This window comes from Ammospiza nelsoni, chromosome 3, assembly GCF_027579445.1.
Source record: "Ammospiza nelsoni isolate bAmmNel1 chromosome 3, bAmmNel1.pri, whole genome shotgun sequence".
Lineage (NCBI taxonomy): Eukaryota > Metazoa > Chordata > Aves > Passeriformes > Passerellidae > Ammospiza > Ammospiza nelsoni.
This window is the reverse complement of record NC_080635.1, coordinates 70,011,697-70,127,183: the sequence shown is the minus strand read 5'-3', so window position 1 is coordinate 70,127,183 and position 115,487 is coordinate 70,011,697. Positions and strand designations below refer to the sequence as shown.

At 44.8% G+C, this 115,487-nt stretch overlaps 1 protein-coding gene and 1 long non-coding RNA gene across 2 annotated transcripts; one reads left to right on the top strand and one right to left on the bottom strand.

The window, feature by feature from the left end:
* Positions 1 to 21,332: 21,332 nt before the first annotated feature.
* FOXO3 (forkhead box O3) lies at positions 21,333 to 109,807 on the top strand. Its single transcript, XM_059468960.1, has 3 exons — positions 21,333 to 23,228; positions 93,851 to 95,285; positions 105,631 to 109,807. The coding sequence occupies exons 1-2, from the start codon at positions 22,638 to 22,640 to the stop codon at positions 95,249 to 95,251; spliced, it is 1,992 nt and encodes a 663-aa protein (XP_059324943.1). The 5' UTR covers positions 21,333 to 22,637; the 3' UTR covers positions 95,252 to 95,285; positions 105,631 to 109,807.
* On the bottom strand, positions 29,885 to 31,881 carry LOC132071386 (uncharacterized). The gene is made up of 2 exons (XR_009418099.1): positions 31,320 to 31,881; positions 29,885 to 30,370 (listed from the first exon to the last, which is right to left on the bottom strand). It is a non-coding gene; the product is annotated as an uncharacterized LOC132071386 (long non-coding RNA).
* Positions 109,808 to 115,487: the final 5,680 nt, after the last annotated feature.

Genomic DNA, 115,487 nt, shown 5'->3' with positions numbered 1-115,487 from the left:
CAAATTGCAAACACTTATCCACAATTCCCCTTACTCAGCTTTAAGCTAATTTTTCCAGCAGGCAACAATAGCCATAAAAGTATAGAGGAAGATTATTACAAGAGCTTAAGAAATGGTTAACTGATTTCTTCACAAGCTGTGGGATAATTCTACCACATTCTCTTATTGCAAGAAGTTACTTAATGTATTTTCAGCACATGGTTCTTCAGTGTCACAGTAATTAAGAGCAATCACAGCCACTGAAAAATGAAGCATGGAACAAAAGATCAAGTGAGTGTTTAAGCTGAAGTCAAGGAAACTAGGAAAAGTAATCTCACTGACACAAAGAAAAAACCTTTGAGTGCTCTGGTCTTTTACAATTAGCAAAGGCAAACACATTTCTGTAACTTTTTCTACATGCAGTGATGGATAATGTTCAGGTCACAACATGCTGTGTTGGGTGGGGAGGTTTGCTTCTGCAGGCCTGTTAGGAGCATCACTCATGTCAGGTCTTTCCTGTAGTTGAGGTATGATGTGCCTGGCAACACTTCCCTGCTAATCGAGGTTCACATGCTTTAAACAGGTAACAGAGTTCCTCAGGGGGCAGGGGGAGCAAACTGGTTGGAAACACAGGCAGAGGACCAGTCTCCTCCAGTTGCAGTTGTTATCTCCCAAAAAGTAACATTTCAGAGGCCAGTGGAGAGAGGAGCAATTACTGTCCAGCAAAATTACGATCTGAATGGGCTGCCATTTCCAGTGCTTCACTAGGATGGCTGTGATTGCTATAGAAACTTCTGAAAGTGAGACAGAGAGGTTTTCCAGCACTGGAAACTGCGAATGGAGAAGGTTAGACTGGGTGCAAAGCCCATTCAGTCAGGCAGCTGCCAATCCAGCCTCTTTGCCAAGTAGATTGTAGGAAATGCTGATTAAAATGTCCACGGAATGCACCAGGCAAATTAAATTTCAGTCACAGCCGCCTGGGCGGTTTCGGTGGGCAGACAGCTCCAGCCTGTGGTGCACCTGGGCTTGCTCTCCCACTGTGGCCTCTCCCACGGCCACCTGCCCCTTGCACAGGGGTACTGCAGAGATGCTGCAGCCACGGCAGCCTAAGGAATACCAGTGAGATAAGGCTTGTGGGGAAAGGTCTGGTAAAGGATGTTTGGGGGGGGGGGGGGGGGGGGGAAGCCAGACATCATTCCAGGTAAGGGAGCAGTGTCCCTACCCACTCCAGCTTTGACATTTCTCCCAGGGCATAAGTCTAGGAGGTGAGGGCTGCTGCCATGTTCACCACCCTGTGACTGGGCTGGCACCCCCTGCCTGTCTCGCCCACCCTACTCCCTGTGTTGGCATTTAAACAGGACTGCTGTCTTTGAACACTGCCTGCCAATCCCTTCCCCTCCAAGCAGCCTGCAGTGGACAGCTGAAAGTCTCCCCTTGGGGCAGAACAGCTGGCAGTACAGCCAAAAGCCTGCTACAAACCAGGAAACAAGCCTAAGTCTGAGGGAAGTGTTGGCGCTTGGAACTTCCCCTTTTCCACCTTTTCAGCAGCATAGACAAGCCCCTGAAATCCCCTCCCACAGCCCATAGCCCATCATCCCCAGCTTTGGTGGGACACCCAGGTGCAGCTGCAAGTCCAGTAATGTTTCTTCTTGAGAAGCTGCTCTGACCTCCTTTCCATACCCCCAGTCTCCAGCCCTTTCATCTGTGCTGGGAGAGGGTTTAATCTCTTTTTGTGTTCATTGCTGCCCTTGGTAAAGCAGCTCGTCACCCTTCTGGCCGCAGGCTGGCAGCAGTGATTCCAGCACCTCGCTCCCCACTGATCCCCTAAAGGAATGTTGGTATTAGCAGGCTTTATCACCCCCATAGTTTCATTTCCTTGTCTCTGCTGTCTCTCCTCAGCCTTCTTTGGTCTAACTCCAGGCAGTCAGCCAGAAGAGTGTCAGGCAGGTCAGTGCAGACTCAGGTAACGCTGCGGGGCAGTCCCACAGCCATTCCCTCCTGCTCCAGAAGCTGGGTGCAGCCGCTGTGCCAGGCTCAGGCAGCCTCAGCACTCTGCCCGCTGTGTCCCTTCACAACAGCTCCACTCAGGACAGCTGCGTTTTTGCTCTTGGCTTTGAGGCAAAACAACAAAACCACTTTGTGAATCAAAGGAATTTCTTACCTACCTGTATTGCAGTTTCCAAAGGTTCTTCATAGGCTGTGCTAGGCTTGCATTTAGGTACACAAAATTATATGGCCTCCATAAATAAAAGCAATGAGATTTGTCTTGCCGCATAAGGGTGAACAATGTAAAAAGTCACACTTACCAAATCCATTAAATGTTTGCTGTATGGATTTTTTTTCCCCAGAAAAAAAAAAAAAGAAAAAGAAAAAAGCCCTTTTGGTAGGGAATATAATTGGTATTTTGGTTTATTTGATTCTGCTAATTTACAATTCCTCAATACACAGTTCTTTAAAAGTCAGAGTGACTTCATCCTGTGCTCTCAGAGCACCTGAGGATAAACATTGAGACATCTGCTCAAGCCAGTGCCTGTCACTGCCTGCCCAGCCTTTTTACATACCTTGGTTATTTATTTTACTAACACCAAGCTGCTGCAATACTGTCTATGTGTATATATTACATGTGCTCAAGGAGTTACAAATGGGTTCTGCAGCCCTTGTGGCCTGTAACTGCTCCCACAGCCATGAGTTAAGACTTGGTTAATGGATGCTAATCTGTCAATTCTTGAACAATTCAGGAAATTAGTTATTGACATAATGGGGAAATTACCTGAGTGTATCACAGCAGCCCATACTTGAGGACACCTCTGTCTCCTAGGGCTGACCTTAATAATTAACAGCTTTACCCACTGCCCCAGAGGTGCTTTATAAGGCAAGGGGCTGAAGGTTAAATAGCTTCTGTGCATCAGATGTGCTCATTACACCAGTTTGTCTATAATGGCTTTTCTGAAGCCACAGCAGCCTGTTAATTGATTATTCTCATTTCACGGTCTTTCCAGGGGTCCCCTGTACCATTACAAAACTGCGCACTTGTCCTTGCCAGATTCCCTTTTCCTGTTCAGACTAACTGGTGTTCCCTCTCTGAACAGGGACTGCCTTCCATCCCCTTGCCTGCCCTTGGTGGGCTGTATGGTGCTGCTTGGGCACCCTCCATCCCACTCCTCCACCTCAGCTCTTCCTTCTGTCACACTCACAGGCTTGATTGCCAGCTGCCTGCAGTTCAACCACCCGCCTCCACAGCACAGCATCCAGGCAGCCCTGCAGTTCTCCTGCTTTGTCCAGCATTTATTTCAGTTTTCCAAAATGAGGCAGCAATGACGAATCAGAAGCAAAGTGTCATAAGTGACTTGGTGTGGAAGAGGAACAAGGTTTGCAAGGAAAGCACAACTGAGCAGGAAACCACCATTCATCAGTCACAGCCAGCATGGCTTCCTGAGGGCAAGGTCTTTCTTGTCAAACTTCATTTTACAACAGGGGAACCCACCTAGCTGACCAAGGGAAGCCAGTTGATGTAATCTTTTTTAATTTCAGTAAAGCTTTCAATACTCTCTCACAGTATCCTTCTGGACAAAATGTCCAGCACAGAGCTGAATAAACACATCATGCCATGGGTGAGCAACTGGCTCACCAGTCGGGCACAAAGGGTTACAGGGAATGGGGGTGATAGCAGACTGGTGGCCTGACACTGGGGTTCCACAGGGCTCCATCTTAGGCCCTGTGCTCCCTCAACATCTTCATAAATGACTTGGATGCAGAATCTGAAGGGATCCTGGATAAGTTTGCTGATGATACTAAATTGGGAGGAGCTGCTGAAGCCTTCAAGGGCAGGGAGGCCCAGCAGAGAGACCTTGACAAATCATAGGACTGGGCAATCACCAACCATATGAATTTCAGTGAGGGAAAGTGTTGAATTCTGCCCCTGCGATGGGCCAACCCTGGATGTATGCACAGACTGGGGAATGAGAGGCTGGAAAGCACTGCTGTCAGTGGGTCCCTCTCCTCTGACTTTGGTGCATCTACCAAATCAGTGACAAGTTCAATGCTGTATTTTAAGTGAATTGAGGCACCACTGTTCCATTATCCAGGCAAAACAGAGAGTCCGGGCTAAGGCAGGATAAACAGTAAATTATCATGAAAGACTGACAGAAAAAGGAAAGCCAGCCCCTAGTTCTGTAGGAATACTTTTGTATTTGGGCACATCACATGCCATCATCTGGCACCACTCTGTGTTGAGATCTCTTCTCTTGCTTCAGGGGAGGCAAAATTTTGTTCCTCACCCTTTCCTAGAGGAGTGTGCATGCACTTGCATCACTCTCTCTTCAGCAGGCTGTTGTAGTAGTGCCAAGCAGGCAATTTCTCATCAACCACGCTCATTGCTTCTGTGATTCAGTGGCACTTCCAGTCAAAATGCATTCCCTGTTCTTCGCTCATCTTCCCCAGAATCTGCACACGCTGAACTCTCTGACGGTAAAAAATTAGCAGGCTGGGTCAATTAAATCCTAGACTGGCAAGGATTTGTGGGGATATCTGTCTTTAGGATAACAGGAGTCATCCAGATAGCCCAGGTTCCCCACTGGACTTGCACCTGCAGGGGCTCTGAAAACACATCCACCCACTCTGCAATCAGCCGCTTCCCAGTGATAAAAGGGAAAGCCTGTCTTAGGACACTGCTTTTGGCTTTTTCCTACCCTTGTTTGCAAAATCACAGAATCAGAATCGTAGAATAGTTTGGGATAGAAGGGACCTTAAAGTTCCCACATCCCTACCATGGGCAGGGACACCTTCCACCAGACCAGGTTGTTTAGAGCCCCCACCCAACCTGGCCTTGAACACTTCCAGGGATGGGGATCCGCAACTTCTCTAGGAAGCCTGTTACAGTCCCAGTTATCTTCCGTATTTTAAGTCTGCTCGGGAAATCTCCCTTTGAAGCCCCGAGCGCCGCCGGGGCTGGGCTGAGGGCGGCCTGCAAGGCGGGCAGGGCCCACAAGATGGCGGGCGCGCTCCGCGGCCGGGCGGCGGCGGCGGCCTGGCAAGGAGAGGGTAAAAATACACCCCGGAGTGTCACCGCCAGGCTGAGAACAGTCTGGCAAATACACCGTACTAGCCTGCGCTCAGATCCCTTCCAGAAAGTTCCGTTTGGAGTAGAGAAGACTGAGAGGGGATCCCATTAATGCATAGGTGTCTCTCTCAAAGGCAAGAGGATGGTGCCGGACTACTGTCGGTGCTGCCCTGTGACAGGATGAGGAGCGATGAACTAAAACACAGTAAGTTCCACCACAACATGAGGTAGAACTTCTGTATGCATTGGAATAGGCTGCCCGTGGAGGTTGTGGAGAGTTCTTCTCTGGAGAGACTCCGAATCTACCTGGACACATTCCTGCGTCACCTGCTCTAGGCGACCCTGCTTTGGTAGAGGGTTCAGACTGGATGAGCTCCAGAGGCCCCCTCCAACCTGAAAATGTCTGTGAAATACTGAAAAAAAAAAAAAAAAGATATATCAAACATCCACACTCCCAGCATGGGATACAGCCCTGTGTCCCACATCAGGCAGGCTGGACACAAAAATGGGGGGCAGAAGGGTCGTGAGGGGCTGCAGGGCAGCTGCTGGACAGGGAAGTGTGGGGCAGGTGGGCAGCAGAGCCTTCCACAAGACAGGGATAACTCAGCCTTCACCATGATTTATGTTTTTAAACAGATCTGTTTTTAATACACAACCAATTATAATGATTTTGGGAAGCAAGGGCTTCCATGAAATTGGGGTTGCCTTATATAGCAGAATAATCTAAGTTGGAAGGGACCCACAGGGATCAGTGAATCCAGCTCCTGGCCCTGCACAGGACCATCCCCAAGAGTCCCACCATGTGTCTGAGAGTACTTCCAAACTTCCTGAACTCTCTTGTTGCTGTGACCCCTTTCATGTTGCTTAATCCTATCCCAGCCTTCTCCCCATGGCCAGATGCTGCCTTGCGATAGCTCAAGCTGAAGCCTCCCTGTCACAGCACCAGCAACATCTTTTGGTGCAGGGTACAGGGCATGTGTACTCCTGAGCAAAGTCACAGGCAGGCCCCCAAAAAAACCTCTGGAAAGCTTCTGCATGGCTACCTTTTGACAGGGATCCCTGTTTCCAACTCATCATTTTGAACATATATTTGTCAGCGTGTTGCCTGGGTGACGTAAGGCTGTCTCCACCCTGGAGCGCAGAAGTTCTTGGTGGGGGTCCTTGCTGCCCCTTCATGTAGGGACCTTTTGGCAAATGGAGCTGGAAGTGCCATCTATTCCTGGGATTGCAGTAATTCTGGGATGCTTCTTGCACATACAGGTGGTCTTACAAGAAACAGTGACTCTCACAACTTCAGATGCACCTGTGAATTCCCCATGTTAAAGGGCAGCTGTGCTAATGAGTTGTATCTCTGTATCTCAGTGAAGAAATCTATTGTGGTTATCTTCTGCTGGGATCCTGTTCTCAAAAAATCACAATATCTGGAAGAGACTTAGAGGAGTCTGGCTTTTGAACCAGCCTGAAACCCCAATGCTGTGAAACCTGGAGCACTTGTAGGATTTAACTTATGACAGGCTCCTCAAAAATACCCCCAAGACCATGCCTTTGTAAAAAAAGATGGCTCTTGCTTGGGCTTACTATGGTTAAGAGCTTCAATAAGCTCCCTTAGTCCTATTCTTCCACCCCTTCATCATCAGTGTCTCCACTTCTCCTCCTCCTCCTCCCACAGGGTTCAGCTTGGAGAAATCCTATCCACTGACAACATCCTAGGAGAATGTACAGACTGTATCCTCTCCAAAAACATGAGTGCAAGGAAACCAGAAGGTACTAGAGGGGATGGGTCAACCTCTGTTTAACATTTCATGGCTTGTTGTTTGGTTTGGGTTTTTAAAAATTAGTTTGTTGTTTGTTTTTTATCATGCGAGCAGCTCTTGTCTGCTTGGTCTTCCCCATGTGATTTCCCCCTCCAGGCTCATACCTCCGTTGATTGGTGTAAGGAGCTCCTTGTGCGTTCAGGTTCTGTTCTTCTGAGGCACCAAACTTTCCCCTCATAAAGTGCAAGCACTCCATGTGGCACTCAGGGAGTCAGGCATTTCAATGCTCAGTGTTCCTGCATACTTAAGTACCTTTTAGGCTCTATTTCTTAATCTCAAGTGTTAAAAAAATGCTAAATTCAAGTGGAAAATATAGACGAACTTGTTAAACATTGGTCCCTCTGTGGCTTGCCTAAAGGAAGGAATTATATTGAGATTTTTTCAAGTCAAACTATTGCACAAACACATTGAAGGGAGGTACATAAGAAAAGACCTTTACTGGAACACTTTACCCCTATAGAGAATCTGCTGGAACAGAAGTCTGATGATATGCAGAAAAATTACCTCAGTGTTTCAAGATTTTTGGTCCATGTAGAGTGAAGAAGAAACAAGGAAAAAAATCAGCTCCAACCAAGCATGCTAAAGCATAACCCTCTCTGCAGATGTCTCCTCATAACAGTCCAAGCCCATGAAAGGACTGGCATCAATAGATGCTGAAGCCTACTGAAGGCCTTTAATGTAGCAAGTCAATGAACTTCTGGCTTTTCTGGAAAGTCAGCTGGATTGCCAGGGTAACCACATCACAAAAGGATGCAGGATGGAAGGATACAGACATTTGCTGAAAAATTCTATGGGCTTGACAAAATTAAATGAAACTGGATGTCCTAGAAAACAGCTTTCACATTCATCATGTCTCTTGGCTGGATTCCACAGCATTACAGAAACATTTCTACAAGAATCGATTAATTTTTTTATTAATTTTTTAAATTAATTTTTTAAATTTTTGATTAATTTTTGGGCCCTGGAGAGCTTCCCATGCTGCTCAGAATAAGTAGGGGGTTTTTTGAGTACAGGCCTAGAGGTGAGATCTAAGCCAGCTGGGCAGGGCCTATATCCTTCAGTTACACATTACCATGCACATGACTGAATCCTGCATCAACAAGCTGAAAGGAAAGGGAGTAAAAGGACAATCTGCTAATTTTATCCACATTTAGCAGCAGGATATGCAGGTAAACTGTGGGGACAACAGTAAGCTAATCTGAGACAGAGAGCAAAGGTAAACCTTTTCTCTGAGACAAAGAATAACCTTCATCTGGGCAATGACTAAACAAATGGATCCAAGCTACAGGGTAAGGTTAAAAGCAAAATTCATCCAGAGTTTAAAGAAATTTTAGACTCATGTGTTCAGTTCAGACTAAAACATGGGGTTCTTAAGTTCTAAAACTAAATGTTTCCTAAAGTCTGGGTGAGTTCCTGCCAGGCTCTGTTTGCAACTGCAGTCTTTGCAGAAAACCCTACCAGTGGCTGCAGGACTTCACCACTTCCATCTCTCTAGCTAAAGCCTTATTCTTCTTACATCCTTTGTACTTTCCTGTGTTGGAGCTCTTTGCTCATGCAGACACTTCTGCTGCTTTCTAGAGGTATGAGGACTTCAGGAAAACTGGTTGGAAAACTTCTTGGAGTGTGTCCGCCAAAAACCCCAAATCTAAAACAAACACGACCATCCTCGCCCTCCAACATTTCTTATTCTTCAAAAGGTTTTTTTCCCCACATAAAAGTAAGTTCAGGACTCTCACTATCTGGAGATGTCACTTCAAAACCCTGCTCTACCTTTAAGTTCCGTGTTCTAGAGAGTCCATGAACCAGGTTAATGGTTTGTGGAAATTGACAACAATACCATGACAACTGGATGACAGCTCCACCCCTTCATTCATAGAATCACAGACTGGTTTGGGTTGGAAGGGACATTAAAGATCAACTAGTTCCTACAACCCTGCCAGGAGCAGGGACAGCTTCTACTAGGTCAGATTGCTTCAAGCTCCATCCAGCCTGGCCTTGAACACTTCCAGAGATCCTCAGCTTCTCTGGGCAACTTGTTCCAGTGGCTCACCACCCTCACAGTAAAGAATTTCTCCCTAACATCTAATCTAGACCTATCCTCTTTAACTTAAAACCGCTCCCCCTTGTCTTATCACTACAAGTAAAAAGCCTCTCTCCCTCTTTTTATAAGCCACTTTAAGTACTGGAAGTCTGCAATGAGGTCTTCCTGTAGCGTCCTCTTCTTCATCAAGAGAAGAGCAATCCCAGCCCACTCAGCCTGTCTGGGCAGGAGAGGTGCTCCATCCCTCTGATCATCTTCGTGGCCTCCTCTGAACTCCCTCTAACAGGCTCACATCTTGTGCTGGGAACCCCAGAGCTGGATGCAGCACTCCAGGTGGGGACTGAGAGAGCAGAGGGACAGAATCACCTCCCTTGACCTGCTGACAACACCTCTTGATACAGCCCAGGATGTGTTTGGCTTTCTGGGCTGCAAGTGTTCACTGTTGGCTCCTGTCCAGCTTTTCATCCACAAGAACCCAAAAGTCCTTCTCCACAGGGCTGATCTCCATGAGTTCTTCTGCCAGTCTGTACTGTCTGGGATTGCCCTGACCCAGCTGCAGCGCCTTGCACTTGTTGAACCTCAGGAGGTTCTCATGCTCCCACTTCTCCAGTTTGTCCAGGTTCCTCTAGATGGCATCCCTTCCCTCTGTTGTGCCAGCTGCACCGCTCAGCTTTATGCCATCTGCAAACTTGCTGAGGGTGCACTTGGTCCTACTGTCATGAATAAAGATACTGAAGAGACAGAGCCTCAAGGGGCACCACTCAGCACCAGCCTAGGCATAGAATCTTTGGCCACAACTCTCTGGCTGCATCCATCCAGTCAATGCCTTATCTAGCAAACAGTCCACCTTTCAAATCCATGTCTCTCCAATTTGAAGACAGGGATGCTGTGTGGAAATCACTTGCCTTGTTTCAGCTCTGACTTTGTACCTTGCCCTTTGGAACCAGGAAAAGTGAGCAAACTTGTCTCAGGGCTTGAGAGTATAAAATACTTGCATCATCCCTGGCAGATGGCCAATAAGCATGAAAGCACTGGGACCCCAGAAAAGGGAATAGGAGATAAGAAATTCCTGATTTCCACTACCAACTGGTCTTCTGGAAAAGAAGCCTTGTTTTTAAAATTAGATTAGGACACTTCTCGAGATACAGACTGTAGGTATTTTGCAAAGACGGCTTAGTGTGTTTCCATCAATAGCTACAGCAGATACAAACTTGTACTTTTGGATGAAAGGTACTTTATCAAAAAGTTCCTGACAAGCTTTTATCTACACAGCACATCACTGACATACCCATCCCGTGTGAAATCTGTGCAAGAAAGACAGTGTTTATTTTGTCAAATCATAGGTAGGAAGCACCCTCCAAGGCATCCTGCACCACAGATTATCAATGCAGGAAAATACACTGAGTCTGGTGGCAAAGGCAATACAAGGAAATGGATACTAGGGAAACTAGCAGGTGTGAAGAACAGGCAAAACCAAAGCTTATGAAGATGGAATTAAAAAAAAAAACTGAAAAAGGAAACTACTTATCCTAGCTACCACTGAGCCGCTGAGCATCACAAATTTTTATTCATTCTCTTCTAAAATGAAAGGTGCCGATGCCAATCTGTACAAAGAGCTTGTGGACTGGAGAAAGGTTGTTCCTGTGTTGGCAGGAGAGCAAACATTAGCAGAGCCCCAAGCAGGTGAAAGACACAGTCCTTCCAGAAACAGAGGTCACAGGAGTGTGCCAGCAATGAGGCTGTCATTCTGATGCCTCCCTTCCACTTTCTGCTAAGTGCTGTTTTTCTCGGTCTCTGGGAGGTTAAGGACAGATGGGAACCATTAGATCTTCACAGCTCCTTTGGGAGCTGTTAGTCAAGCCTGTCACACATCACAGTCCTTCAAACATCACCTGTTTACCTTGCCTGAGACTTGACTGCAGTGTCCCTCATGCTTTTAACGGTGCTTAGTGCACGCCCTTCAGAAACAGGCCCGTCTTGGCTTGGGCACATCTGGAAAATGTTCCAACTATCCTGACAGCTTGTTATGGTGATTAACCGCCTTCATTCCAATAAATTTGTGCCCAGTTTTTCATATGAATGTATCTGATTTCAGCTTGCTGAAACACATTCCCATAATTTACTAGATTAAAGAGCCTTTCAGCACCTGATATTTTTCTTCCAAGGAAGTTCCTTCACCATCATAATCAATTCTCTGCTCAGCCTTTTTTGATAAACTAAAGAGACAAAGTGCTCCATGTCTCCCATTGCAAAGCATTTTCTTCAGGCTCTGAATCATTTTGTGTGGCTCTAATGTTCCACCACCCATTTTTCAACATCAATTTATAACGTGCAGGCCATCCCAGGGCTGGTCTCACAAATACAGTACATGCTTATATCCATTTGCTTCTCCCTTAGGACTCTTAAAAAAAAAAAAAAGAAAAAAAGAAATCTATTCAGAGTCTGAGGCAGATGCAAGCCTGCTTCCTTCTGTCTGGCATTTGGAGCAGCCAAAAAAGAGCCATCAGTCACCTCTGCTGCTGCTGCTGCCATCTCAGCAGGTAAAGGGGAAGCATGACAAGGCCGTCTTCCTTCTTTCCCGCGGCATAATTCAACACTGGAGAGCAAGGCTGCCCCCGTGCAGGGTTCTGCTGTGAGCACAGATCGCCCCAGGCACACCCACACCACATCCATAGGGACAAATGAGCCACTGGGCACAGATTAGCTGTCAACAGGCTGTTAAACCCTCTTACCCATGGAAGTGTAGTGACTGCAGACATTTTATGCCCATACCCGGGAATTGTTTGGGAAAATGCCACCATCCTGAGGCCAACACTCTGCCAGGGACCAGTCTCTCCATGGACCCAGCTGAGCTCCACTATCTGGGAGTACTCCCCACTCTGCCACCTCCTTTATCAAGAGAGGTAAATGCCATCTGAACACAGCACCAGCCTCCAAAGAGGGAAAGGATGAAATGGCTCCCTCATTTTCTCCTTCCAAACAGGTCGGCAGCATTTCTAAGACCAGGGAGGCAGCAACAGGCTGGGGCATCTGGCAATTGCATCAAACTTCTCAATGCAACCTCATGCCTCTCCACAAGGGAAGGGGCACAGGGCGAAAAGGCAAGAAGGAAAAAAAGGCAGTGAAGGCACTTTTGCATAAGGTCAGAGAGGAGAGCTTGTGTCTAGGGCTTGCATCACCATGCAGCTGGGATCCAACCCAGGCTGGCAACCTCCCCCAAGCTGGTGGTTTAGCCCTGGGGGGACCCTGACCTGCCTGTCCTGCACCAAACATCCACTGGGCACCAGCACCCTGGAGTGTCCTCATCACAGGCCTGTCCTGCAGTTGCTTGTCAGAGCTGGAACAGCAGTCACCCAGGAATCCAATGCCAACAAAGCTGGAGGCACTTCACACAGATTATATATAGAAAAGGTGCCCAGGCTGTGCCTAAATAAAACTTTGTCTTCTGTTCCAGGGTTCTCAGATCAGGAGGCTGAGGGGAGAGTGATTTTGGGAAAATATAATCTCAACCCCAGCTCATCAGAAGGGAACAAAAGTACCTGGTGGCTAATATTTTATTAGGTTTTGATTAGAACAATAGGGACTTTCTTTCTTTGCTACAGAATTTTCCCCTTTCTTGTATCTCTCAGTGGCAGAAAATGCTGAATCACAAACCTGGAGCTTTAAAAAAAAAGTATTTCATATGCAGAAGAAACATATCTTACATAATTTCATGCTTCCTGCTCTGCTCTCTGGTGCCACGTTCCTCATTTTCAGGCTGTTTTAAAGGTCAGCTTCACAGAACAAATCCTGACCTCAGACATGGGAAATATGCTGCCTCATCACTCCAAGATCTTTTCTCACATGATTAGTCCCAACATTCCTGCAAGTAGAACAGTCCCCACTGCCACTGCTGCAGGCATTAAACAAACAAACAAACAAAACAATCAAACAAACAGAAAAGAAAAAGGCAAGATATTTTTTTCTCTTCATTCTCAAAGTTAATGCTCACCAACATCACAGCCTTATTTTACAGGCTGGGGGCTACTTCAGCACTGTAATGCTATTGCCATCTACAGACAAGCAATAGTCTTAACAAACATACATACAAGTTAAAGTAGGAATATGTGCCTAAACTGACAACTGTTTTTGAAAAAGCCTGAGAGGACGTAAAAAAGAATTTTATTTAAGATTTTCCAATGGCTAAGATATAGGATCTGAGCAAAAGTTAATTGAAGACAGCAATTAGTCCTCATGGTGCTGGTTTTAATACTGATGATGTATTCATTCAACTGGCTCAATTTTTCTGGAGATTTTTATTTTGATACTATAATTTGAGCAGACAGGACAGGTCACATTATGGGGCTGATCCAGAAGACACACATATACTCTGTTTATTTTGAACAAAAGATCTGAACTTATTTGAAATTACTAATATCAATTACCAAAGAATGATGGAAGGCACAGCCATGATGAACAAGCTCCAGTGCTACAGGAAGGCTGAATATTAATTTACTTGCTTAATAAAGCTGAAAATATAAGATTTCAAAATTAATAAAAAAACCAGTCAGTTATTGTATTGGTTATAAATGACAAATATATACTGAAAAATATTTTGAATGAAGTATTAAAATGACTGCAAACTCTTTTTCGTGTGCTTAGGCCTCTAAGAAGCAATATGGCTCTTATTCAGTAACCTGGTGGACTAGTTTTTTGTCAGTATCTGTAAGAAATACAAAGCAAAACTGAAGCTCCCACTCACTGGGAGACTCCACAGATGATATTTAAAAGAAAGCATACCACCACAGCGAGATGACAAACGGGGTTTCTGTTAAATTATAACTAGCCAGACAGTTATACTGCTCTCAGGTTCATGATAAAAGCAGAAAGGTTGCCTCCCATGCCTGCAGAGTTCATTGCCAGGTGGCTCAAACCAGGCACGGTTTACCTGTCAGACTTGGCCTCTTCTTGTTGATCCCTGCTGAACCAGTGCAAGGGAAATGCCCAGGCCCTGAGAGCAAAGACTGCCCCACAGCCTGTCATTCTGGGGGGGGGGGGGGGAAGAAAAGAAAAAAAAAAATGCAGTGAAGGCATAGGACCCATCTCAGTCCCTTGCCAGAGGAAAGGCGTTGTAAGACTGAACCCTGAACAAGTCATATGAAAAGAACCAAAGCACAAAGTCCTCTAACGAAGTCAGAACAAAAACGTTTGGATAGGATTTCTGGAAGAAGGAGCCAGAGGTGTTTGTGAATAAGCACAAGAATAGGCACTTCCAGTGACCACAGAACTAAAAACAAAAGCACTTTTGTGCACTCCTGGATTACTTGCTCTTATTTTCTCTTACAGTCACATGCTTACGTAGGCCTGTACTGTTTGAAAACATGATTTATTAAGATACCTTAAATTGCAACCAAGTATTGTGCTGTTAATAGCAACTTTGTTTTAACTTTCCTGTTCTTAATATAAATTTACATAATTTTAATCTCTTATGCAGCCAAATCCCCACTGATTCTTTTAAAAGTTTTTCTAGTTATGTGTGCTATATTTCCAAAGTGTTTCAGATTTATGGGCTTCCCCCCCCTTTCCCATCATTGTTTCATTGGTTTGGGGACAACCCCTTCTTTTCAGCAGATTGAAACATCCAGTAATGTGAAACAGATCTGGTGACCCTATAGCATTAAATCATGCTTTGTGGTGCTTTATTCCTGCTCCAAAAAACTTTATGCATTAGTGAGTACATAAAATTGCACCAGAGACTGAATGCATATTGAAAAGCAATAAATGATTCCATATGATCTTAATTTTTCAAAGCAGTGCACCACTGTTTTAAAGCAATAGTGTTTAATTTTCTAATTAAAGGAAGTTTTTTAAACAGCCCTTCTAACCCACAGATATGGGAACACTCTCACTTTGGATATTCTCTCCAGCTGAGAGATTTGGGTACACCAACAATTTTCACAGTCAAATGGTGTCCTTGGTTAGCAAGCTAGCAAGGGTGCAATTAGCCACGGCAGTTAATTTCTTCCTTTTATTCAAAAAAGCTTGTGTCATCATTACTGCGAAGACACAGGTCACAAAGGCTCCGTGAGCAAACTGAATAGCACACGTTCCTCTTTAAGCTTCACATACTTGAACATCTGTCAGACCTCAGCCAGAGTTCCTCCCCCAGTTTTCCCTGTTTACTTCCAAGGAAACAAGTCCATTTTGGCTAAACAAGGTTTATAATACCTCTACCTATATTTTAAACTAGACATGCCTATTGTGAAGAGTAGTCACTGTGTTTAGAAGCAGCACACTCTCTAGCAGATTGGCATGTATTCAATTAGATGGGCTCAAAAAATAAAATTGCCCCCAAAAATACATTTAAAAACCAACAAAATCAGGTCTCACTCTTGCTGTCATTGCCTCTCCACAGATAAACTGGCAGTGAATTACTTTAGTTGAAGTTTTGGTTTGCTAAACTGAAGGAAATGATTTTGCAAAGCAGGCAAGGGTGTGTGCAAATGGAAGAATTCAACTTTGCAGATTCCAGGAAGAGTTTGCAGGGCAGTTGCTATAACTGCATGCCCTGAGCTTGTTTGAGTCACGTTCACATGAGCTGCAAGGCATGTAAAGTCTTTAAGAGCAGAACAGTACCGGGGCAGAACCGAGGCACTAAAGTTCAGAACTGCCCTCCCAAAATCCCCTGCTCCTAATTAAGATGCCTAATCCTGGAGGCAATAAAGGCCTATTTTTGGGTTGTCAGCATCTCAAGATACAGGATATTCTGCCTCTCACATACACACAACCACCCCAAGTTGGGCAGCTCTGTGCCTGTCTTCCCCCGGACCCAGTGCTGGAATTCGTAGTTCGGACACGTTTCCATGCAAGACGAGACCCACGGCCCCGGCTGCGTAGCCTGCTCAGAGCACATCCAGCACATACCAACAGGCTCTGGCTTCTTAGAACGTGCTGCTGGGATCGCTTTTCCAGGACGGGACGGCAGGCAGGAGGTGCCCAGCGCTGTCCCATCGCTCTGCGGCTCCACAGGCACTCGGGAAACACGAGCCCCTTCCCATTCCTGCGACTTGATGCAGCTCCTGAGTCAGCAGTTACCCGGTTCCTCCGAGGTTCGAGAGGAGAACCAGCTGCAAATGCTTATAATCAACTTCACCATGTGCTAAGCCGCTGACTGCATTTGCTTAACACTTCAGCAGCCCTTTTGAACCCTTCCTCAACTCCCCAGGGGAGATTTCCTTCCCTCTGTGTGCCTTGCAGTGCCCCTCACACACACCAGGAGACACGAGGTCATTTTCTCCTTTTCTGCCCGCCGGGGTTCAGATTCCTGGCTCTGACCTTCCCGAGAAGTGTTTCACCAGGGAGGCAGGCCAGCCTGGCACGCACTCCATTTCCATGCAGCCTGTTGAACCCGCACTGCTGCTTGGGGGAGAGGGTGGGGCTTCGGGATTCACGGGAGCAATCAAGGAGAGGCCATGACCCAGCAATAACAACATCGCCATGGGGAAGGGAGGGGACCAGCCTTGGATTTCAGTCCCCTTTTGAAAGTGTGCTCTATGTACTTGACATCAAACATCTGTCAGAGAAGAAAACACAACGTCCTGGGAAGAGGACCAGGAGCCACATCTTCAGCTCCTGAACAAGTGCTCTGATCACTGGAAATACAGGATGACAGCATGAGGGAGGTGCTTAGTCTTTTTCCTCCAGGGGCCACGTACGGGAGAAAATAATTAATTCTTTGGAGGAAGCGAAATAGGCCGTATTGGGCACCTGCTGTCAAAAGGAGAGGCCAGGCTGCAAGCCTGAGAAAAGGTAAATCCTTTCCCGCAGCCCTCATTCTCGTCACCTGATCCCCGATTAAATCCCCTGCTGGACAAGCGCGCCTTCTGCCTGCAGGTAGAGGGAAGCAGGGCTGTGAGAGGTAGTTGTTTTAGGGCTGTGCTGTGTGAGCACCACCCCAACGAAGCAAGGATCGAGGATGTAGCTCTGCACAGCACCTTGCGGGCAGGACAGTCACCTCGGGGACGTTTTTGGTCCCGCGAAGACAACCGACACTGACAACCGACATTGTTTCAGAGGTGTGGCTTCCAGGTCTCCCTCTCGGTGCCCTACCTCTAGGCATCTGACACACTGGAATGGCACACCTGGCTGCCAGACACGTACCCACTCAGTCCCTTCCCCTCCCTCCGCACACAGGTCTCCGCTGCCTCCAACTCACATCTGGAGGGCACCTGCAGCCTGGCACAACTTAGCTTTGAGACAAGGGGATCGGGGAAAGCCGAGACATGGTTTTGCTTGGTCCTCAGTGCAGCAGTACCTTCTGGCTGAGGCAATTTCCGTGCGAGCGCCGCAGCACCTAGAGGAAAGGCTTTTCTGGCGGCAGGGCTGCAGGCAGGGCCCGGAGCGAGGGGCAGCTCCGGGGAGGGGGCGCGGAGCCCGCCCGGACCCCCGCCCCGCGCCGCATTTTACTCGATTGTTTATTATTTTCCGAGGGGCGGCGGCGGGGCGGAGGCGCCGGCCAATGGGAGGTGTCGCTGGCCTGACGGGCGACGGGCGGCGGCCAATGGGCGGCGAGGGCGGGCCCCGGCGGTCACGCGCGGCCCCGGAGCATGACATCATTCAGTTCGCACGGCGCAGCCTAGCTTGGTGGGGGCGGGGCCGCGGCGGGGGCGGGCCCGGCGCGGGGGCGGGGATGCAGGGGGCGGGGCCAGCGCAGCCGCTCCCCCTCCCCGCGCCGTGTGGGAGCAGGAAGGTGCTAAGTTATAATGATGGAGCAATTAAGCGATAAGTGGGGCTAATTAACCCCACGTGGGGGGAACCGAGACGGGCTTAAGTGGACACGGCCGCGTTGCACAACGAGTCAGTGGCAGGGCAGAACAGCGTTTGGTCATTCAGACCAGCCCAAGCTAAGGGAGAGAGCTGTCTATCTTTACAAGTCAAAATTCTTTCATATAATCCAAGATTAATAATAATAATAAAAGCGGAATTTCTTGGTGTATCTCAGCAATTTGACTGCACCCTAACAGTATAAACTCAAAAAGTGCATGTACCCCCAAGTATTTAAAAATTATGAAGCAAGCCTTTGAGCAGTGTCAGCCTAAAGAGCAGTTTTTTTTAAAGGGTTTAAAACATGTAATTAGTTTTTGCTTTTTCACCACCTCTTACCTTTCTTCCTGGCCCTCAAAGCACATTTGAATCACATCCATGGCACATCAGGAACTTGGCTATTGGTTTACAATGGAAGCTGAGATGCTCCTTCAATGGGGCATTAAGAAGAGGGATATCAGGGAAATACCAGTATTGCAGGCCTCATAAATAATGCTGAGGCTAACTTGAAGTGATCTTTAAATTGCTGTTCATCACTTCGGGGAAAATGTTATAGTTAGAAATCTGTGGCCTTCTTTGGCAAACCCATCAATTTCCATGGCACGATTTGGACCCTTGTTCTGTGTCTGCCAGTCAGCCAACCTTTCCATAACAACTGCGAAACCCATTAGCCAGTTTTAGCCAAACTCGACCAAAAAGTTAGTCTCAGGGTATGAATTTGGCTGGTTTCTAAATGACATTTCTTTCTAATCATCAGCATCCAGGTCGCTCTGAATCAGCCACACAGCCTATTGCCTGTTGCCCAGTCTGTGTTTAAAGGACACAGTAGGGAACTGTGGGAAGAACAAAAACACATAATGGGAGCCACTCTCTCACGGTGTGACTGGGAGGGGCACACAGGGTTATTGCAGGGGACAAACCGCTCAGGGACCAGGCTGCAGGTGCCTTACAAAACAACCCCTGATATGCTTGTTTGTGTGAGGTCCACGCAGACAATGCAGCTGTTGTTTAACGTAAGTGCAATATAACATTCATTTACTGAGCGGCAGTACACTTCACAGGAGATGTCCATAATGCTGTACTGACAAGAAATTCCAGGTCTCCCAGCCCTCCATGCAACTTTATCTCCAACCCTGCTTCTGCAGTTAGGATATTTGTGTGAGAGGTGAAGCCAGAAATGTCACCTGCACTTCTCTAGCTGCCATGTGACTGTAACCCTGCCAGATCCATATAATGCAGACACCGTGATAGGCACAGGTTCCCCACATCAGCTTGAGTGGCCACAGTAGATAAAAGGAGAGGCAGATGCAGCCCTGCCCTAAAACACTTGCAGCCCAAGTAGGCAAAGTAAGTGAGCTGGTTTTCAAATGGCCTGAGGGCTGGCCTAACTTTATTCCTGTTGAAGTCAGTGATAAAACTCCTATAAATGGAGCCTTTTGGAAAATCCCACCCTTAGGGCATGAAAGTACTTAAAAGAGGAGACTGAAAATTGTGCAAGCTTTAGATTCAATTTTGATCGGTTTTTATGTGTATTTCAGAGGGCTAGCCATGGAATCACAATAAGCAGAGCTCCTGTGTCTTTCTGTTTTGCTCATGCACTTTTCATAAGCAAAATGTGTAGGAAAAATTATACTGTGGTTTTAATTACGCCCCTAAACTGCATTATCACGGGCACACACGTGCTGCATGGAGCTGTGAAGAACTGGTATCATGACGTGTGATAAAGGTTATGTGGCTGATATACCAGTGAATTCTGAAGAGGACAGATAATCTTGCTCAAGGCTGGCACACAGGTGATCCAGTTTTATTTCTCAGTTCTGGCATGGGCTTCCTGTATGACCTCAGTACAGTCATGTAATTGTTCAGTGCCTCAGTCCATCATCTTTTTAATAGGGTTACTACTTACTTATTTCCTTTCTCCCGCCCTCTCCTGCCTCACTTAGACTGCAATTCTGCCAGGGAGTGGAGCATTTCTTACCACGTGCAGGGCCTTCATCCAGTACAGTGAGACCTAATAGCAGTGCCTGTAGAGTAATGCAATGCCAATTAAATAAATAAATGAAGATGATAATATCATTTAGGACTAGATTTGCTGCTTGCAACCCAGCCCAAGGTCAAAGTGTTATGCTTCCCTGGAACCTCAGGATGTGCTCCACGTGGAGGTTTCCGCAGTGGTCAAAATCAGCCCCAAGCAGTAGCTAGTTTTGGGAAAGGGCTGAGCAGCAGTCACGGTTCACAGGCAGCTTTCTATGGCTAACTGCTGAAAGCCACAAGGAAAGCCTCCTTGGAGATGTGGTGTTGGACTAAGCATCTTCTCACCACGTCTTTTTGTCTGAACTTGGTTTCTGGCTCTTCAATGCCACTGTAGTTTTCCTCCCTACCAACTGCTAAATCATATACATGAATGCCAGTGTCACAATTGCAGAGTGGCTGCTGTCTTTTTGAGCTGCCTTGCATTCTTGTGAGGGCCATGTTACAACAAAAGCCATGGCAAGGCACTCAACATGGTGACCCAAAATGGAGTTGCAGCCATTATTTCCATTACTCGAACCTGCATTCATTCTGATTAATTCAGTGTCTCCTGGTACATTTAGATAACCAGGGGTTAATTGTATGCATACTGAAATGATGTCCCTTGTAATAAAATCACACTAAATTATTCCTAACTTCAGAGGCGTTTGAATTCAAAACGTAACCAGACCCTTAGGCCCTACTTAGCAGCAGTGTAAGGCACTGACTACGGATCAGGGCCTTGATGTTTTCTAATAAAATGGAATGGTTTTCAAATCTCTCTACTTGTCTATAATGCAATACATCAGGAATAGTTTGATTTGTCTGCTAATTCTATCCAGCAAAGCTTCAGAAGCACACTGCTTCTTGGTCCATGCTATTGTATCTTGTCTCAGAGACAATGCTACTGTTGGACTAAATCTAGTCCACAGTCTAGGTCTCTATCAAGCCAGGTGAGAACTGATACACAGATGTTGCCATGTGAAGTATTTATAACTACATCCATATTAATAGCTTTTATGTTCCTTGGTTTTGTGGGTCATCCCTTTACTCAACCCACAATTAAAATCTTCAAGCAAGCTACTTTAGAGGGCTTTCTGCTAGGGAAAGCCCCAAGGAGGAGGTACAGTGGCACTGTATTCACGTGTGGACATGTCTGAACATGTTCCTGGCATCACCCAACGGCACAATCAAAGTTTTCAAAGAATTACTAAATTCGACTCTATATTTTAAAGTTCACCAGAATAGCTCGTACACCAATAATTGATGACCAGTGAAAACAAGTACAGAAAAGAAACAGGCCTAATACAACCCTCGCAGGGATTTACCGAGTACTTGGAGAGGCTTGAGCGCTTTCCCCTGGGCCGGCCGGACAGGGCTCTGCAGCCGCAGGGCGGGCGAGCAGAGAGGCGCTGCCCTCGCCAGGTGCCGGCAGCTCCTCCAGCCCGCCCCGCTCCGGCGGCTCCCCCCATCCCGGCGCTCCCGCCCCGTTGGGGCGGCTCCTGTGCGGAGCCGCCCGCCCGTGGGCGGGCCGTGCCGAGCCGTGCGGTTTGGTTGAGCCTCCTTGCGTGTGTCTATAACTTTGTGTTGCTGCCGGTGGTTGTTAGGAGGAGGGATGTGGAAGTCGGCGGCGAGCAGGGTGACAGGCTGCTCGGGCGGGCTGCGGCGGCGGACGGGCTGGGCGCGGGCGGATCGCTTGCCTCTCGCCGGCTGCTCGCAGGGGGAGCGGGCGCTCTGCCGTTTTCCCATCCTTCGCCTTTAAAGGGAAGGCTCTCTGGAGCTGAAGGCGCAGGAGCAGCAGGAACCATGCAGCAGCGCTGCTTCTTCCTCCCGTGAATTCGGATCTCGATTGCTGCCGGTTGTGGAGGTGGCTCTCGATCCAGCACCCCCCCGCCGCCTCCCGCCCCTCCTGATGTGGCTTTCCCTGCTTCGTCTTCCTGCGCTTTTTAAATGACTTAAGTGAAGGGGGAAAAACTGTCAAGATGGCAGCAGCAGGAGCAAGGAGGTTATGAATGTGGTGTTGATGCTGGAACAAAACCTATTCTCTTTGGCAGCCCTAGGGAGGGCTTAAAGCTACTGGACCTGTTGGAAGACTGGCGATTTGATTTGTTCCCGTTGTGTTTGCTTTTTCCCTGCAAGAAGGAGGATTTATTACTATATTTTTTTTTAACCGACCAGCCCCCAGGGTGGCCTTCTCCTGCCCCCTGCTCCGCCGGCTGTGAGATTTTGGGGGGTTGCTTGCGCGTGGCTTGGGGGCACCGCAAAGTGACAGGTTTACGCTAGTGTGCAGTTGGATGTATGCTAAGACTTCGGCTCCCTTTAGGGCGTTTTGAAGAAGGAAAAAGTCTTCGGCGCAACCCAAAGGACCGCTCTCCTTGCCTTCCTGCCGACGGAGGGCGCGAAGGACCACCCCCCCAAAAGGCAAGATATCTGCGGAAGCGACGAGGAGCGAGCTCGGAGGCGCCGGGGGCGTGAGGGGCTCCTCTCCCGGCTGGATACAGCGCGGTTCCCGCCGGAGCTACTTCTGCATCCGCATGGAGTGAAACATAAACAAACGCACACACGCACCGCGGGAGCGGCCGCCGCTCCGCCGCCGCGGAGGGCAGCGCCGCGGGCAACTCCGGCACCGCCCGGCCCGTGCTGCCGCCCTGCGCGGCCGCTCCGGCTCCTAATCTGATTTTTTTTTTTTCCTCTCTCCCTCCCCTTCTCCCCCCGCCTCCCAGCCTCGGCGTGCGCATCGCCCGCGGGGAGCGGAGCTGGGAGCGCAGCGGAGAGGCGGCCAGCCCTTAGCGGAGCGCGGCATGCCCGCCCGGCAGCCTCCCGCCTGCTAGGCTCCCGTCGGCACCGAGGAGGCGGCGGAGGAGGAGCGGGGTCGGCGGCCGCCCGCCCGCCCCGTCGCAGCGCCCCGCAGCCGCCCGCGGGGGAGGCCAAGATGGCAGAGGCGTCGCCCCCCGCCCCGCTCTCGCCCCTGGACGTGGAGCTGGACCCCGAGTTCGAGCCGCAGAGCCGCCCCCGCTCCTGCACCTGGCCCCTGCAGAGGCCCGAGCTGCAGGCCAGCCCAGCCAAGCCCGCCGGCGAGTCGACCGCCGACGCCGCCTCCATGATCCCCGAGGAGGAGGACGACGAGGAGGAGGGGGGCGGCTCGGCCATGACCGTCGGCAGCGCGGCCCCCGCGGCCGGAGAAGCGGCGGCGGCGGCGGCGACCACCGTCGTGCCGGAGGAGGCGGCGCGGCTGCTGGCCCCGCTGCCCGGCGGCGGCCCGGAGGGGCCGAGCCTCTCTCCGGGCGGAGCGGCGGCGGCGGCAGGCGGCGGGGGGCTGAGCGGGGGCCCGGCGGCGGCGCCGAGGAAGTGCTCGTCGCGGCGCAACGCGTGGGGCAACCTCTCCTACGCCGACCTCATCACCCGCGCCATCGAGAGCTCCCCGGAGAAGCGCCTCACTCTCTCCCAGATCTACGACTGGATGGTCCGCTGCGTGCCCTACTTCAAGGACAAGGGCGACAGCAACAGCTCGGCCGGGTGGAAGGTGAGGCGGGGTCCCGGGGCCGCGGCGCTCCCGCCGCGCCGCCCCGACCGACGGGCGGGCTGCCCCTGGAGGATGCGGCCGCGGAGCGGGGTGCTGGCGGCTCGCCCCGGCAACAGCCCGCCGGGCGCTGGTGCTGGTCGTGCTGATGGTGGTCGTCCTGTCGGCTTTGGTTTTTTTAAAGAGAGAGATTATGGAAAGTTTTGTCTCTTTCCTGTTGCTGTGTACGGGCGGTGAGGGCTATTGACTCTGGGGGCAGAGTACACGCTGGAGCGGAGTTGAGTTTTGTGATGCACGAGCACATAAGCAGGGAAAGAGAGAGGAAGAGAGAGAAAGAAAAATGAAAATATTTATAAAGTGTGTGGGTTTTGTTTTGCCTTTTTTTTTTTTAAGTTATGGTAACAGCAGAGGTAACTCATGCTGGAAACGAGCAGAATTGCTTTTATGTATGGTCAGTCTGCGTCTCAAAGCTCAAATACAGAACGACTTTATTCTTTTTGTCAAGGAAACCCGCAGTTTTTTGCCCATGTGTTCCTCAAAAGCAGTAGAGGGAAATTCGGATTTTTTCATTTCTTCATAAAGTTAATCAAAGCATGGAGTTATTGGCTGTTGAGCCCCTGGAATGCTTGGTTTGCGATTCCTGCCTTGCCAGTGTATGAGAGCACCGTCTACTGATAGCCCAGCATTTTCTGTCCAGCACTGCGACAGTGAGCAGCTAAGAGTACTACGGTTTTAATAAGTGAGGGGGAGAAAAAATTCTGGTTTTGTGGCTTGTTTACTCAGCGCGTGCAAAAGCACGTTGCAGGCAGGCAGGGTTTTACCCTCAAGAAAGAGTCTTATAAGGCCTACCAGGAGCCAGAACTGCACGTAAAGCACATTTGAAGTGATTTCCAGAGCTGCCTTTTTTTTTTTCTTCTCGTTTTCCTGGTCATCTGTCAGCGTCTGTTGGATGCCAAAATGTCACGTACTTGGAGCTGTACAGAAATGCAGGTGCTCCTTGACGGCGATACTGTTTGCAGAAGGAAATCCCGGCAAGGTTCAGTTGCTGCTGAGGGCCGATACTAGCGGCGTCTGACACTGAGTTTTTGTGTGCATGGCTGAAGGTGAATTTGCCAGCAAGTTCAATGCTTTTACAGAGAAATTAAATTTTGTAATGGAATCTATCCAGGTTGGATCAGGTGATAACTTTCAGTATACAAATTGGTCAGAAATACTGTAAAGATTAAACATTTCTGGCAGTTTCTGTACTAGCAGCCCTGTCTTGTGTTTTGCTGCCTGAGTAGGACTTGCTGCTAGGAATTGAAGTGTGGCTGTATGATTTTTACCTTCCAAATGAAACACAGGAGAGGAAATATTTAGTTGACAGACTTGTCTCAGGCTTGGGAAAATACAAACACAAAGTTTATCTCTGGCATAGCTAGTTGAAGACAAGGCTTTTAAAACCACACATTCTATTTACAGCTTTTGTGTCTGTATTAGGTGTTGAATTTTTTTGATCCGACTTTACAAGTGTGATGCAGAGTGTGATAAAGGGTTACAGAAGCAGTGGCTTTAGATGTCAGCTGTGTTGACAAATCCAGCATTTTTATCTGGTACTTTGAATTTTCAGTAAATTCTCAGTATCTGATTCAAATGAAGATTTACCTAACAGTGGGGCTGGCACTATATTGAATTTGGTGGCAAAATTCCTTTTCACTTTCGCAGAAGCAGAATCTGGGCCATAATATGAAGTGCTTGCATTGATTAGTATCCTTAATACCGTCACAATTTTTCTGACAATTTATACTGTTAATTTGATATTGATTCCTTTGCTAAGCAGCATTAACTGGTACTTGGAGCTAATTAAAATGTTAAAAACTTGGATCTCTTGAGATTCTTCTGTTATAATTTAGCTCAGAAGTTTCTCTTAAGCCTTTGGGATGACCTTTCTCAGGAGATGCAGGCACACTGGTAGCAGCAAATTCTGTCTCTGATGATTGTGAGCCGTCTCTGAAGTTAGGGTAAGGCATTTGGTCACGTTAACGGTGGGTGCAGTTGTGTGTAGGTGGTAGGGGCATGCTGGAAGGGGCAAAGGGGAGGTCAGGAGCTAATAATAATAATTTGCCAGACATCTAAAACTGGAAAATGTAATTCCTTAGTAAGGCTAGGATTTCTTTTTCAAGTGCGTATATGTTCAGAAGAGGACTACTTCAGTTTCTTGGCTGGAGAGTAGCTTAATTTGTACAGGGGCAACACTCTTACACGGGGACTCCATCTTAGTCTCCTGATGTTAAAACACATTGTACCTTATTTATCATCTTTGTTTCCTTCACAGGTAATGAATACAACTCTTCAGGAACTAATGTCACCTTTTCACATTAGACTTCTTCAGATCGCTAGTTACACCGAGACTTTAAATGAACAGAAGATAGTTCTGTGTTAGAAGGCTTTCATCTTAATTTAGAATATTTTTACACAGCTAAATTAATTGTTGAAGGCAGTAAGCCCATTTAACAATATTCTGCTCTGCCGCTGAGTGGGAAAATTGTTATTTTAAACAAAGGGAAAAAGATAACTTGGTCTTATTACCTTATGTATTATTATATATCAAATATTAATACTGTTTCCAGTGAGATGTGCCAAACACCATAATCCATAAACATAGCCAGGATTATTCTCCTCAAACAATTATTTTAAGAGCTGTAAATTAAAGTTACAACTATCACTTTTTCTTTTCTTCTTTTTTTTAATTTCCCTGGCTAGGGCATTAAAGCAGAAGTGAATTATTTCAGATGTGGTTAGGAAGGCATATATTACTTTTCCGGTAATTCGGATAAGGTTTGCCCAACACCCCCCCCCATCAATCTCCTTTGCTTCCCCCTCCCCCTGGCCCCGGTGGGACACTGGCTAAGCTAACAGTGCCTGAAGCTGACTGGGGCAGCAGTGTACGGCGCAGTGCTGCAGAGGTGCCGCGCTCCGACACTCCTGTGTGCCGCAGGCTGCCCTGCTTGGTACAATCCCACACACTTCCAGACCACTGGAGAGGGTTTCCATGCACGTTCCGGTATTGGCTTCTGTCTTGAATACTTAGGGAAGGTCGGTATTTATGTTCGTCATCACCGGAGGGGGGAACAGATCCGAGGGTGAGCTGGTTTCACCCTTGTGAAATTCGCTGTGCCAGGTGACTGTTCCAGGTACTTCACAGAGCTCCTTGATGACTAGATCTTTCCTCATTCAGGTATCTGTTACCCAATCGAAGTCCTGCAGTCACAAAACTAGTGTGCTGACTTAAAAACCAAGTTTTATCTTGCAGGTATTTAAGGTGAAGCACTCACTTCCCTCAGTAATCTTGAAATAAGAAACTGGAAAACCTTTCGGTCCATGTACATGGTAGAGATGCCCAATTTCACTACAGTTTAAGTAATTCCGTACCTCTTCCCACAATGTTATTTTGTAATTTCTTGAGCACTATCTTGTGAAAGTCTTTTCTACATGGAGAGTACACTAGGGGGACTATTTTCCTCTTTGTTAAGCGATATGGCAAGACTATGAGTCTCATCCTTTATACAGAGATACCAGCAGTTCCCAAATTTAAATGTAGCTGATTTGCTTTGAATTGTTTTTCATATCAGAAGCCTATTCTGTTTTCCACCTGTTGTATTCATCTTCCCCATAGAAGATAAGCACTAGCTGCTGGGATATTTACTTTGAAGGGGCGGTTTTTGTAAACTTCATAAATTTCTTACCATGTTTTATTGGCCAGTATGTACCAAAGGGCTGCAGTCCCTTTGGTGTACCAAATGCATGAGTCTCTTCTGTAATTACTGAAACTTGAAAAGGCTTGAGAAATTTGCCAGTGATGTAGACAGATGTCTAAATCTGTTAGCCAGATGCTGATATGCAAGATGTGTTGGACTCTTTTTATCATCTTCTTGGAAAGATGTGAGAAGGAAGTAACACCACGCTTTCTTCTTACTTCTCCTTCTGTGGACTGACACACAATGTCTTCATCAGGAGTGGCAACATAAAACTGGAGTCTGCGTCAGTTTCTTTTTTTCCTCTATTGACTTATAAACTTCTTTTCTTTTTTATTTATTTTTGGGTTCTGTTTCCCAATTAGCTGCTAGCAGGAATATTTTTTTCAGCCTTCTATTATTTTTTTAATATATTTTTGTGTTGCCTTATTCATCTGTACAGAAGGGTTTGAGTTACAAGCTGTAGCCTGATTATTTTAAGTTTTGACCTACCAAGGAGAGCATGGATTTAAGCACGTGAATGGATCCTTGGGACTTCACTGGGATTACTTGTGTGCTTAAACTTGCTGCTTAAGCATCTTACCTGATCAAAGCCTTACTATGTTGTGCTTTAACAAAATACTCAGAAACATTTGTAAGTGACTTTTGTGCTGAGCAGTGTAAGAGATGTGTGGTTCCAGCGGTTGAAACCACCAGATAACAAATGTCTTACATCAAAGAGGAGTGTACTGTAGTAGCACAGTAACAAATGACTTTTTAAACTTTCCAGTAGAAACCATATGTAGGTATTGGCACATATTGTTATTTCATATCTGTAATGTACATCAGAGATCTCACTTTTCCCCAGCTCATGCAGGCAGGTGACAGCTATTACAGCAGTGAGAGAGAGACCAAGTAAATAGCTCTCCCAGAATCACTCTCATTGTTGGTCCACAGTGTGACAGTGAGGAGCACCTCTGATGAAGGACTTGTTAAATGCAGACAGAAACACATCACCTTGGTGAATGTGTTCAGGTGGTAAGAATCACAGGCTCTGATGAACTCAAATTTTGATGCAAATGGGAAACTTCCAATCAATGATGATGTGGTATTGCTGGATAGTTATCACTGCCAGGTAGACCTGCATGATAAATGCTGGAATTGATGTCCCTCCATCATTCAGATACAGAAGGTTACCTAAAACAGTCAGGCAGCAATTGACATTGTCTGTAATAGATCGAATAGTGTCAATATTAGTACATATTTAAAATTTGCGCATATTTAAAATAGGAAGCTTGAGACTCAGAGGTTGGCTTCTCCTCTTACCTGTGTGTTTGAAAGTACGCATTTAATGCCAGTAAAAATTAAATCACCTTATGGCAGCTATATCTGATGTATTGTACTGGCTTGAACAAACACTGTCTGAGACTGAGGCCAGGGAGGAGAAATGTCCTGGCACTGCTGCCCTGGGACATCCTGCCTCTGCTCGGTGTTGTCCTGGTGAAGCGAGCGGTGTCTTACTCTCGAGGCCATTTTGTATTCGGGTCATTTTGGTGGTGCTACACTACTTTGCTGTAATCCTGGGAGATTAGGGGAGGCTGGGCACGTGCTGGTGCATTTAGAAAGGCGAGTGATTAGGGTTAGCTGTGTGGTTTTGTGAAAGCTCTTTGTGCTGATGTGGACAAAGTAGCAGCCCAGAGTGGAAGGTAGGCAGCTCTGGGGCAGCCCCCCTGCACCCTCCCGCAGTGGCTGGGTGGGTTTCAGCCAGCTCGCCTGTGGTGCGTGGGGTCAACAAGTGTGAAACCACCCCAGAAAACTACAGTGGGTGTGCTGGCTTCAGAGGGAGGCCGAAGGGATTGCCTTGGAGATAGGGAACACTGAGGATAAGCAGCCAAAGCATTTCTCTAGGTGGCAGCCTCCTAAAGGTGCCCTGCTAGATTTTGGCAGCCAGCTGTTTTGCGTGGAAGTATGGAAAATCTTTTGTGAGGATTGTTTCTTATTTGCAATGCAATTAAACCCAGTCTTGGTGTAGTGGCGAATTGCCAAAGGAGAAACTGAAAGTGTTTCCTAATGCAAGTTGCTACTTAGACTAAAGTCTCTGCATGTTCTTGTTTCTCTCTCACTTTTTTCAGAAGCCTTACTTGACTACTCTGTCTGTCACAGAAAATGTGCCCAAGGGCAGCATTACAAAATGGCAATATTAGTTTGCTTTAGAGGCAAGGAGCCCTCCTCTTTTGGAGGTACTCTGTCTGGAGAAATGCAAGCTGTGAGCATCCTCCCTGTTGCTGATCTGTTCCTCTTGCCATGGAAAACTGCTATTTTCAAATTGGCTCTGGAAAGGGGCACAGCTTGGCCAGGTCCTGGAACAGAAGGTGCGTTCAGGTCCTGCACACAGTGACAATCCTGATAAAGGCCTGGCCGATAGCAGCACTCAGGGAGTGCAGGGAATTTTTGATGTGGCTTTTCTTGGGACTGACAGTATGTGCGTAGTGCAGCGGTTCAGGAGCAAAATGAAGTGTTCGAGTAATGTGCATAGTCATGCAGTTTTCTGTACTGCTGGCTCAGCACACCATGAGTTAAGTGAAGATTATGCTTAACCTTTTATTTGCTCTTCTTTTTGTGCTTCTACAAACTTAGACTGTTCTGTTACAATTTCCTGAGCGTTGCCACACACCAAGCTTGGAAAATGAGGTGCGTTTAGCCAATTTATGGCCTGACATATGTTAATTAACATTAATTACCTGCTTGAATAGTCCATTTAGCACTTATTATTAAAAAGTGGCTTGTCTACAGAAGGGGATTTTCCTTCAGAGTGAGATGTTTTGTTCTAACTTGCTTCAGGTGAAGTCAGGTTGGGGTATCCCGTGCTTCTCTGCATGACTGTACCAGTTTCCTGATGTTCTAGTTGTGCATGTGGGATACAGTTGTACCACTCATAGGCACCAACTCTTTACCATGTGTATTTGGCATTTATTTGACAACAGTTTAGCTTCCCAAGCAAGCTAGCATGTTTCCAAGCATTTTCTGCTAGTGGTGGATACCGCTCTTGCTCATCTGGTTGAGGCAGCAGAGGAAGAGCCATGCTTCTCAGCCTGCCAGGAACTGCAGGGGCATCTGGAGTCCTGTGGTGATGTGACCCCAGCACCTTTGGGGTGAAGGAGTAGGAAAAGCTCAGGTGTGCAAGGCTGGAGAGGGTATGTAGGGGTTGCTGGGGCACGCCGTGGTGCCTTGCAGGGACGTCATCTTCTGCTCTGTGTGGAGGAGGATGATGGACCTTAGGGCTCCTGCAGCCATTGAGAACAGGACACTGCTGGAGTGGAGCGTGATCTCCGACAACAGCAGGAGTCTTGCTGTATTCATCAACTACATTAGCCAAGTTATCTCCTGGGCAGTGTGTTGAGTAAAGGTTGTCGCAGATCATTGGTCTAAAACCTGTGAGGGTAGTAAGAACCAGAGAGGACGTGTTAGATATCCAAATACCAATATTAAAAAAAAAAAATCTTTGCCTCAATTCCCCATATCCCAGTTTCTCATTCCTGTCTTTGGAGACTCCAGGGATGTTATGTCCTGCTTCACCTTCTCCATCCTTCCCACTTGTAACACCAGTGGGAGGGTTGCACTTCTGTGGGAGGTAGAGGGCTGGCTTGTAGCTGGCAGTTTTGGCTGGGGATACAGCTAGATGATTGGTCTTCAGGACTGATGAAAAGCAAGGCCAGTACAGTGTGAGGAGTTGGGAACAAGTGAGTGATTGCATCCATGCTCTGCCTCATCCCTGGGGTGGAATAGCAAGGGAGCTGCCTTCCAGTAGGGCTAGAGAAGAGCACTGCTTTTTGCCAGCGTGCAAAAAGCAGAGTTCTCCTGGTGGTGTGCTTGGCTGTGAAGTCCAGGAGGAGCCCCTCTTGCCCTGCAAAGCCAGAGTCCTTTCTTTGGGCCCCCCACCTTGCACATTTGCTCAAGGATTGATATGCTTATAATGCTGTTTTGCAGGGAATTTGAGGGAGGTTGGGAATTAGTAGCATTGATGTGTTTTTAATAACTCTGTCTGTGTGTGTCCTACCTGGACTTTGCTTACAGGGCAATGTTCTGTATCTATATGCTGATACCTATTAAAAATCAAGGCTGTTTAAATACTTTTTCAAATACCTTCTTAAGCTTTCACAGACAGAGAAATGCCCTTCTGTGGATTTGTACTAGTAAAGAAATGCCTTGTGAAAATTAGCTCTTATAACAGATTTGTGCTAACAAATTAAATGGATTGCTTGCTCTATCACAACATGCTACATACTTTAGAGCTGAATTATGGAATGCTGGGTTCTCACATGAACATGTTTATTTTGCTTTTCTTTATTATTTTTCCCCTGATGGTGAAGTTTCTACTCACTGCATGTAAAGAGAGGTGTGAGAAGGGTGCGTGCTGGTACAGAAGTGTAGAGGCAGCCCACGGACCATTGTTGGAGGAGCTGGTGGAGGAAGGACCAGTTGAAGCAAGGACAGCACTGTGGCACCAACAGCTTGTTGTCAGGGCCCCTGCAGTGTGTGCCCCCAGTTTTGGGGGTCAGGAGGCCGTGGGTGCAGGGCTGTGCCTGTGCAGCCCGGGGCTGCTGTACGCCCGGGTGCTGCCCTGGTCAGGTGCGCTTCCGTGGGGTGACTCACTGGATCACGCCACTCCTGCGTCCCTTCACACACTGCCCCTGCCGGGCTGAAGGGTGGGTCCCTGCTGACGTCTCCACGCCAAAACCCAGTTGAGAGCTCTGGAATGAGGGCAGGAGGGAGGACTGCTGCCAAAGAAGCCATTTTCTTCCTTTGACAGCTACCTCTCAGGCTGCCTTCACACTCTGTGTCGGGCTGTGGGTCTGCCTGGGGTTCCTCACAAGCCAGCTCTCAGCCTTGCAGTGTCTTCAGGCCAGCCTGACTCCCCATCCCTGGCCTTCCAGTTCTTTGTCTCTCTCTAGGGAGCAGCGGAGGCCATGGCACTCCCGGGACTGTGATCAGTGGGTGGGACTCAGTGCTAGGAAAGAGTTTTCAGCAGGTTTGCTGGCTCCTGAGTCATGTGAGCAGAAAAGGGCAGGTCTGGCTGCTTGCCAGGACTTGAACAGGGAGGTAACATCTGCTTATCCCAGCCCTAGAGGAGTGGGAGACCACAGATAAGTCAGGAGACTGATGAGGACAGCGTGCTGTGGGAGGACAGATAGAGGAACACCCAAAAACATCAGGATGTGTCTGCTGGGGCTTCACTCTGTGTCGTGGTGCCGCGACTGCTCAGCTGGGAGTGGGAATGAAGAAGCGTTGGCATGGATGTGGGTTTATGACCGTGCAGCTTTCATGGGTAGATGAAGTAAAGAGGGCAGGTCTGAGTCTCATCCCTGCTAAAGGCTGTGTCAAGGCAGGAGCACACATTTGCATTAGTGCTAGACAGACTCAAGCCAGCAGTGCCAAAAATCCTGGTTGCAGCTCAGCCTGAGCCCCGTGTGAGGACTGAGTATGACCAGGGAGCGTTAGTAACAGTGTCATACTTAAGTAAACCAAGCTTTGTTTAAAAATGTATTTATTACCTAGTAATATCTAATACAAGCTGCTTTCCTAGTCTAGACAGTCAGCACTTCTGACTCTGGAGACCATTTGCCCTTATAACTTAGTGTTTTCTCGTGCTATATCATGTTGGTTTCTATGCTTTTTTCCAAAATAGGTTGCAGAAGAATAAATGTATTATTCTAAAGAAATAATTTTAGGATATGGGCTGAACTCCAGGGCCATATTTGTTTTGTCTAGAATGTGGACTGAATTGTCTTGATATGTACTCACATAGCAGTTCTTTTAAATCCTGCTCTATCTAGGGTTTTTTCTCTCCACACTATCTCTTCAAACACCTTTTGCAGTTCTCCAAAGACACAAAAGACACATTGTGACCAAGGTTAACTCCACTTTCTTACTTGAAATTTGCAGTGTAAACATACCTTTAAATGTGAGACTTAATCCAGATCAAAAGTTTCCGACTTTGTGTGAACCCCAGTCTTGTGTAAATATATTTGCTAATACTTCATGGAGGATTTATCAGTTTCATGTATTAAGTTCTAGATATGCTTTAGTAAATAAAATTTGGCATCTGACAAGTGAGAACAGTGCTCAAGAAAGAATGTCTTATTGTGAGTGTTTCACAAGCTCTCACATTATCACCACTTTTGCTGACTGGTTCTGTGCAGACAGCAGTGATGTGGTTTCCTGAAAGCCTATAACTTACTGTTTGTTCTGCACAACTGCTCTGAGCCTTGACTAATTTTCAGAGAATGTTTTTTTTTCAGGAATTTGTACAAGAAGGTGATGCCAGTTCAAGTCGTGTCCTGAGATGCTTGTAAGCTGAGACGTGGAGCTGCTGTCCCTGCTTTTGTGCAACATGATCTATTGTGCCTGAGAGTTTCACTGTATGGGGGAACTCAAAACCGTTTGTGTGAGATGTCAGGTTTCAGGGTGAATGGTGCTTCTTTAAGTATGCATCAAGACCTACAATGGGAGGCTGCTGACCCTTGTATGCCTTTGTAGGACAAGAACCTTGGCACTGATAATGATGCTGCCACTGAGGAGCTGTAAAAACTCTGAAGCATTTTTTGAATTCGAAGCCTCAGCCGAGTATAAGTGGGCTACATGTGAAATCTTCGATTGACAAATGGCAGTCATGTCAGAGCTCTGCATGAATTGGGCCAGAGGTTTCCAGCCTAGTTTGTGCAGCAGCCAAAAGCTCTGACCTAGTATTATGTTCATCATGATGTTGACAGTGTGATTTTCACTTCCCATGGCATGTTGAGATTTATTTCTTGCCCCAGTAGCTCTCGCATCCTGATTCATACACGGCAAAAATACTTCTGATTAAATTGTGCTAGAAGGTTTGCATGCTTGGGGTAGGAGAGAAATTTTTTATGAGGAACTGTACTATATAAAGCTATGGGGAGGGGAGCTGTGGTGCTTAGGAAGGTGTTTGAAAATCAGCAGTGAGGCCGTTTTCCATACAAAGAAAAGGGGAATTGTGTAGTCCATAAGGTAGTGGCATACGGGACTGGGAGGAGGAAGGATTCTCTGAGCTAGCAGTAGGGTGTAAATCAACCTGATGTATGTTCAGAGACATCTGATGTCTACTGGGCCTAGTGGGGTAGCTCAAAGCAGGTGGAAGAAGCATATTGTTTACCTAATTAGAAACATAAATAAAATCTTTCCAACGTTCTTCTAAATTAAAATGCATTTGAAGCATATGTTAGACTTCTCACATCCAGGAAAGATCTCTTAAAACCCCGCCGTTCCTTGTGGAGGCTGTTTCTAGCCCACTTTCTGCAGGGCTCTGCCAGGTAACAAGTGTTCTTGGTTTGGAGATGGAGTGGGATGTGCATTAGCAGCTGGAGAATGCTGGGGTTCTACCTGAGTGTACCTGTACTCCTTTTTAATCAGAGGGAAAAGGCCTGTTGGTTGAGATGATAGACCAGGAAATTGGAATAACAAAAGAAAATTATCATTGTTGAAATACTTGAAGACAGGATTTCACCTTTGTATTTATTGAGGAGTCAGCGATGGTGGGAAGCAGGGCCTGGGCTGCAGTGCCGTCAGAGCAGCTTCGTATCTCCAGTGTATTTTAGACACCAAGGAGACAAAGATGATGCTAATTGCAAGAGAAACTACTTAACTGCTTTGTATTATGTGTGAAATGAAGGGGGAATAACGCTGATTGAATGACCTATTTTGACTTTCTCAGTATAATATGTTTAATGTTTTAGTCTTTTTCTGGACAGTGAATTATAATTTTATCAAATCCTACTGGAAATTAATATGTTGCTGGGGAAAGTTATTTTATCCTCGCAGTTTCAACTGCAAAGTTACATCTTGCCACTTAACTTGGTGGCAGGAGTTTTCTCTTTCAGCTGGAAAGGGCTTTTGCCATGCAACACAGCGACAGTAGTACTTTTTGTTTTATACAAAATAGGGACCTGTCAGGAGGAATATAAAATAGGGCACTGAAGTAGTCCAATTTAGAAGGAGAAAGGGCATAAATCTCCACCTCTCTCTGATGACAGAAGGCCAAAGTACAGCAGAAATGTTTCCCTGCTTGTAAAATGCCAGATGCCAAATGTAAAATACCAGAGAGGTTGTGCTGTTAAAGGCACAGCTGTATCTAGCATCCTTACAAGTTTTTCAGCCTTATTTTCAATATGTAAGGGGGTTCTTAGACAATGAAGCAGCTCTGTTAGGGTCTTCTCAGCTTATTGTGCAGTTACAGAAATTATTTGCTGTCTTGGACCAGTGTCAAGCAGAATAATACTGAATAAGTCCTAAATGAATGTGGGTGGTGAAAGGAGAAAAATAATTTCAAATAAAGAGAGGCATTATCAGCTGAGCAGCCAGTGTTGATCCTATGGTGCTGAAAAATGAAAGCAGGAAAAAGGCGCTTTCTTATGAAGAATGGAAATTTTCTGAAAAGTCTGCTCTGACCAGAGTTTGGTATTCTACTTAAACTTGCAGCAAATTAGCATTGGTGCAGCAGTGCTGTGAAGCACTGAGAGGGAGAACAGAAGTAGGAACTCCATAACTTGAGAGAATCTTCAGATTCCTTGTCCATTTTGGACTACGTGACCTGTAGTGTCACTTGCAGCTGCTGAATCCAAGAGTATAAATAGTGAAAAGAACAGTGATTTGTCCAGGATAAAATGTTCATTTTGGGTTTTTCCAACAGCTGTGTTGGGACTTAACCCTGGCAAAAACTTCTCACGTGTCATTGCTATTCAGGCTTGTAAGCATGTCGAATGACAATGTTCTCCAATTGAAAGTAAGAAAAGAGGGAAAAAGTATTAAATTGAGAAATAGTGTGTATTTGGTATCTTCTCAGCCTGAAGGAAAAACACTGCTTGAATTGTATGATAGCAGTTGTTTGAGAAATTAAATATGGATTTCCTTCAATTGTAGTTGAATCATGACATCTTACTAAATTTATCCAGCTTTGAGTGCCTGCTTTCTGGTTTTACATTTTTGTTGGTGGCTGTTGGTTGTGTTTGGTTTAAAAAAAAACCCAAAAAAACAACATTGCCACAGAGGTGGTATTTTCCTTATTTTTTGCAGGAAATTGTATCAGGTATCAGACCACAAATTCTTCTAGGTGATTACAGACTTGTGGGGGTCAGCAGCTTTCTCCCTAGAAGTACCATGAGGCAGTGGGTGGATTTGAGCAATGCCAGTGATGGGCTCTCCTCATTTTCTAGGAGCTGCCAGGGAGATTTTGCACGGTATGACCACAAACTGTAGATCACTGGAGTATCTCTGTGGATAGTTCTCACTATCTTCTGCTTGGCCCTTCACTGTTTAGTGAAGGGCCAAGCAGAAGAACTAAATATGAGCATTCTTTATTTATCCAAAAATCTGCACTGAAAAAAAGTATCAATATAAAAGTCAAGTGCTTGGGAAGTACAAAATGTCAGAAATGAAGCTTCCTCTAGCATTTGAAATTACTTCTCATGCCGGCTGTGACGCTGTTATTAGTAAGGAGCTCACAGGCTCCATCCACCCCCGCTCTCCTTGGTGGGCTGGATCCTTCAAGGAGTGCTCAGGGTTTCAGCTCGTCCCCTGTGCTCTCTGTGTGGGCCCTGTGCCATGGCTGTTGCACTTGGCTCTGAGTAAAGAAATACGCCCTTCTGGGTGTGCTTGTCTGTGCCTTTTGCCTCTTCAGTATCCATAGGCTTCCCTGATGAGCACTGTCCCAGCACCAAATATTCTCCCCTCCCCAAGCTCCTTACTATGTTCTCTCATCCCAGTCTCTTTCTCGTGTGATTCCCTGTCTTGCTCCAAGCATTCCTCCTTTTCCTGTGACCTTCCCCACCTCTGCCCACCACCACTTGTTTTCGTATCTGTTCTGCTTGTCCCTCTTGTCTGTTTTTTTTTTTCCCCAGCTCCCCATTCAACATTTCCCCCCTGCCCCAGGACTGTGTATTTCCTGTGTCTTGGTTGCCTATCCTAGACCACTTATCCTGTTCCTAATCCCAGTTTCAGTTCAGGTTTGTAAAGTTATTAGTGCTGAGGAACAAGCAGGGTTTTGTAGTAGGAAGTGTTGGACAATACAAGGTGTAGGTGGGGCTCACAGCACCACCTATAATTTAGAACACTGTTTATATTTTTAACTGATCCACCCTTAGGTAAGCAGTCCTGGTACTGTCAGTGTGCAAATCCTTAGTCATTGGGATAATCCTGTTCCTTCTGCCAATACTGGGTACTGAGAGGTTGCTCATTTGTGTAAGAGATGGAGGGTCCTGTCTCAGAGAGACTTGGATGTCTTACTTCTCTGTGGCCTGACCTAGACACCAACAGCATCTGAGATTCTACAATTCATGGGGCTACTGAGCTGTCCCTAAAGTATTTAATGGTATAGGTAGTAATTGCTCTTATTTCCATGGTGTGAGGGGCTGTTCCTTTTTCCTTCCTCATCTGTGAAAAGAGAGGAGACATTTGAGTACCTCACTAAAAATAGAAAAGATGGAAGGCATAGAAGTGCATGAAAGTGTACAGTCCATAGTCATAGCATATTCTGTGTCCTCCAGTAAGGACCCTCTGACTTGATGAATAGATTTAGACTTGAAAATATAATGATACAGCTGACCTTTTCTGATATTGCTTCATGGTTTCTTGTACCTTCTGCCTGTGATGCTGACTTCATGCCTGGTCTTCAGTGGTTCTGGTAAAATGCTTTCAAATCTAGAGAAGCTGATGGCAGTGGTTTTGTTATCAGAATTAGATTGAGAAACTCATACTGAATTGTGGTGCTAGCTAGACCAAGTCATTTATTGGTATGAATAACCCTGTGTTGACCTGTTAAAGAGCTTGGGCATAGAGTGTGTCATCCATGAGACTCTTGTTCCTTCATGATAGAAGTTCAAAACTTTAATCAGGTTAACAGGGTGTCCTGTCCTCTTTCCATTGCAATAAAGTGTGTGCAAACACACATTGCAACAAATAGTGCAAAGGCAAATCTAGCACGCCCTGCTTTTTCTCCTGCAGTTTGTTCTCTGCCACTGCTCCCCGAGCCACTCTGGCAGGGTGGTTGGCTGAGGGGTTTACTTGTGGTAGCTGATGCCTTTCAGGTGCAGTGCTTCATTTTCCCAGGCTATAGATAATGGCTGTTTAGACACAGCTCTCTGGGTCACGATGTATGGGGATTTTCTGATGGTTGTGGTGACCTTGGGGGGAGAATTAGAGTGGATGTAATGTTCCCAAGGACTGGAGACGCCTGTGCCATTGCACTGGTGCACATTGCTGAATCAATTACTAGCATTGGTAGGATTTTGCTTTAGGGGAACCTCACAGCTATATCACAGTCTTGTTAATAGTAGCATATTGTTAATTTGTTTTAATGCAGAGCCAAATGTTTGCAGGGAGAAGGAACCTCAGTAGTTGGTTTCTGTGAAGTATTTTACCTAAATGTAGCGCTGTTGCAGTGCATACTCCAGCATTCTTTCTCACTTTAGTTTTTAGGAAATTTTTATTAGCTCCTGTGTGGAAATAAATTTGGTATAAAACCGTCATCCTCAGGTGAGGAATTGCAGCATGGTGTCCCTACGTCTTCCAAAGCCATTGATGACAACTAAAACTCTCAGCATGAAGATTTTCTAACTTTTTTTGTTATGTGTGTCACTCTGGTGACTCAGTCTATTGAGACATAGGCTCCTGGTGAGCTTTTGCAGAAAGCCTTCCCAACAAACCTGTGCAGCCCTTGAACTAAATCCATATCACCAGCCTCTCCTGCACCCATTGCTGTAAGTTTACTGTTTGTAATTGATTGTCAGAGTGTTGCATTTAATTCAGGGGCTGGTAGAGTTTTCCTCGAAATGCCTGTGTAGTATTAAGCCAGTTAGAAGTTACAAATGTAAATATGTTTACAGAGAAAAGAGGAATGCATGAAAGCTGGCATTGCCTAAACAGCCAAAAGCAGTGTGATTTTATGCTAGAGGGACACTGGAAATGTAGGTTACTGGAGTGTGCTTCCAGAAGTAAATCCCAACCAGAAGCACTTGCAGTCCCTGCCTTCAAATGCACTGCCCATGTGCTGGAGCTGCTGAGGCACCATGGGGGAGAGGGCTCAGGAGTCCGTGGGCATCCTTGTGGAGTTTTGTAGGGAAGCTTGAAATGCCAGAGGGAAGCGTCAGCTGTGTCTGAAGGGCTCCGTGTTTGAGATTTTCTCAGGCAGGAGCAGCACAGCTGGCAGTGAAGTGACTCCTGACGCCGGTGTTTCATAACTGAAAGTTCAGCATTTTTCACAAGCTGTCTTCTTTGGGGTTGTGAGCGCGGGCACACGCACACCCCTCACACACCCCCCGCACACCCCCCCAGCACATTGTTTACTTCCTCTCTAAGTTCTGGGACATTCAGTACTAAGGAGCATGATACGCTTGCATAAACACCCCAGCCAGATTTATCTCTCAAGCCTATCTTTCCTTTCCCATCTTGGAAAGTGATTAATCTGCAGCACACATTTTGTTCTTTGATTGCAGGGCATTATTCTGTAATCATTTACAGTTTTGCAGAGCTCTGGCTTGATGGAGCATTTCTGTCATGTAGCCCCTGCTGTCGGCTGAAGCTTTAGCTGTGTAATGCAGGGGGAGCATTACCTTGTGTCTCTGTGTCATGTTACAACTGTTTTCTATTTACATTGCCTGGTTTCTGTCCATTCAGAAACATTCAAATGTGCACATTTAAAGTGCAGATAAGTGTCTGCAGCAACACATGCTGAGGACTGAGGTTTAGGAACAGCGTCAGTACTGCACTGTGCTGGCTGCCAGCTGAGGTTTTCCTTTGCGTTTATGGAGAGTGGAGAAGTTTAAGTAACTTTTGTTTTCCATGCTGCTGGTCATCTATTGAAGCCTGCACCAGTTAGAAGTAGGCAATTTATGTAGATACAAGAATTGTACATATTTCTTAGTGTCTGTGGAAAACAAGGAAGAGATTGAAGTTGAATCAAAAATCTGTCCTGTCTGTACTGCAGTGAGGCTTCTCCATGTGCCCTTTGTGTACTTTTTTTGTTTGCTAGTGTGCAAGGAAAGGAGATGGAAGAGGTAACAATCTTGAATTAGCGTGTTGTGAATTTGAGATAAGGCTGTTGAGCAGAGTTTTGTTTGATGCAACTCTCCATGCTGTAAGCCTCTTGTTTCAGTAGAAATATGTGAAAAGTAGGTAGAAAAAATTCAAAGAAAGCCATGTTACTTTGGGTTCTGACATTGTGGTAATTCTCTTTTTTTGCAATGTATGTGCACCTTTCTGGCCTACAAAGGCCCTGAAATGGATGGGCCTAGTCTAGTCACCCGTGCCAATGAGTATCTTTTCCCACAGTCTCTCAGAAATCTGGCCCACAGCACGTCAGATAAAGCATTTTTCTGTCACCTTATGGCAAACCAAAGTCCTGTAGTTACAAGACAGAGACCAGAATAGCAATGTATTGCATGCAGATACCAGGAAAAACTGAAGGCCTTGCAGGTGCAGCATGTCTGTTAAATGAAATATCCAAAGGATCCCATTGAGATCCCAGGAAAAGTTTTGTGTATTTTGCTGCTGAGAAGTCTAGACAAAAAAAAAAATCTTCCAACAGCCTTCCTTGTCAGTCTGATTCTGAGGGCAGGACAAAGAAGGGGATTTCCTCTGACTGCAAATCCAGCAGTTGTTTTAAATGGGCAGGTGTCAAGAAGAGTACCCTCCTCTGCCTTGGGGATCTGACAGTGCTGGACCAGGGAGAGCAGCTGCTTCACTCCTCCAGCAATGGGCTGGGAGCAGGAAGAAGAGGCAGCACAGACCAGTAATATCATGGTATTTTAGTTTAAACTCCTGTCCCCTGATTTCTGATGCATAGGTGTGTCTTGAACATCTAGTCACAAATGTCCTTTTCCCATCCTAGAAATGTAAATGCCTGAATTCTAAATAAAAGGGAACTTAAAAGCAAGGAGAAGGAGAGCTAGGGATCTTTGGAAGCAGCAGCTGTTTAGGGAAGCTACCAAATTGTGTAAGGGAAGGACAGATTCAGTGTGTGTGCACGTATGAAGGTATCCAAATGCTTGGGTTGTGCTAAAACCCGGGATTAAGGTTCAGTTGGTGCAGCCAGCTTTAGGCACTCGTAAGTGAGGGGAGGTGACTCCAAGCAGGAGGCAGAATGGAGTGCCGTGCTGCTGAAGTGCAGCCTGGCAGCACTAGTGCTGTGCCCTTCTGGCATGGCTTGCAGGCCCAGCTTCTGGACCACTGGGAGCTTCCTCTTACTGCACTTGGATATGTTCCACCGGGTCATGGAGTCAGGGTTCAGCTTTGCTCACCCCAAATCCCTTATCACCTCAAAATGATTTGTAACAGTTGTATTTGTTTGTCTTTAACAGCGGGAGATGAACCCCTTTAATCTCTGTTGTTTATGTTACCGTTCATACAGAGTACAGCTGCCCACAGAAAGATTCCTGGGACATACTGGGTTCAGTACAAAGGAGCTTCACACTGAAAACTTGAGGCCCCATTCCATAAGGCAGAAAGGAGCCTCTGCCTCAGTGTGGGTTAATTATTTAATAGTTGGCTGAGTAGGCAGGATGATCATGGACAAGGAATGAGGCTGGTCAACTATGTCCAGCCTAATATTTCATGGAGTAGGAGGGGTTTTGCTTGGCCCTCCAGAAGCACCAGAGCTAATGTCATGCTGAAGTTATGAATCGTGTAAAAGCTTGGGGAGGTAAAGAAGCTTTGGGCTTCAGCACGTTCAATTATGGAAGAATACATGCACTGAAAGCAAGGTCCTCTTGAGCGGAACACGTGCCTCTAAGGGAGGGTTTGGATAAGAACCAGGTGCTGAGAACATCTGTTGGAGCACCCCAACCACTCATAGAGCTTCTCCTTGGAGCTCAGTAAAACTTAGTCTGCTCCTGTGTACAGCCTCCTCCGCACTGTAACTGCGGTGCTGATGCTTTACCTCCCCTCTTGCCTGGTGCAAGGGTGGGTGAAAACAAGGTGTGTTTGCTTTTCCAATCTGTATGGGTGAGTTTAGAAGATGATGCTGTGGGTTTCAGTGCACAGAGGCCATCTTCCAGATGCAGAGGAGCCACTGGCTCCTTTTCTTGCATCGCATCACAGAGAACCCCTGAACCACGGAAGTGTCTCATAAGGGTGGAAAAGTGTGCTAAATTGCATGGCACCATTTTATCCTATTTCAGTGCAACTGAAAAGCATGTGTGGTGTTCTTTACCCAAGAAATTTGTTTTTAGACAGACTAAGATCCACCATTGCCAAGTGCTGCTGTTGTGCACCTGCACAATTTTTGACAGCGATGGCTGCAGTTGGGGCAGATCTTTAGAGAGAACTCAGGCTGTGCCAGCCCTAGTAACATATGTAACAAACCCAGCAGAGACTGGAAAGGGCAGTGGTGGTACCTGAGGAACCACCAGATGACAGGCAGCTCCTTTCCACCACCAGCCCCTGGCTAATTGCTGACTTTCAGTCCTTTCTTTTCCCTAAACTGTGAGGCATCGGAGAAAAGCCCTGCTTATAGGTCACCCACAAGGGAAACTGGACACTAAATTGTAAACTTCTAACCAGGCTAACATTTTACTTCTTCATTTCATGCTAGAGGCTAGTTCTGGTCTTGAAAGCACCTCCTGTGCAATGTAAAACAGGGCCCAGGGAAAGGAAATGAAATCAGAAATGGAGAAAAGTTATTTTAATCATAAATAGCTGTGGTAGGAAGGTAGATGTTTGTATGTGCAATAGTACAGTACCTACTGTGTGTATTTTGGGAGAACCTGAGAATAGCAGCTGTGCTGAAATACTTGGCAGTGAAGTCAAATATAGTTTAGGTTAAAAAAAAAAAAAAAGGAGGCCGGGGAGGGTGGATTTGCAGCGTGAAGCCTGTCGGTGCTATATCTGCTGCGTGGCACAGAACAGCCTGTCACTCTGGCACTTGTTTGTGGACACACAGTTCCCGAAACGGGATCCGTCCCGCTCCTATCAGTGTGGTATTGTGCCTGGGTGAATGCCCCCCCACCTCCCAAACTTCCCCAAGAGCCACAGTCAGATGGATGACAGCTTTGTTGCTCCAAAGGCTGCCTTTTCTCAAGTGTTGCTGGTTTTGCAGCCAGTGGACCTGTTGAGCTTTAAATCTATAGAGCTCAGAAGAAGTAAAGCTGCAGGCACTAAATCTGGAGCTCTTGCTAATGTGCCAAGGTCAAAAGGATTAAAACCTAAATTAAACTTGTCCCTGAAATTTGGCTGTGAATCACAAATTCAGGAAGTTGTACATGAAAATCGGTCTGGGCACTATTTCTTCCTTAAGAATCCTTTAGCTAAAAATAATGTATTGCGCTATGGTTATAAATAATACGGGCTTTTTTTTTTCTTCCCCTGTCTAATTAAATTGTTACTCTTGCCACAACGAAAGGAAAGGGAAAAGATAATAACATGAATCTGGTTGAACAAGTACGTAGCTTGCAGGTTTCAGCTAGAGTGTTTGCAGCTGCAGATGATGCTGAACTCTATGCTCATGCATTTAATTGTCAAAATGAAAAGAGGATGCTCTGGAGGGATCAGCAGTGTTTTCCATGCGTCCATCGTTTGGGAACCCTTTTGAAAGTTCACACAAAGTGGGTTTTTCCTGTACTGTCAAAATACAGAAAAAAAGGAATTTTTATTTTATGGTGATGGGGTTTTCTTTGGTGTTTTTTTATTTTTTGCTAGTAACCAAGTGGATTTTGTAAAATTGTGGTTGAACTATATGGTAGGGTGTTTTGATGGACTATGGTGTCCTACTTAAATGACAAATAGTGGCTACAGACATCTCTGCCATTATACAGTGTGACACTTGGGCAGGTTTGCTGTGGGTGAGTAGTGGATAAAGCTGGATAAATGAACTTTTCTGCATATTAGTTATGGCATTGAGGTGCTCTTTGAAAGCCATGTGGGCAATCTGGCCGTGGCCTCCTGCCTGCTGAACAGTGGTGAAGGCCAGCAGCCTGGTGAGAGTACTTACCATACCTACTGCTGCTGCTGTGTTCACTCCAGGAAAGTTTTGTGTATCTTGCTGCTGAGATTTGCCAGTGACTTCTGGGGCCTTTTAGCAGTGTTCAGGTTTGTGGTGGATTGTAGATGTTATTGGAGAGACTAACTCACTTGCTTCAGGGAGGGCAATGATAATGGCCAGTGAAAGCAAGTAATCCCAGGAGCCTACGGGACAACGACAGGCAATAATGTGTCTGCTAAACTTCAGGCTTAATCATGACATCTTTCAGGTGGTGAGAAAGTTATTTTCCTCAAATGAGGCCATGCTGAAGGAGAAAGAAGGATCCTACGAAGCAGAGAAGCTGGCCTGTGTGAGCAGTAGAGCTGGGCACAGGCTCAGAGATTTATTGCACTGAAATTTGCTGTCACTTTAAAAAAAGGAAAAAAAAAAGCAGTGAGGCAGCTGCGTTATTTCACTGGCAGTGATGCAATGCTGGTGACACACCAGGACGGGAGGGACCAGCACGTTATGTGACAGCACAGCATGTACATGGTGTCACCCGAGAGTGCCCCACCAGCCAACAGACCCAACCAAGTGCCAGCATGTCAGCTAGGACTTCATTTCCAAGCCAATATTTATACATAACAGCTGGAAGTATGTTTTTGGAAGTAACCCATCGTGACTGCACGTGTACAATTTCCAAAACACCCCCCTTTTGCCCTTCCTATATTCTGTGCTTTAGGGGGTTTTAGATTTTTTTCCTAAATTTATTTTATTGCAGTGCACTCAAGGCATTTACTAATTTTTCATTCACTTGTCAACTGCTCTAAAAGACTGAAAATCTCACAGGAAAACACCATGCTCTGATAAGGTTGTAAACAGCAGAAATCTTGGTATTAATGTTTACTGCATAGTCCTGAAGATTTCTGCTGCCCCCAAAAGTTAGTGATGGCACAATCAAAAAAGACTATTTTAATATTGAAAAGAAAGATCCAAAAAGAAGAAGCTTAAGGATTTTTTGAAGAAAAAAATGCAAAAGGGGTGAGGAAGAAAGCTGCTGGTATATTAAGTGTGTGTGTTTGGTTAAGGAATTGAATGGGTAGCAAATACTTTTCCATGTGTGTGGAAAATATGAGTTGGCTTTTGCAATAGCATTTTATGGGAAGAAAGATCAAGGGTTCAGGAGCTGAAATACTTATTCATAAAATGTAGGGAGCAAAGACAAGCTACTTGTTGTGCTTCTGCCCGTTTGCTGTAAGTCCAATCTAACTGAATCATTTCTAGGAATGGAGTGGGTAACTGGATTTCCAGCCTCCTCTCTGTCCTTGGCTCCTCTCCTGCATGGCTGCTCCTGATTAGTACTTGTTGTACTGAGCTTTATATGAAGGGTATGTTCCTGTCCACTGCATGGCTAAAGCTTTTACCACCTTGGGATCTACACACAGTCCACTGCAAACTGGATTAAAACAGCCAGCTTGTTTCACAGAGGTTTTTTAACAGCTGTCAGACAGAAGCTGACCTGGGTAGGATTTTGGTCTGGTGCTGGGGAAATGAAAGGCCCTTCCCCATCACTGGTCCATTGCCACACTTTGTGGGTGGTTTCTGACAAAATCAAACCCAACCCAGGCATTTCCCCTGGTGTTTGAGGTCTTCCAAAAAGGCTGAAGACGGATGATCTGCCACATGAAGCCAAGCTTGCTGCAGGTGTAGCTTTTATTTGTTCAGTGAATGTGATTTTTTATTTGTGTATCTGAAGAGATTTGGTGTTAGGCTGCAGAGACTGCTTGCCTGAAGGTTTTTGCTGTCTGCTTCCTGCACAATGCCCGGACGGTCTGAGCCCCACTCAGCTGCCAGGGTGTGCAGATAGGTGTGTGCCAGGTCAGCACAGCAACCTGGGCTCGGCCCCTGCACAGTCCCAGGCTTGTCTTTGTTTAATCTGGCACCTTCCCAGCTCACCTGAGACATGGCTGTGTGCCTCAGGGTGGGGTGGCTCTGCAAGGCTGCACTGCACAGGGTGGTGGTTTTCCCCTCTTTCCAGTAAGTGTAATGGGAGAGGGAATTAAAACAGCTGTTCACAACATTTTTAAGAACTTATGAGAGCCTCTGTGTTTTCCATGGGTTTCAGGAGAGGTTGATGCTGCATATGAAGGCTAAAGTTTATCTGCCTGTCAGGAGGCAAAGGGGCTGAGCTGGTGCCACACAGGGTGCATTTGGGTCACTTTGGTTAGGAAAAGCAGCTGTGGTTATCTTGGTGATGAATATAAACCCTTCTGGTTGTTAACTAGCGAGTTTTAGTATTCTGTATTTTTGCACTTCAGTTCTGAAAAAGGTGCAATTTGGAGCTTCTGATCTTTTAACTCCAAAAGAAGCAAGTGGTTTTAGTGGTGGTCTTGATCCGAGGTGCAAATTGTTTTTTAACAGCAAGTGAAGTAGCTTCCTAGACAAAAAAGGTTCTAGGTAAGACTGTCACCTCTGCGTTCTGCAGTTGCTGTGCATTTAATGAAGGTCTTGTGAGGGCTAAAAAAATTAATTAAAAGCACTTTGTTTACCTAAAGATAATCTATGTGAAAATGCCATGTCTGGAGGAATTCAAAGCCCTCTGATGATTGAAAGTTTTTTTCATTTTTGTTGATGGTTTTAATCTTAAGCACGATTCCCTTTCACCCCTGGCTTTTCTAGCTGTGCACCCATTTGTGTGTGTGCACTTGTGTAGTTATCAGCACATGTGTGGCTCCAGGTCCCTCGGGGCAGCAGCCTTTCCCTGCCTAATGGCTCTGAAAGGGCTCTGCAGAGCCGGGAAGATTCTGAGGATTTGCAGTTCCCACCCTGTTTTTAATACAAGCCTTTCAAGGGCCCTGCTGCCGAGGCAGGGCTGTGCCAGGTTGGAGACTGCTCTGCTCTTTGGAGCAGCTCTGGCAGCTCGGGGCTGACCCTGCTGCCCAGGCTGCTGGGAAGGATGCTGCCAGGCCAGGCAGAGCAGCTTTAGTCGGGAGGCTGCCAACTCTCCATCTCCTCTGATGGGGTCTCCCCAATTCTGCTAGGGAGAAAGAAAGAAGAGGATCTGTACTCCCCAGCATGCTGTTGCTGGCACAGAGAGGGCCAGCTCACTCCTCTGTGTAGTGCTCCATTTTGGTGGTGTGTGGAATATCCACCTCCATTACCAGTTCCACAGGCACTTCCTTCCCTTGCTGGCTGCCTCCTGCCTAACTCTCTCATAGAGGTATTTTGGCAGTCATAGGTTCAGCAAGGTTAGGGGAGCACTCACTCAGGCTGAGGGTGTGCTGTCTCTTGCTACAGAGGGGGTTGAATTGTAAGGAGGAGATGGTGGTCAGCCTTTAGGGTGTGAGGAGAGGGACATCTCGGGCTGGCACACTCCCCATGCAGTTACTGTGAGGCTGGGTTTCTTCTTCAAAGCCAAGAAAATACTCCTCACTGCTCCTACTGCTCACCATGGTGAGCGTGAGTCCTTCCCTGTTTAAAACATCCATTAATGTTACAACTGGGCAAATCAGTGGCAGAATGTTTAAGATGGCAAAATGATAATCTGCTCTTGCCTTTCCATGGGCAGAGGCGCCCCATGCTGAGCTGCCAGGACAGCCTGGCCCCTTTGTGTGAAACATATCAGTGCTGCTATGCTGGAGTTAGGCTGGTTTCTTAGGATATGGGTACTGTGTCCACCAGGACTTCTGTAGGCATTTGGGGGATCCATTGGTGGAGACTTCGCCATCTTCCTCAGGACTCCCATTATCATGTGAGGAGATGTCTGAGTCAGGAACTAGAGAGCCAGAAAGGGAAGAGTGTAAATGCATGTGATATTTCAATCTGATAGCATGTCTGTGTTTAAATACCTTTTGGCTGCAAGAACTTGTCTTTCATACCTCATGCTGTCATTTGAAGAAATAAATAGCAAGAGATGGGACTGAATTGTTTTTTAAGTATCTTAAAGCTAGCCAAGATATAGATGTTTCCAAGACCTCTGGCAAAAAGAAATGAAATCGTTTTAATCTAGTGTATTAGGATCAGAGGCAACCTGTCTTTAGGAACCTTCTGCCTCTTCTTCCCCAGTCACCTGGGGAAAGCAAGCCTCTTTCTTTGGGAATAAATAGTTCTTTCCAGTGCTGGGACACAGTTGTCCAGCCTTCCTATCTTTGCTGCCTCCAGTCAGTACTTTACTGAGGGAGTTGTGTTTATTCTTTTCAGCCCGTGCTCGTTTCAAATTAGTGCTGTGTTTCCACATAGAGTCAACTCAGTTCCTTTGTTATTATCTCTAATATGTGAAGCAATTAAGTTTGTTGAATATTTGCAAGATGAGCGAAATCCAAAGATGTTCCCCTTTCTTCCAGCCTCTTCCACATTGTGCAAGTGGTTTCGCTCAGAAGAGGCTGCGCGTTTCGGGAGCTTTTCTGTCTTCCTTGCGTGTTGGGCCAGCAAAATTTTAATCCTAAAGGTTGTGAGGCAACTGCCTATGTGCTGCTGGAAGTGTTGCCAGGTATGGGGTGATCCTGCCAGGCTGTTTGAAGGTGGAGGATGTTGACATGGTCTGGTGGGGTGTGATTTACAGCTGTCCTCCCTCAGGTGGGAGGTACCAGGGACAGTCAAAGCCATGGGACTCAAAGGCTCTGTTCACTGCAGAGTGCAGGCAGGTAACTCAAAAACCTGAATGTTTCCTTTGCAAGACCTTAAAAATTTAATTCTGTTGTAGACAATTAGGTGTATTCAGAGCAAACAGTCAACAGACTGTTTTCTGCATTGTTTACCTGTAGCAAATATTAGAGGGTTACAGTTATCATGGGATCACTGTTTTTGTCAGGATACTTGTCAGCCGCTTCTCTGTACCAGGATGAAGATGTATTGATAATTATATTGGTGATAATATGCTAGGTGAACTAATTCCTGCTCAACAGAAATAATTAAAAAATCATATTTAATGGAATGGTTTTGAGAACACTTTTGTAATCCTTTACTTATTTTAGGTACTTCTCAGTGGTCAGGTTTTTTTACCTTCCAGTAGCCTCTCTCTTTTCTTTGTTTCCAGAGATTATTTTTCTGGGAGGTTGTTTCATTAGCCCAGTGTGTGTGGGGTCATAGTTGTCTACCCAACAGTAGTTACTTGGATTCTAAGCAGGAAAAAAAGAAAATTAATTTGAAATTTCATAGTTGTCATTTTTATTTTATCTAAATACAGCTGCAGGATTATGACAGAAGTCTTATATGAAGCTAATATTCCATATATTTTTGGTTTAATGCAAGATGTACTTCTGTGTCTTCTGACTCAGAAAAGAGGGAATGAAAGTTGATTTAATGTCATAATGTGACATCAGTTTTGGACTACATCTCTGTTTTTTCACAGAAGAGTGAGAAGTTCTTAAGGAACAGTATGAACAACTTTCCCAGACAATAAAAGTACATACTGAGATTTTTCATTTACTGCATTTAGGCATCATTTTACAAACTCTTGCTTTAGATGATAGTTGCTCCTTCAGAGTCAGTGTGGCTAGGCATGGGGAGTGATTTAGGCTGTGCTTTCAGGATGTTAAACACCTTTCCCAAAGCATCCTCTTCTTGAGACAGGAAGGGGCAAGATGAGAGGACATCACTGGGACATGGGGCAGTTTTGCAACCGAGCTGGACATGTCTGCCTTTGGCCAATGTTTGTGTTAAGGCAACACAAAAGCTGACTTATTTGGTGTCAAAAGGCTCTGCTGCCTGCCACTCTGTGTTGGGAGCCTCTGGGCTCCAAAAGAATGCCACTTGGGAGCTGGTCTTCTATTATTATAGTTCTCAGTCTGGCTTGGCGGGCTGCTGAAAAGTGGCTCAGACCTTCAGTGAGTTATGACAAACCAACTGAAATTAATACCATATTTTACATTGTTTTAGAGAGTGACCTTTCCTCACTTGGGAAACATAAAAGAGCTCATCTTATTTCCCCAGCACTTCTTTCTGAGTCTGTGTTAATTTCCCCTTGGTTAGGCTGAATTTATAATGCTGGAAACAAAGACAAATGCAGAAGATTTAAAAGCGCTTGTTCATGAACTTTAAAAGTTCCCTTGAATAGACTGGCCACTTCTAAATGTCTTCTTATTTACAGTTGGTTTCTATTTTCTTTTTTTTTTTTTTCTCTTTTCCCTTTTGGAATTCCTGACTCAGATGAAGGAGATTTCCAGTATTACTGTGCTAGAAAATGCTGGAAATTTATCTGTGCTTTCCACAATACTTTAAACAGAAAGGGTCACAAAAAAGCACCCTATGTCAAAGCTGTAGTTCTTTCCTATTGCATTGTTAATCTAGTTACTCAAGTGTAATCTTAAAACACCTGATAATCAGATAGAATACACAAACTCACTTTGTTGGATTTTTTAAATTGCATTGCATTTCTCAATCACTGGCACCTGAATGAGGACAAAAGGGCAGACACCAGAGCAGTCACCTTCTGTCTTCCTTTGCATGAAGGATGGGTGGCAGCTTTAACCTTGTAGGCTGAGTCTTCTTCTCTAGAGACTTGTTATGATAGATTTGCGAGGTTCTCTTTATTTTCTAAGGGTTTTTTTTTAGAAATTGCAAGCAGGGAAGTAGAACTGAGTCTAAGATCTCGTATATTTTATCAGAGTTATTACCTGTGGATTTAAATGCGTTAAACAGTGATTAAGGAGGTTCTTTTGTTCACTACTCAGTTGCTTCTCTCAGAGCTTTGATCAAAAGTTTTAGGGAGCAAGTTAGTAGATTTTTCTTAACAAAAGCATATTGTATCCTTCACATGTAACCCGGTATCTTTTCTCATCAGCAATTTTTCTCAGAATTTGAGTTGGATTGGACTAGCGCATTTTTTTTTCTCTAGCAAGATTGACACAGTGGAGATGACAACTTGGAGGTTTTTTTCCCAGAGGAGTCCAAGCCTTCGGACACAAATCATCTTGATATGGATGTACTTCCTAGGAATCAAAGAGTGCTGCGAGGCTTTCAGGATCCCTGACAGCTGCTGGAGACCTCAGCTGTCTTTGTGCTGTGCATGCCCCATGCAGTGTGTTGTGCCCGTATTTGCAGGTTTGTAAGCACTGTGAGCCCCTGCTCTGATGGACAGAAAGGTGAACTCTTGACTGATTTGTATAAGCCTGTAAGCTTTAACTGTGGTCTTCAAGGGAAGTGTTCCATGGAGGGTTGAGATCCTCATGTAGCTGGTCTAGCAGCTTTTTGAACAGTCAACCTTTGCCTTTATTAGCAGGTTAGTAGTTATCTCCTTATTGGTACCTTTCACGTTGTGTTTTGTAATTCACTTTTGGTAGGAGGACCTGTTAGGCACGACCTAGCTCTGTCATTGTCCCTCTGTACCCTTTGCATCTAGCTGGAGAGGACAGCCCCAGCCTGAGCCACGTGCTCCAAACCACATTCCTTCTAGCTCCAAGGTCTTCTCCAGGTACTCTGAGTGACTGGACTTCTTACTGTTTTACTTTTTTCTGATGTTCTCAAGATTTCTGGCTTCCAGGGCTTTTATTTTTCCCCCCATCTTTCATTAATCTATGTTGGAGGTAAGAGAGCAGTGGTTGTTGCGGACTGTGTACCCAGGCTCCTAGTCTCAAAAGATTCCCATTTGTCGAAGAAAACAAAAGCTGTGCTTCTCTTGCAGGACAGCAAATGGCTGAGCTGAGCAATTCTGCTCGTTAGATCTGTGACTTGCTTCATCTCCCTCCCATACAATTATTTGCAGAGAGAAAAACTCCCATTGCATACTTTCTTTCACATCAGCCAAGCTTGAGGACTTGGTCTAGAAAGATTAAACTTGTGTTCTGTGTTTCCTGCCAAGATGCTGCAATCCACTGGAGATAAAATTAATTCCTTTTTGCTGAGTGAGAATCCAAAGCTATTTATTAATAAGGAAAAGAAAGTGCCAGATCTTCTTCTCATCTCGTATGTGTGGGCACGGGAAGGGTACTCATCCTGCTTTTGACCCTCCATTCCCCCTTTCCACGGGACATTTTGTACAAATCAGCATTAGAATCATCAAGTTTCTGAAACCAGGTGTGACAGAAAAGACTTTAGTTTAAATGCCTTTTAATTTAAAGTCATTCATGCTTTCCAGTTTTCAATTTGAAGAATAATGAGGAGATTTTCAGGTATACCAGGAGAATTAGTGTCTCAACTCCTGTTGGCTTTTACTGGTGGGATATGAAGAGAAGGCTGAGCTGTTGTCCTTGAAAGATCACTTGGTAAATTGTCTAGTGTTTTGTGATGAGTTGGTGTTTCTCTCCAGGAGTCTTTGAAGCTAGTATTTTCCTGGATCCCTCTTACCAGAACTACCAAGCAAGGCTTTATATTCAAATCTTTAAAATATTGTAATTGCTTTAATTAAAAAAAAAAACATGCACCTACTTGCATTTGATTTATATTACAAATACCTGTATTATCAGGTTGTATTTGCCAGAGTAAATACCTGAAAGGTTTTAAGAACCTCATTACATTGAAGCTCATGGACTGAGCTGGCCTGTTTCACAGGTTTCACAAGGTTTTGTCCTATCTCCCTGTGTGTGTGCATGTTTATATGGGTGTATATATGTCCTTGTGTTTACCCTACCAAAAAGCTAGCAGCCTGAAGAGCCAAAGTCATCTGTGGTGAGGAGAAATACCCATTGCCAGGTTTTCTGAAACTCCTGCGAGCACTGGTGAAATTGCCTTGCATTGCAGGAAAAGGTTTGCTCTGCTCCTGTGGGTGCAATCTCAGTCTCTTCTGTGCAAACTAAAGCAAAGTAGAAAACTTCACTACAAGTGAGAGCCACCATCCCTTTCTGCCCAGGTGTGTGTGTTCCCCTGGTAGTGTCACAGCTGTCACCTGAGAATCACTGGCAGGACTGAGTGATGTGCACATGATCTTCTGCTACCTTGAGATTTAATTTTATTTCTTTCCCCTGTATGGGGTTATATTGGTTTCTTACACTCCCACTTAAAAATGCGTGTTGGGAGAAAACATTAAGAGGGTCACAGCATTTTCTAACCTGTTTTGTAAGGGATTTTAGGCACACTATTCTGTAGGAGTTGTAATGCACACTTGCACAATATATTGTACCACATAAACACTTTAGCATTTATTTAATGGTTCATCAAAATGCATCATGCTGGGGGGAATTTCTGCTTGTGTCACCAGGTGAGTTCAGGACCAGTGTGAGCCAAACTTATTTTAGGAGCCAAGGTCAAGGCAGGCACTTTTGAATTAAGCCTAACTTCAGAAAATCTCTGGAATTCAGAAGTTAAATTTCACTGAGAAGTAAGTTAAGTAAATTTAATTAAGGGCAAATACTTTTTTTTCCCCAGAGCAATACAACAGTCCAGCTGTATGTGCTTTAAATGTGAAAATAGCAAGGGAGGCTCCAAATAGGAAGGGTGAGAGATAAAGCAGGAAGTAGAAGAAAGGGAGGGGGAAGATGGGAGCCTGTTTCTCCTCACCTTTGTCCAAGGAATGGTGCAGTAGTGGAGGATGTCACTGGATGTGTGATGGGGGTTGAAGGTACATGTGTAAAATCTGGAAAGAGCCTTCAGCTTTGAGCTCAAAAAAGCCACCTTTGTTAGAAAGTGGTCTTGGGAAGAAGCAGAGCAAACAACACTATCATAATGTGTCTTCTCTTCCTTGGCGTGCAGTTGTCACGAGAGATTTGTAACTCTTTTCTTGGTTCATTGTTCCCCAGCTAGTGTGTATTCTCCATTCAGTAGTGCCAGAATTAAGATGAAGCCTGCCCGTTTCAATAAGGCGGCTTTGTTGTCCAAATGGCAGCACTTGTATAGAAATTGGATTGACTCCAGCAGAGCTTGCACGATACACTGCAAAACTGTTGTCATATGATCCTTTTTATTACTAAGAAATAGCCTGTTCTAAAAAAAAATGGACTAGACCTTATTTTTTTTTTCTGTTTTGTTAGGGAGGGGAAAAAATCACCATAAAGTTCTTTCCATTAATAATAAAATGCAAATTTGAAAACTATGCCTAATGTTTGAGTGAAAGAAAGAGATTGGATTAAGTAAAGTGGCATTAATGTAGAAATATGATAGAGCCTCATCTACTTCATTTAATGTATCAGGAGCTGTGATTAATCTACTCACAGGCCTAAGTAGGCATGTACTGCTCAACCTTAGTAAGAGGGGGTGGGAGCTGATGGCACAACAGGGAAGAGGGAGATGTTGGAGTGATACAAAGTACAGCTGCAGTTTCCAGAAAGTACAGTTCTCTCACCTACCTTCTGCATTTCCTTGAGATATGGGGAAAAGGCAGCTTGCTCTAAACAAGCTGTTTGAAAGAGCAGACATTCCTTGGTACTCTGTGTTCAGGTAGCACCCAGCACTGTGAGTCTTGTCCAGGCCAGCCACGAGGGAGGATGCATCCTTATGAGAAAGACATTAACTGCTAATGTGTTCTAGTGCTAATAATGGAAATTGCTGTTCCAATTCAAAGTATTTTTATTCTTCAAGATTTTTTTTTCTCCATTCTGGAATGAAGCATCTGTAAAGAGAGCACTTCTTATCAACTAGGGTCCAGGTGGTGGATTTGAAAAGAGACTTTTCCTCCCCTCTAGTCGTGTTTGGTTTTTTTTTTTTCTTCCAGTCAAGCAGCAGAAAATAGGTGAACACATTTTTTTATGATAATTGATACTACTTATTAACCATGAAATTTTACTAAAAAAATTGTGTTTTAACAATGGGGTAGCATGAGGAGGAATTGGCATAGGTCTAGATGAGTTTTATAAAGCACCTTTAAAAAAAAATTGATTTATTAATACACTTTCATCATGATAAGAAGCCTCATTTTGCAGTGCTTTGTGATTTATGAACTGTTTCTTCTTTAGCTTGTCTTTTGCAGCAATGTGATAATATTTGTATAGGTTTTGATGGTTCCAAAATGTAATTGAGTTCCTAACACATATGGAATAGAATTAATAGATTTTAAAGCTGGAGGGACTGATTATGGTCGTGATCTGATGTCTGTGTGACATACAGGACATAAAATTTCATCTAATACTTCTTGCATAAAGGATGTGAATTCTGGCTGAGCTTGAGGTTACTCTTAAGGGATTTAAAGGCTTAAGATGAAGCTTTTGGAATTCTTTTTCCCAGTGGATAATTACCTTCATTTTTTTTTCCTTTTGTTCTAAGCTTGATACTTCTTTTCTTCTCTGAACTTGTCAAGCCACTGTTTGGGCTTTTTGGTATTCCATTTTTGTGTGGTAACATCAGCTTAGTCTCATATCAGAGAACTTTGCACAGGGAAGGTACAAATGACCAGGTGTTCTCTTAGATAACCTGAATCCTTGGATTCTTCCTGCTCCTCCTGAAAGTTGTATCTTTTAGGGCTTTACTCTGGTAGTCCTTCACTTTTCTTAACAAAATTTGTGTAAGTATTGCTACTTCAGTGCATCCTGAAATGTGCTTGCAAACACACTTCATATCATATGAGTCTCTTCATTTGCTCCACAGCATCTAGTTGGAGTTTCCAATAAAGTTCAGTTCTATTAGAAGCTGATTTTTTAGTCAATATCAGGGTTTGTGGGGGTTTTGATTATTTTTTTCTTCTTTTAATTGATTTTAATTTGTGGATTTTTGTTTGTTTAGCATTGTAATTGAATATATTTCTGATGCTAGGGTTCCAAAATCCCCACTTCCCACTCTAGACCTCTGTGTTGGGAAAGATAGCTTTCTTTACCTGCCCAAATAGGTTAAGTGTTTTGTTTTAAGTAGAAATAATGTGCGTCTTCCATTCTGTATTCTTGATCCATTTCCCTATTATGTTCTGCATGTAATGAAGAATTTGGGCTTTTGTAGATGTAGGAGCTGCAGCTCTTCTGAAGCTACTGGAGCTCCTATCTCCGTTTTCTGCTGCTTTTTGCTTGCCTCTTACCTTGCACAGCAATTTGCAGGGACAAGCAGCATTGAAGCTGCTACTTCTTTAAAGGAAGAAAGGAAACTGTGAGTTCCAGCATCTCAGAGCCACTTGCAGGAGGCTAAATGCACTCTTACCACAGAGGTCAGCAGCATTTTGGGAAGCTTTTCTGCCTGCATGAGGGTGTAGAAAAAGTGTCATGTGATTTTTTTTTTTTTTTTTTTCCCCAGATATTGAAAAGGGAGCTGCTATTTGTGTTGTACGTGGCTTCTGTTCCTTGAAAGTTAGCCATGGAGAGGGAGGTGCTTGTACCCACAAATGGTTACCAGAAAAAAAAAAAAAGAAAAAGAAAAAGAAAGGCACTGTCTCTGTGCAGGGAAGGTCACAGATGTCTTCTCTCAATGGCAGGCCGCTGGAAGCTCCATGACAATTTTGGTTTGCTTCTGTGTAAATCCAAATCCACAGCTTTCCAAGTATGTGGCACAGGGGAGGTTACTACAGGTCATTTAGCAGTTTCCAAGTTTGGTGAAGCTGCTGTGTAGTGCTTATTAAAGGGATGGGAATATAACAGGTAAGCCAAGTAAATGGATTAGGTGTAAGCAGTCCTATTGTTGGCACTGCCTGGAGATAGGTTGTGAACCAGGCAGGCATGTCTTGCAAGTGATATTCTTTCATCCCCCGATTACAGAAGAGCAGCATAAATAGAGTGGCCTACATTGAAATGATTCCTGGAGGAAGGAGGCATTTAAAGCCAAGAATGGCTACGGGTACTCGGAGCAAACTGTTCAAACAGAATACCATTTCCAAGAAGGAGGGGAGGGGAGAGGGGAAAGAGCATTAAGCCAAGTGTCTCTCTGTCCATCTCTGTCTGAATGCCTGAAATGTTAGAGGACAAATGATTCCTTCGAGGCACGCAGCACTGCTGTCGTCTTTAGAACCTTCATGGAGCAGCTTTTACCTTTATTTTTAGTGGTTGGCAACTGTTGGCTTGAGGGGGAGTTAAGAGAAGAAGGTCGCTGAAGATGGTGCCTTTGTGTTTTATCAACAAGAATGTTTGTGGGGGGGCAGAAGCATTGTCCACTTCCAGTGGTGCATATCGACATGTTTGGAGAAAGCATTTGCTCCAGCACAGGGATTGCTAATGAAAGTCATGGCCTGTGCTTTTGTGCCTGTAGTCCCTGTCCAAGAAGGCATTTGACTTTTAAGTCTGCTTCCCCCAAGCAGAAGAGAGCATGGCTTTGCTGTGCCCGCTGGGCAGGCGGGGCGCCCACCCACGCTGTGCAGTGGCAGCTGGGGGGTGCGTGGAATGGGAATGCCAGCTGCTGTTTGTCCCCAGGCAGAGCCCTGGCTGTGGAGGGCGTGCTCTCCTTTCCCTGCTCTGTGGTTTCTTTTTCAGCAGAGCAGACAGCACTGATCAGCTCTCAGAGGTGTGCTATTCTTGGTGGTGCATTTTTGGTGTCTCCCCCACCATCCTGGCAAGGTTTACAGCATTGCAAGTGCTTGACAGCATGGTTTGTTGAGATCAAAGGAGTTCAGGAGGCTTAAGGTTGTATATTTATGTGGTTTTTTATTACCTACTATTATCACTCATATTATCTAAGATTACTCAAACTGAAAAGCTCAGGCAAAACAGTTGCCTCTGCAGTGTTTCTTACTGTGCCTGCTGCACTGCAGGCTTCTTTCAGGGTGAATCTGTGTTACCTGGGGCTGCCTCCCCCCATCAGCTCCTGCAGGTGTTCCTGCAGTGGCTGTGTGTGCAGGCAAGGAGAGCTCACAACACAGCTCACACCTGCTGTGTTGAATTGTTCTCTTTAGGAAACCCAATATACTCCCCATATTACCATTATAGCACTTAGGTACCACAGGTATCTAAATTTGGTCTCTTTAGGTCAGAAAAAGACACTTACCCAATCCTAGCATCAGTCTAGGCTTTCTACCTAGGTACAAGCAAGCCCTTCCAGGTGGGCTGAAGGGGACTTCAGATACAAAAGAGGTCCTGAACAGTTCTGTCCTATCCTTGTTCTCGCCAACCTCACACTTTTTTCCCCCCTCCTTTTCTCCTCCTTTTATTTTATGAAGTTAATTGGAGTTTGAGCTGATAGCAACTTCTGATGAAGGTAGAAGGACATTTTCTATTGTGTGCAGAAGTCACCTGTATGGTAAATGTCTTACATGCAGACTACATTGTTTAAAGTGTCCTGCTGTTTCTGCCAGGTGGAGTTGCAGGAATTAACAGTTTTATCACTAAGAAGCAATCTTTCACTATCTGCAGGCAGAAAAAATACACTGGGAGATAGAATGAAAAATCAGGTGATTTGTATCTGGAGAATAGGGCTGTTGATAGAACATTCTTCCTCTGTACTTGGCACTGGTGAGGCCACACCTCAAATCCTGTGTTTGGTTCTGGGCCCCTCAGTGCAAGATGGACATTGAGGGGCTGGAGCGAGTCCAGAGAAGGGCAGTGAAGCTGGTGAAGGGTCTGGAGCACAAGTCCTGTGAGGAGGAGGTAGGGGTGTTTAGCCTGGAGAAAAGGAGGCTCAGGGCTGTCCTTATTGCTCTCTATGACTCCCTGAAGGGAGATGGTAGCCAGGTCTCTTCTCCCAGACAACCAGTGACAGGATGAGAGGAAATTACCTCAAGCTGTGCCAGGGGAGGATTCGTTTGGACGCCAGGAGGAATTTCTTCACAGAAATGGTGGTTAGATATTGGAATGGGCTGCCCAAGGAGGTGATAGAGTCACCACGCCTGGAGGTGTTCAAGGAAAGACTGGATGTGGCACTTAGTGCCATGGTCTGGTTAACAAGGGGTGGTGTCAGGTCATAGGTTGGCCTCAGTGATCTCAAAAGTCTTTACAACCTAACAGATTTTGTGATTCTGTGTAACATGTTAAATATTAAAGGATTGCAGGGACAGCTCCCCTCTGGGACTTATCATCTACCCACTGTAAACCTGCTATATCAGATGTGTATGTGTTGGAAATATTGCAGTTTTATAGAAAAAAAATTACTTTAAGCAATTGGTCTAAATAGGAATACTTATTTTCTGATGTGTTTGATTTTAAATCTTTGTATATCTCTGCATGGATCATTTCCCCCTCAAAAGTAATGGGTTTTTTTCCATGTGAAGTAGTCTACAGTTGTGCCAAAGAGCATTAATATTTAGCATAGCATGGAAATCATGCAATTTGAGTATGTCCAATTTTCACTTGTGTTGTTTATTGAAAGGATTTCTATTAATGCAGCTCTACAAATATCATGCAACACTGTCTGCAAATAGAGGCTTGAAATCACTGTAATGCAGAGATCCCTGCAATTCTCCAGTGAGGCTGAAGAGCTTTCTTGGTGCATTTGCAGCAGGCCAGAGGAAACTACTTCAGCTGCATTCTTCTACTGCCATTTCTGTGATTGCTTCCACTGTAGGAATGATAAAGTGATATTTCACATAACTTTGTTCTTTTGGCAGTTCTTCACAGAGAACTTTGCAAAGCAGCCATGATCCATTCGAGCTCCACTTCAGGCACTGAGTGTGTCAAAGAGTGGGTACATGCCATCACTTTTGGTCTCACTTTATGTGAAGAATCGATGAGTTTCATTTCAGGAATGTTAATTGAGCCATTTGAGTTCAGGTATGAGCTCTTTGCATAACTGCCTTCCATCGAGGGAGTGAATTCACGTGACTCTTGCCTGTCCCTCCTGCCTTGTGTTGTTTCATTTTTTCACCACAGCCCAGCTCCAAGTGTATTCCATAATCTAGATTATGGCCAAGGGCAAGACCTACATAAGCATATGGTGCACATTGCATGTTGCATTATCTGAAGTCATGAGGGTGTGATTAATGGGCTTAGGGTTTTAATTTGGCCTATCTTACTCTCGTGTCTCTTCCCAGTGAGGTTGCAGAGCCTGACCAGTCACTGTGACTGTGGGGTGTGTGCACAAAGTGGTGAGGTGACATTGATTTCCTTGAAGTTCGGGGCAGCTGCTGGAGGTAAAGTTGTGCTGCCAGGAGCGGGGATGAGCCTGCTTCAAACTGGCTGACCTGGTTTGGATGGCACGGCTTTGCCAGATGCGAGTGTCTCAGGGCAGCTTGGGCTCAGCTGTCTGAGTGCTGCTGGGAAGAGTGGGTGATTTCATTCATGGCTCTCATCAGTGGTGATTCAGGTGTTGCTTGGCCTTGTGCAGTGGTGTGGATGCCTCAGATTTGTAGCAGGCTGCTGCTTCTGGGGCACTTTCTGTGATGGGGTTCAGCAGATGTGCAGGTCCTGTCAGGGAGGAGCTCAAACAAGCTGGATCAGAACTCTGATCTGCCTTGTGAATTTGTGATCTGGAGTGTGAAGGTTGTACCTTCATCCTCACATTTAGAGCATAAAATGGTTTGTTAGTGCAATACTTGGCTGCTCACGAAAACTATGTTGGGTGTGTGTCCTGCACACTTGGCAAGAGGCACTGGCTGGCCTGTCAGCTCACCATGCTAGACAGACAGGGGCTTTACCTGCTGTGTGGCACAGTGGGGGAGGATGAGTAGATCAAAGCAGCAGGTTACAGAGGCTCCTGCATCTACACTATATTCAAACTGAACATTTTATTCCAGACTAGATTTTGTCTGGTCCTTTGGACTGAATGTCCCCACTACATGTGTGGGTTGAATCTGCCCAAAGCACTACTTGTTTCATACACTTCAATCTTAATTCAAAGATGTGAAGGCATTTGGTGTGTCCTGGAGCTGAATTTCCTTTTTAGTTTTTTCTGAAAAGAATTTAATTTTGACCCAGCAGAGCCACCCCGTGAAGAAAGCCATCTTGCAATGGGAGGGATGGCTAGGAGGGTTGCTTCAGAACTGCTTTTGACCACCCACGTGTGTGGACACAGCCAGGGTGATCCTAGCTGGAGGTTTAAGAAACCCAGGTTTCCTTTGCATCTGTGGTAGCAAAGGGAGCCATGTGGCTTATGGGAAGCCACTGCACCTCAGGCTGCCCCATCTGCTTCAGGAAGGGTGATGTGAGCTCTCCAGGTGAAACCTGCTTCATCCCAGCCAAATGGACACATCCTGCCTGCTGCGGTTCTCGTAAATGCTGCGTGTGCCTTGTGCTGGGACTTGGGGACCTTGCACAGTGTTTGTCTTGCATGTTGTTGCCTTTGCTACTTTTGCAGTGAACCCCACACTTCATTCATAAAATAACCTTGAATGCGTAGCAATGGAGCATGGTTGTCACCTTGATGATAATTCAAAGACTTGTATTTACTTGTGGTAAGACATCTTGGAAGGAAAATGAGGTAAAGCTTCAGTTTACAGCCAGCTTGCCTAATGTAGTGAAATTAACTTCGAAATACAAAAGTTGAAGTTGTATCTCTTTTATCCATGGTGTTGTGTTCAAACTAAATTAGAAGCTTTGTGGACTGATAGTCAGACTTCTGAGTTTTTATTTATCTTGGAAAGATGTAATAGTTTGTTTTTAGTAATAACAATTCTGCTAATTTTTATGTTAGACAGTCAAATGTTGTTGGCTTAGATATCCATGTCCTTCAGAACTTCTGTTTTTAATTTTTGGATTTGGAACAAACCCAACATCCTAAGTTAAAAGCAAAAGTTTTCTCAGCAGGTTGAGACAAAAAATAAAGCAATTTTATCGCAGAATATATGCACTTAACAGCCAAGGTTTTTGATTCCATGGTTACAACAACAAAACAAAAAAGCCTCACACATATAGCCAGTTGGTGATTTTATTGTTCAAGTCAGATGGCCTTTCTCTAAATTAATTTTAATGGACAAGAAAGAATTTATTCCTGTACCTTGTGCAACTGAAGTTTATGAAATAGGATTGGAAAAATACACAGAATAATTGGGCACATCCTGTACTTAGTGAATCACCAAGCTAGTGCAATAAACATTGCTGCGTTTGGGAATTTAGATCTATACCCTACTCTTGCCAAGAACAATGGGAATTGCTTGGGATTACAGGCTACCTGAACTATTTCTTGTGCAAAGTGGTTCTTTTCTTTGGGTATTCTGTGTTCTGAGGTAATTTCTGATTTCATAAAATAGTTGTTAGTCCAGTTCTATGACACCTTAGACTGACTCAATACTCAGTGGAGCCTAGGAGACAAACTAGGAGCTGTACACGGCAGGACCTCTGCAGACATTGGTCTTGGTAAAGGAAAGAGATTCCTGAGCAGGAAACTATGCAGTCTAACCAACATCTTCCTTCAGAGAAACAGTTTTGTCTTCAAAAGTAAAAACAAAAGCTACAGACACTTGATAATTTCAATCTTGTTTGCCAGATAAGAGGGATAAACTTGTGAACATATTTAAGAAATTACTAAGTTTCCAGAAAACAGACTGTTACTTAAGGGGCATGAAAACCATCATGAAGCCAGAAACAAAGACAACATCCAGATCTGCTCTTGAACACACATGTGGCTCTTGCAAATTCTGAGAGCTGCACATGCACAGGCTTAATGGAATCCTGATGGAAACCATCCAGGGCTGGACTCTGGCTCCTGGTGAAATTAGGACTGCTGTCTGGCTAGGACTGAAGTTCGGGTCTCAGGCAAACTGATTGAGATGTTTTCTTCCCTCAAGGAAATATGTGTTTAGTTGTCAGCCAGAAAGACAGGATGGCTTGTGTACAAGGTTTTTGTAGCATTGCTTAGTGTGAGCTCTGGACTTCTTCCATCCTATTTACTTACCCAAAACATGATCATCTTTCTAAGGAGAAACTTTACTGTTTTTTCCAGTAGCAGAAGGCAGTGAACCGTGTGTACACTGAACACTGTGCTCCTGTTGTTTCACCCTGTGAGGGCAACAGCCATCCAGCATTTCTGATACCACTGAGCTGAATGGCAGAATTTATGTATTCAGCCAAACCAACCAGTAGTTTCTTCGAGTGTCTGCAAATATGCATTGATAAGTCCCCAGAGGGTCTTTCACAGCTCTGCTCTATCTGAGGAGCAAGAGCCAAGAAAGTAGGAATAGGCTGGAAAAGTCTCATTAGCCCCAGAGTAGTATTTCTGACTAGTATTTGAAGTAGTGGAACAGCAGAAAGAAATGGTCTTACTGAAATTTCCATGTTAGCACAATTTATGGATGTTAAACTTTAAAACATGTTTTCAACAAAATATGGCCTTTTTTGTTAAAGGTGTAGCTTCTCTTGGGGGAAGAGAGAAGTGGGTTCAGCAAGCAGAAAGCATTCCCTGGTCTTCTCGCCATCCTGGATAAACACCATTAAAGGTTCAGGACATTTCTCGGGAAGGGAAATCAAATTTCTGCACTCAGTTCAATGCAGATGCAGCTGTGGCCCTACAGTAAGTGACTCACTCTGTGGCCATCTTTTTAATGATGAAACTATTATGTGCTGCACTGCCCATTCAGGCATTTTGGTTTCTAATTCTCTACTCCTGGCTCCCAGAAATATGAATAATGATGCTTTTACCAGAGGTGTGGAAATACTCCCTGAGACACACCACCAGGGCAGGAGGTGCTGTTGGCTGGTGCCATGGATGGTATTAGGGATACGGGAGCGTAATTGGCTTGAACTTCTGCTCACCCCTAGACTTAAATCCAAAGCTTTTTTATCAAGTTCAGATAAGGTCCCTACCTCTATATGACTCCCATTAGAGCTCTGCCGTTCCGTGTAGTTCTGGTGGTGTCTCCTCCGTTCTGTTTGGGGTTTCAGATGGGAATGCCAGTGTGTTGTGGACGTGTTGTGGATGCAATAGTTGAACCCTGGCCTACAAAACCCAGCCAGCTCAAATGATAAGGAAAGGCAGCTTATTACTCCAAGAGCTGCCTTTCCCACATCAGGTAGATCTGCATCAGGCAATTGCATGAATCAGATGCTGATCTTTATTACCACAAAATACAGCAAGGAAAATCCCATTTCTGAAAGTCTTTCTACTGTACACAGACGCAGATGTATAGTACTGCTCTGTGCAAAGTAAATGGGACTTGTATGTATTTTAATAATGTAAGTGTAATGTAATTATTCTCTTGTCCATCTGGCAGGTGGTGTTTTCATTAAGAAGTGAATAATCTAAGCTATAGGCTCTGTAGAGGGGGATGAGTATGGAGGAGATTCAGGTCATCTGCTGTGGGACCATAAATAGAAGCTAACAAGGGAGCCCTTGCTGTCCTTGTCCACTAAAACTGAAAATCTGTTGCTTTTATTTTTCCTTTAGCAGACTGCTTGCAGGCTTAGGAGCTGGTCTATTAGTGAAAACTTCTCACCATCATGTAGTTTAATTCCTCATTTATGGCAGTGGCTAGAGGTGCAGTGTGAAAAAATAGGTTTTATATAAGAGAAAAAGCCCTAAGTCCTTACATAAACCACTATGCATAGGAAGATAAGATTAAAATCACACTTGTGGAGGTGCCCAGTATGTCTCTGGTACTGATTGAAAAAGAAACTTAGATTACTTTTTATTCATGTAGAATGTTCTGATTACAAAAAAAAGCAAACCAAAACACACTCAGAAGAACAACAAGCCTGAGCCATCCTCCAAAAAAAAAAAAAGTTTTGGGAGGAGTGTTATGTGTAGCTTTCTAAAGGAAGTCTGGTTGCTCTCTGACCATCTGTGTGGCATCTTCTGTTTTCCAGACAACGTTTTCTGATGTCCACATGGAAACGGGAGCAATTTCCTCTTTCCTCGTCCTAGCAGGACTTTTCTTGGCACAGCACAAGGCCTAGTTTGAGTTTTGCCCTGGAAAGATATAAATATCCTGGCCCTGTCCCAGGAACATTCAAGCAAGGATTAGGTTTTATTTATCTTGTAGCATTCAGAGAAACCTATCAGGTTGACCAGACTGGGAGGTGTTTTCATTCACTAAAGCTCGTAAATAAAGAAAACCGAGCTTTAAATAAATTATTATTATTTTTAATCTATAATTTTTAATTTAGAAGGGGATCCTGAAATGGTGCTGAGCATCATTCATTCATTTTGTAGGCATCACCAGGCAGAAGGTTAGAGATTGTAATTGCCCTTTTGTGAAGGTGCAGATTTCCATTCTGACAGGCTTGTTCTTTCACGGAGGACCCTGCTTATTTTGCTTCCCAGTAAAACTCAGGTTGAGTTCTGTTCAGCCAGGGTGGAACACAGAGGCTGTCGTACCACCACTTTCAAGGAAACACTTCCTAGGGTGTTCATTAGCCTGGCTGCAGATAATGGGAAACTAAAAACAAACCTGAGCAACAGCCCCTTGAAAACAGCTTTAGAGGCTGGGTGCCAAACTGTTTAGTGCTGTCTGGAGGTGCTAGTGTGTCTCTTCTCATTAAGGGTGCTGCTGAGCCTCTTTCTTTTGTGTGGGCGCTGAGAATACTTGAAAGGAGATATTTAACTACTGCACAGCTTAGTACAAGGAGCAACGGGAGTAGGGACAGTAAATACAGCATCCCAGGCAAACGGTGAGCTAAAGCTTTGCCAGGCTGTAATAAAGCATGAGTGAGCCTTTGTCAGACATGCTTTTCTCTCTATATTTAAAGATGTTATTTATCCCCCTGACTTCATGAAGTGTTATCTGGAAAGGTTTGCTGTGCAGATCAATCTTTATCCTAAGTCTCCTTTGATACACTCTGCTTTAGAGGGGGTTCTTTGGGTTCTGTAGGAGTCAGTGATCTCAATGTTTTGTGGTTTCAAGCGAGAACTCGTTTCTCTGAATGCATCAAGCCTCAGTTGTTTGTATATGTGTGTGAAGGTCAGTGGGCTTGTCAGATAACCAATTGCAAATCCTGTCACTAAATCAATTTCTTTTAATTAAAAAAATGTGCTGCTCTTCAGGAGAAGTGCACCCTTTCATCTGGACAAAATCCATTGCATCCCAACACAAATATGATAGCCGTAAGCTCTCTGCTAGTCTCATGTTGGCTGCTTGTCTCAGCTGGTACATTGAAGGTTTGGAAATATTTGTGGTCAGAGAGGGGCTGTGTTTCCCCCGCTCTGAAGGAAATGACTGTTGTTACGATTCTGACATCACCTTACTTTGCAGCATTTGAAGCAGAAAACATTAATATCACAAAACAAGTAGCCACACCAACAGGTGAGAGATGTTCGAGTCCTGTTCTTGCTCCCTGTGGCGCCTGCACCAGAAGCAGGGAGAAGTCTATCACAAGGGCTAAGAGCAGAACAGGATTTCACATTCATTTAGTAATTCCCTTGGGGTTATACTCTTAGATGACTTAATGACTTGGTGTATAGCCTGTCTGGAAGATAAGCAGGCATAATTCATTGCAGACAGGTCGTTCATCCTTTGAGATAACCAGCAACTAGCCATAGGGAGCAGGGAGATAAAGACACTAGGCATCAGCAGCTGTAGTTCAAGGTTTCAACCCTTCCACCTCCTTCTGTGACCCAGAAGTCATTTACAGTTGATAATTCAGTCATTTGCTTTCTTTAGAGGGAAATACACTGGCCACGGGTTGGCTGAAGTGAGTGCATTTTCCGTTCTGCCCGTGCCTTTCTACACAGCCACAGCGTAGCTCTACCTGGAAGTAGGCATTCTTGTGTCACTTAGAGACTTCAGGGCTGTGTTAAATGCTGGTTTTGAAAACTTACTGTAAATTGATTCCAGTTTTTCTGGTGTTATTTAAGTGGAGACTGTTGTTCATGTACTGCTTGGCATGCTTACACAGTGTTAACTTTCAGCTCAAGTGAAGCTTTGAGGGGTCCAGTTTATGTGTTAGGTCCAAACTCAGGCACAAAGAGAGAGAGTATATTACATAATGTATACATAATATATTGTATTTGTTGATTTTTTTGTGAAAAGATATTTACTTTCAGTATCAGCAGGTCTGTTTCAAAATTGAACAAGTCCCACACAACCATGCTGCTCCAAAGCCAACAAATATTAGGATCAAACATATGACATGACTTCTCCCTAGTTAATATTCCCTCCTCCAAAAAATCTGTAGTCTGTAAACAGCAATCTACGTCTTGAGATCCCTTGCATGCAAAGATAAATGATTGCCTCAGTGGGCACTTTATGATGACTAGCTCTCAGTAAAACATTTTTATCTTGTCTGCGTGCACAGCAAAAGAAATAACAAATACAAGGCTTTTGATATGGTCATATGATGGCCACAATGTGATTCACAGTCTGTGATGTTGCTTTATTTAAGGAGGAAGGGAGGGATAGAAGGAAAAGTCTGTTTTTGTTTGTTTGTTTTCTAATTACTTGGGCTGGTTTTTCTTTAACTCAGCAACTCTGAAGAGTACATACTGTACTACAGTAACCAGCAGTTAGGGCTGGGAAGTGGAGCGATGGTGATAATAGAAGTAAATATCCTGCATTCTCAGAGGGATTAGGAGGAGATGGAGGATTTAGTCTTGTTATGGTTTGGTGTGGTGTCACAATCCCTCTGCATCAGTGCTGTCTTGGATGTAATCTTTCAATCTGTATTTCTCAAGTGAAGTATGGAGAACAGCCAAGCAATCAGAATAGTTTTATTTTCACTTTAGGTTTTTTTCATTTATGAAATGCATGTGTTTAGGTGATGGAAGCATTTACCTTGCACAAGAAACCATGCAACAAACAAAATGGGTGTCTTGTTTTCAGTTCTTCCCTTGACAAATATGGTGCTTATGGCCTGTCTGGAGTGTGTCCTAAGAGAGGAGAGTGATTTTGACTGCCATGAAATAATTTGATAATTGACATTAAAAAATTTGGGTGATATGGAATACCCTCTACCTTGTGATGCTTGTCTGTCAGTCTACATCGCACATAGCAAGAGTTGTGCTCATCATGGCACACCATGTCACTCAAAATCATTTGAATCCCAACTTCCAAGATGAGCCATTACTACTTTTAAAGGTGTTAAATTACATTTGTGATTTCAAATAATGAAGATGCTCAAGGCTGTAATGGATTGCAGATGATTTTGTCTGCAAGGGAGGGGAAGAAGTGCAGCCTGTGGACTGCTTTGTGCAGGAAGGGATCCTCACTGAAGCACTTGTCATCTTTGTGTCCTGTGTCAACCTGCTCCGTTAATGCTGGACATTCACATGTCAGTGTATATTAAATATAAAACTTCCTGGCTTCTTAGGGGAACAGCCTTACTTTAGTGAGACCTGTTCATTAGAGTTAGTTGTGAGCAAATTTTAAGTGAGGTGTGAATTTTAAGCAGGATATCCAGGCAGAAGAGCTGGTGTTGATGGTGACTGGGGAGAAAATTCTGGAGACAGTCTTTCAGAGATGCATAGCTCTCAAGAACTGGGAATTGAAAACTACTTTTTTACTCTGTCTCATGGGCTAAAAGCCCTGCAAAGTGCATTCTTTCCCTCTGCAACGTGCTCCTCTGAGAAGTCACAAGTCATGAGGAGGCTTTGTGGAAAGGCAGTGGGTTTCTTTAACAGGTAGCAGCTCCTATCTGGTTCCTTTCCAGAGACTGCTGTTACAGATTTTTTAATGCTTTTTTTCTATGTTCTTGCTTCTGATGTTTATCACAGTACTGAAAAACATAAATATGCCCCCTTGCAGCCTTTAATTATGTGATAAAAACCGTGTCCAATTTAAAGTCTGTTCTTTTACCAGAGAGGGTGACTTGATGATGGCATTCTCTTGTGAAGAAACAGGACTTCACACTTGCTGTTGATGGCCTGCCCTCCTGCACTGTTCTTTACTGTATTTTTTTCATTTATCTGATGATTGTAATTGCACTAAATGCATTTGATAATGCAGAATTGACCTATTTTGCGCTCGGTTCAGCTGATTCTGCAGTTGCCTGTAGGGTTTCCTAGCAATGTTCTTCAGCTGCTCCTTGGCTTACAAAAGCCTGGTAAGTTAGGCATGGCCAGCACAACATACTTGAGGCAAGGAAAGTTCCAGGTAATGGAGGAGGATGTGCCACACAGGTGTGAACGCACTGGACTGAGTGTTAGTGAGGCAAGCTGTAGGAACAGATTGGGATGAGTAGAATAGATGTCATTAAACATATTAAACTGTTGGAGGCCCTTTGTACAAGTTTGTTAATATCCAGTGACATGGCCAAACACTGTGCCCCTGTAGGCTCAGCAGTTAATGTATGGTACCTCTGGCATCTGCAGTACCTACTGAACTATAAAAAAAATAGATGAGCTGGGACCCATTACCATAAACACTGTCTGCAGCACTAACCCTGGTAACAGATTGTTCTGTGCCTCATTAAAAAAGAGATAGCACTGTCAGAGGAGTCAGGGCTTCATTTTGCCATGTTTGCTACATAATCAGTTAATTTTGCCTAATAGTGCATTGCATCGCAGATGTGCAAAAGGGCAGAGCCGCTTCTTTTTCTGCATAAAACCTCCACTCTGGTGCAGCTGCAATTTTAATAGAGTGTGGTACAGGCAGTGAGCTAACCTTGGCCACTGTCCCTGCCTTGACCTGTCCTGGGCTCTCCCAACAGTCCTCTGGATAAGTGGCGTGCTTGTACGAGTTCAAGGTACAAGTTCCCGAGGAGTTAGACACGGATGTGTATGAGAGTGGTCATTCAATGTCTGCTGTGCTTGTGCCTTTTTTTTTTAATCTTATACAACATACTGTCAAGGACTTCTACACATTTCAATGGAAAATACTTAGTACCTGTCTTTCATCTAAGCATTACTTAGAATGTGAAAGTTAGCATTACTGGTTTCCAACAAGATGAATCCAAATATGCCTATCTTAACATGGATCTTAACATTTTACTTTCCTTTCAGTGCTGCTTTTGGGCAGATAATTAACAAGTCAAATACAGTAAGACAAAACATACAGAGAAGCCAAGCTTAGACCCCAGTTTAGGGACAGATTATTAAACATTACTGTTCAAGGTTTTAGAAGATCAGTGTATTACACAGTAAAACAGCATATCCAACAATTAGTGCTAATCATATGCTGCCTAAATATGTAGTGAAACTGGGTATGTGTAAATGGTTTTCTTCAAATGAAAATTAATGTATTCCAAGTAAGTATATTTTGTACTCTTGTATCCCAGTCTGAGAATATTATAAGGATATAAATATAACTGAGTTTATAAATTCTGAAGTGCAGTGTGAACATCTTGATTAAAAAAAAAAATAACCCTGTAAAAAGTAATGCTGTCCGAAGGGCCCTTGTTTAGAAGAATAGGTACACATGTAATTAAGTTCATCTGCCTTCAGAAAAGCAGGCAGGCAAGCACCTACTTAAATCTAAACGAGCTTAAGTTGTGTTTACTTCAAGAAATACTCAAGTACTGTAGTTAACCATCCACATAAAAGATTTTCCCCAATAAAGACTTGCACACATACAAAAGGAGAAAGGTATTTCAAAACCTAGGTATGATTATAGGTGTAAGCACTGGGTTTGATTTTAGAAGAGCCTTGATTTAGAAAACGAATTGAAATTCTATGAGTCTGTCTTGGGTCCCTCTGAAAGCCGTGGCCTCTTTCAAATGCTAACAAGTGAGGGAGGTGCTGGCCCTTACAAACTGATTTCACATTAGCACACCCAACACCTTCCTGGATGTTTCTCCCCAGATGCTCAGTGTGAGGATGGAACCTTCTGCTCATGATTTCTCCATACTGCCAAATGTGCGTCACTTTGAATATTTTTGAACTGAAAATCCACATCAAGATGCCAGTGTGTTTACAAACTTCACTGTTTACCACCCAGGGAGATTTGCAGAAGATGAAGGGTGGGGGGGGATGATGGTTCAATTGCTGTGCTGTGAAGTGAAGAGCACAAGAACCTTTTGGAAGCTAGCAGGTTCAGGAGAGAACTTGAATTCATAGGTGCCTGACTTGGGTCCCCACCTGAGTCCAGGCATCCCACATAGGAAGATGAGATCTAAATTTTGAATTGTGCTCTTTCTCTGCTTTTGAAAGATGAACCAAAACTTTTTTTAAAAATACTTGAATTTGCAGTGCTTGGTTGATTTCATCTGAAGCCATGGCTGTGAATTCTCCAGGTGGTCTCATGCTCACTGAGGCATGATGCAGAGCACAGAGAGGAGTGAAGAAGACTAAAAAAGAGACAAGTGGACTCTGGAAACCTTGTTTGGAGCAGTGCCACCCAACATGAGCCTTCAGCACATCTTGGTTGTGAAGCTGTGTGTAGGCAGGCAGCTCCCTAGACAAAGGAGCTGCTAAGGGTGGAAAACCATACGCTCATGCAACCATCTAATCATCTCCAGAAAATCCAGGGGGACAGTCCAGGGGCAGGCCTGGGCAGCAGTTCTGTTTCACAGCTGTAGCTATGGAGTTGCTGTGCTCCTCTAAACAGATGCATTGGGACATGGAGCTAAATTCCTTTAAAGAAAAGGAGGAAGATTTGGGGTTGACTGGGGTTAGGTCTTAATACAGTAGACTGAAGTCCTGTTGGTGCTCTGTGCCTGGTAAATCCAGTTCTGATGGCTGAGCTGTGTGGCCCATGGGGTCCATGGCCGTGGGCAGGCAGTGGTACATGCTGCTTCCAAATTGCAGGTTGCTTAAATCAATGGTCTTGCATAATGGAGCATACAGAATCTCTGGAATGCCATTTTATTTTATTTTATTTATTTTATTTTATTTTATTTTATTTTATTTTATTTTATTTTTTTATTAAAATGACTGGCAGCAATATGCCCTTCTGAAGCTGGCATACTTCTCCATTAGCCCTTCCACTTGCATGTAGACACATACAGTCAAACTTGTGCAGCAGCATGTCACATGCAATTTGTATTCTTTGTTTGAGAAGCAGCCTATAGACAAAACTCGTTTGTTTCTCCCTTTTGTGGCATTAAGCTGTTACTGAGGGGATTTCAGAGGTGCGGATGGGTTAGGCACCTGATTTCTGCAGACTTGAGTAGGAATCAAGGCTTGTGCTACTGCCTGTGGTGACTAAAAATTTCCCCAAAGGTTTTGGCTCACTGAAAGCTTCTTCATTGTGTTTAGAAAAGGATTAATAAGTATTAAAACAAGGAGTGTGTGCTGTTTTGCTCTTTGGGGGTGAAGGCCTTGTCTCCTTAAAGCTCTTAGGACTGTACCTCTTTCTTTTTTTTCTTTTTTTTTTTTCTTTTAATTTCTTTTAATAGCTGCTTGTTTTCTGAAGTGCAACTTTGTCTTTCCCAGTGTTGACGAGGCGATTAATGGTCAGGCTCCCAGCTGGTGCTGGGCTCTGCACCCGCTGCCTGGGGTGCTGGGCTGGGAGCAGTAGGTGCTGCCTGCTTTGCTCCCGCATGACACCTTCAAAGTTAATCTGCTTTTAGGCTTGTTTGCACTCCCTTCTTGAACAATGTATGCTGTGTGCATTGTTTGCTTTTCATGCTTTTAGTCAAGCAGAAAGGCAACTTTTGCATTTGCTCTGTGCCAAAAGTGATGGAGGTATTTTCCCCGTGTTCATATTTGGACTCAGTGATGAGCTTAACTGTTTAGTAGCTGCTGTAAAACAAGCTCAGGGAAGGAGTTAAAAATGACTGTAGTTTAGGCATGCACTGAAATGTACTTCTGCTGTACTGGGAGGTGGACAGGTTTTTTTGTTGGGAAGGGCAGCATGAAGGCTCTCTCACTGGGGTTGCTAATGACAGGGCACAGTAGCCTCACTGCTGCCTTATTAGCTGGGTGTTATAAACATGTTTCATGGAGTCCCCATCAATAGCACTGCCAGCTTTCAATATGTAGCAGGAGAAGCGAGGTCACCATTAAGGCCTTGACTCATGGAGTTGTGGGGCAGAGCTCACACCTTCTGCAGGCCGTGCGTGCTGTGCCAGGGAGGAGGCTCGCCCTGGAGCGAAGACAGAGCAGCACTGGTGCCACAGCCCTGAGGGCTGTGTCGGGGATAGACAGCTTTGTCTTGTGGATAAGGCAGGAGACACAGCCTGATCCTGTGGGTGGGGATTAGAGCCAGAGGCTGACAAAGGAGCATTCTGAATGAGTTTGTATCTTGGCTGTGCACCTTGCTAGGTGGTGGCACCCTTTTGGGAGGTGCTGGTGAACCTCCCATGCTGACAGTCCTGGGCTGCACTTGTGAAGTGCTGTCTGCCCCTTCCAGGCTGGCTTTTCGTGCCCTCTTCACACAGATGATGCTGCTGTACCAGCCTGTTCTCTTTTGGAAGTACTGGCAGAGCCTTTCCCTTCTATCCTGCTAGACAGACAAGTTTCAGCATCCCCCAGCCCTGCTGCAGCAGCCTGGGTAGTGAGCCCTTTGGGGTGCTGGGGTAGCACCAGGGTGGTGGGTGCACAGTCTGAGCCCTGGCCCCTTGGGCAGCCCCCTGACATGGTGTGAGCATGATCAGGTGACTCTGTTGTGGCTTGAACACTTGCTCACATCCCCTTGGGTCTGGGCTCTAATCCTGGCTTGAAATTTTATATTGACAGAGTTAATTCCTGACTGCTTCAGACTGCAGAAACTGGTCTCTGATAAGGCTGTGTTTAATAAGGATATTCGTGGTAAAGAGCTTTGTTGGCTAGACAGAGCTTTACCTTGCTGAGCTCTGCTCTGTCAGACGAGGAGAAGGTCCCCTCCCAGCTCGCTCCCTTCTTGCAGCCTGGCAGTGTGGCAGAGTAGGAGACACAAGGGAACTGGGGGGTGGTACCTCTTTCTTCCTGACAAAAAAATAGCCACTAAATATCTTTACACAGATGGCTGGAAGCAGTACACGGAGCCAGAGTAAATGTACTCTTGCAGTAAGCCTAAACTCTAAAGTAAATGCCAAAAATAAAGCAGCCTGCCTTACTTTTTCCACCTTACATAGCAGTTTCCAGCCACATCAAGTGAAAAGTCTAGGTGGGTGTATAGTGTTTATCATCACTGAGTAATACACATTGCATTAGCTGGGACATTTGTTTTGTACCTGACTACTGGTTTAAAAATAGTTTTAGTGAGGGCAGGAAACATTATTTAAGTTTATATTGCCACCTAAGAGATAGGAGTGTGTTCCTGATTTGGGGAGGAAAGCTGGGAATGTAAGGAATACTTTTTAAATATTTTTTTTCCTTCCCCCTTCCACTACAACTGTAAGTGGGTTGAAAGACTGTGGAAGTGCAGTATCCAGCAGTGCAGTCTCCTTTTCTGTATGATCGTGTCAGAATGGTTTCTATGCCTACATCCATCTGCATCAACTGCATCCTCCAGTATTGGAAAGTTGTTTACATAGGTGGTAGCAAAATTTTATGTCCAGAGCAATAAAAAATTGTGAACAGTTTTACATCCAGAACTATACTGTCACTGATTCATGGCCAGAGATGGATTGAGGAGGTCCGTGAAATTAGGGTGAGAGGCTAAGTTCAAGTCTGCCCTTTCTTTACAGCCACTGAAAGTCAGAAATATACCAAACACAGACCCAGAGGATATGTGAGGGTTAGCAGAAGGGGAATGCTGGTGCATCTGGAAGTGGTGGACAAAGAAAACCTTGTTACCTTGCGGTGCCTTAGGCTTTGATGCATTCATTTCAGTCACAGGATGTTCAAGTTTAGCCAGGAGTTGGCAGCCAGATGGACCGCGAGGCAGTTCCCAGAGTGACTCAGTCTAGGCCAGCGTGGACACTCATTCACATAAAGGTAACCAGTTACAGTATTTTCTTAGGATTTTTTTCCCTGGGTTTTCATGTTTTTGTGGTAGTGGTTGGGGTTTTGTTCATGGTAGTTTTCCAGTTGATTACTGCTTCCTGCCTTCTCTTCTACCTGGCCTCCACCTCTGTGGAATGTGGATAGAGGGCTTCTGTTGGCCTGCTCCAACGCCCGGCTGCTGTTGGTGGCGAGGTGGCCTTGCCTTCTACAGGACCTGTCAGGCAAAAGTATGGTCAATGTAAAAACTGTGACAGCATGCCTGTATTTCCTCCCCACCTCCCCACTCCTTTGCTGTCCCTGCTGGCATCATGGAGGATGGAGAAGCACCTGTGATGTGTGATTTAAGGCACTTGTCCTGCTGCGCATTGCTTGGTGCGATCTTGTTTCTGCAGTCAGGAAAGCTCTTTAGGAAGAACTGTTTCACTTGACCTTTCTTTCTAGAAAGCTGTGGTCTTGAGACTGTATCACATGATGGTGATGGTGTTTTTTTCCTAAATGAGGAAGGTAGGAAAGCACTGTATTTATTTATGCCAGCTTTTCTCAAGAGGGAGCTGAATAGGAAGGTTTCTCCTCTGAGTCAGGGCAGACAGATTTCTCCTTTGGACTGAGATTTATCAGTTTCTTATCTCATCATTTGATGCCTGCTAAATTGCTGTGGAAGCACCAGAGTGAGGAGCTAGTGATCTTTTTTAGAAATAAAAGAAATTTTAAAAATGAAGGATTAAGTAGTTTATTCTCTGAGGCTTAAATTACAGATATTAAGTGCATTGTCTGTTTTTTTGTTAGTCAAACCTTTATTGTTTGTTATAAGTTATTTATTTGAGAAGGGCAAGAAGAAAGTCTATAGCACCTTTTTGTTGGTGTTGGAATTATCATGTTGTTTCTATTACTAATTCCTTTTCCCATACCTTTCTGCCTGCCTGCCTTCCCCATCATTTGGGGCATAAGTGTTTGCCTCCAGTCACCTTAATAGAAACACCATGGTCTTGAGATAAATTTCTGCTTTTTCATATGCTATTATTATGATTTGGTTTATTTCTCTGGGTATGCAATGATGAGAACAGCTTCCACAGGCCTCGTAATCCCAGCAATGAAAATGGAGAAACTCAAAGAAAAAATATCTTCAGGAAGAGGGAAGAGGAGAAAATCACTATGGTCAAGCTTCAGATGTCCTGTGCCTCGCATGAGCAGCAGGGCTGTTCTGATCCTGGGGCCTTTGAAAGGAGCCTCAAGTGTCAGGATGCCTCACTAGCCTCAGCTCCCAGCTTGGACATCCAGGATGCCTAAAGGTGTGCCATAGGGCTTGTCCCTCTCTTCCTTGCCCTCCATCCCCAGCATGGCATGCATCTCCAGCTGGGGATGGAGAGGGTGTATGCCCCAGTACTGGGATGGCCGCTTCAGGGATGTGTGTATTGTTGGTTTGGTATCAAAGTAGTTTTAAAAACAACCAGGCAGGCAAGACAGCAGGTGCTGGTAAAATAACTTTGGGAAGGTGCTGCAGGAGGGATTAAGATACAATGCTGAAGCTATTAACTGAGAATATGCTACCTCCTCAGCTTCAGGTTTTTTTGCCAGTGTTAAGGAGGAACAGATCAAAGGAACTGCCAAGAGTTAAAAAAACTCTTCAGGCAGAAAGTAGGCAGTTGTTCGAGAGCCACTCACTGGGATCAGACACCTTGCTTGTAAGTTTGCAGGAATCTCAGCTTCTCAGCAGCTCCTGGAACATGTATTGGCATAGGACCAAGCTAGGAGAGACAATTACCCTCTTTTGAGTCCGTTTTACAAAGCATTATGCTACCTACCTTCTGTTATTAGTAAATCGTATCTTGATTTGAGAAAGCTTTTTCATGGGGTCACTGTCATCAGCAGCCAACAGGACTCGAGGTCTCTGAGTGCTGCTCCTCAGAGCTGTGGTCACAGAGTCTCAGTGGGCACTTTTGGACAGGGAGAAAGGATGCAGCCATACTGGAGAGTGTGTCTGTTGCAGCTTGATACTCTGTTGTACACTGACCCTCTTTGTTCACTGAAAGGTTGGTCCGGCTGCCCAGGAATGTGGTGGAATCACCACCTCTGGAAGCATTTTAAAAATGTGTGGATGTGGCACTTAGGGACACGGTTTAGAGCTGAACATGCTGAGTTTAGGTTAGTGGTTGGACTTCATGATCTTAGGTCTTTTCCAGCCTTAAGGATTCTGTGATTCTATGACCCTTGCATACCCCAGGGGAAGCAGTAAATCCTTGCAGGCCCTTGAGAAGGAGGGTGCAGTGGGACTTGGGCAGATAAGGTCAGGCACCTCCCAGCCCTCCAGCAGCAGTGCTGCATCTTTTGTTCGAGGCAGTTATGGGCACAGCCTTCAGCTTAAGGCATGTAGCTCCAGGAGGCCTGAGCTTTTGCAGTCTACGTTGAAGTCTCTCCTGCCTTCTCTGAGGGTTTTTAAAAATCTACTTTCCCAGTGGACAAGTGTCTCAGGCTTTGCCCTTGTGCTTCCTCTCCTACCACACTCCAGAAAAAGGAGTTGCTTGGCCTCACTGGCAGACAGTCTCTCTGTGGGCCAGATGGTTCATAATTCATTGCCCACTTTACCCCACCAAATATTTTCACATTACTCCTGTTACTTGCTGGTCTGATTTTCCTATCTATTTTCCCATTCTTACCCAAAAATTTATCCAAGGCCTTTCACATACAAAAAATCCTCAATTTAGATGCATCAATTTTGAAGAAGTCTGTATTCTCTGCTTTGAGTATGGTTTGGGTATGGTTCCTTCTTGACTTCTCCCTAATAGAAATTGTTGTTGCAGAGAAATCTGTGGCTATTGGGTTGCCTCTTGCCTCTGCTCTCTTACTTGAAGCAAAAAGCCTCTGAATTTAGGACGCTTAAACCGTGTCCTTTCCTGGATCTCTTCTGCCACATGTCATTTCTTGTAAGTGAAGTTGTTTATTTGGCTAAATTGTGGCCATCTCTGGCTTTTGCTATCTCTGCAGACACATATGGTCCTGCTGATAGAGTGGTGTGTGTCTGCCTCAGATTTGTGGGCGACAGTGGCATGTGCAGAGAGCAATGGGTGGAGCCGGCGGCGCTGCACGGTGTGCAAGGCCCTGCACAGCCCCTATCTGTGGGAATTCCTCCTCAGCTCTTATCAGTCACGTCCCGATGCAGTGAGTTGCAGAAATTAAATTAGCAGGCAAGTCAATTGCTTACGTCAGTCAGAAGTTTTGCGGTGGGGATGATGTGATAGCCCAGGGCCCTTCACTGGGTAGCCTTCCTGGCTTTGATTGCAAGGGCTCTAGCAGAGTGAAAACCTGACAGTGCAGTTTCACTGCTCTTCTGCTTTTTAGTTTTCCTTCCTTCTTGCTCAAAAGACTTTTTCTCACTGTTGTTTGGGGCAAGCAGAGCAGAGACTGTGTCTTTGCTATAAAAGTAGAGAAAGCTCTGCCCTGTTATTTTACAAAACAAGTTGTTGTGGCATTTTACATGGTTCCTCACATCACTCAGTAGTTTGTTAGTCTGTCACTGTACAAGCATACTAAATGACAAGCTAAAAAGCAGAAGACAGTACGACAGTCCATTAAAATTCATATAGGATATCAAATATTCAAAGTAAGGGATGTAAAAAGAAGCTGTTTGCCGTAAATACTAATACCTGTAGCTGCATAAACATAAAGAAGTGCTGTGCACCACAAAGCAGTGGACTGCTGCTGACAATTCCACAACTGCCTGGGAATCCCTGTAGTTATTTATTTCCAGAGAGCTGCTACCACTTCAGGGAAAGGTCTCCTTCAGAAGATCCAGCCTGTCATGTGAGCCTCTTCTCCTAAACAAACACCTTGGCTAACGTGAAATTGGAGGCAAGATCAATTACTTTCAAGCTCTCAGTGTCATGGAGTTACAAGAAATGATGCTATTCATTTCTTGTGTCCAGGGCAAAAGCAATGAACCTCAGGCTTAACATTTTGGAGAGCTTTTATTTTTTTTTCCTGTACTGCTTTCTCTGGAGAGTTAACTTCATATGTCATTATATCTTCTGGTAATTCTTAATTTTCTTTGAAACTGCAAATGTCTATGTCAGCAAACTAGGACTTAACTTCCCAAGCACAGGCAACAAGCAGACTTTTAGGTTTTTTAAGGGCAGGACTTCTGAGTAAAAGTATCAGAGCTTCCATCAGATCTTTCAACAACAAGTCCCAAATTCAGTTTCAGCTTCATCCCACTTTTTGGAAGAATATCCAGCCTTAAATGCAAAAGCTTAAGGCAATGGAGAATCCACTCCATCTTCAAGTGTGTTTTTTAGAAGGTTAATTACCTTTGCTGTTAATATGTACATGCTATTCCTGCTGTGGTTTGGGTTCCAAATACTTGGGCCTTTTTAAGGCTTTGTCTGCTATTAATATAGTCCCCAGCCTCCTCTACCCAAATCTGTAATAAATTAGTTTTCAAGGCTTTTGTCTGTAGTGATTCTAAAAATAATTTCTTATTGGAATCCAATTGAATCTGAGGGAAGCGAGGTGATAATCAAATGATGTCACCCTCACGTCTTACACTGCATCTCGCTGCCTGCCAAAACTAGCAACTGTTGCTATGTACCCAGGGGAAGGTGATACTCCCAGCCTTTTCTTGGTGCTGGAAAGCTCTCCTTTCCACTGCTTGTCAGGCCTCTGGGAGCTGCTGACGTCTGTTCCAGGCTTTTCATTTTACCCTTATGTGTTGGGACGGTCATGGAGAAGCGTGCATCGTGTCCTGTAGGATGCTTGGGATTTTTCCTGTTCTTGAAGAAAACTATTTCTGTCATCTACTGCAAATCTGGAGGACTGATGTGATTTAACCCATTAGGTGCTGTATTGCAGTGCTTGGGCTGTGGGGTGGAAACCTTGCTGCAGCATGTGTGGCAATGTCCAAAAATCCATCTGACAGGACAATGGCACAACACCATCATGTTTCCCAGACATTTTTCTTCTTTTTCTCAGTGACTTCCCTGAGAACTTGGCTCATGGGACTCCTCCCCCAGCTTTTCTTTAAGTACTTCCCGAAGTTAAAAATACCTCACCAGAAGAGCAGAGCTCATTGTCATTTGACACGTGGGGGTCCAGGAGATCTTTGATAACAAACCCAACTGTGTCCCCAGATGACTTCATGCATGTGGGACTCAGGGTGGAAACCTGGGAATAAAACAAGTCAAATGCTCGTAAGGCTCCATCTGGTTAGTGCTAGTGCGTCTTGGCAGTCACTCCCTGCCCTGTCTGCATTTAAAAGGGGTTGCTTACAGTTTTAGTCTTCATTTGCTATAGTTGTTATCTAAACATGCAAACACTGTCTTTGTGGTTTTGGGCAGCAGAAGGGGGCTGAATCTCAGGCAGCCTGAGGTACAATCCTGGACTTCATGTTTTATTTCAAACATGCATGGCTGCAAATAGCATTGTGCTGAGTTCCAGCAATGTCCTAATTCTGTGGATGGAGTGGGGGACAGAGAGGGGCACGGCAGAAGAAAGCACTCTGTGTTCACTGGCTGGTGTACCAGAATGATGGGGTAGGGTTGAAGCACCGAGGCGTTTCATGGTGTCACAATTCCCAGGGACTCTTTCCCAAGCATATACACTGTCCCTGTATATAGCAGCAATCCAAAACTAATTGACATGTAAGTGCCATGGGGGGAGTAAAGTTATTTGAAGTTATTATTTTGTCTTTCACCAAGTGAAAAAATCCAGAGTTATCCAGGTGGAAAAAAGGAGAGGAGGAAAAAACCAGCCCAAACTGTGACTTGTTCAGACTAGCTTGTGAAAGTATCTTGAGGTCATCTATCCTGAAAACCTTTGAAATTTGAAGACTGTGGACTCTTGTCTCTTGGCACTCTGCCGATTCCTCCTTCTAGCACATTCTGCCTAACAGTTGCCCTTTTTTTCCACTTTTAAATACCCTGAATCACAGAGCTTGCTTATTTTCTTCATTGAGGTTTAAGGCCTTAAGGACTGTGTTGAAGTAATGAAGAGGACAGCATGTACTGGATACTGGAGCCAAGGGAGAGGGGGTGTGGGCAGAGGGAAGAGATGACCCTGCTTCCAGGCTTTGGTCCTAATCCTGCAAACTTTTTCTCATGTGAAGAGTCCTGCAGAGGTCAGCCAGACATTCTGCACGAACAGCAACTTATTTGCTATTTGGCATCATGCTTGAATTATGCTTAAAGTAGCCATAAAAACACGGTCAGAGTTTGTGATAAGGCATGGATGGGGTGCTTTAAGCCAGCTCAATAGGGAGTCTGCTGGAGACATGCATGGGATTAATTAAATAGAAATTTTGTGTGTTTGGCAAGCGTGGCTGGGTTTGGCTAAGCTCTAGGACTCAGAGAAAGTGCCTCTCTAAAAAGAATATATAAATGCAGTGTCCAATGTGCACTCTCTGGCATTGCCCTCAAGAAGGAAGGGTTAGCACATGATAAATCTTGCCAGGATTTATCTGCCCAGGTGGCCCAGTTCCCTGCATGCCAGTATCTTGTGCACTCCTGTGTTTGGCTATCAGATCAGGAGGCAGTGTTCTGAACCACCCCATGATCATGTTGCATTTGTGATTACATTGTTGGCTCTTGCAGTGGGAACCATTTGTTGGGGCCTGAAGGTGCAAAAGCAGCTCTGCTGGTGCAGCCCTGATCCTGGGCTATTGCTGGCAAACATGACCTTGGGTAAGCAAGCGAACATTTCATCCTGTTGTGCTCTAAAACCTTGTGACTGTATACAGGGTCTCCTAACACAGAAGGCCTTGTCACTTGATTTTGTGGAGAATTAGCTTCAGTCCTTACTTTTCTGCTGAACAGATATTTTCTAGAGTATGTATATATTTCTTAGCTACTTCACTAAAATGCAGCTTGAGACATGGAGTCCAAAGTGCCCAACACTTCGGTGGTGTTGGTAAAAAGATGCTCCTCTGTACACAGAGCCTTAAGGTTTCTTGCCATCCTGACTTTAATTGCTTTTGACACACTCATTTAAGGGCAGTGGGGCAGGGAGGAGACACAACTCTTCGGTGTGAGTTGAACAAGGGGAGCCCAAGTGCTGCCTGCTCCGGCTCGTGCAGGCAGAGTGCCACGGGGGCAGCAGCTGATGGAGGTGGCAGCTGCTGCAGATGCAGGGAAGGACCAGCACCCAGCTGCTCCCGCCTGCCGCCTTCCCTCCGCGCTGGCAGCATCGCCGCTTGTCCTGCCGAGTCCTTGTGTCCTGAGTCTGCCCAAGACCACAGTGTGGTGAAAGACCAGGCTGCTCCCAGCCTCTCCTCCTTCTTTGTGGGTCACAGGAGGAAAAAAACCTAGATGGAGATAGGGTGTTCGGGGTCATCCTGTTGTAGTTGTGATGATGGCAACAATTCACAGCTGAAGCATTTGATTTGTTAACCTTATAAAAATATGCCATTAAATACTGTATTTAGCTCCTCAGGGGAAGTAGCCTAGTTTCTTTTTCATTTTCCTTTTCTTATCCCTGTTTTAGCATTAGTGACTCAGCTGTCACTCTCCTGCAGAAGGGCTGCTGGTGTCATAGCTGTGATTGGATGGCACCAAAAACCCATTTCTGCTGAAAATAATTAATGTGGTGCATTTTCACCTCAAAAAGAGCCTGTTACAAAACTACTAGAAGGTTTTCATTAACTTTTGCAAGCTTTGAAACTAGCCTGTGAACAAAATTGGCAATTTCTGTATGTCTCCTTGTGTTTATCCTTGTCAACAAGGCAGAGTCTGAAAAAGGCTGGTGCACATCTACCCTACACATTGAGGGCATTCCTGTTGAAGCACACAAAGTAGTTCATATGCATTTAGGCATGCAAAAAAGCCTTTGCAGGTGAGAATCTCGCTTTGCAACAGGCACATGAGCAGATCCTCATAAACAGAACTAATTTCCACTAGCTCTGAAAAAAGTCAAACTGGAGATGAGTGTGGACTCTTCCATCTCTTAATTTTTTTTTATTCCCCTTTTCTTAACCTTGACCAGAAAGTGGGTGGTTCATTTATTTTTTTCTAGATACCCCATCTCCTCTAAACTTCAATCATGGGGGCAGGGGGAAGGAGAAGGAAATAAAAAGCACAAAGCTAGTAAGCCCATTTTATATTTTGCATATTGTCTCATATTGCAAAAGTATTAGCAGACCTGTCATAATGGATGTACATCTCAGGGTTCTTGGTGCAGTGGGTCCTTTCCTGTTCCAAAGGAGGGAAAATATCTCCATAAGTATTTGCCATTGCTCGCTCTTTTTGCCTTCATCTATTCAACTGCAACTTGAAGGTGCTTGTTTCTTGTGTACTTTGCTTATGAAAATGATACCTGGCATACTTAGAAGGCCTTGCATTCTTGAGCTATGAATGCTGTGAACAGTGTCATAAGAAAAAGATGATGTACAAAGGCATCATCATTCTTGGCATTGCCCTTTAAAATTTGCCCTATGTCTTGGACATGTAAGTGTTGAAAAAGAGCAGTGTAGTTCCACCAATAAAACTCATAATTTTTCCCCTAAAAACCAGATGTGGCCTGTGTCCACCCAACCCATGTGAGATCTGGGATAGTTTCTCTAAGAAGCAGAAAATTATCTGAGAGAGAATATATCTGGAGGAATTGTAAGGGCATCTCAGAGTCCATACATCTGCTGCAACCCCAAAATGCATAGATTTTGATTCAGCAGGTCAAAACTTTGAATTTTCCAGAGTCTAAGATGGTGTCTGTGAAGTTGGCTCAAGGCCTGTCCTGAAGGGCAGGGAAGACAAGGCTGGTTTGTGCTAGCAAATGAAAGCAAACAAATGTCCTGATTTTATTTTCTGTGGAATCTTTATGGAGTTAGTGCTCCTTTGTGTGCCTGTTGATGTTGTAAACTTTCAGATGCAAGTGTCTTTCACTGGTGCAGTCCTTCCCACACCTGGAGCTCAACCAGACTGCATCCTACAGGGAAGATAATTCTTGTCATATTGCCTTGTGAGGACTCTTGCTATTGACACAGTGAAGGTCCTGAAACCCATTGCCCTGTGGCTCCTCAGCTGCCTCTGAAAAAGGCAGGTATGGAGCAATAAAGGACCCCATTGTGGCCCAAGTGTTGGCCTCAGGAGGGATTACTCATGTGTGCAGGTTCAAATCCAGAACATGAAAAGGCTCCTCCACTCATCATTCTGCTATTCAGGCTCTGGTGTTGGGGTGGGGCTTGAACAAAGCATTGAGTGCTGAAGTATTTTGACAGTCTAGCTTTAGGCTCAACATTCAGCACTTGGGATTATGATTGTACCGGTGATGGTGGTCTTATTTTCTCAAACAGCTTTAAAAAAAAAAAAAATATTTTCATACTTGTGCATTTAGCTGGATTGTGAGGTTTCTGGGATGGTGCTGCTGCCAGTTACATGTGAAACAGGAATGTCCTGCTTTCTGTAGCAAAGGGCTGATTCATTGGCATTGTAATAGGTGTCATATTCCCTTTTGTCAGCTCCTCGGGTATATTTTGCCCCTGCAGTAAACAGAAAATAAATTTTAAAAATCCAGTAGAACCAGTAACATGCAAGTCATCTGAGTGAGGTGAGGTTCAATGAAAACTAAAACAGTTCATAAGTGGGGTAGGTGAGGCTGGGATGAATCTAGAGTTTGGTTTGAATGCTGAGGAGCTCTCTGAGGCTGCCATGCCCTGGGAGGCACTGGCAGTCACCATCCCAAAACCTGCCTGCCAGAGGATGAGATCTACCCCAACCCGCAGAGACGGTCAGGCACTCTCAGACAAGAACAAGAAGACAGGCTGGTGGGCATGTTGGGTGGAGGTGCCCCTTTCTCCCCAGGAATCCTGAGGGTGGCTGGTGTCACCGGCTCCAGGTCTGACCTGGAGCTGCCCAGGTAGAAAAAGAATCAAGTGCTGTCAACTTGGAGATTACACCCAGGGCATCACAGCATGGAAAGTAACATCACATGCCTTGGTGGTGGGTTTCTGGGCAGACCTGGTTTTGGGACTGAGTGCCCTGATGCAGTGTATCAGTAGAAGTCAGATCAAAGAATGGGCTGGGGAGAGACTGCTGGAATAAACCCACCTTGCTACTGTTCTTGTAAAAACAGTATGGAGATGGATATTTTTGTCTACCCATGTCATCTGGCACAGCATGAGCTGTGTTTATGTATACAGAAAGCAAATCTGTAGGATTCTTCAAATATACTCTTAAGTGCAGTGTTTAAAGTATGTTCCCTAATGCCAGTGAGGGGAAATACAGGAATCTGTGTAACCAAGAGGCTGGAGAGGACCCATGTGTTATTCTCAGGACGAAAGCAGAATGCACGTCAGAATACATCAGAAAGAAAACTGATCACTTTCTACTTTCAAAAGGCATTAATATTTTACAGCTGCCATTACATTTTGAAGAGTACTCAGGTATTTACTGGTAGCTATCCAGTCTGGAGTCATGAAGGAGATACCTGTTTTTCAAGTCGTTCTGTTCACTTATCCCTTGTCTCCTAATTCACGCCCTGTCCAGAGCAGTGCTGCAGTAACTGCAGTCACAGCTGTGTGTTCCCACACCAGCTGCCCTTTGGGAGGCTCCCGAGGGATTTTTGGCTGTAAAAGTCAGTGGGTCAGACCCACTGAGAGCCATGCTTAGATGCATCCCCAGCTTCCCCCAGAGCTCCGTCTGTGGAGCAGGACCATTCCCTTTGCCACCTCAGCTGCCAACTGAAGCACATCATATTTTAAAACGCTGTTGTTTTTTTAAAAAATCAGATAGTATCTTCTGGTTCAATAATAAAGTAATTATGTGCTTAAAATAGCACAGGAGAGGGGTCCTGTTTCAGATTAGCTGACAGAGCAGAAATGCTGGGGGCTGGTTTGGAGGTTGCTTGTGGGCTTTCTCCTGAGAAGGTCTCAGGTGCCTTTGTTGGCTTCTGAAGGGCTTGCTGAGGCCAGATCAAACTCAGTCAGGCGACGGTGCATCAGATCTGTTCCTCTCATCAGTCACATGTTTGCTGTAACTGTCACCAGATCGACAATTTAGTGTGTGCAGCTCAACGCTTCCAATTAATCCCGGCCGGGTGTTTAACAATCTATCATTTCAGAGCTAGCACTTCGCAGAGCTGCATGCAGGGCAGCCTTGAGCATGGCTTCCAGAACCCTGGAATGCTGCGTCCACACAGATTTTATTCTTCCCCTGCTGCTGTGTGGTGGGAGTTGTTGCTGGTTTACTTGCATTTCATAGAAAGTGTTAAAAAAATCAACCCATGACTGCAAAAGATTTCAAAAAATGAAGATTTATAATAGGTGATTCAGCAGTGAGAGGCTTTTATGATCTTCCATGGGAAGCTACTATTTTTAGTGAATTATTATAAGCAGTAGCATCACTCACATTTATTTATAAAGGCATGAAAGAACGCCCATACGTGTTTCTAAATAGTCAATGTATAGTAACAGCCATATGCTGAGAATGAGTAAAAATAGAATTGAGCACTCTGGCTTCCACAATGATGCGTGGATCTTTGCATCTAAGAAATGACAAACAGAGGCTTTTTTTTTTTTCTCCCTAGATCTTCTTTCTAGCAATACAAACCCAAGGCCTTCATGATGAAAGTCTGCCTTGCAGTAAAATTGCATTGTTATCATTAAGGTCTAACTAGGTGACCACTGAGGTTTGGGAGGACTCTTCCAGTAGCTTCAGCAGTGGTGGATTGGAGCTGTGCTGACAGGAGTAGCTGTTTTTGTGGGTGTTACTGTTATGCACAGTGTTCAGGTTGATTAATCCTGTGTGCTTGCCCTTCTCTGGGGGCTCTGTGGTGTGGAGGAGAAATGCAGCGATGCTGTGCTGAAGGAGCTCCACAAATAAAGCATGGTGTTATTTCCAAAGTTCTTACAGTGGAAGCACTTGAAATGCTAGGGCTTGCCATTGAGAAACAATAGGAGAAAAGAAAGATGTTACCTGCTGGTGATACCACTCCTGAACAGAAATTACAACTGTTTTGCTCTGTCTCTGCAAATACCCAGCCCTGTGTGTCCATTGCAGCCTTTTTGTATGTAGCTCCTTGGGTTTAAGTTCAATAAGGGCAACATCTCCCATTTTCTTGCTGACTCTGTTCATGTCCCAGTCAAGCTTGTGATGAGTTCCCTTGGGATTTTACCTTACAAGAGCAATCCCTTGCAGTAAATTCTTGCTCTTAATTAACTTAAGTCCTTTTATTTAAATCAACTGTGGTTTTGAGTTTTGGGTGGCTGCAATATGAAGTGGGTGGAAGGGACTGGACAAGGTGCCTCTTGACAAGGTGCCCTAGCAACCTCAGTGGCAGTGCCTGCCTCCTGATTCCCAACTCCTATTCTGATGTGGAAAAGCATTGCCATAGCATGCAGAGGATAACACTTTATTTTTTAGGGGACTTCCTATGGCAAAGGGTGCTCAGGTACCTGGCTCCTGGTGGGGGGGGGGGGGGGGGGTGGTGCTTGCTGGGGAGCCTGACCTTCCTGGTCCACAGCTGTGTTAAAATATCAGCATTTTCCTTGCACTCTGCTTCCCATCTCCCAACACCCAGTGTAAATGACAACCAGCATGCTCTACTCACAGCAAAACAAATGTTATTTATTAGAGTCCTCATGTGGTCAGAGCATGTCTGACTGTTAAATAACTGGAGATTTTTCTGCTAACTGGAATTGTGGTGCTCTGAGGCAATTTCCAGGCAGTGTATATTTTCAGCTAAGTTTTATTTACGTCAGCATAGCAATTTGCAATATCACTGTTTGCAATGAGTGAGGCAGTGGTTGTTTTAACTAGAATTAATTTTTTAAACTTTTCTTACTGTTTTTTTTTTTTTTTTTTTTTTTTTTTTAGGAAAAACTTTCAAGTCATGACTCAATTCCCATAGGTCCATGCTTTGAGATGCTTTCCTTTTGGAAGAGGAGGACACAAAGCCTGCAATGGGCAGGTGGCTGGGAGCCTGCCCTCGTGGCCAGCGCAGCTGGGGGAGCGTGCTGTGCGTGTCGGGGAGGCTTTGTTTCCCTCTGCTAATCACTTTCTCCTGCTGGAATTTGGCACAGTGCAGTGCCCCGCGTGCGGGACGCAGGAGGCAGATCTGTGTGCTGCTCTCCTGTCCCAGCACGTTTCAGGGCATAAACCTTGTCCTGACTTACTGGTCTCCCAAGGAGCTTAAATCCCTCAAGGCTCTGCTCTTCTGGGGTGGGCAGAGGTGCAGGCAGAGCTGATCACAGCAGAGGCCTCTTCTGGTGTTCTTCCCCTACCACCAAGGTCAGAAAACTCCTTTGAAGAGAGGATGAGGAGGGGAAACCACAGAGCCACCCTTCAGATGCAGAGCTGACTTTCTTAAATCTGTGGGATTTTTTTTTTTTCCATTTTCCTGAAGGAGGGTGTGCTTGGGTAGGGCTGAGCCTGTGTCACCCCACATATGCAGGAGTGTGAGGATGGTGCCTTTCCCAGCTGGGTGTGAAGGGCTGCACCCTGCAGGACTCTGGTGTGTGCTGGCTGGCTGCTTCTACTGAACAGCTGGTGGGATTTTTGGGAGCTGCCTTGGGAACATGCAGATGATACTAAACATCAGACATCGAAACCACTTTGGGTGTCAGAAAAGATTTCTTTTCCTGTGTGTAATTTTCTTAATGCTTTTTTTGTCCCTGCAGCTTCCATACTTTAGGGAAAATATAACAATCTGAAACACATAATACTTGTTTTAATATGGAAAAGAGATATATCAGGACAACATGGCTGATAGATATTGTGGGAGAACTCTCTTTATATTTTAGTTCTTGATTTTTCTGTATCTGCAGAGCACCCTCACTACTTTATTAAATTATATACATTTTTCTGTTTTGCAAAAGCTCATGGGAAAGAGCAAGAAATTCTGAGGCCACTTTGGGACTTCAGAGTTCTTTGAGACATGTAGCACTGCAGCCTTTTGCAGCTAGGCAACAAGGGACTGTATGGAACCACTAGATTGGTACTTTCTAAAGATCAACTTCCCTAGGCTTGCAAATCCTTTTCACCAGGAATTCCTATGTACATGCATAATTGGCAACTTCAGCCACTGCATCTGTTTTCTTGTTTACTTGCAACTGAATCTCCTTGGGGACTTTAAAGCAAACAAAATGTAAAATATGTGAAATGTGATTGTCCCACTGGGCTCTGCACTGATGCAGCATCGCCTTTAGTCCTGTGTGCAGTTTTGGGCACCACAGTATAAAATTGAGCTATTAGAGGGTGTCCAAAGGAGGGCCACAAGGATGGGGAAGGGCCTTGAGGAGAAGCCATATGAGGAGCACTGAGGTCGCTTGGTCTATTTAGCCTGGAGAAAAAAGAGACTGAGGGAAGAACTCCTTGCAGTCTGCAACATCCTTGTGAGAGGAGGGGCAGACACTGATCTCTTCTTTGTGGTGACCAGTGGCAGGACCCAAGAGAATGACATGAAGCTGTGCCAGGGGAGGGTTAGCTTAAATATCAGGAAAAGCTTTTTCATCTTGAGGGTGGTTGGGCTCCCTAGGTAAGTGGTCACAGCATCAAGTGTTCAGTGTTCACACAATGCTCTCAGGCACATGGTGTGACTCTTGGGGTGTCCTGGGCAGGGCTGGGTGTTGGACTTGATAATTCTGATGTGTCCCTTCAAAATCAGCATATTCTGTGATTCTATGATTCTATGAAGACTGGTAGTTGAAGCAAGTTTTGAGTTACTTTATGAGAAGGCACAGACACTGGTCTGAACAGGTGGGCAAAATGCGTTGAATTACTAACAGGCTCTGGTTTCGTGAACTACTGAATGCAAAAAAAGTAGGGTTTTCTTAAAGAAAATAATTTTTTGGTGGAAGCTGTCTCTAGAGGTGTTCATCCCAAATGAGATCTGTGTGACAACATTTTGAGCAAGATGACATAAGCTGAAAACTGAAATTCAAGTGAGCAAGCAAAGCCATGGAGGAGCTCGACTCCCTCTGTTCAGCTGGAGGCTGATAAGCAGGAATTGTTTTCATGGCTTGTTTTTGTATTACATCTGATGCCTTTCTCTGCTGCATGGCTACCAGACAACTTCATATAGTGAAATAAAAACATTATATATCTTAATACAGGATAAAATAAAGTGTGATTCTCCCAAGTGAGCATTAGCAGCATTTATCGGTCTGCGATAGTGTTTGTTTTTCTCCCACCGTGTCTTAATATCCCACTTGTTAAACTACTGCTTTTGATTTTTAGCCCTAACTTTACAGTTTAGGTGCCCATATCTGAAATTTCAAGTTTGCTACTCACTACAAAACACTGAAAGAAAAACAGACCAGTGTGTAACTTGGACTCATCAGCCACCAGCTGCACCTCATCTTGCTAATCTTCAGGCAAAAAAAAAAAAAAGGCAGGGACTTTTAAGAGTTAAGTTACACAACTCTCATTTTATTTTTAAAGCGAGTGGATTCCTTGTTGCGTTGTCGAGGATGATAAATTGATACCACATGTTGCTTCCAGACAAAAAAGACTCTGTGCTGCAGTGGAAGCACTTGCAGCTGGTGTCTGAGTTAGTGGACAGGCTCCACAAGGTAAACACTGCTCGGAAGAGGCTGAAATGGGCACAGGGAGGGGGAATTTTCTCCATTTTAAAAGCTCAAGCATTTGCTGCTGTTGTCTGACTGAGTCTGAGTGTTGAAATAACACACAGTCCTGGCCTGCTTGGGAGACTCATTCAGTTGTTTGTATCAGATTAGGGATAGGGCACTTTGGAAGTGTTTGAGTGTCCTCTCTGTCAGCTTGCCCGTTTGCAGTCTTATCAAAATATTGAGAGAGACTCGTGTAATTAGGACATGCCAGCTGATCTCGGGGGATTTTCCTGAGAGCAAAATGTAGCTGGATCCCTCGAGGAGTATCAACCAAATAAAACACAGGGCAGTGGATCAAAATTTGTTGAAGTTGAGAGCATGTCCCAGAGTTTGGGGGAAGTGGTACAAGCCCTGGTGTTGCTGCCCTAGCTGTTCTGTCCCCCAGTTCTGGCACCCCTTCTCCTGGGGCCATCAGCCTAAGACAAGGGAGGACAGCAGCACTGCTTCACTGCTTGCCTGTGGCACCACTGCACCAGCCTCTGCTCACACCAGTTCTGCCCTGAGTCTTCCTTGTCTCCAGGGACAGTCCCTCTTCTTGCAGGACCACTTTCAAAGGGGACTTCAACGCAGCTGGTCTGGCCTCAGGGCAGTACATGATGCTCTAGATGTTATCTGCAGGAACCTCAGTCCTCTGGCTTTCAGTGGAGCACACGACATTCTTCAAGCCTGGTATAAATAGCAACACTAATAAAGGGAGGAGCTCATCATATTTCTTTTTTGCTGTGCTCGAGTACAGCCCATATGTTGTACCCATCGGTGGTATCTGAGCTGTCTGCAGCCTGGCTAGCATCTCTCCCATCCACATATGGTCTCCAGGACAGATGATGGAAGTTCCTTTATGGATCTTTTAAAGTTTCTTATTTTGGCATGGAAAAATGTGTTAAGTTTCCATCATCATGGCCTAATTCATCTCCCACATAAGTCAAAGACAAATCCCCATTAATTTCATCAGCAGTGGGTTCAAATGATAAACTGTATTTTCTATGCTTCCCCACCTCCTTTGTGGTTTGTTGCATGGTCATATGTTAGTAATGCCCATAGTTGTGAGCAGTGATTGTTCCCCATATACTTTCCTGTCTTTTAAGCAGATAGGAATATTTTTTGACAGCTCAGAAAACAGGTAGAAAATACAGTTATTTCCATCCAGATTGCCACCTGGTAGCACAGTGCAACAGCCTTCACTGATGTGAGTTGTCAATCCTGGTGGCTTCTGTAGCAAAACTTGCATGAGAAAGGATAATAGGATCCAGCCCTGATTTGATTTGGCAGGGCACCCAACAGAAGGAGAAAGCAAAAACTCAGATACTGTTGCTGAAGAGGTTAGTGGGGGAGGTTACGTGAAAGTAGTGGGTTTTAAGGCAGTGTTTGAACAGAGGGTGGAGATGGGGTACACAAAAATAAATTAGCCCACAATTATGCCTAAGAAAATCTTCCTGCAGAGGAAAAGCAAAGAAAAACAGAAGCAGGATTATAAGTGGCATAGTGCTTAATGTAAAGGAAAACAAACTGCTTGGATTTTTTATAACTACCAATTTTCAATGCAGAAGGATTATTACATTCTTTTATTATTTGAGTAAAACCAACACTGAGCAAAAAGATATAATAAGAAAATTACACATGTCCATGTACGTATCCACACATGCAGCAGTCCTCATCCTGAAAGGTTCCTCAGTCTCACAGTTTTACCATTTAGGATTTTTCATGGTTTTAAGCCAAATACTTTCATACTACGGATACCAGCAGCAGAAATAACCCCTTTTATGAGAATACTGTAGGCTGAAAACTGTTAGCTGCTGGCACTTTGGCTGAGTTTTTTTTATATCTGAAGCTGTGCATGGCACACTGCACATGCCACCTCAGGTGTTTCTCCTCTCTGAGATTTATTTTTCATTAGCAAGAGTCATGATGCCATGTATTCTTTTACCCAGCATTTTTAGGTGGGGAGCAGCATAGCTCCTGTGCCTTTTGAAGGCTGGCCTGGACTTTGCATGGAGAAATCCCCATACAGATGTTCTCATAAGTGGTTGTCCATGGACGTTACAGGGACTGAGGGTGAGAGCTACCTGCAGAGATGCAATACAAGCTGGAGTATCAAGAAAGATTATTTTAAACAAAAAAAAAATCGGTTCTCCAGCCAGTTTTACAGGGAGAAACCTGAAAAAGTAAGGAGTGGTACCTAGTTATTAGAAGTTAGACTGTTGCCAGACTCAAAATATTGTAAAATGCCATCAGTTAAACAATAAAAAGCTTTTCCCCTCCTTAGGCTGAAGAATTATTATGATGCAACTCAATCCACTATATTTTGATGGCATGATAGTTGTTCAGAAATGGGCATGTTTATAGCTGAGGCACTGACCCAAACTTCTCTTGAGCATGTCAGCAAAGTCCGATCAGTTGCTGTGTGTAAATTGTTTAAAACAACAGTTGCTGTTTTGAAGCATGGTCCATATGATTTCTCTTTTTGTTAAGTGATAATCACAACCACGTCTGCTGTCTGCGTGCAAGAACTTCAGGCATGTTTTCCATTTCACAATCTGACAAAAACCACAAAACAGTGAGGAAAGAAAGGCATTTTATACTGAAAAGAATTGTTCTTAAAAAACAGCTGGGCTGTACTTCTTTATATGTATCTCCAGTTTATTTATGTCAAGCATCCATGTTTCCTAAGGATGCAAATATTGAGGTGAATGATTTCTTGATTGATTCATTCTTTGCCCATTTAAATCTGGAGTTTCTTCACTGTTTTGTAAATGAAGGGCACTTGTTCTGAATGGTTTTATTGTGTTATGGTCTTGCTGACTGTGTGTTTTTAAAAGATGTTGATAGGACAAACATGATTTTATCCTTTTCATAGATACACCTGGTAATTGCCAAAATTTAGGAAAAAAGAACTCTACACTCTTTAAACTTAGAGGAATAGCACAAGGGCTTTCTCAAAGGAATATGGGATCGCTCCAAAAATCTTTTGGATTTCCACATGGGGAAAAAATGTTGGTTTACCAAACCTGGGAGCATTCACACTAACAAATACTATTTGCTTTTCCTTTCTTTGGTCCATATTTTAAGCACAAGATCAGCAGGATGACTGGAGTGGGATTTTCATCTCAGTTATTTTGGTTTAAATCTGGTTCTCTGGGGCTACCGTGGGCTGGTTTTCTCAGGCTCTTTCTGATTGTGAGGTGGTTATCTCCAGTTTGGGCTAACGTGATGTTTGGGCAGTTTGATGCTGCTGACTAGTGCGAGCAGGTAGGGTGCAGGAGCAGGCTGTGTGCAGGCCCCCCTGAGAGCCCTGTATTCCATAGCATCCTGTACAGCACGGAGCATCCGGCTGTGTACAGCAGCTTCATACAGCTCTGCATCCAGCAGCTTACGGGGACAGGGATATCGTTGCACACTGTGTCACATCATGTTTTGAAGACGGTGAGGATACTATAGCGAGGGGACAGCTGGCCAGCTACTGCCGTATGGGCATAATTCTGGTGCCTCTAATCAAGAGAGAAAGTACAGCTTAGTCATGCACAGAGTGCCTGTGGGAGAGGAGCAACAGCACTTGCAGTTTTCTCAGGAATTATTATAACAAATATACAGCACACTTGCCCATGAAGAATTAAAAAGACATTTGCAGAGGCTGCAATGAGTGTGACTACCCCTCCAGCCAGAGTTTTGTTGTGCCTTTGCAGTTTTTATTTCAAGGAACTGATGGCAAGATTACTGATAGTAATAGTTTGTCCTGAGTAAAAAGTAAGGGAGAAACATCTAGCTCCTTTCTAGCAGGAATGTCAGTCTCTCAGCAATGTCACCTTTTCTTAGGATGAAGTTTTTAGGGGTGTGGAGATGGGCACAAGGAATGCACAGCTGGTGCAAGCTTGGGGCTTGCTTTCCAGCAGAACGCTGACATGCCACAGTCACACTCCAGCCCTCCCATATCCAGCACCTGAGAAATTCACAAAGATGTCCAGGAGGGTCAAATGATTTTATTCGTGTTGCTGTTATCATGGGATGTTGGTTTAATGATTGAGATTTGGGTAGTAAAAGAAGTGGGGTGCTGGTCTTGACGCTTTGTTTTGTTCCTTTCCTGCAGAATTCAATCCGGCACAACTTGTCACTCCACAGCCGATTCGTCAGGGTGCAGAATGAAGGCACCGGGAAAAGCTCTTGGTGGATGATCAATCCAGATGGCGGAAAAGGCGGCAAGGCGCCCCGGAGGCGCGCTGTGTCAATGGACAACAGCAACAAGTACACCAAGAGCAGAGGGCGGGCGGCGAAGAAAAAGGCAGCCCTGCAGACAGCCCAGGAGACGAGTGAGGACAGCCCTTCCCAGCTCTCCAAGTGGCCAGGGAGTCCCACCTCCCGCAGCAGCGACGAGCTGGATGCATGGACAGATTTTCGCTCCCGTACAAATTCAAACGCCAGTACGATCAGTGGCCGCTTGTCGCCAATTTTGGCAAGCACCGAGCTCGATGATGTTCAAGATGATGATGCTCCACTTTCTCCCATGCTGTACAGTAGTCCATCGAGCTTGTCCCCGTCGGTAAACAAACCGTGCACTGTGGAGTTGCCTAGGTTGACTGATATGGCTGGGACAATGAACTTGAATGATGGACTGACTGATAACCTCATGGATGATCTCTTGGACAATATAACACTCCCTCCCTCCCAGCAGTCACCCACAGGAGGGATAATGCAGAGAAGCTCCAGTTTTCCTTATGGTTCCAAAGGTTCAGGGCTGGGCTCCCCGTCAAGTAGTTTCAACAACGCTGTGTTTGGGCCATCATCCCTGAATTCCCTCCGCCAGTCGCCCATGCAGACGATTCAGGAGAACAAGCAGGCCACCTTCTCTTCCATTTCTCATTACAACAACCAGACGCTGCAGGATCTCCTCACCTCTGATGCGCTTAGTCACAGCGATGTCATGATGACACAGTCTGACCCACTCATGTCACAAGCCAGCACAGCTGTGTCCGCCCAGAATTCCCGCAGGAATATAATGCTCCGCAACGACCCCATGATGTCGTTTGCCGCGCAGTCCAGCCAGGGCGGTCTGGTCAGTCAGAACCTGTCCCATCACCAGCACCAGTCCCACAACTCCTCTCTTAGTGGCAGCCGTGCCTTGTCCAATTCCATCAGTAACATAGGCTTGAGTGACTCCAACAGCTTGGGATCCACCAAACATCAGCAGTCACCTGTCAATCAGTCTATGCAAACACTTTCTGACCCGCTGTCAGGCTCCTCTTTGTACTCCTCTAGCGTGAACCTCCCGGTCATGGGACACGAGAAGTTCCCCAGTGACTTGGATCTGGACATTTTCAATGGGAGCCTGGAGTGTGACATGGAGTCCATTATCCGCAGTGAACTCATGGATGCCGATGGGCTGGATTTTAACTTTGATTCCCTCATCTCAGCTCAGAACGTTGTCAGTCTGAATGTGGGGAACTTCACTGGTGCTAAACAGGCTTCATCACAGAGTTGGGTACCAGGCTGAAGGATCTTTGAGAACAGGGAAAACGGGCAAACAGGTCAGTGCCCCATAGATGTGGTAAAATAATTGGTTCCTTAGTTTTATTGGAGTTTGCACCAAACCCTTAATAGTTAGTGCTCACTAATAATAGTAATTTGGCTTGTGATGGCTTGCTGTGTGTTGGTATGCAACAGGCACAACCAAGAAACGTGGAGGTGTGGAAGGAAACGAGGCTAAGCTATAAAAGCTGCTCGACTGCAACACTGTCGGCACGCATCTGGTGTTCAGCGCCCTTCTTAATTTAGGCATGAGAAATGTTAATGACAAATCAGGCAAACCAAGGTGGAATATTTGTGGTTTTTAGGAATCACAGAGCTCTAACTCGTCTTCTTTGAAGTCGCAACAGATGGATTCCCTCTTGCAGCTGATGCCACGTGTACCCAAGCTGTGTTACACAGGGAAGGGGCGAGGGGCTCTGCAGTCAGTGGAGCAGAGTTGCTGTGGGGGAGGAGGAAGAGTGTCTTTGCAAGATCAGAGCACTCACTTGGGATCGGGTGTGTGGGACAGATCTGGACAGAATCAGAGTTGTGCCACTGCTGTGGCTTAGCAACGCTAGCAAAGTTGTTTGGGTTTGCTTTTTTGTAAAATTGTATTTCTTGGCCAAAAAAAGGTATCAAATGCAGGAATTATATATTGGTGGGATCCTGGTCTCAGGAATGTCCTGGCCTACTTAATGTTTTAAGTATGCAATAACTGTTTTCCTCCTCCCCCCTCCCTGAATGGGGTAGACATCTTTTTCTTTTGGACTCATCCAAGAGAATATCTGTAGATTGAGGTTCTGACATAGGTGTTTTTTAAATGTTAGCTTCTTCAGATTAATTGTTTTTCAAGATTGATGTGGTTTTTTCTGTTGCTTCTTTTCCACAGCTGGGGGCTTGTAATCATTGTTTCTGTCATTCTTTTGTGATTCTTCAGGATCCTGCCCATACCTCTGCCTGCTCACACATACATATTCCCTGACTCATAGGGCAGGTGCCACACAAAGTGCCCTTTCTCCTTTGTTTATTTATTAGTATAAGGGAGTAAATTTCAAAATGTAGTAGGATAAAAGGTTAGCTATAAATTATTGAAAGTGTTCTATTAACTTCGGAATAGTATGTAGAGCATCTCAGTGGTGAGGTTAAATGAGGCATTCATTCAGTTTACAGCTTACTTTCAGCTTTCTTATTTTCCAGGTGAAGGACAGAAAGAAGGAGTCAGTGTCCTTTGACTTTACAGTGCATAATTTGCCCCTTTCATCTTTAATTGCGTTTTCATTCACTGTTTCACAGTTAGATGTTCAAGGGGAAGCTTTGTGGTAGGTGAGCAGCAGTGGTGAACCTGGAGAATGTTTTCCTGTTTCCTGTGCGTACAGAGCACCTCAGGATACGTGCTGTTATCTGCTCTCTGTGAGGGACAGCGAGGCTGCCAGGCAGCCTGCTTTCAGTCCACCTGCAAAGCTGCCCTGCTCTGATGGAGTTGTTGGTGTGCACAGTCCTTTGTCAGTGCAAGGATTTGCTCTGGTTCTCACACATCTTCTCACTCTCAGTGAGAGCCTTGCAGTGCACAGCCAGGAGACGGGCTGCGGAGAAGGCCTGTAGAGGACACTGCATCCCACGAACCCTGAGCAAGGAAGCAATGTGGCAATGCCAGGGCCACAGATGAATTTTGGGGTTTCTTCAGTTCTGGTTGTGGAGAATTTAGGAAAAGAAAGGGGGGGGGAAAAAGAGATTTGATTCAAAATTGAGGAAGCAGAAGTTCGCAGCAGGTTGTACTTGCTGACCACTTATCTCTTCCTTCAGGTGTGTGAGCTGCTTGGATTGAAAAAGCTTCATTGCATGATGTAAAAAAAAAGGCTGTAGGGACTTTATTGCTGTGCAACATCCAGCAGTACAATCTGTCAAATGGGGCCTGAAAAATAGATGTTATTGACAGTTTTGCTTGACACAAGCAAGTAGGGCAGCCTCTTGCTTCCATAGCTTCATGTGCTGCGTGTAGGTAGCAGCCACCGAGGGGGACTTGTGTGAGCAGCATGGAGGAGACACAACACCCCACCTCCTCATTGATGCTCCCTGCTGCCTCTTCACCCTGGCCTCTGGCATCCATGGAAAGCGTAGCTGCCATGATTTTTTTCAGCCTGCTCCCTCTGAATAAAGGAGCTGACACATCTGTGTGAGCAGAGTCTCATTGCAGAGGACAGATTTATTAACAAGACAGCTCTCCTTGGTGGATTACTGTCCAGTCATCTGTGGAAGCCTCTCTCCCTCTCTCTGACAAGTGGACCGGCTGCTGTGGGGTGCCTCTGGTATCAGGTGCAAGCACAGATGATTTCTGCTGAGCTGGTTCATCATGCACCCTTCCTCATCTGTAAAGCAGCACTCTTTGAGAGTTTGCCTCCCTGTGAGCATCTCGCGTTTTGATAGAGGCTTCTCGCATGATATCAGATGCGATCGTTCTGAATTGCTTTTCTTGGTTACTTCTCCCCTGCAGCAGTAGGGATCCCTGAATTAAAATCTTCTCTCAGCAGTGTTCATGGCCCCAGTAATGAATCTTTACAAGTCCAAAGACTGGGGTACATTTTTGGCAGAACAGCCTGGCAATTGCTTATGTTAAATCTGTTTCACTAGGACAGCCAGGTGTGCTTTGCAGGCAGGCAAAAGTGGTTACAATGGATTATTGTCATACCTAGGAATAGTGAGTGCTGTGTGTTCTATTAAAAATAAGAGAAACATTGGAGTCAGTTTTCAGGAAGAAAAGAAAGAAGGCAAATACACAGGTATTTAATTTATACATACTTAGGTATTGAGGGAGGTTTACTTTGGAAGAAAATCAACTACAGTTTCTTCATAGGGAAATTAAAAAACCCTGCAGGAGATGCCACTGTTGCAGGTTTAGTGGCTGTGCACATTTGCTGCACACAAGCCTGTGCATGGTCCCTGCAAAGAACCCTGGCCAGTCCCACCCCACCAACCCGTGCCCATGAGGCTGACCAGGCCCAGCCTTTCAGAGGAGCCTCATTGAGGCATAAATGAATTTGGGTTCGGTTTGGTTTTTTTTTTTTTCCTCTTACAAGAAGGAATAGAGAAAATCAATTTTTTTTTCTTGCTTTATTTGCTCAGTCAAAATTTCCCCCTCTTATACTGCCTGGGGCCTCTGTTCCTCTCTCTCTACCTACTTTCCAAAAGCACTGGATAATGCCCTCCACCCACTCAGATAATCATCACTTTGGTATTTCAGAGGGTTTAGCAATAAATAGGCATCACTATTCCTTCACCTGTCTCTAGAATACCTTTTATTCTGAAATTAATGGGTTCTTCTCTTATACTGGGATTCCCACAACTCTGCACTTTGCTCCAGAGCCTGTCTCACCTGGAAAGTTCAAAGGGACTTGGCTTTTGCCGAGGAATAATCCCAAAAGAGAGCATCAGGGAAGACTTCAGGACTTGTGCTGCTGCCTGGAAGGTCAGGAGCTGGTGAGCAGTTGCTGCATGAGCAAACATTTTCTCCAGCACCAAAACTCATCCAAGAAGTTGCTTTTACCTGGATTGTTTCAGTGATCCAGTTTACAATGGCATCATGTAGGCAGCAATGCTGTCAGGGTTAGGCAAAGAGTGGAGAAGGGCTCAGCACGAGCAGGGCAGGAACTTCTTGAGTTAGTGTCATAGTCTGAAAAACTCATCTAAGCTGCATCTTCTGAAGGAGGTTTCAGTGTGTCATTTATCAGGGTGCCTCTGGGCTCTGTAACAGAGCTGTGCTGGACTCAGGTTGATTTATCTGAAAATTACATGTAAAATACTTGACAAATGAGTTAAAGTCACTCATATTCCACTACTATCATCTAGGTCCTACATCTTATTGCAGAATACACAAGCTGCAAATAGTCACGTAGTGTTCACACTTCATGATTAACATCTCTGGTGAAAAAAATCTTAGGAAACCTAACAAAATGTCTGTTAGTCATTCATTAGTCCATATCAGCTTGGACTACTTGCCAGTTTGTTAATTGGTGTTCAGCCAATTCTCTGTACAATTCATACCTAAGACAAATTGGTCTGAGGATGACTTCATGTTTACAGCACCACCTTAAAAGTGAAAATCGGTAGTGAAAGATCTCCATTTGGATGGAGTTTTGAATCAGAGAGTTGTGTGCAGTTTGCCACAAAGAAAATGATTTTTGTTTATTGCCAGAAAACTTCTGCCCATGAAAGCTGAATTACTGGACCTCTTACCTGATGACATGTGACTGCCTCAGGACCATAGCTGCACTTCCTTTTCTCTTATTTTGAAAAATGAGGTCTTAGGAATAGGACTGCCAGGTTTTTTACACAGAACTAAGGTGGAGCTGTCCGCCTTCAAAAAATCTAGAGGAAATTCAAGAGCAGCACATTCTTCTGCTCTGTTTCTAGTAGGCCAGTGGTTAAGGTGGTGGCACTTGTAACATTTAAATGTTGTTTCTGCCAGCCCAAGTTTTGAAAGGTGGTTTTGTGACTAGCTGAACTCTACACAGCTGCCAAGTTTAGTCTTTGAACAAAAATATCTATGCAGAAAATGTATTTTGTGGGGAACAGGGATCCCTTCAACTCCAAGGAGGGCCTGCCCTGAGCAGGCTCCTCAGTGGCTGGGGAATACATCTGTGGCCAAGGAACAAACTCTGTGCTCGTGGCTGCTAGGGAGGAGGAGAGGAGATATTGTGGCAAACCCCATTGGGGCTGTCCCCCATGAGGTCCCACTGAAGCTCATCAAAGCCCCTTGCATCCAGAGGCCAGTCCTGGGCTTGCAGGGATGCTGTGGCTTTTGCTGTGTGAAGACAGCAGGAGCTGACACACAAATGAATTGCTCACTCCTTCTGGGAGTAGGGCTTTTTTTTCTGGTATGTTTTTAATCTGGGTTTATTGTTTGGGGTTTTATTAAGCCAGAGAAGAGATCTGTAAAAACCAGGATTGGTTCCACGGGCTTGTGTTGTGAGTGTAAAGCAGCTGAAGCCAGGACAGCGGTCTTATCCTGTGGTTTGGGTGTTCTTCTGGTGGTGTTTTATATAGATGTATTTTTTAGAACCTCATGCTTTGTCATGTGATTCAGCAGCAATAATTAGGCAGAAACTTGCTGTCCCTGCAGATGCTAAGATTACAGGATGACATACTCTCACCAGATGACAGCACAAACTGATATTTTTAGCACAGCCTGCATCAACTGGTCTCCCCAGTGCTTTCCTCCTTGGATCAGCAGTGCACAGGTTTTGCTATAGAATGAGTCTTTGCAAATCGTCTGTCTCGTGTGAATGATCCATAATGACTGTTTAGAGCTGCAGATCAGTGTTGGTCCCTCGGTATGTGGTTTGCCTGATAACTGGGCTGGTTACAGGTGGCTTTTCTTTGTTCATTCCTTCCTTTGAGCCAGACTTTTAAATAGCCCCCATGAAAGCATGTTTTCTTGAAGAAGTGCGTAATAAGAGCTCCTTTTTAGAAACATAGCGTCATGCAGCTGAGGAAAGGTCGGGATCTTTTTTTCATATCAATTGGGCACTCAGCCCAGGTGATGAACTGACAGCTGGAGAGGTTTAAGTCTTGTGTTGATGCCAGCCAAAAAGCCCAGGTACAGTGTGGCAGTGGGAGTGCACGATGGAATAGTACTGATAGCCAGCCTTTCTGTCCTGGCCTGGGGAAGGGGAATGAAGGAAGGAGCCATGCTGGGCCCCTGGTGCCAATGGTGAAGGAGCTCCAGCAGGATGTTCCCATCAGCACTGTCCTCGATCAAATCCCGAGCGGTGTGTGGGGATGCTGACCCCGTTAAATCAGGTGCCTGTGGCTGGGTGGTGGGAATGCCTGCTCTGGTCCAGTCTGCTGAGGATGTTTAATCAGCTTTTCCACTCAGATTGCTGCACAGGGTGCCAGTTATTGGAGTCTGGCAGAGGGACATCTGCTGAGCAGGAATCGGACAGGGCCACAGCTCGGCTAGCGGAAGCTGCTGTGCAGCCACGGCTGTCTGCCATTCCTCCAGGAAAAAGGCCACTTTTCCCAGATGATGCTGTGGAGAATGGCTTGTGCTTATGCACTTCTATAGCTGAGCTGAATGTCTTGCCCATTGTTTTTACCTTGCACTGCCTGCATCTCCTGACTTGAACAGAAAGTTGGACCAGATCATGATCTGATCTCTTCCAGCCTGGACTTGTATATGGTGCTGTAGAGCAGTGGATATCAGAATAACCTGCTTATAAATAGTTGTGGCACCTCACTACAGTTCTGGCCTTTCCCAGGGCACTGGTACAGGATGAGAAAATGATCTGCTGTCTTAAATTACATTTACTTCCAAAATACTTGGTTGTCTCCTATGGTTTGCAGTGTTCCTTGGAAGAAGAGCGGCAACAGAAGGAAAAGAGATACTTTTGTGCCTTACATGCCTGGTTCCGTGCTGGCATTCTTCCTCTTTCCATCCTTCAACCCTTATTTTCTGCCCCCAGTTCTGAGCTGGGAAAAATCTATTTTTATGAGCAGAATTTAAAGAGAAAAGGCAAAGTTGCAACATGCCTGAAAGTTCAGGAAATAAAGCCACATTAAGTTGCCAACTCTTTATTTTGTCCTTGGGCTTTGTCCCCTGACCTCAGTGTTGTCCCTCAGCACTGGGCCATCCTGTGGCATCCTTGTGCAGCCTGTAGGGTGTCACTGTGGCATACCTGTTGTGGGCATTGGGATTTCCAGTTTTTATTGTGCTTGAAATATAAATCTCATGCTGTAGTTTTGTTGTTACAGAAAGACTGGCCACAGTAGCTATCTTCCTTACTTGTTTTTAAGCAAATTCTGTTTATTTTTCAGTCTTCAGCTGTGAACCTCAGGCAGAATATTAACTTGTAACCATACAAAATCAAGTCTTGCTTGTTGAGTCTATCCCCACTTCGGAGTAGAAGTTCAGTTGCTAGAAGCGATGACAAATTGGAGGGCAGAGGCAGCAGAACGAATGCACATCTGTCACTAAAGGACACAAGTTTCCTTGAAAATGTTTGCATCCCAAGTGTCTAGACAGTAAAAGTAGTTATTGGGATTTCCTGTCCCTGGAGAGTTGTTGCAAAGTGGTACCCAGGGAGAATGCTTGTTTTACAGACCTCCAAAGGGTGATACTTTCCAAGATGAGATCCACTGAACAAGCCTTCCATCCAAATCAGGAGATCCATGTTAGGCTGCCATAGAGAGGAGCTCTGTGTTGGCAGTGCAGATTCTCATACCGTAATTGTGTAAAGGAGCACACAGCTTTTCTTCCAGCAGAAAACTTCATGTGCTGGTGGCTGTGCTGGCTCACTGATAATCCAGGGCACATTATCTATGCCCTGCTCTGGGGAGCATCACCACGTCACCTTTCTGTTCTGAAGAAATTTCCAGTGCTTCATAACTGGCCCCACTGGGGATCAAAGGGAGAAATCAGCAGGTGGCAGATGATTCTTCAGAGCTGCTCTGGTGGTGCACAAGCTGGCATGGGGCTTGGGAGTCCAGTTAAGTGGTGGAATGATGGGAGACAGGGGTGAAGAAATGTTGTTGCTGGAGGGAGATCAGGACTGGTCAGCTTGGCCACAGAGTAAAATGAGAGTAGCATTTGTAACTGGTCAGTAGCAAGGTAGAGGATGGGGAGGCAGAGAATAGGACAGAAGAAAGGGGCATCTCATCTCCTGCATGACTGTTTGCAAAGCTTTTAGCAGGGCCTGTTCCAACAGGACAAGGGTAATGGTTTTAAACCAGAAGATGGTAGATGTAGAAAAAATAAGAGGAAAGTGTTTTTTTACAATGAGGGTGGTAAAACACCACAGCAGGTTCCCAGTGAGGTGGTGGGGTGGATGACCCATCCCTGAAACTGCTCCAGGCCAGCTTGGATGGGGCTCTGAGCAAACTGATCTAGTTGAAGATGTTCTTGCTTACTTCAGGGGTATTGGACTAGACAATCTATAAGGTCCCTGCCAGCCCAAACCATTCTATGACTGTGATAAATGAAGGCATAACTGGAGCACTTGTTTCCTTGCCTTGATACAGTTTTCATTGCTGTGGGGTAGCTGGCTGCTAACTCAGGGTAAATAGGCTTTTTGTGGTGAGACAGAAAGCAAGACTGCGTGAGTCTGTTACAGATGTTAACAGGGTAATTTGAAGGCAGGCAGGTTAAGACTTTGATCTAGCTCTTTTCATTTTTAATCCATTTGCAAAGTCCATGTAAGCAGAGGTGTGAAAATGGAACATAGTTTGGTTTTGTTATGTGATGCACACCTCAGCTGTGCATCTGTCTCCAAAATCTCAGCACTGTCTGAAGTACAGGTCCCACAAGAAAAAATATTTGGTAGTGCCACTTCCACAAAAGATGCTCAGCTTAACCCATCCTCCAGTTTTTTTTTTTCTCATCACTTGGTTTCATAGTATAATGCTTCACATAGATTTTTAATTTTAACATTAGGCAGTACTCTGGTGCTTTATTGGGAGTTTCTGTACTCTTTTACTTTTAATCAATAGCTTTATTCAAAGTCAGCAAGACTTCTCACATGTGCCACAATTAAGTCCATGCTCAACATAACTGGCAGCTGCCTGAGAGGGAGCTGACTTGCTGGGCTGTGGCATTTGGGACATGAGCCTTGCCTTCAGAGGGTGTTGTGCTTTGGGAAGTCGCTCATTTCCAGCCCTCTCTGGTGCTCAGGCTTTGAGAAGTAGAGAAATGGGCTTGCACTTGCTTGAGCTGCTTGTGAGCCACTGGCCAGGTTTTACTGGGGGCTGCCAGGCCTGTCTGGGTATCTCCTGCTGACCTTGTTACGGCCATCGGGGCACACCAAATGGAGTCACTGGCAGGCAGTCACATTAATGAGAGGCCAGCCTTAATTTGCCCTTTGAAAATGAAGAAATCAATATGTTGATCCAGTCAGAAATCCCTTTATTCACAAAACAGTCTACCCCAAACCCCTCCACATAATTAAGGCTAAAGCCAAATTTTGTTTGGGTGAAATGCACAATCTGTCTACTCCCTAAGCTGTGCTGAATGAAGTTCTCCCCTAATGGCACAGGGAGCAGCTGTCACACTGTTGCTTTAATATCCATGAGACAAAATGATTAAATTTCCATCAATCATTTAGCATTATCAGAATAGGTCATTTTAATAAATTGTTATCATAGGATCAGTGCCTGGCACCTTAGACAGGAGACAGTTTAAGTGATCCTCCTTGCAGGAGATGCCCATCCTGGTTAAAGCAGCAGTTCCACTAAATCCACCATTTTTCATGAGGCTGTCTGCTGTCAGGGTCTTTTCAAAGTAAAGACATTCCTGTAATCGACTCAATGGCTTTTTGGTTTCAGCCAGTGTCCCCTTGTTCTTGCACTGTATAAAAAATCATCAATCTTTCGTCTTGGGGAAAATCCTCAAAAGGTAGTAAGTGTGAGGTGTGAGGGGACTAAACCCTGTTTTCAGAAGTGATTTCAGAGTCAGAAGCTACATGCCCAGCAATACTGATGTCTACCAAGTGAACTTTCTGAAAATGTGAGAGGATTTCATGGGAATGTTTAAATGTACATACTTTCCAAAACCCTATGTGGTGTTTGCCTGTATCTCTAAGCCACTGAATACCTTTAAAACTCTGTCCCCTTGCCCCCCGTGGTTGAAATGTTCATCTGTTTTCAGTGTTTTACCTACCTACCATGTTTCTTCATAGTCATCTCAGTGCTGTGTCCAAGGTATCTTCCCCATGCTTCTCTCTCCTCAGAGAAGTTTCTTGGCTAGAGAATGAGATAGACCCTAACCCAGTTTTTAAAGCCAGCTGGACCCTGTCTGTTGCTGGTGTATTGTGTGAGCAGGAAAATGGAAAACCTCAAAGTCCACACTGAAATTTGTGGCTCCTTACTGTTTGTCTTAAGCATCCTCTTCATCTGTCCTTCAAGGGTGTCAAACACTTACAGAAGATTTATTCAGCTTTTTGGTGATGCTGAGAAAAGGTGATTGTGAAAATGGAGAAAAGCTGGAAGATTCTTCATTGCTTCTACCTGGAAATATGTTTAACAAATCTACAGTGCACTGGGTTTCTGTAAATCAGACTTGACCATCATTTTTCATCAGAGAAAGGGTTTTTCTGTCCTGTTTGGGAGCAGCTAAGCTATCAAAGAAACACATGAACCTTGGCAAGGGAAAAGTATTTTCAGACAGGGTCATCTTATTCCTTGCTATATGTTTGAAGTTCCTGGGTGCAAACATACCTGAAATGTTCCTCAGTGTAAGCTGTTGTTTTGTTTGGATGTTTGCTTCGTTGCTTTTTTTTGTTCTGGTGGGTTTTCTGTTGTTGTTTTGGGGGTTTTGTTTTTGTTTTTGTTTTTCTACATGCAGTAATCTCACTGTCTTTTTTTCCTTTTTTTCTCCAGGCCCTCAAACTGACACGAGATGTAGAGAGAGAACCCTTTGCCAAATCTGCTGTCAGCAAGTGGACAGTGATACTGTTTACAGCTTACGACCTTTGTGAACCCTGCATTATTTTCCTAATGAAGCAGACTGTTAATAGGCCCCTTACTGGAGTGAAGAATCTACTTTTTTTCCTCCCTCTTTTTCTTTTTCTTTTTTTTTTCTTTTTTTGTTGAAAATTGAACTCATTCTGAAGTATGCAAACTCTTCCTTTTCTGGGATGGCCAAGCACCTGCTGTGGAGACAATGTTCAGCACCATCCTGTTGAGAACACACTGTGTAACCTTTACACTAGTTATTTGTCAATGAGTATGTGGTGTTTCAATATATTAATGGTTTATGGGATGTTTTAAGTTGGCTTTTCTTTTTGGAGGTTTTCCCTATCTGCCCACCCTCCCCCTCCGACAGCCTCCAGTTTTATTTCTGTAGATTTTGAACCATTTTTGCTTTCTCTCCCTGGGAAATCTGAGGCACTGTGCACATGAATGGCAATGACTGTAACCCAGCACTGCTCAGGTGTCAGGGTTTTCTGAAGGTACAGCGTTTGTCAGTCCTGTCAGCCAGCTGGATTCCAGAGAGGGGATATGCGTGCCCTGCTTGTTTGTCGGGTTGGTTGGTTTGTTTCTCTCTTATTCTTTCCTTAAGTTTAATGGTACACCCCTGTTTTCCGTAAGGGTCAGCCCAGAGCTGGTTGCAAAGCAGGGGAAGCTGGTGGGTGCCTCTTGGCTCACGAGGACAGACTGACAGCGGGTGCCACTGCCCTCACAGGCACCGAGGCAGGAGCCCCTCTCCTGCCTGCTGGAGCAGGCTCCCCTCCTGCCTTAGGTTAGCAAAGCTGCCCTCACTGCTCTGGGGAGCTGGTGAGGAGTTGCAGGCTGAGCTGCCACACAAGGTGAATGTAGTCACCTGTAGAGATGTGTTTGGAAGGACTTAAAGGAAACTGAGCGGCTGGGCGTTGGCAGGTGACTTGCAGTGACAATGCCAGGAGCTGAGGCACAGATCATTGCAGAGTGTGTTATGGCATTAGTGATCCTGTTTATTTTTGTTGTTGTTGTTGTTTTGGACATATCCTTGATTATTTTTTTCCTTCTCATTATGTATAATCCGTTGTGGCAGAAGAAGCAGGAGTGGGAATGGCACAGTATCATGCAAATGGCTTTTCATATGAGCATAGATTGTAGCAGGATAAATGACACTGAAAGACAAGGCAGTTTTATATATTTTGCTTCTAAGATTTTCTTTTGTAAAATGGATAATAATTAATAATAATAATGAATAAAAGGTATGGTGCTGTATAGATCCTCTCTATAATCTGGAAAGTTTGATTACTTTTTATTAGTATCTGGGGGAGGGAGGGATGCAAAAAAAGAGGGGAAAACACCAATGGTACATAGGAATTTGGTATGAGGAGGTTCTGAATAGGACAGTGTATACATAATTCTCCAAAGCGATATATGAAGTTTTTTTTTCCTTTGCATTAAAGCATTATGCATATAAATATATAAATATATTTTATTATGTACAGAAATGGATCATTATGCATGGATGTTAGGAAAACAAAACTAGCATTTTAACCCAAGGTCTCAGTGCATGAGTTCCCACCGACCCGTGTCCCATGCAATGTGGAGTGACTCCCTCTCGCCACTGCCACCACACGTGCACAGTCATGCACCAACACTCACACACATTCGTGGGCCCTTCCTCACTCCTTACCTTCCAGGTCCCTGAGGTGATTTTGGTGAAACAATGGCTCCTAGTGTGATTGAAGTTTTGGTTTTTTACCGTAGCCCCCATGCTGTTCTCTCATAAAGATGCACCTCTTGGCTTCTCCCCCCAGTTACGACTGTGTAGGCTCTGTGCAGTTGTGGGTAGCATAGCCCTGTAGCATATCAACTCTTTCAAGCAGCCAAGGGTTTATCATTTGCCTTTTAAAAAAACTTCTCTTTTCTTTTTACACTGAGGGGTTCTATTTGTTAGCATGTGGCCTAGTTCATTACATTAATTGGAGGTGGCTGGTGCACATTGCCCATGTCTATCAGCAACCAGCTTCCCAGGATGCTTGTGTGGCACAGCTGGGCACCCTGCTTACCCGAGCCCAGTTGCAGGCACCTTTTACTGAAATTGGTCAAGAGTTCATCACTGGCCTCCCCTGAGCGTGTGCCATTCGCCCTTATCTTCCTGGTGCACCCCAAAATGTGAGTGTATGCCGAAGGACTTCCCTCTGGTGTTTCTTTCGCTGAGGCTTCTCTGCAGCTGCTGCCCTGAGGCTGGACTTGTGCCCCAGCCCCATGTTCTGGCTGTCAGCAGAGCTCACTCAGTGGCTGCCTGTGCTGAGGTGCAGCTTTTGATCCCTACACAGATGAGCCTCCAGTGAGACCCGTGGTGCTGCCCAAAGACCCATTGTCACTGACAGATCAGTAAAGCCTCACTCGATGGTATGGCCAAAGTCAGCAAACCCCATAATTTATTTTTTTCTTAATTCAGATTCAGTTCTTGTCAAAGGCAAGGGAAGACCTGTTGAAAACTTGAATGAAAAGGCTGCAAATTCTGTTCTGTTCCAGCAACTTAGCCTGCTTGGGTTCAGAGGAACTGCTTTCCACTGGCAGAAATGAGAGATGAAGTGATGGCCTGCTCTGTTCAGAAAATGGAGAAAAACCACTTGGTTTAGAGACAGCCCATCAGTGGCAGGAAAGTTTTTTTTAGAAGAAACAATAAAAGCATTAGTGGCTGAAAGGCTTAACCTGCCTCCCAGCAGTGTCAAGGGGAGCATTTCCATTGGCGTGGCTGGGACAGCTTGGGCCCCTGCTTTGGAGAACATCGCAGCACTCACTGAAGAGGGATGGACCTGGCCAGCCTCTTCAGTTTGGTTTGGTTTCTGTTGCTCAGTTTTGGGGCCAGAATTTTCAAGCAGCAGTGCCTGGTATCAGGCACCATACGCTGGGGACTCCAGTGTGGCAGCAGGGGACAAGCTGCTCTGCCCTCATGGCTTCTTGAAGGACGGGGAGGGAACAGGTCCCCCCAGGCCCAGGGGAAGCTCATCACCCTCTTCACCTGCTGAGGTGCCCAGCAAAGGCCCTTTACTCCAGAGGTGCTAGGTAAATCTCCCTGAATTCAAAGGGCCAGTTATTAAGGTGTCAAATTAAGCCTTGAATAGATAGTTTGAGGAACTTACATTTTGAAAATTTGGCCTTTGAGTCTTTGAACATGTTTATGCCTAGGAGTTGTCCTTGTGAAATCATGTCAAACAGATGAAGGTCAAGGTCACAATTACATGGTTGGCTTTTCGACACTTGAACTAAACAAAAGGCCTAAAAAGGTGTTATTTATGCAGTTTCTAGTCACAGGTTGGGGCTTGATTTAATGATTTTGTAAAAGAAATTTTCTTTGAAGAATAATCAGGTAGTTAAACACTGCTTAACTCCAGAAATTTTTGTGCCACTGCTTTAAAAAGTTACCTTTTAGGTCATGTATTTCTCCAAAATTATATCATTGCTTGGCAGTTGGTGTCCTGTAAGTGTTTCAAGTACACAGTATACCTTTGGAATTGCCAACAGATGCGAAGGGGGACCAGATACATTTCGTAACTATGGGTTGGAAAAAATGGATTGTACATTTGGCTTCACATGTTTAACTTTTTTTTAAAAAAGTTGCATGATTGGAAAAAATATGTATACAGTATCTGTAAAACTGTTTTATCTGTTTCTGTTTCAAGCCATGTAAATTGGAAGAATATTAAATCCACAGCCTTATCGCGCATGGCCGTCTTTACATACCGAAGAGCTGAACAGTTTATACTTTTCATTTGGGCTATCTTGTACTTTCATTTGAAAGCAGACACTCTCACGTTGCAGTCTTACTGAGGATTTTATATTAAAAAAAAAAAAAAAACCCAAAAAAAAAAAAGGAAAACAAAGAAAAAAGATGCTGCCCTGGAGGAATATATTACCTTACTACTCAGAGGTTGGAAGGAAGTTTGTTTTGGAGCAAAACCTGCCCCTTTCCAAATGAAGTAGAGACGCAGTGCTTACTCCACTTGGTGTTAGTAGATATTGCCTTGTGTATTCCATTTTAAATTGTAATCTAGTTTGTAAAAGAGATGGTGACGCATGTAAATAAAGCATAATGGATCTCTGCATTGCACATTTGCCTTTGCTCTGTTTTATTGTGTCACAGACAGACATGTGTTTACACAGAACCTGGAGAAGGGGTGACTTTCAAGCAGCAAGTGAAAATGGCTGCTGGGGCACTTGTGGCTGGGCAGGGGTCCCCAGCCTGCATCCCCTAATATCTGTCAATGCGTATTGACATGGGCCTCGGCCCTTCAATCCTTCAGCCAAGCCAGGTGGTGGTCAGATAACCCCCAGGAGGATCATTTACTGCTGCTAAAAAATCACAAGGTTCTCTTGAATCTGGGGACAGAGGGGAGTTGTCCCCAGGGGTGGCAGCTCGCCTGACCTGGGAGAGAACCAGTCCGACCGCAGGCCTGTCCAGAGAAGGGTTACACCCCCCACCAGGGGCTGGCTGGGTTTCAAACTGTCTTTGAAAAATGCCTGGAGTACTTGAAACCTCTCGTTTGGGATTTGGGATAATAAAACCAGCAGCCTGACTCAGCAGAAAGTTATAGTGAGGGCTCTAGCTGAGGCCATGGGGAGTGTGCTTAGAAATTAGAGACATGAAAACAAAAAAACTCTTCTCCCACCCTGATGAGAAGCCAGAGATGTATATGGTCTTTTTGAGTCGTTTTTCAGGAGGAAATGATATTTTCAAGAAAGAAAATCTCACAGGAGGGAGGGAGTTTTCATTACTCCAGGAGGACAAACCGTGATGTTGTCCGTGCAGAGCCCACAGGAACACTACACTGAAGTACTGCAGCAATAAAGAGCAGCTTGGGTATATCCCTTGTTAAACACAGCAAGAACTGTTCAGGTTTTGCTCTAACTAGAGACAGCCTGGAACATCACAAGATCCAGACAGGGAGTAAATAGCCTTTGACCAGGAGAAAGTGTGCATTAAACTTGCCAGAGTGACAGTGCACTTGTCCTGCAGCAGCTACAGCTTCCCCTCACAAACAGGGCTGTTTTGCTTTTTTTCACAAGGCTTCTCCAACAAGGCTCTGCCAGGGAAGGACCCAGATGCCCTTGGCATTGCCCCGCTGATTTTTGGGACACTGATATTGTGACTGTTTGGCCTGGTGAGGTGCCAAGTCAAAGGGACTCAGCTTTAACCTGAATTTAGGCAGGGATGGCCACAGCAATGAAGATGAGCTGATCAGCTCCTGAGCAAGTTTAGTGCTGAGCCTACTTGCGTCTATTGTGCTATGCCTCAGCTGTGACCTTCAGTTCACACGGCCTTGGAATAGCTAATTCTTATCTTTCACAGTACTTTCAAAATAAGTCCAAACATTTTAAAACTTCTCCAAGTTGTCCCAGAAGGCAAAAGACTTTTCAAGTTGCTGCTGAGGCTGGTGAGGCAACAGAGAGCTATTTTAGGAGCTCCCCACCACATTTGCTGAGTCGTGAGTTCAGCCAGACCAGGGAAAACAGTATTTTACAGCTCTTGTTTGGTTACTGCTGCCAAGGAAGTTTGGGGTGCTTTCAAGAAGGCTGAGATAAGTAAATCTGGGAGGCTACCTCCTTTCCTGGTTGGAGCCATCATGGCTGGAATCTCACCCTTCAAAAGGAAGTCTTCCTGGATGAAGTGGAGCCCAAGCCAGATGGAGTAGATACTGCTCTTGCTGGTACACACATTCATCCCACTGCCAGCAGCTTCTGGGCTGTTTCATGGCATCTCTCTTTGCCCAACCCAGCCCACAGAGCTTTTTTTCCCACTGGGTCTGCCTGTGGATTTTTTAAAAATGAAAATGTATTTATCACATAAGTACAAAGCATAGAAAACAAACAAAAAACCAAGTATGCTTTAATTTTTTTTTTTTACTGTGATTTGAATCTTTGAAAAACTTTGGAAATATCTGATGAAATTCAGAATCTCCAGATGGGAATTTTTATTTTTGCACCTGGATTTTCTTTGCATACTCATGACATGAGCAGTTTTGCATATGTCAAAACATTTACTTGCTAGAACAAAGCGTCTCCTGCTTTTATTTTTTGATGGTTTGATGACATACCAAGGACCTGATTTAATCTAGAAAATGAGATAAAATGTCCCAATTCAGTAGGAGCAGCTGGCATAAATGAGGTTAACTGTTGTAACATTCTTTTAATGTTACATTATGCCATGCAGGTTTAAAGATGCCTTTGTCCCATGAGTGACATGGTGAAATGGAAGGAAAACTGTAAAAATACATGACATCTCATAAAAATATTTCCAACTTTCAAGACAAATATAATGCTGATCAGGAGTCTTTTCCCTCAATTTTCACTCTTTTTGAGGCAATACCCTAAAACTTTGTTTTTGCTGGAATTTAAAGCACAGAGCAATTCCCACATGTTGCCCTTCCCTGGGGATCCGCTGTCCAGCAGCGCTCTCTGCAATGGGCATTGAGGGAAATGCTGCTGCTGGCACCTGTGCACCCTGGCACCACAGAATGTCAGACTTTGGCTCTACTTCATGCTCTGAGGGCCACTGTAAACCCTGAATTGTCCCATGGCTGGTGCAGCGAGGTCCAGTGCAGGAGGATGGGAAGGACATCAGTAGCAGCAAACACAGCAGGTGCCAGCACCTTGCTCTGGTGTGTGATAACCTCTCTAAGATTCACCTGCTGCATGGACAGTGGTTCCTTCTGCTGCTCCCAACCACCTTGGAAAAGGATGGCATTGGTTAGAAAGTGCTAGTTAAGAACTACAGGTGTACTCTACCTCTGACCTCCAAAGCAAAAGATGGAGAAAATGTGTGCATTGGCAGAGTCACCTCCGAGGTGACCCTGGAGAGCAGCAGAAGAAGCTGCTCCTGACACCTTCCCCTCCAGGAGGGAGAGGTCCAGCCATTCCAAGCCTCTGCTGAGAGTGACTGGCCTAGTGTTTGTCTTGGATTTGTTGTTTCAGAAGAAAATTCATACTTCACCAGCATTTTATCTTAAATCTCTCAGGCTTCTCTCACTTAAGTTTAACCAGGCTTGTACACCATTAACTAATTCATGGATGAGTGTCCTGGAGAAAAGTCACTGCTTAGCAAGCAATAAAGCAATTAATAAAAGACATACAATAAAAAAAACAAAGTCCTTTTACTCATTAAATTAAACCCATTGTCATTCACACTTCTCTGGAGAGTCATATTTGCAATATCAAATTGTGTTATCAACCTCAGTGTGCATCTGTTAGTCAGAATTTATGGCGAGGCTGCCTCATTTATACAGAAGTTTTTGCCATGCGCTGTCACTCAGCCTAGCAGACTCCCATGGAAAAGCCACAACTGAAGCTAAAATTCTGCTCTGCCACAGCAGTTATAAAATTATAGTGGCTTCCAGAGCTGGATCCAAGTCTCTTCCTGAGGAAGGCAGCTACCTTTGAGTGTCTTCTCTGAAGCCTCTGGAGAAGGTATCAGAGGGGAGGTCAGGCATGGATGTGGATGTGGAGGGGATGTGCAGTGGAGCTGTGTTTGCTCTGCAGTCTGGGTACAGTGGCTGTCACCACAGGGCCAGCACCAACCAAGTTACATGGACAGGAGAGGTCATGGGGGAAGTTTCCTTGAGTAACACAAATGCAAAGCCTCTCCTCCCTTCTTCTCACCCATAACAAGCACTTCAGGGTGAGCCCATTTCACTCAGTTTTTCACCAGAGGATGTCAAGGTGAGAAGTTGCCTGCAGAAGGTGCCCTGAATTGCTGGGTCCTGGGGGACATGGCTGCATTTCCAGCCTCTTAAATCTCCTACCAGAACATCTCTGCTTTTCCACAATGTCTTCACCTTCCCTTGCCAAAGCTTTGCTCCCTTATTAAGAAAGGGCCTCTGGGATGACAAGATGATGTTGCTGTTAGCAGGAGACTCTCAAGGTTTGGTTTTCCCCCACAAAGGGATGTTGAAGGAGCAGAGGGGTGGGCAGCTCCCACCTTACAGATCTCATGGACCATGCATCCAAGGGGGCTTCTCCTTGGGTGCAGAGAAAATGTCAAGAGATGTGAGCACATGGGAGTGAAAAACAAAGTGGAAAGGGTTTCATAAAATGCTACTCTTTAAATGATACAATGCCATGGGGGCATCTGAGCCACTTTTTCATTCCCTTTAGTCATTCTTCAACCCATATCTAAAGTCACCAGTGATTTTCGTTGCTGTCAGCCATTATCTTCCTATCTTTTAATCCTCATGAATCTTTTTTGGAAATAAATATTTTTTTCTCTTTTTTTTCCTTTTTTTTCATTCTATGACTTTTTTACATTCTCTGTTTTTCTAAGGCCCATTGTTATAATGTTTGTTGGGTCAATTATGTATGTTGTGGACATGATTTTTTTTTTTTTGAGGCTTTGATTTAAGCAACTAGGCCAGGTAACACAATTACCTGGTAAGAACTCATTGCCAGCACAAGTCACACCATTCCAGCTACACTAGGAAGAAACATTCCTTGTTTTCCTGCTTCAAACTACACCTGAGTCTGAAGACAAAGTTTGCTGCTCTATCTGCATCAGACACCCTTTCCTTACACAGGCTAAACCCTGAACATTGCTTCACTTGGAACAGCAAAGTTTGCAGCCAGTGTGGTCTGGTGGCTGTATTCACAGGTCTGCTAAGGTAAGGAGAGGTAGAGCTGAGAGTACAAATGGTTTGTGGGCCTCTTACCAGGTATGGCAGCTCAAAGGGACACCAGCCCAAGACTTCAAGCAAATTCTTACAGACAAATAAATGGCAAAGAAATTAATGCCTTGCTCTTTTAGGAAGTGTCTCTCTTTGTTCATGCTCTGCCAAGTTTTTCTGTGAGAAATGAATATTGTGAATAACTTTGTACAGTTCAGGTGCAGCCCTGAACAACCAGCTGCAGAGCTGACAGTGGTGTCTGCTCTCTGGCAGTGCTGGCACGTGTGACCTGCAATGCTTCCCTGGGCCATAATCTGCAAAATAAGATTGAAAAACTTAGATTCTCTCTATTTCAGTGAGTCAAGAATCTGCAAACTTTTCCAGCTGAAGGTTATCAGAATTTGATGCTGATCACCTCATCCATAAGCTAACAAAAGGCTTACCTGTTTCTTTTCCTCAATAACTGACAGCCCTCTCTAGGCACATGTTCAGCATTTCAAGACTAATTTAAAGGTCAAATTTACCATATGGGCAGATCAGGTGAGCTCATGGTTGAGGAAAGACCATCTAAAAGTGTCTTGTCTAACATCTGCACACACACACACACACACACACACACACACACACACACACACTCACACACACTCTCAGAGGTCACACACACATTTCTTTTCCATCTAGCCTTGTCCCAGACATGCCCCATGTGCTGGAATATCAGGATAAATCTGTACTAGAGATGTAAGATGTGGGCCAAATCTGGCACCTTAAACACAAGGTAATGATAAGAGTCTGACAAAAGAAATGTTTGCAGAAAGAGATGGAGTAGAATTACGTTGTTCTGACCCCTCTTATCTGAAACCTGAATTATGGACAAACTTATGAAGTACTTTGTGTTTAAGCACTTACACCCAAATTTTCAGGGCCATTATGGGATGCAGACTCTCATGCTTGGAAACAATGACCAGTCCCTACATTCTGAGGATTTCTTCACCATGTCCCACAAACTTTTTGACCAATTGACAATTTTCAGCCCCTCTACCTTCCATCTGGCAGAAAAACTACAGGTGCTTGACCAGAGAAGAGGAATTTGGAGATAGCAACTTCTTTTTCACCAAGACTCTTAACTATTGGCTTGCT

Bases quoted from the DNA above. Each gene is read 5' to 3' on its own strand.
- FOXO3 (XM_059468960.1), top strand. From the start codon at position 22,638: ATGGCAGAGGCGTCGCCCCCCGCCCCGCTCTCGCCCCTGGACGTGGAG. The intron at 23,229-93,850 runs GTGAGGCGGGGT...CCTTTCCTGCAG, and splicing joins ACAGCTCGGCCGGGTGGAAG to AATTCAATCCGGCACAACTT.